We start from the raw sequence: 144,179 nt of genomic DNA, 5'->3' as shown, positions 1-144,179 counted from the left end.
TCAGTAAATTTGCAGATGGTACGAAGATTGGTGGAGTTGTGGATAGTAAGGGGGACTGTTGTCGGCTGCAAAGAGACTTAGATATGATGCAGAGCTGGGCTGAGGAGTGGCAGATGGAGTTCAACCCTGTGAAGTGTGAGGTTGTCCATTTTGGTAGGACAAATAAGAATGCGGAATATAGGGTTAACGGTAGGGTTCTTAGTAAGGTGGAGGAGCAGAGGGACCTTGGGGTCTATGTTCATAGATCTTTGAAAGTTGTCACTCAGGTGGATAGAGTTTGTAAGAAGGCCTATGGTGCATTAGCATTCATTAGCAGAGGGATTGAATTCAAGAGTCGTGAAGTGATGTTGCAGCTGTACAGGACCTTGGTTAGGCCACATTTGGAGTACTGTGTGCAGTTCTGGTCGCCTCACTTTAGGAAAGATGTGGAAGCTTTGGAGAGGGTGCAGAGAAGATTTACCAGGATGTTCCCTGGAATGGAGAATAGGTCATACGAGGATAGGTTGAGAGTGCTAGGCCTTTTCTCATTGGAACAGCGAAGGATGAGGGGTGACTTGATAGAGGTTTATAAGATGATCAGGGGAATAGATAGAGTAGACAGTCAGAGACTTTTTCCCCGGGTACAACAGAGTGTTACAAGGGGACATAAATTTAAGGTGAAGGGGGGAAGGTATATGGGGGGTGTCAGGGGTAGGTTCTTTACCCAGAGAGTGGTGGGGGCATGGAATGCACTGCCTGTGGGAGTGGCAGACTCAGAATCATTGGCGACCATTAAGCGGCAATTGGATAGGTACATGGATGGGTGCTTAAGCTAGGACAAATGTTCGGAATAACATTGTGGGCCGAAGGGCCTGTTCTGTGCTATATTGTTCTGTGTTCTATGTTCTATGACAAAGACTAGGAGGACTATCTGCAGTTGGGTCTATATTTGGAAAGTGGAAGCATGTTAAAGTGAGACAGTGAGAATGCAGGGCCAGTGTGTTCATGACGAGGGAATAGTAAAGACAGTAAGTCCACTGATTACTGATCAAGCGGTATCGTGAGATTGATAAAGAAAATACAGTGCAAAAAAAACAGGCGAAGCCATCCAAAAGTATAGGGACTGCAAAGGGGTCTTTAGAAATGAGGGGAAAACAATGGCCATAAAATATCCTTGTCAGATACTATAAAGGAAAAGCCACAAGATATTTTATCAGTATAGTTAGAATAAGAGGATTACTGAGGAAAGAGCAAGGCCTATGAGAAACCAAAGGGACGATCAGTGCATGGAGCCAGAGGAAGTAGGTGAGGTCTTCAATGAATACTTCCCATCTGTATTCACACAGGAGAAAGACATGTAGCCGGGGATTTCAGTTGGAATGGTAAGGTGCTAGAACATGTTAAGATCGATAAAGGGGAGGTATTAAATGTTTTCACAGGCATAAAGCTGGAGAAATCCCCAGTGCCCAATGAAATGTATCCTCGGCTGCTATGGGAGGTAAGGGAGGAGATTGCTAGGGCCCTGGTGGATATATTTAATACTTTGCTGGCCAAAGGTGAAGTGCCGAATGACTGGAGGATATCTAATGTGGTTCCTTTGTTCAAGAAGGGCAGCAGGGGTAGGCCAGGTAATTGAGGAGAAAGTGAGGTCTGCAGATGCTGGAGATCAGAGCTGGAAATGTGTTGCTGGAAAAGCGCAGCAGGTCAGGTAGCATCCAGGGAACAGGAGAATCGACGTTTCGGGCATAAGCCCTTCTTCAGGTAATTACAGAGTAGATAGTCTGACAGCAGGCGGAGGGAAATTACTGGAAACAATTCTGAGGATGAATCAACACTTACAAAGGTAAGGATCATCTCGGCTCAATCCTCACGGATTTGGGAGAGGAAGATACTGTCTGAGAAATTCAGTGGAGTTTTTTGAAATAGTGTCTAAAAATATTGATGAGGGCAGTGCAGATGATGTGGTTTACATGGACTTGAATAAGGCCTTTGACAAAGTCCCACATGGAAGGCTGGTCCAAAAGGGAAGAGCCCATGGGATCCAAGGCAAGTTGGTAAATTGGATCCACAATTGGTGGATGGGCTTGTCAGTGTTTCAAATTCTTTCACCAGCGGCTGTACCACAGGGATCGGTGCAGGAGCCACTGCTGGTTATTATGTACATTAACAACTCGGATGCGAAAGCAGAAGAAATCATTGGAAAGTTTAAAAATGACATGAAAGGTGAGGGTGTTGTACACAGTGAGGAGGATGGTCTCAGTCTACAGTCCGATGTCAATCATATGATAATCTGAGCAGAGTTTAGTAGTGATCGAAGTGAGGTAATATCCTGTGGTAGGAATGATAAGCGAAGGGCAGACATAATGAACGGTAGGTCCTTGCTGAGCTCTGAGGAGCACAGGGACCTTGGTGAACATGTCCATAGATCAGCACAGGGAGACAGGGTGGGGAATGGACCTTATCTGGGGGTGGGACGGGGACCAACATCCTGGTGGGGCAAATCGCTGGCACGGTTTGAGGATATAAACTAGTCTGGCAGGGTGTTGGACCTTAAACTGTCAGAAAGCCAGATAGAAGTTTGAGTCTGGTGCACAAGGTAAATACAGCAATTTTAACAGAAAAGGCAGGCAAGAACATAGCATGGAATAGGGAAAAACTGATGATTAAACTGCATTTATTTCAGTGCGAGGGGCCTGATAGCTAAGGAAGATGAACTCAGGGGATGGATGGGAACATGGGACTGGGAGATTATAGTTATTACAGAAACACAGCTGAGGGAGGGGCAGGACTAGCAAATCATCTTTTCAAGGTAGAGAGACCACAAGAAGCATCGAAGGGGTCGCGAGAAAGGAAGGACGCGTGGTGCTGGTATTTAATTGCATGAAACATCACAGCAATACTAAGAGATGACATTCCTGTGGGATCGCCCACTGAGTTAGTGGAACTGTGAAAAACGAATGGGTCATCACTTTGATACAAGTGTACTGACCCTGAATAACCAGTGGCAGACGGAGGAACAAATATGTCGGGAGATCTCAAATATCAATCAGAAGACTGTTATGGTAGGGGTTTTAAAACTTTCCAAACCTAGATTGGCATTTCCACTATTCAGTTGTAGGAAGAGAGGAATTTGTTAATTGCGATTCAGAAAACGCCAAACAGTACGTAAATCGCCCAACTAGAGGAAGGTGCAAAACCTGACCTCCCCTTGGGAAACAAGGTCGGGAAAGGGACAGAGGTGTTAGTGGGAAAGCATTTTGCCAAAGTGATTCCAATTTTATTAGTTTGAAAACAGCGATGGAAAAGGACAGACCTGGTCCAAAAGTTCAAGTTATAAAATGCGGCCGGACCAATCTTGATCGTATCAGCCAGGAACTTTCAAAATGTGATTGGGGAGTCTATTTGCAGGGAAAGGGAAGTCTGGCAAGTGAGAATATTTTAAAAGTGAGATAAATTGAGCAATCAGTGCCAGCATGTTCCTTTTTGTGTGCAGGTTAATGCTGACAGCATTCGGAAACACTGGCTGTCTATTGAGGGTCTGGTCAAGGAAAAGGGGCACATGTCAGTTATAGCCAGCTGCATCAAGGGAATTCTTGAGGAGCAGAGGGGCTGTAGGAATACACTTCGGATAGAAATCAGGAATGCAGAAAGGGGACGTGAAATAGATTTGGCAGATAAGGATAAGGAGAATCCAAAAGTAATTGTATAATTATACTAAGAGCAAAAGAGTAACTCGGGACAAAATATGGGCCCTTAAATATCAATGAGGCTATCGATGTGTGGAACTGCAGGATATGACTAAGACCCTAAACACATTTTGCATTCCAGAACTTGCTATGAACAAAGACTGGGCAACTCAGAGAACAAGGGAAATATCTCAGCCCACAATTGGAGTACACCGCAATTCCAGTCTCCCTGCTCTCGGAAGGATGTTGTGAAACTTGAAAGAGCTCAGAAAAGATTCACAAGATGTTGCCAGGGTTGTTGCTGCATAAGCTGTCGTTATTTTCATTGGAGCATCGGAGACTGAGACGTTACCATACAGAGGTTTATATAAATGTGAGGTGCGTGGATTGGGTAAACATACAAGGTCCTTCCCCAGGGGTTGGGGAGTCCAAAACTAGAGGGAATAGGTTTAAGGTTAGAAGGGAAAGGTTTAAAAGGGACCAAGGGGACAGCTTTTTCATGCACACGGTGATGCAGGTCTGGAATGAGCTGAGGGAGAAAGTAACAGAGACTGATACTAATGACAACGTTTGAAAGGTATCTGGATGGGTATATGAAAAGTCAGAGTTTAGCGGTATATGAGTCAAATGCTGAGTAATGGGATGGATTTGTTTAGATCTTCTGGTCAGCCTAGACGAGTTGGGGACCGAAAGGTCTGTTTCCATGCTGTACTTCTCTTTGACTTGAAAATAGCGCATGTTATAGAAGAGGTGGTGCTAGAGGTTTCAAAAAAAAGATATGGAAGACCCCAGGACCTGATTATGTGTACCACAGGATATTGTGGGACACTGGGGAAGAAATTGTGGAGCCCGGAGCAAAGGTACCATTGACAGCCATGTGTGATGGGGTGGAAGACTGGAGGGTCGCATCGTGGGCAGTGAAGGAGGTTTGCTACGATTACAAAGGGATCTTGATTATATGGGTGAATGGGCTGAAAAATTGCAGATGGAATTCAATCTGAATAAATACGAGGTAATGCACTTGGTAAAACAAACAAGGGTAGAGCTTATACAATTAATGTTCGGGCCTCGGTTCGTGTTTTAGAGCTGAGGGACCTCTGGGTTCAGGTACATAATTCTTGAAGATTGCACCACAGGATGGATAAGACAGCGCTTGGAAGGCCTGACTATTGTTCAGTCCACTGATTGGAGGATTTGGGACGTCATGTTGAGATTGTAAAGACATTGGTGAGGCCTCTTCTGCAATACTCCATCCAGTTCTAGTCGCTCAGTTATAGGGAGGATATTATTCTGCTGCAGGGTATTCAGAAGAGATTTACCAAGATATTGATGTGTATGGAAGGCTTGAGATCTGAGAAATGGCTGGCTAGGCTGAGTCTTTTTTCACTGGAACCTGGAGAATGAGAGATGACCTTATGGATGTTTATGAAAAAAGATGAGGGATATAGATAGACTTAATGGCAGTTGGCTTTTTCCCAGGATGGGGGTCAACAGGGTCTTTGACAGGATTTAAGATGATATACTGGTTCATAAGGTTAGATCACATGGGACCAGGGAGAGCTAGCCGTCTGTACACAAAATTGGCTTGACAGTAGGAGACAGAGGGTGATGGGAGAGGATTGTTGTTCAGACTGGAGGTCTGTAACCAGCGGTGTGCCATAAGGATGGGGGCTGGGTCCACTGATGTGCATCATCTACGTAAACGATTTGGTTGAGAATATGGGAGTCATTGTTCCTAAGTTTGTAGATGATCAAATTAATTTGGTAGTGAATATGGCTATCAAAGGGGATCTTGAACAACTGGGCCAGTAGACCAAGGGATGAAAGATAGAGTTTAAAATCAGGTGTTGGATCTTGTTAAGACAAACCATGGAGAATGATCACGGTTAATGGTAGAGCCCTGGGCAGTGTTGTCGAACAGAGAGAGTCCAAGGGGTGCAGTTACACTATTCCTTGGAAGTGGTATCACAGATGGACAGGGTGGGGAAAGCGGCATTTGGCACACTTACCTTTATGGATCAGAACATTGAGTACATAAGTTGGAGATATTTGTAACATTGTCCTCAATATTTCCCTTGGGCAGAGGAGGCTATGGGTTGATCTTATGAAGGTTGATAAAACCATGCCGTCCATAAGGAATGTGAATAGCCAATGATACGTGAGTCCAAAACTAGAGGCATAAACGTGAGGTGAGATAGCACAGAGGGAGCTAAGGGGCAACATTATCCACAGAGGAAGGTGCATAGATGGAAAGGAATGCCAGGGCCACATGGGAGAAACAAGAACAATTATAACATGGAAAAGACATTTGGACAGGAACATGGAGAGGAGAAGGTTTGAAGGGATATGGGCCAGATGGAGGCAAATGAGTCTCGTTCATTTTGGGAAACTTGGTCAACATGGACTAATCGGACTGAGGTTCTGTTTCCGTGCTGTATGAATCTGTATCAAGTTACTGGAGGAGGAGACTACCGAGGTAAGGCATGTTGTAGACACTGTAGCAAGTTACAGCAATAGGATGGTAGTCTGGAATTCAGTATGTTTCAAATATGGGGAGGGACTATAGGGAAGGGAGGAGGTTACAGGGATGAGAACTGATGTAGGAGTTACAAATTATTGAAGAGACTGGTCCATCAGACATGACATAGATACAGTGTTGGAGTGGGAACACAGAACAGAAAGATCTCAGGCAGCATTCTCACCCTCTTGTGGGAGGCCTGCTTTCCCCTCTGTTGTACAGATGCTCACTAAAACAGCACAGGCCTGGATTGATAACTCTGAATTCCAGATGCTGTCTCAGTGCAACCTAAGTTAAAGTAGGGGCGATGATTGAGCCTGGGGTGTTTCTGTACTGTGCTCCACCTCCAGCACTGTAACTATGTCATGTCTTGTTAGCTGATGTTTGGAGCCCTCTCATTGCTCTCTGCTCTATGCACTGTGAGTGATCTTACCTCACTGCAGGATTTATTGAAGGCTCCAGGTCTCCCTACCCTTTGTCTCTCTGGCTGACCAACCATCTTCAATGAGACACCCAGCAATTGGGAAGTCTACTGAGTCAGGAACTCCCTGAGTGCCTACAGGAGAAAGAGAAACAGACAGAATGGGAAATTAGACTGATGCAGTGAGGGTTACACGTGAAGAATGGCCCTGAGTCCCACAGAGATCTGGAAAGTCCCAGTCTCCATCTCTGGCCTGTGCTGCCTCGTCTCTCTGGAGTGGAGAGTTATGTTGGCTCAGGATCTGGAGTAGCTTCAAGAGCTCTGTGCCTCCGCATATCAATACCTCAGCAGGGAGACCGTCTGCTCCAGCAGCCTTGTTGGTCTTGAGCTGGCGGACAGCCTTCTCTTCTTCGTGTGGGGCTGGTGCATTGCTGAGCCCGTGGTGTGTAGCGTGTTGTGGCATACGGTCAAGGATGTTCTGATCAATGACAGAACCCTGGTTGAGGAAGTTTCTGAAGTGTTCACCCCGCGTTGTTTAATGGTTTCTTTGTCTTTGATCAGAGTCACTCCGTCCTTGGCCAGCAGTGGGATGGGGCCTGGGGGATTTTGGGTGATAAGGTGGAATTCAAATGGATTATGAAGTACCACAGTGACCACTCCAAGTACACCCAACAGTCTGAAATTTAAACAAAGCAAACTACATGGGTTTGAGGGGAGAACTGCCCAAGGTTAACAGGGGAAACAGACTGAAATGTATGCCTCTAAATTAACAGCAAGAAAATATTCAACAAAAGGACATTCCCTTGGCACAGACCAAACTTTAGCAAGAAAGACCAGTGTCTGCCTTGGGTCTTTAAGGATCATATTAAAATAAAACAGGCTTCGAAGACTGTCAATAAAAGCTAACAATTCTGAAGGCAGAGTGTCTCAGAAACTGACAAAAGAGCGTTCAAAATGTTGAAGCAGGTGTTAAAGGGAGAGCAAGGGTTATCCCAGTAAGAGGAGTGTTGTAGGAAGCGGAAACATTGTTGGGCTTTAATGAGATGATACGGGAGACTTGAATGTACTGGATGTGCTGACAGATACATGAAATGTGATAAGGGCCTCAACGATAATAAAAAGCCAATATGGATTGTTGTGGCAGGAGGGATTCACAGAGTGAGGGAGGGCAATATGTGCTTGAGTTGGTTCAAGAGATATGGAGGATTATGGGACAGAGAAAGAATTACAAATACAGAGCAAGTTGTGTGACTCAAACCAGTTTATCGAGATAGAAGTGTCAATGGGGTTTGACCAGATATTAACAGGGCAGGAGGGGATAAAGGAAGTTCGATATTGACAGAAACTGGAGGAACAGGAGCATATTTGGGCTGAAAGGCAGTTACAGACATAAGGAATGCTTTAGGGACTGGAGAAAGATACAGCGATAAGCGAGGGTTGTTCTGCTTGAGGAAGAGATGCCAACGCATACACACAGAACTGAACACTCATACCACCACACACACAAAAATATTCCCAATCTGCAGGATAAAGATCAACTCCACGCTGGTGTCAGATGTGAATTCGGGAGGGAAATATGCCCTTTTATTGATGCATTCATGGGATGTGGGTGTCACTGGCTGGACCAGCTTTCATTACCAACTTCTAATTGCAAGAGGGCAGCTCAGAGTTAGCCATGTTGCTGTGGGTTTGGAAACACATCTCAGCCAAACCGAGTTAGAATGTCAGATGTCCTTCTCTTAGGGTATAAGTGGACCAGATGAGATTTTCCTGATGATCAACAATGCTTTTATGGTCATTATTAAATGGTTGCAAATGGTCTCACCAATGTCCTGTGCGGCTACAATATGGTGTCCCAACTCAGTCTCCCAAGGTCTGACTAATGAAGGTAAATGGATCAAAATGCCTTCTTCCCCACCCTGTCTACCTGTGACACCACATCCAAGCAACTGTGTACCAGTACCCATCTCTCTCTCTTTGAAAATATTACTCAGAGCTGCACCATTAACTGTTTTTGTCCTACAGTTTCCCCTGACTAAAATACAACTCCTCGCATTTAAATAAATTAAACTCCATCTGCTGGTTCTCAGCCCACTGACTCACCTGATCAATATCCCATGGTAACCTGAGACAACCTTCTTCACTGACCACTCTGACACCAACTTTCGTGTCACCCACAAATGTACTAACTATGCCTTTTATATTCTCCTCTAAATCGTTTATATGAATGAAGAAACACAGTCGATCCAGCGCCAATCGTTGCCACACACTAATGGACACAATGTCCATACAGAACAACAAACCCATGCCACTACCCTCTGTCTCCTACCATCAAACCAACTTTGTATCCATTGGTGCAGCTCTCCCTGGATCCCACCTTATTAACCAGTCGACTATGCAGAACCTTTTACACACCATCTCCCATTCTTCCTCCTGTCCACTTCCTCAAAAACTCAATCAGGTTTGTGGGATATCATTTCTCACACATAAACCCATGCTGATCATCCTTCATCTGCCATTGCTTTTCCATCTGCATGAATTTCTTCGAATCTATTCCAACAATTCACACACCACTGATGTCTGTCTCAGTGGTCTGTCGTTTTCTAGCATTTCCTTGCAGCTTTTAACTGATGGAAAAGCATTAGCCACTCTCCAGTCTTCCAGCACTTCATTGGGACTGTAAATGATATATATAACTCTGCAAAGGGCCCTGCAATGTCTTCCCGAGCTTCTCACAGAATTCGAAAAGCCACAAGGTATTTTATGACAATCGTAAAAGTAAGAGGATTCCCAACTAAGCAGTGGGGCATTTTAGAAACCAAAGGGACAATCTGTGCATAGAGCCAGAGGAATTACGTGAGGTCTTAATTGAACACTTCCCACCTGTATTCACACAGGAGAAAGGCATTGTAACCGGGGATTTCAGTTGGGACACTGAGGAACTAGAACATGTTAAGATCAATAAGGAGGAGGTAATAAATGTTTTCATAGGCATAAAGGTGGAGAAATCCCCAGTGTCAATGCAATGTATGCCAGGCTGCTATGGGAGGTAAGGGAGGAGATTGTTGGGGCCCTGGTGGATATATTTAATATTTTGCTGGCCTCAGGTGAAGTGCCGACTGACTGGAGGATCGCTAATGTGGTTTCTTTGTTCAAAAAGGGCAGCAGGGATAGGCCAGGTAATTGCAGAGCAGACGGTCTGACAGCAGTGGGAAGGAAATTATTGGGAACAATTCTGAGGGACAGGATGGATCACCATGCCAAAAGGCAATAATTGATTACGGATAGTCAGCATAGATTTGGTAGAGGAAAACCCTGTCAGATGAATTAAGCTGAGATTTTGAAGTGGTGTCTGAAAATATTTCTGAGAATAGTGCAGATGATGTGGCTTCCATGGAGTTCATTAAGGCCTTTTGACAAGGTCCCACATAGAAGGCTGGTCCAAAAGGGAAGTCTCCACGGGATGCAAGGCAAGTTGGGAAATCAGATCCATAGTTGGTGGAGGGTTGGTTTTGTGATTGAAAGCCTTTGCCCAGCCGGGGCACCACAATAATCTGTACAGGAACCATCGCTGTTTATTATGTACATTAATGACTCGGATATGAAAGCATAAGGTATCATTAGTAGGTTTGCAGATGACGGGAAAGGTGAGGCTGTAGTCCACAGTGAAGCGGATGTTCTCAGACTACAGTCTGATATTCATCAGATATAAACTGAGGAGTGTAGTGGCAGATGGAGTTTACTTCTGATCAGTGTGAGGTAGTCCTGTGGGAGGTATGGACGTCAGTAAGGCGTTTGATGAGATAAACTGATGGAGAAGGTGAAGTCACAGGAGTCCAGGGCGTCCTAGCTAAATGGATAGAGGAGTGGCTGGGCAACAGGAGATAGAGAGTAGTAATGGAAGGGAGTTTCTCAAAATGGAGAACTGTTCTGTGTGGTGTTTCACAGGGATCCGTGCTGGGACTACTATTTTTTGTGATATACTTACATGGTCTGATGGAAGGTATACGTGGTCTGATTAGCAAGTTTGCAGATGACACTTGGATTGTTAGATAGCAGAAAGTTGAGGGGACTGTCAGAGAACACAGCTGAATATAGATAGATTGCAGAGTTGGGTAGAGAAATGGCAGGTGTGAGGTGATGCATTTTGGAAGATCCAATTCAAGAGCGAATTATACAGTAACTGGAAACAGCCCTGGGGAAAAAATTGATGTACAGAGAGATCTGGACGTTCAGGTCCATTGTTCGCTGGAAGTGGCAGGTCGATAGAATGATCAAGAAGGCATACAGTATACTTTCCTTCCTGCATTCCAACAATTTAAGAAGTGGAGAACCACAGACCAGTTAACTCGTCACCCACAGGAGGGAATCTGTTGGAATCTATTGCATACAAGAGTAGGCAGGCCATATTACAGTTGTATAGGACTTTGATTCGGCCACATTCAGAATACTGCAGACAGTTCTGTTTGCCACATTACTGAAAGGATCTGGATGCTTTGGAAAGAGGGCAGAGGATTTTCACCAGAATGTTTCCTAGAATGGAGAAAACGACATATAAAGAGAGGTTTGGTAGATTAGGATTATTTTCATTAGAAAGACGGAGGTTGAGGGAAGACTTGATTGAGGTCTACAAAATCATGAGAGTTGTAAACAGGGTGGAGAGCAAGAAGCTTATTGCCAGAGTGGGGGACCCAGTTACTAGGGGTCAAGATTTCAAGATGTAAGGGGAAAAGTTTAATGGAGATAGGCTCAAAAAGTTCTTTGCGCCGAGGGTGGTGGGTGGCTGGAATGCATTGCCAGCAAAGGTGGTAGAGGCGGGGACGATAGAGTCGTTTAATATGAGGAAGCAGAGGGGTACAGATCCTTAGAAAATAGGTGACAGATTTAGATAGAGAATCTGGATCGACACAGGCTTGGAGGGCTGAAGGGCCTGTTCCTGTGCTGTGATTTTCTTTGTTATTTGTAAATACTAGCAAAAAGCGTCTGTTGACACTTGAAAGGAAAATGATACCAAGATCAAATGTGGCACAGCGAATGTGTAGCTATGATGATTTATTGTAGAGAACAGAAAAATGACAAGGAGGTGAACCAGTAACATTGCGTCTGTCTTCAAAGAGGAAGATCCAGAAAATCTCCCAGAAATACCAAGTCACCATGGGACCTTTGTAACTGAAGACTAAAATCAATCATATACAGTTACGAGGTAGTATTTGGAAACAGAACTGGAATGAGTATTGATAAGTCTGACAGACCAGATATAATTCAAACTGAAAATTCAGAGAAAGCAGCAATACACAAGTTGATTGCAAAAGGGACCACTGTATTTTTCTGTATTCACTTCGGAAGATTATAAATGCATTCAAATGAATTAGGAAGGGAAGAAGTGGGAGAGTGGAGGACTACAGGCCAGTTAGTTGTCATCCACAGTAGAGAATCTGTTGCAACCTATTATAACAAAGACCTAATTGGACAATGAGAAAGTAATAGCAAATTTCAAAAGAGTTGTTCTGTATTTAAGAAAGGAAAGTTATAATTTAAATTTTTTTTCTCTAAGATACGTCTTGAAGATGTAAGCGATGGCGAATCAGTGAACGTGGTGTAGTCAGATATTCAGGAGGAGTTTTAATCAGCACACATAGTAAGTTAGGGGAAAACATTACAGCAAAGTGTATTGGGAGGAACATATGCAAACAGGGGAAGGTAAGCATTAGAGAAACTATTCGAGAACATAGGTGGTTGAAGAAGGCTGTTTGTGTGACTGCAGACCGGTGTACGCTGGTGTGCCACAGGTTTCAGTGCTGTGTCCCTTTAAACGCCTTCCTTTAAATGGAATCCGAATATCGACGACGAAGAATCAACTAGACACAAAGTGTCAGCTTGCTCTCTCTTTACGATGCTGTCTGACTCACTGTGATCTCTAGCATGTGTTCGTTTCAGTACAGATTCTGCTTCTGCAGTAATTTGCTCCGATTAGAAGTAAAGACATTTTGCACTAGTAACACAGTTGGGGAGACTGTACCTGGACTGTACCTGTACAATTTTGATGTCTTGATCTAAGTAAAATATACTGATCGCATATACTGAATGGGCATTCTCCAGATTAATCCCTCAGGTGGCACAATGGTCTGCTGAGGACACATGGTCTGAGATCAAGGCGGGAATCTGTGTTTGAAACTGGAGAACGCTGATTGATTGTTATATGAGAACTTCACGTCTGTTTTACTTTGGAAAAGGAGGTGGCAGTTACAGAATTCAAGAAGATGGACTGGGAAGGTCTTGAACAGATTGATTTAAGATGTGAGCAGGGATTGATGGTATTGGCTGGTATAAAATTGGACCAATCCACAAGTCCAGAACAGTTAAATCTCAGGCTGCAGTTGGAGACAAGGGATGAAAGGCGCTGATGCAAATGTTTAAATAGAATCTCTTCACAGGTGAGGTGCCCGAGGACTGGAGAACACCCTTCTAGGAAAGGTGATAGAGATAGGGCAGGGAACTATAGACCGGTGTGTATCAGATCAGTGTTAGAGAAACTTTTGCACAAAATACATGATGGTAGAAGTCTGTTTGTGTGACTGGAGACTGGTGTCCCCTGGTGTACCATAGTGATCAGTGCTGTGTCCCTTGTGGTATTCATAAATGGTGCAGATGTGAATGTCGAGGGGGAGTGGGAGTGGGAGTGTGATAAGTAAGTCTGTGTTTGACACAAAGATTGGCCAGGTGGTTGGCAGTGAAAAGGAAGGTCTTATGTTCCAAGAAGATACAAATGGAATGTCATATGGGTGGATCAATGGCAGATGGAATGTAACCCAGATTACTATGAGGTAATGCACTTTGGAAGAAGGAACCAAATGGGGAATACACAATGAATTGCAGCACACAAGGAAGCTCATAGGGAGCTACTCCACACATTCTTGAATGTGACGCAGGAGCATAAAAGATTACGTAAGAAGTCAATGGAAACTGTAGGCATAACCCTTACTCATCGAGGCATAGATTACAAGATCTATGTAGCACTTTGGTGAGGCCAAGATGGAATACTGTGTTGAGTTCTGGGAGCCACATTACAGGAAGTATGTGATTATTCTGGAGGGGGTACAGAGATTCACCTGGATGTTTCCAATGATGGAGCATATCAGCTATGGAGAAAGGCTGGAAGAGCTAAGGTTGTTTAGTTTGAATGAGAGAAGGCTGAGGGGGACGTGATTCAGAAGGATAAGATGGACAGGGTGGATAGACAGCAGCTGTTCCTTTTGGTCAAAGGGCCAAGAACAGGGGAGCACACTTTTAAAGGGAAGGATTTGAGGATAAGAGATGATTCAGGGATTGTTTTTCACTCAGAGGGTCGTGGGATCTGGAATGCTCTTCCGAAGGGGTCAGTTATCATGGGTCACCTCACAACCATTAGAAATTATTTGGACGAGCACTTGAAGTGTCATACCATTCATGGCCACGGGACTAATGTAGGAAAGTTGGAATAATATCGATCGCGCTGTATTTTTGATGATACAGAGTCTATGATTCTGTGATTGTATGGCTGTGGAAGGTCAATCATTGAACATCTTAAGACAAGGAGTAATGGGTTTTGGAAGAGTACATTAACAAGCATGAAATGTAAAATCTTCTCAACGTACTATATACCAAGGTAAAATGCTGGAGAAGATAATTGTAGCTTCCTTACAGTCCGAAACTAGTGAATGGAGAACAGGAAAATGACAGACTATGAAGCATCTACTTCAGTTTTGCCTTCATGAAAACAATTTTTTAAAAAATGCTTCCAAACAATTCGAGGTCAACTGAGAAAGAAAGGAAATACAATCAAATCAGTAAATAAACAGTTTTGGAGAAATTATTTGAACTGAAATCTGATAAATCCCCACGGCCTGATAATCTTTATCGATGATTCCTAAAGGAGGTGGCCATGGGAATAATGGATACTTTGCTTGCTGTCTTCCAAATTCCTGATGATTGAATGGACAGATTTGAGAGCAGCAAATATAACTCCAGTATTTCTAAAGGAGGCAGGGAGAAAGCAGGGAATTATAGTCTCCTTAGCACCAAAGAAGCAGGCAGGACAATACAATAATCTATTAGAAAGAATGCTTTGCCAGGGAACTTTGAGAATGAAATTAAATCGAAAGTAATGAACATGGATCAAATCAATACCAAATTATTAAAGGTGAATCATATTGAAGAATCCGACTGTGAAATAAATTATGGCGAAGCAATAGATGTAGTGAATTTGGATTTTCAGAAACATTTTTGATGACGACCCAAGTGTAGTGTTGTGACAATGCTACTCCTTTAACAAGGTTATGCTGTCCTTGTTTTTTTTTTCATAGCGGTCTTAAAAGCAGCGAATCCGAAAAGTCTGGGTTTGACTACTTGGGAATGCTTTCAAGTCTAAAATTAAAACACGTACAATGAGGAGCAAGCTATGCTAGATCCGGTCCTGTGTAATGAGACAGAAATAATTAATGACCTCATAGTTAGGAATCAACTTGTAAGGAATGATGACAGTATGGTTGAATTTAAAACACAGATGGAGAATGTGAAAATAAAATTCAATACCAGGTTCCTGTGCTTAAACGAGGGAGACTACAGCAGAATGAGGGAGGACTTGGCTAAAGTCGACTAGAAACAAATACTTTATGGTGAGAGTTGACGAGCAGTGGAGGATTTTCAAAGGAATTTTTCAAAGTCCTGAGCAAAAGTATATTCAGTGAAAAGGAAAGACTGTAAGAAAAAGGGAATCTGCCGTGGGTGTCTAAGCAAATACGCAAGGTTATCAAATTGAAAGAGATGGAATGTAAAGTGGTCAAGAACAGCAGGAACCTTGAAGACTGGGAAAAGATTAAAGGTCAACAGAAAGCCACGAAAAGAGCTACAAAGAAAAGTAGGATAGAACACGAGAGAGAAAAAAACTAGTACAGTATATGAAGACAGATAGCAGATGATTCCACAAATATATAAAATGAAAATTAGTGGCTAACTTAAATGTTGGTCCTTGAGAGGATAAGAAGGAGCATTTAGTTACAGGATATGATGAAATGGCTGTGGCATTGAACAGGTATTTTGTATCAGTCATCATAGTGAACAACACTAATAACATGCCTGTGATCGACGAAGAGATGAAGATTCTAGATTAGAGTGGTGCGGGTACAAGCACAGCAGTTCAGGCAGCATCTGAAGAGCAGAAAAATCGGCGTTTCAAGCAAAAGCCTTTCATCAGGAATGTTCTGAACTGTTGTGCTTTACCAGCACCACTCTAATCTAGAATCTGGTTTCCAGCATCTGCAGTCCTTGTTTTTACCAAAGAGATGAGGGTAGGTGAGGACTTGTGAACAATCATTATTGCAGAGGAGGTAGTGTTGGGCAAGCTAATGGAGCTGAGGCTAGACGAATCCCCTGGCCCAGATGGAATGTATCCCAGGGTACTAAAAAGGTAGCTGGAGAAATAACAAGTGCACTTGTGGTAATTTTCTAAAATGTGCTGAACTCTGGGGCAGTCCCAGCAGATTGAAAAACAGCAAATGGGACACCATTGTTTAAAAAGGCAGGTAGATAAAAGTTGGGGAATTATAAACCAGTTAGCTTAATCTGAGTAATGAGGAAGATGCCTTGACTGTATTATCAAGGAAGAAATAGCAAGGCATTTTGATAGAATACGGCCCATTGCACAGATGCAGCGAGGATGCATGAAGGGCAGATCATGCTTAACAAGTCTTTTGGAAATCTACGAAGACATTACGAGCAAGATAGACAACGAGGCTGCAGTGGATGTGGTGTATCTAGGTTTCAAAAAGACTTCTGACAGGGTGCCACATCGTAGGCCGCTGCATTAGATAAAGATGGATGGCGTTACGGCTGAAGTATTAGCATGGATAAAAGATTGGTTGACTAACGGGAAGCAAAGAGTGGGTATAAATGAGTGCTATCCTGGCTGGCAATCTGTGCTGAGTGATGTGCCTCAGGGATCAGTGTTGGGATTGCAATTATTCACAATTTATATAGATGATGTGGAGTTGGGAGCATGCGTAGTTTGTCAAAGTTTGCAGATAACACGAAGATGAGTGGCAGACCAAAGTTTGCAGAGTACTGTGAAACTTTGCAGAGGAAAATAGTTACATTGCATGAATGGGTAAAGGTCTGGCAGATGGAATGCAATGTTAATAAATATGAAGTAATCTATTTTGTTAGGAGTACCAGTAAAAAGGATTATTACTTGAATTTTAAAAAGATGCAGCATGCTGCTGTGCAGAGGGACCTGGGTGTCCTTGTGCATGAATCACAGAAGGTTGATCAGCAGGTACATCAAGTAATTAGGAAGGTAAATGGTATTTTGTTCTTCATTGCGAAAGGGATTGAAGTTAAAAGCAGGGAGGTTATGTTGCTGCTGTACAGGGTGCTGGTGAGGTTATTCACTCTGGTGAATCTGGAGTTGAGGGGGTTGTCTTATGAGGAGAGACAGAGTACATCAGCATTATATTCATTGGAATTTAGAAGAATGAGGGGAGGTTCTTATAGAAACATAAAAAATATTATTAAGGGATGATGTAAGAAAAAAGTAGAGAGGATGGTTCCACTGGCAGGTGAAGCTCGGACAAGATGGAATAACCTCAATATTAGAGGGAGCAGATTTAGGATTGAATTGAGAAAGAACCTTTTCACCCAGAGGCTTGTAATTCTATGGAATTCCCTGCCCAATGAAGTAGTTCACGCTACTTCAGTAAATGTTTTTCGAGCTGAGATAGATAAGTTTTGAACAATGAAGTAAATTACGGATACGGTGAGAGCGCGGGTAAGTGGATATGAGTCCACGAGTAGATCAGCCTTGATGTTACAGAATGGCTGAGCAGGTTAGAAGGACCAGATGGCCTACTCCTGCTCCTAGTCCTTCTGTTCTTATGAAAGGAGAGTGGCCAGTTATCCCAGCGCAGACCCTCTTCTTTGATTTGTTTGGACTGAATTTTCACAGACTGGCTGTTTACTGAAAGCAGGCAGCCAGTTGTAAAGCTATCAGGCCAAAGAAGAAGGTCCATGCTGATCCCTGTTCTCTCTGATATCTCTCCTGGAAGAACCTGGGTTTGATTTTTCCTTTCGAATTTTTGATGGGGTGTTTATGGGTATTGTTTCAAGTATTTCGAACAACAGCTTAGATTATTTAGATACAGATTACTTACAGTGTGGAAACAGGCCCTTTGGCCCAACAAGTCCACACTGACCCCCCAAAGAGCAACCCATCCAGATCCATTTGCCTACATTTACCCCTTCACCTAACACTACGCGTAATTTAGCATGGCCAATTCAGCTAACCGGAGCATTTTTGGACTGTGCGAGGAAACCGGAGCACCCGGAGGAAACCCACACAGACACGGGGAGAATGTGCAAACTCCACACAGACAGTTGCCTGAGGCAGGAATTGAACCCGGGTCCCTGGCGCTGTGAGGCAGCAGTGCTAACCACTGTGCCAGGGTACCACCCAATGGCTTTCAACCATTTTCAGATTCTCAGTTGAGAAGTGGAGTGCTACTGAAGACCAGAAAGCTTCACCTGGAAGATTAGTTGAGTAGCCAACTTTTAATAGGTTTTGATATTTATTTATAAATCTTTAAAATGACAAAAGCTGGGAATAGTCACTTTAGTTCTACTTACTGTGGAACTAGTAGCATGGATATGGCTTCTAATTGGCTGTCTCTTGGTATTGTCATTCCTAATCATGTTCCACAGTAATGTCTTACATTTTTGTAGGCTGGATTGAAAGTCAGTTCTTGGTCTTCCCAAGTACCCAATCCTCATGAATTTAATTTGCTAACATCATTAAGTTAGGATAATCTGTTGGGTTTTCGGATAGGTTGTTATTCTGCATACGATTCTCTTCTGTTTGTGTTTCATTCCGTAACGCTGAAAATAAATTCTGTTTTATTTAAAACTAAGTGGCTTGGCCAGCTGCGTCACTCCTGGATTATCCGCCTTACACCTGCTTAAGGCAACAAGCAAAATTTGAGTCTGCACTACTTCCTTGAAATGACTTGAGATGGTCTGTCCTGGCCCATAACAGTGTGCAACAGTGAGATCAAATATACTGGTATGGGTTGAGAATGGGAGGGAGCTGAAAGAAAAAGTGAGTCATAATAAGCAGTTCCTTTCTTTGGAGTGGAAAGCAATTACGAGCAGGACGATCCCGGAATTGATGTTTGGCACCCATCTATTCAGGAAGCAGAATAAACATCTGCTCGAGAGTACTAAATGTAATGTTTCAAAATCTGCTGATGGCACCAAACTGAGAATTGAGTGGGTGAGGCGGATGTAAAGAAGTTCAAGGTAATTGAGACACGTGGAGGGAATGGGCAAATACGTGGCAATGAACAGCAATGTGGATGGACATAACACTGAACATTTTGGTTGGAAAAATATAATATCAGGCTAGCATTTCAAAAGGAATTGATGTGAAAATGTTGATCTATGAAGATACTAACGTGCATACTTTTGTTGACTTCTTCACCGAACTCTGAGGTCCATTCACGGCAGTGCATTCTGAAGCCAGATGTCAATACTGGGATTGGCACTGGCACACTGCCCAGTGTACATAGACCCTCCCAATTGGGTATATGTAACATTGAAAAGGATGTGGATCTCCCTGTACACCAGTCACTGAAAGCATTATTGGAGCAACTGAAAGCAGTTAGGAAGGTAAACGATGTGTTGACCTTCATTTCCGGGGAGTTTGAGTCCAGGAATAAGGGTATCTTATTACAGCTGTACATGACCTTGGTGAGACCCCATCTCGAACATTGTGCAGTATTGTGTGCAGTTTTGGTCTCCTTACCTAATAAAGGACAAAGCTGACATTGGGGGAGTGCAGCAAAGAATGACCAGACTGATCTCTAGGATGACAAACTTGTTGTGGGAGCAGAGTTTGAGGCGACTGAGTCTGTATTCCATGTGGTTTAGGAAAATGAGTGGAGATCTATAATACTCTGACAGGACGAGATATATTGGAAGCAGGGATGATAAATCACCTGGCTGGGACGTCTAAAACAAGCGGCCACAGTATTAGGTACGGTCAGGGCACTCTGCATTGAGATGAGAATAAGTGTCTGAACTCACAGACTGGTGAATCTGGGAATTCTATGCTACACAAGCCTGTGGAAGCCAAGGCACTGAATTTCGTTAAGTATTTCATGACACTAAAGGTTGCAGCAGAAGTTTGGTGTGGGGAGAAAGAATCAACCATCGTTATATTGAATGGGAAAGCAGAATTGATGGACCGAAGTTCCTAATTCACATTGTTCCAATAATTAATCACTTCAAAGGATATACAGTATGCAGTGTTTGTGAAAAAAAAAATTGAAGAGATGTTAGACCAAAAACTAGAATGGAGGAGGCTCAATGTGTTGAATGACCTACTATTTTCCCGATGTTTCTGTGCAGTCTGTGGGAAAACTCTGTAAATGTGTCACAAGCTCTCAGCTGTTAGGAAGGAGGCATCTGCTGGATCAACAGGACTGTGTTTCCCATTACATTTTCTGATACCGAGACTGGTGCTGGGTGTTTTGTCCAATTTTATCCATTAAGGGCTTGGAACAGTTTGATACAATAGAATGTCTTGCTTGGCATTTTAGAGACCGTTGAAGAGTTTGCCACATGTCTGTCGTCTGGAGGCACTTTTAGGCCAGAAGAGGAAAGCAGGGGAGATTCACTGCCTGAAAGTACATTGGGAAGGCAATCGGGGTTTAGAATCGACATTGGCTTCAAGGTCACTGTTACTGACAGCAAAGTTTAGATTTCGATATCTTATTAGTTGATGTTAACGTCCACCAGTTGCCAGAGCATTAGCCTGGTCGGGATTGGTAACCCAGTGACATTTCCACAACAGCACCATTTCCATGGGGACCAATCAGAAACCACACTGAGCTGATAATTTCTGTGCTGCTTGACAGCTCTGTCAAAAATAACTCACACCATTTTGTCTATCGTGATGGGACTGAGGGGGTAGCAAATGGTCAGACTGTAATTATTCTTCTCGTAAGGGACTGGACATAGTTGAGGAATTTTCCACGTTGCCAGGGAGATGTCAGAGTTGGAGCTGGAATGAAACAGTTTCCCCAGGGACACGGCTTGTTATGCAGCAAAAGTCTTCAGTCCTATTGCAGGAATGGTGTCAGGGCCCATTGCCTTTTTCGTACCTATTGTGTTTAGCCGTTTCTTCATGTCAGGTTCAGCGAATCGAATTGGTTGGAGACTGGCATCTGTGATTCTGTGGGCATCATCTAAGGAACACTTCTGGTTGAGGATGGTGCAGACATTGCATACTGTCTTTTACACTGATGTGCAGCAAAGTTCCATTCTTTCGGGGAATGGCAAAGTAATAACCTAGTGGTATTGAGCTGTTAGTCTAGCGACCCAGGCAATGCTCATGTGATCTAGGTTCGAATTCTGCCACAGCAAATGGTGGAATTCAAATCCAATAAATGTTTGGAATTAAGAGTCGAATGATGATCATGAAACAGTTGCTGATTGTGTGTGAAACCCATCTTGTTTGCAAATGCCCTTTTGCATTCATTCCTGCTCTGGCCTACTTGTACCTCCAGACCCACAACAATGTGTTTGACTCTTAACTACCCTCCGGGCAATAAATGATGACCTACCCAGCGACACACTAATCTAATTGAGCATTTTTTAAAAAAAAAATTTGTGGAGTCCTCTTCTTTCGTCAATTGTTTCCTCGTTCAACTCCATTTCTAACTGGCTGTGGCAGGACTGCAGAGCTTCGATCTGATCTGTTTGCTTTGTAATCATTTCGTCATCTCTATCCGATGTTAGTCCTGCTGTTTGCAATGTAAGTGAGTAGTCAAGTGTGGTAGCTTTAAATGGGTTGTCATCAGTTTTAGGTACACATGGCTCTGACCCTGGTATGTTCACCTACACTCGTGAATGAAACATCATTCAGCTTATTGGGAATAATGGACTGAGGAATTATCCTGGGCAAAAAGTTACAGAGTGTGACTCAGTACAATTCTCCTTCTGTCCAACTGTGATCTACACTATTACATGAATTCCCGGGTTTGAGCTGCAGTTTCTGCAATGCAATTCTGATGCCTGTCGCCCAATTCATATCGAGATCCATTGATCGGTACCCCGTGAGCTACTCTGGTTTCTGATGTGGCAGCACTTCCATTTTCATATTCTCATTCCTCTGAGCGTTTGTTTATTGTGTCACACCTCTTACTTGTCATGTTTTTCAAAACTCCAAAACATATTCCGTGAGGTAGCACCATGGCTCAGTGTTTAGTGCTGCTGCCTCACAGCGCTATGGACCCAGGTTTGATTCCATCCTCCAGCGACCATCTTTGTGGAACTTGCGCATTCTCCCTGTGGGATTCTTCTGAGTGCTTTGGTTCCCTCCCACAAACCAAAAATTTCCAGGTTAGGTGCATTAGTCAGGGGTAAATATAGGATAAGAAAATGGGTGTGCTTGGTTTACTCTTCAGAGGATCGGTGTGGACTTGTTGGGCTGAAGGGCTTGTTTCCATACTGTAGCGATTCTAATTCTAACATTCATCTGAACGTTTTCCCTTGCAGTTATGCCATTTTCGGTGTTTAAATTGAATGTGAATCACTCTGTTCTCTCCATGGCTTCTGATAAGAACTCTGTAGTGTCAATGATTCCAGTCTTATGTAGTTTCAGAACCAAGATATTTGTGCATCTTTTGTTATTTTTCACTTCCCAGTGTATGGCAATCCAAGTGGGTCAGGACATTTGGGCAGCTTTGGCATATACCTTTGAACATGTTCAAAACCAGAAATTTCTGGAGAAACTCAGCAGGTCTGTCAGCATCTGTGGAGACAGAGAAACAGAGATGGTGTTTCAAGTCCAGCATGGCCCTTGTTCATAACTGAAAAGGGCTGCTTAATGCCTTGGCAAAAGTGGACGAGGGATGATAGGAAACAAAGCATGTGGAGACGCAATGGCACAGAGGGATGGGCTTTTAATTGTGGTGAAAGAGAAACAGATATAAAATTGATGTAAATTAAAGTGTGGATGGCAGAAATGGGTTGTCTCTATTGACTGCAGGATAAAAAAGACACAGACGAGATCATTGGGAGACCAGGAAGTAGAATATATGAAAAATGGAGAACAGCCATACTGGAGTCAGGCTGTGAATTTGGAATTGTGTATTAAGTCCTGCAGTCTGTGACACATGAAAGTTGTAAAGTGTTACTCGAGCTTGGGTAGTGTTTCACTGGAACATTGCAGCAGCTCAGGACCGAAATGTTAGGATGAGCGCAAGGTTGGTTATTGAAATGAGAAGCAATGAGAGGCTGAGGGTTATTCCTACAGACAGTGGTCCTCGAACCAGTCTCTGTTTGGTCTCCCCAGTGTAAAGGAGACAGCATTGTTAGCAGCAATGACAGGAGACTGGATTGAAAGAGTAAAAGTGAAATGCTACTTCACCAGGAAGATATGTTTGGGGTCTTGGACAGTGAAGAGGGAAAGGTGAATGGGCAAGTGTTGCAGCTTCTGTAATTGCATGGGAAGGTGTCTTGGGGGAGTTGGGAAGTGTTCGGGATGATGGAGGGTGTCACAGAAAAAATTGTCCCTATGAAATGCTGTCAGTGGTCGCGAGGGAAAGATGTGTTTGATGGTGCTGTCCCATTGGAGATGGTGGAAGTGGCGGAAGATGATTCTATGAATGTGGATTCTAGTACAGTAGAAGCGAGGACGAGGGGAGACCTATCATTGTTCTGGGAAGGAGAGGAAGGAGTGAGGGCAGAAGCGCGGGAGATGGGATAGTCACAGCTGAATGCCCTGTCCACCGGGATTAGCGGATTTCTGATTTGAAGAAAAAGGAGGTCACGTCACAGGCAGTTCACTGGAATGTGGCGTCATCAAACAGAAACAACAGAGACGGAGAAACTGGAAGAGTGGAGTCAGCCTCCGCTGATCATGTGTTCAGCTACATGTAGAAGTCCCCATGAAAGAACCAGACATCTAAATTGAGGCTTTCTGTCTCACATCTGATCTGAAGCGGGATGTGGAAGTAGACCCAGAGGAAGGTCAGTGGGTATACCTGGGCAGATATTCAAGCAGATATCCAATAACGCTCAGAAATTATTGTTTCTGTTAAAAAAAAAGGACTCGATTAGAAGATGTACCACTCATGGTTGCAAGGATTCTATGATGAGCATTAGTGTAGGGCCAGATTTAGGATGTTTATTTCAGGGACCATAAGCAGATGCTGGGCGTGACTTTCAGCTGTGCTTCCTGAATTCCCCCCAGAAACCCCTGCCATTGCTGCTCCATCCTCTTCCCTGCTCCTCTCCCCTTCCTGATTCAAGTTCTCCATCTCCAATTACAGAGCACATTCTCTCACATTATGGTCCCTCCCCACTTCACCTGAAGCTCTTTGATCGAGTCTACCTTCCCTGCACTAGCATCAAGCTGCGTTTTGTGCTGCCACCTTGCCTCTGGTCTCAGTGTGACTCGGCCTCTCCATTCATGCTGTTTTAGACCTCCCACTCACATCTCACTCCGGAAAGTTTCATTCTTGGAGTAAACCGTATTGAAAACCCCTCTTCCCCTTTGCACTGAATTCACATTGTGATCCCAAATCCAAAAAGTACACTCAGCCTTCATCTCACTCTGCTAAAGGTGCATGCTGACCGTATGGTACAAGAATTCCTTTTTTTTTATATAGAACTGGCCAGAGATACGTTTTCCCTGTAGAGATCATCATCCCCTTTGAACAAAGGAATTTGTTTGCTTGACATATTATTAACACTAGTAAGAGTTGCAAGCTGCCTTAGTATTGTAACATGGAGAAAAACAAATCACATTATGAAGTTTGGGCTGAGTGTTGTTTACCTGTCATTTTTAATACTGTTACAAATTTGCAGTGCTTATCTTTAAATGCTTCTTCTTGAAGCTAGAATCAGATGGAGTGTTGATGGGTGACATTCTAGAAGTTTTCATCTCATGGGAGGCATGGATAGGGTGAATAGCCAAGGTCTTTTTGAGAGGATAGGAGAGTCCAAACATAGATGACATAGCTTTAAGGTTAAAAGGAGGAAATTTTAAAGGGACAAAGGGGCAACGTTTTCACACAGAGGGTAATTTACTTATGGAATGAGCTGCCAGAGGAAGATGCAAGTACAGCTACAACATTTCAAAGACATTTGGACAAACATATAAATGGGAAACGTTCAGAAGCATATGGGCCAAATGCAAGCAGATGGGACTAGTTTAGTTTGGAAAACCGGGTCAGCATGGACAAGTTGGACCAAAGGGTCTGTTTGTGCGCGATATGACTGTATGAATCTAGAAAGCGAGGCAAAAGGAAGAAAAGATAAGATGTAGGCAAACTGGCAAGAAATATAAAAGCAAGCAGCGCAAGCTTTAATGTGTATATAAAGAAAGTTCAAGATGAATGTATGCCCTTTGGTAGAAATGAAGTCAGGAAAATATATTGAGGACGTTTGGAGGGTATGCCTGGAGGGAACAGACAGATAATTTACACCAGAATTTTATATCATTCCTCACATTAGAAGACACTGTAAGTATTTCAATGATATTATCAAAATAGCCATAGGAGGGAAGTTCTTGAACTGCCTCTAACAAAAAGAACAAGGCTTTTTAATAAACAGGTAAGAGTAAGGGTACGCAGGTCAGCAGTAATTCACAGTTGGTTTTAAAAGCGGCGGTTACAGAGTGACTGGTATTACTGTGAGAAATATTTCATAACTCTTTGGATTGCATGAATGTTCCAGTGAAAGTGGGAACCCTACAATATGGCGCCTGTTTTCAAGAAAACAGCGAGACTGAAAGCAGTAACCATTTAGCCTCAACATTATTGTTGGGAATCTGCTAGAGTCTATTATTAAGGAAGGAATTGCAGGGCATTTAGAAAAGCTTCATGCAAAGTCAACAAGGTTTTGTGAAAGGCGATCTATATTTTGCCTGTTAAATCATGCAAAGTTTTTTCTGGAGATCCCTGAGAATGTAACAAGCGGACATGATAAAGGGGATCTGGTAGACACAAAGTTTCTCGAGATTTTTCATAAGGTTTCACGAAATGAAACTTGTTACACAAGACAGAAGCTCATAATTTGACAGCTAATATATTAGCATGGGATGACGGTTGGTTAACACATAGAAATCGGACTCTCAGGGTTAATGGATCTTCCTGATGAAATATATCTGCTGGAGTATCACAAATATCAGTCCAATGCAATATTTAGTTACAATCTATACTGAAAGCCGGAGCTGAGTGCAATACATATCCGAGTTTGAGGATAGCACTGAGAACCAAAAGGCAGGCTGTTACTTAATGGAGAGGACACCCACAAAAGGAACAGTACAAAGGGATGGGATTGTTTTTGTGTCTGAAACATAAGGTCAGCATACTGATGCAGCAAGTAACTAGGTTGGTTCATGAGGCGGGTTCCTGGAATGAAAGGGTTAAATTATTGAGTACATCTAAAATGGTGAGGTGTTTATTCATTGTCGTTTAAATGAATGTGGATGATATTACTGAAATGGACAAGATGCAGAGGGAGCTTGACAAGGTAGCTTTCGAGAATGTGGATCCATTCCAGGGCAGAGAGTCAAACTCAGGGTTGTAGATACAGAATAAGGGATATCGATTTCAAACTGAGATGAAAAGAAACGTCTTCTTTCAGAAGGTAGTGATTGCCTGGAATTCCCTAACCCAGAGGTTCTGGAGACTGGGTCACTGAATGTATTTACAAACTGGCTCGATTGGGTTTTGACATAGCAGCGAGTTGAGGGATACAAGGGGTTAGCAGGAAAGTGGAGTTGAGCCCTGAAGTAGATCAGCCATGTTCTTATTAAATGACATTTAAGCTGGCTTGAGGGGCAGAATAGCCTGCTCCTGCTTCCATTTCTTACATTCTTATGTTATTCTTCTGGAAAGTAACTGGTTATTTTCCTGAAAATGGTGTTGTACAATGTTGCATTAAGGGAGAGCAGAGGATTTCTTTGAGCTAACGCTGGATGCGGGTACAGGGCTGTATTCACAGCGAATCTGGGTCAGTAACATGACCCACATTTGGAGCAGAAGTTAGAGACGGGAAGCCTGAAAAGAGGGATTGGGGTGCGGGTCAATTCCTGGCTCAGCCTGGATTTTCCAATTACATTTCCCAAACTACATCTAACCATCGTGGTAGCCTCGATCTGCCCCTGTGTAGCAGGTCCGAAGGGATGAATGGAACATCAGTACATAAGGCTGAGGGACACGAGTGGGACATTCGGCCCTTTGACACAACTCCACCAGTTGATAAGGTCGTGGTTCATCTCATTGTGGTCCCAGCTGCACTTTTCTCTCCAAGCACCATTATCCCTGATTCAACTTTCTGTGGAAAATCAGATGAAGACAGTCTCAATATAATATAAAGTTTCAGCCATCCCATAGTTCTGGGAAGGAGAATTCCTACGTGAATAAATTCCCACTTTGTGAATTTCTCCTCACTCCGGTTCTGACTGAGGTTGGAGGTTGTCACTGTTTCCTTTTCTAGTCCCACTCCTTCACTACTCACATCACATTTTAAATGTGACCAGGTTGGTGATATGGCCAATGATAAAAGTCTTAGACTGGGTCAGGTTCAGTGATAAGAACAAGTCAAGCAGATTTCTTTAGTCAGACACAAGTAACTAATATAACTAACGGAGGAGCATGGTGGATATGTGGTTAGCACTGCTGTCTCACATCACCAAGGAGCTGGGTTCAATTCCAACCTCGGGGGTCCTGTATGTGGAGTTTAAACATTCTCCCCGTGTCTGTGTGGGTTTCGTCCCAGCGTTCCAGTTTCCTTCCACAGTCCAAGAATGTGCAGCCTAGAGTGGATTGGCCATGTTAATTTGCCCATAGTGCCAAGGGATGTGTATGTTAGGTGAGTTAGTCATGCGAAATGCAGGGTTACATGGATAGGATGGGGGGGCAGGTCTCGCTGGGATGCTGTTCGCTGGGTCAGTGTGGATTTGATGGGCAGAATGCCCTGCCTCCACACGGTTGAGGTTCTCTCACAATATCAAAAAGTTTGGACTATGCAAATACCCAGTGGGTATCTACCTGATATACGCTGCTGAAGGTCTTGTATGTTTCAGTAAGATCACCTCTCTTTCTATGAGTAACCATAATATCAGGCCTTCATCCCTGGGATACATGAAGTGAAACATCTATGAACTGCTTCCAATGTAATTATATCCAATCTCAGGGAAGTAGACAAATAATAACCTCACACCCCAGTGCTATGAGTTTTTGGAACTCTCTTCCCCGCAGACCATTGGAGGCAGAGATATTGAATATTTTTGAGGCACAGACAGAAGGTTCATAAGTAACAACAGAGTCAAGGATTATCAAGGAATGGGCAGGGATGAGCAGCATGGGGAAATGTTGACAGTGGTACAAAATGACATTGCTTCAGAACATCCGGAAAAACGAAATGGTAATCTAGAAAACATTTTAAAATGCGAACAGTGATAGAACAGAGTTCCAAGGACCATAGAGCTGCTCTGTCATTAGAGAGAGACCACTTGTGGTCATTTAAGCTGAGGGTCACCACACCTCGGGTGATGGGTTGAGGGTGAGACAGCGTCCCCATCATGGTAACCTCTGTCAGTGTGGTGAATTGAACCGGCGCTGTTGGCCTCCATCTTCATCGCAAACCAGCCGTCCAGCCAACTGAGTGGGAGACAGTGTAACTGTTACAGACAGAAACAGTCACAGGCAAAGGGCAAGAGAAACTTTCATAACAAGGGAAAAGGTAAGATTCAGATAACGGTCAAAATATTGACTGAGGTTAAAAACATTCTCTGCTAGAAATTGTATTTTATGATGAGACAAGTATTTCAAAGCCGTCGTTGGCTGCATACGATAAGGTGAGACAAATGAAATAACCAGAATTACTAATTGTGATTGGATATCGATAACCATAAAATTAGTGTATACTTTTGATTGGTCTGTGTAAAATATGCTTACCATTACATAGATGGAGAAAGCTGATGGAATATATTGTTGGGAGAGTGCGTCCCCTTGGGAAATGCCCTCGAGCAGGCGCTTGAAGAAAACCGGGGTAAAAGTGCCTGAGTGATGTCTGCTCAGTGACAGGAACCCAGGGGGTTGAATGACTGAAAGTTCATGTCACATGGAACTGAGAAAAGCATCAGATCAGCCACAATTTTCTTAAATGCTGGAATACGTTTGAAGGGCTGAATGGCCTCATGGTTGATTTGAATTGCATGCGATTTGAAAACTGTAGAACTTTGTGTCTTCCCCTACTGTGTTACATCCTGGGACATTGACATTTTTCTGAAAATGTGCATTATTTGGAACACTGACTTGAACATTCCAAAATCAGCATTCTTCAGAATATTCTATCAACACATGGGAGTATTGCAAAGGCGAGAAAGAGAGAGAGAAGGCTTTGCATGCAGTAGTGAGAGTTGTGGACCATGAATCGTGTTCGGGCGTCGGTGCTATAACAGATATACAGTGAGTGTGAGGGAGCAGGGAGAATACGGTGCCCTTATATTGACAGAGTAGCGAAGGTTATTGAAGCTTGTCCTGTATTACTGAACATTTCTTCAGACCGCAGATACTGCACTGAGCTGGTTGGTGAGCTCAGGCCATGCTTGGTGGGTCTTGTGGTGTGGCTCCCTCTGGGAAGAAAATGGTCCCCCTCTGTACTAGCACTTCCACCAGGACCTCCATGCCCCTGTCAACAAACCGCGGTGTAATTGACCCATATTTGCCATGCTCAGGGTAAACTGTGCAGGGCAGCTCCAAACGGAGAGAGCTCAATCGTGTGCCCATTAGCAATTAAAGATGGCACCAGTGCCAGGGATCACGGACTATCGGGGAATCCGGGCGGTGGTGAGGAACTCCAGCCATGATGGGTGGGATCGGGCTGGCATTGAATGACAGAAACACCATGGGGTGGCTGGGTAGTTAATGAGGTGAGTTCGATATGATAGTACCAGGAAACTAGCTCAGCCTTGTGCAGACAACACATCTGTCACACTCAGTGAAAATCACACAAAGATAAATTATTGTTATATTCAGCCCAATGAGTCATAGACTCTGCTGTGCTCACTTTCAGTTACAGGGCTGCAGAACGAATGCTTACTCAAAACTGTCCATCATCCGAACTCACACCAATATCCGGTTCACCCATCAATCCTGGGAAAACTGGCTCATGTTGCAGGGTACTGTCAAAATAACTTCATATCAGCATGCTGAAACTTGTGATCCTCAATGAAATATTCTCTCAATCTCCCTCTCTCTTTTCCCCAAATTATTTTGTTTGTTGTTATTTAAACTGATTTCCCCACCATCTCTCTCTGGCAGTGATTTTCATACCCACAGCACCCGTTGTCATGGCACAATGGAGATATAGAGCTATAAATGGATGGGAGGGGCACATCCTTTCACTTCCAGTATGGGCTGCTAGTTTCCCCGCACTGTTACTGAACAATGCACTGGGGTGGTGTGCACAGCTCTACATGTTGGGAGGGTAACTGCTCCCGGTTTACAGACCAATTCACTGCTTGTCACTGTACAGCTACCCATACTGAACAGAAACCTGTTTATAAAGCAAGACACTAGTGTGGGCTGCATATCACCCAATGCTGGACAGACCGTTTCATCTCGGTTACTGAATCAATGCCCCGGTGTGTCTGTGCTGGTCCCCATGTTGGACAGATAGCCAGTGGCTTGGTGAGACTTACGCAGTATTCCATCCTGGAGAGATTGCTGGGTTGCACTGGGCCTCGTCTGCACAGTGCTTCATCCTAGAAGATTGCTGGGTTGTCCTGAGCCTGGTCTGCACAGTGCTCCATCCCAGACAGATTGCTGGATTGTCCTGAGCCGGGTCTGTACAATGCTCCATCCTGAACAGATTGCTGTGTTGAACTGAGCCTGGTCTGCACAGTGCTCTGTGCTGAGCAGGTATCTCATCTAGGTTTATACGTGTCTGGGCTGGATCTGTGAAGTGGATCCGGTATAATTCCTTATCGAGCTATCACTCCTCCAGCTCGGCGCAGTCGGCTGTTAAACCCCGTATTTCTGCAACATGTTGTCCATTAAGTAATTAACCAATTAAAACATGAATATCTGTCCTTCTTGCGATGCACATGTGCTGACGTACCTGAAAATATATGATGAAGGTTGTGTCAACCCGAAAGTTTTCTTATTTTAAAGACAAGTATGAGGTGCTCTGTTTCAGATGCAATTCGCTTGGTCAAAATATTCGACATTCAGCAAAATACAATATATTCAAACACTCGTCGATAAAATACAACAAAAACAAGAGCAACTTGTAATAACTTAATTCTATTGGAAAACAGAACAGAATAATAGATTATTTAACTACTATACAGTAACTACTCCAAAATGGCAACATCCTATAAACACCCGCTTTTCACAAAATAAATTCAGGAAACAGATTGTCTCACATGCAGTTCTCCAATCCAGGAGGAACGAACATCAAAAGACAATTCTGAGAGAAATCTCAGAGAGAGAGTGCAGCAGCCGGGAGAGATTTCCTGCCTTCCAACCCTGCTGAGACCATAGCAATATCTGGCAAAAGGTAAAACTAAGATTCATGCTTCTATGAGAGCTTGGCCATCACTCCACAGGACCAGACTGCAGCTTCAAGGACCACAAGGAATAGAGTGTATCTACGCCGTCTATTGGAACTGCAGGAGCCTCTCAAAAATGCCTAATCCCACCGAAGCCATTAAGTGATGGTAAGATAAATGTCAAAGTTAAACATAAATAAATAAAACGAAAGCATACAGCAGGCCTGGTAATCCATCATAGATGGTCTCGGGAACCCAGCAATTCCTACCCTGCCAAAACACAGTAGAATCATCGAGCTTGTGAAGAGAAAGCATCATCTCTCTCTGTCACCTCGAACTTTACAATTGGAGATGTGCCATTCACCCAATAGTCAGCGATGTCAATACCCCACCCAGACTAAGTATTATTGTGATCTATACGGGATGCAGTGAAATCGGTTAACTGGAGCTGTTTGTTCAGTGACTATGATTGATATCAGTCTCCATGGACCCTAACTGTGTCACTGGAGAATTTCCCTCTTCCATAATTATGGGGCATCTTTGAACCTGTTGTCCCGTAGTATCAGGGGAAGCGTGATCCTCAACACGATAGGGATCAGCAGCTTCAGAGAGAGGGAGAGGAAGTGAATCAGAACAATAGACTGAAATGTTCCAGCAATTGATCCGAATCTGAGAGTATTACATTGGAATATCACTACAATGAACAGGAGTTTATCTTTGGGTCTTTACTGGCTTTCTCAGGATTGGCCATCGTTAGAGTTGGGGATCAAAGCCGTACTGAGGATTATTCAAGCTGGTTACTACCCCATACTCGCTATTATTAGTGTTCCTGGTAAGTCTATCCCTGTCAATTATATAACCTATGGTGAAAATCATTGCTAATTCTATTATTTATATTTCGCAAAGACGTAGAGTATTTTATTCAGTTTCAGTCACGAACTCCACTTCTTTTAAATTAATTTCAGACTCTTCACTCATAAACATCTCAGAAGGAACATGGCTGTTCACAACCTCAACCTAACTTTTTCCCTGAACTGTTTTGTGTCTCGGTATTCTTTCTGTCATCGAATTTGCCCACACCCAATTCGATTATATCCCTAATCTTGACCTCTGCCTCCATGCTGTTGCTGAATTAAACATCATCTAGCCCTTTGTTAACTTGAGAATTTATGGCTCCCGTTGTATTCTGACCTCTCTGTCAGTGACAAATATTTTGACCACAAACTTGTTGCCGTCACTACAGGTGCTTCACAACAGCTACTCTGTATGGGATTCATAATGACACTGCACGTATAATTCAGAGGCAAAGGTGATGACTCTAAAGGCTTTGTTTGAAATCCTACCACAGCCGATGACTGAACTTAAAGTCGAATGACAAAAATTGGTATGAAATTTCACTGATGGAAAAAATAAACAATCAGGATTTCTTTTAAGAATTCACTGAAAGCCTTTGGTAAAGAAACTTAACATTATTGCCCGGTCTGGACTAAGGGCGACTTCAGTTCCACAATAAAATAGTTGGCACCATGATGTCTTGACAAATGGCCTCAAAATCAAGGGTAATTAGGATGGACAGCACATGCTGCCCTTGCCAGTGGTGCTGACATACCATGAAACAACAACATTAAAGGTGAAATAAACCAAGGAACTGTGGATAATGGAGATCTGAAATAAAATTCTCCAGTGTCCAGAGAGAGAAAAGAAAAGAAAACAAAAGGATTGCTGATGTTGGATTGGAAGGAAAATAGAATGAAAAGTTATTCTAACATTCCTGCCTTTCCCATATTCCCGAATATCACGTCCATTTAGGTATGTCCCTGATTAAAGTGAGTTATGTTCCCTCTGCCTCTCTTCTCTGAGTGTGATGATCTATTCCATTGGCAATACTGCCCTGACAGTTGCTGATATACAGAAAAAGGAAATGTTACAGAGTCAGCTGCTTCTTTGGAGAGAGGAACTGTTATTGTGGGGCTTTACAGAGATGCAACGGCTTTCTCAGCCAGGAAGAGAAACTAAGGAGAGAGAGGCATTTCAACGCTGAATGGGTGCACCATGTGTGTGGGGCATTGACTTGCTGCTGTCATTAGAAAGTCAGTGGAGTTTCAGTGGATGGTGTTCTCAGGTTTGTTTTGTCAGCTGCTGAGTTCATTCAGGGAGACCCGAGGGTCTGGTGATCGCACTCTGGACACTGCATGTACAGAGTGTCTGGGTCTATGGTAAACAAATGGAGCGTAGACTACACAGAAGGGAAGCTCTGGAAACAAGGAGGAGCAAAGCACTGCACTTTCCTTCCTGGGATTTCCAGGAACATTTGTCTAAGCTGGACCCATTCAGGTGTAAAGTGTGAAACCAGCTTGTTTCAAAAATTAGGTGCTCACTGAGCTGCGTCCTTCCTTCCATATAACCTGTAGCCTCACACCAGGGACAGGACTGTGCTGACTCTCACTATGAATTTACCTGTTTTAATCCTGGAACTTTCTAGGCAAGAGTGGGTAATGTATCCACCATCTCTGAAGTGTAGTCCTCCGATGTATAACGAGCTGACAGAAGCCACCGCCTGCTGAGAGGTATGCATTGGTTCCATCTCCACAGGAGAAGGTACAGAAACCAACTTCCAGATATACTAGAGAGAAGGGGGACTGGTGAAAATGTGGAAATGCAGGAAATTAGAATTAATGCAGGTTATCCTTTTGGAAATCTAATTGAACTGAAGTTTCATAAATTGCTGCATCTGATGAGTTACATCCCAGAGCATTGAGGAGATGAAAACAGAGCTAGAGAAAAAATTATTGATTATTCTTCAAAGCTGGTTAGATTCTGGAAAGGATCCTGCAGACTGGAAAGCAGCTATTGGAAACATAAATATTTAAAACAGAACGGAGAGGGAAAACATAAAACTAAATAGCTTGGTGTTAGCTGTGAGAAAAAAAAAAATAATTGAAACGTTTTATAAGGAACATAACAACTAGACATTTGGAAAATAATGATATGATTTGGTAGAATCGGCCGAGATTCAGGAAAGGGAAATGATCGTTGATAAATCTTTTTGTGGAGATTGTCCATTGTGCCATCAACAATTGAGAACCAATGGGAGTGGATTATTTGATTTTCTAGAAGACGCTTGACCTGATTGAATACAGGTGAGTGGGGAATGTGAGAGTCCATGGGTATGTCGGGCAGGAATATATACGATATGGATTAAACATTGGTAATGGAGATACAAGAAGAATACTGTTTTTCTCTCGACTGAAGGCTTGATGGTTGGCAGCAGGATCAGTGTTTGGGCAATAGCTGTTCACAAGGTTTAAAAATAATTCAGATGTGAACAACAAATATAATCATGTACATTTATATTTATTAAATGGTGAGAGATTGGGAAGAGCTATTGTTGAAAAGGACCTGGATGTCCTTGGTCATAATTCGCAAACAGAATTCTTATGGGGCAGGAAGTAAGTGATATGTGGCTCTTCATGCAAAATGATTGAAGCACCAGAGTTAGAACATCTTTCCCATTGGTCGTGTTTTGTTGAGAGAGTATTTATTTGGTCTGCTTTATAGATAATGATCTCTTTGTCACCGAGACAGCACAAAGGAGTTTTACCAGACTAAACCCTGGCATGATGGTACCACGCGGCGTGTGTGCAGTGACTATGTGTTTACTGTGTAGGGCTCTGAGAAAATAAGAAGCTGAAACTTGATGATTATTGACCGACATGCATTATGTCCCAAACAGCTGAATAGTGTGAAAATTCCATACTTTTCATTGGATGATTGATTCCCGATAGTTTACATGCATCTGCAGAGCCCCATGTCGATTGACAGAGAGCTACAGGCTATAAATGAACTCGGGATGCTTGAATGCACAGTTAGTGTTTGACTCTGCATTGAATGTCACTTTGTGCACAATCCTGTCAGCAGTTACGATAACTTCATTTTGAAAGAGTTAGTCATTCCCCACCAGCTTCTGACCTCCGTAGAGATCATGGGTCTGCCTTCTTGGAGATTGAAAACAATTATTTGTAAAATACTTTAAAAATATTGGCTTAATTTCCAATGCCAGAAAACCATGTTGAAGTAATACTTATGTACTATGAGTAATTAAGTCACGTGGATCAATTTGGAGCAGTCTATCTGTACAGCCCCTGCTCCTTTTGTTTGCAACGTTAAAATATCTCTGACCCATTCCTGTTCCTGTGTTAGTGGCTTGAGAAGCTGAATGACCTCTTCCTGTTTCTTTTTAATGACACCGGGAGTGAAATGGTCTCTTTCTGATCCTTTGTAAGTGGGTGTGGGAGTGACCAGATTCCTTCTCTTCCTGTTTTATAGGCAGGAGGAACTGAATGGCTTTCTCTTTTTGATCAGTAGTTTTGATGGGCTGAATGGCTTCCCCATATTCTTGTGAAACCAGATTGAAGTGCTGGATGTGCTCCTCGTTTTACTGTGGAAATGTACAGTGTAACATGAATGATACCCAGAATTTAACAGCACAATCTTGAATGTAGTCCAGGTCTTGTTGCACATGGACACAGACTGCTTCAAGAGCTGAAGAGGGACAACTTGTTCTAAACATTATGTAAACTTCAGTGAATACCCCCACTTCTGCTAAGTTTTGACTCAATGGGCTGAAAGGCCTCCTTCCAAACTGCAGGATTCCCCGCTGACAAACAGAAGATGCCTGGGCTGAGGGAGCTACCTTGAGGATCTCCTGCAGAGATGCCCCATGGCCGAGATCATTGATGCCCACCAATGATAGTCATCTTGCCTTGTGCCGTGAATGGCTCCAAACAGTGGAGAGGTCACAATCGATTCTCATTAAGTGTGATTTTCCTCAGGCTCCTTGATCTCATCCTCAGTCAAATACTGCCTAGAGTTCAGGGCCAGGCTCTCTTACCTGAGCCCCTGTGTTCCCTCTTTTGCTCATATCAATAGGTCATGATGTAGAAGCAGAGAATGTTTTCTTCAAACAGAGGGTAATGAATGTCAGGAGTTCTCTTACACAGAGTTAGGGGAGCTAGAAAGGGACCAGTGGTGTTCTGCAGGGAGCTGCTCTGGGACCCCGACTCTTTGTTATTTCTATAAATGACTTGGATGGGGGTGTGGAATAGTGGGTTAGCAAGTTTGCCAATGACACAAAGGTTGTTGGAGTGGTACAGAATGTGGAGGGCTTTTGTAGGTTGCAACGGGACATTGACAGGATGCAGAGCTGGGCTGAGAAGCGGCAGATGGAGTTCAATCTGGAAATGTATGAAGTGAATCCCTTTGCAAGCTCGAATGTGAATGCAGAATACATGGTTTAGGACAGGATTCTTGGGCAGTGTGGAGGAACAGAGCGACCTTGAGGTCCTTGTCCACAGATCCCTCAAATATGCTCCCCAAGTTGATGGTGTGATTAAGAAGGCATATGGTGTGTTGGCTTTCATTAGCAGGGCGATTGAGATTCAGAGCCGTGAGGTTATGCTGAAGCTCTATAGAGCCCTGCATAGACCACAGTTGGAATATTGTGTTCAGTTCTGGTCAACCCATTATAGAAAGGATGTGGAAACTTTAGACTGGAAATTTACCAAGATGCTACCTGGACTGGAGGGCAAGTTTTATGAAGAAAGCATGAAGGAGCAAGGGCTTGATAGAGGTGTGCAAGATGATGAGAGGCATAGACAGAGTGAATAGCTAACGACTGTTTTCTAGGGCAGAAATATCTATCACGAGGGTTCATAATTTTAAGGTAATTGGAGGAAGGTTTAGGGGAGATATCAGAGGTAGGTTCTTTAGACAGAGAGTGGTGGGTGTGTGGAATGCACTGCCAGCAGTGGAAGTAGAGTCAAATACGTGAGGGAAACTTAAAGAGAATCTTGGATAGGCATATGGAAGAACGTGAACAGAAGCATGTAGGATAGTCTGATCATAGAGTAGGATAAACGGGTGGTACAACATCGACAGTCGAATATCATGTACTGTGCTCTACTGTTATTTGTTCTGGGTTCTATGGAAGTGCTCATAGAGGTTGAAGATGGATGTTGATGTATCAGAGAGGTGAGGGCTATGAAGCCATGATCTTCGTGAAAGGCAAGGCAGGCTTGGGAGGTGAACGACCTGCCTTTGTTTCTGATATTTTTACATTCTGTTATTTGAAAATTTGATTAGATTAGATTAGATTAGATTAGATTAGATTAGATTAGATTAGATTACTTTAGATTAGATTAGATTAGATTAGATTACTTACAGGAAGGTACCTGGAAGGTCTGTTACAGAATGTTGCAGTCAAGGAGCCCAGAGGACTTTGTGAGCCATCTCTGGGTGAGGTATGGGGGCTGTATTCACAGTGAATCTGGGTCTACTAACAAATGGAGCACAAGTTGCAGAGAGGGGAAGCTCTGTAAAGAGAAATGACAGACCGCTTTCATATCCAGCCTGAGTTTTCCAATTACATTTTCCAAATCTCCCAAACCGAGTGTGACAGTCATGAGAGAGTGAATGTTCTCCTCTGTTTCTGTGCACCAGGTGATAGCAGTAAGTGGCCTCCAACTGCTCAGATCCAGCAGGATTGAGGGTCTGAATGGAACACAGAAACAGGGGACTGACGAGTAGGAGTGGGTCCTGAGATACTTTGAGACTTCTCCACCAGGCACCAAGATTGTGGCTGATCAGCTTTGGTTTCAGCCCCATTTTCTTGTCTGTATCCCATTAGTTGAGACGCAGTCTCTGTGAGATCTTTAACTAACTCAACTGTGAATACTTGCAATCAGAGAGGCACCACAAACTTCTGGGGAAGAGAATTCCCATTCAAAAGCCCTTTCAGCATTTCTCATCATCCCTGTGATAGAATAGGAGAGTCACACAGCATGGAAACACATCCTTTTGTCCAAATTCTCCATGCCGATCAGGCATCCTAACCTGACCTAGTCCCAATGCCAGCATTTGGTCCATATCCCTCTGAACCATTTCTATTTATGTATCTATCCAGAAATATTTTAAGCATGTAATTGTACCCGCTTTCACCACTTCCTCTGACAGCACTTTCCGTGCACCCACCAGTCTCTGCATGAAAACCTTTCCCCTCAAGTTCCGTCTAAATCTTTCCCCTGTCTTCTTCAACCTATGCCGTCTAGTTCTGGAAGTCTCTACGCTGGGAAAAAAGATGTTGGCCATTGAGACTATAAAGGCCCTCAGGATTTTATAAGCCTCTGTCATGTCACTATTCAGCCTCCAACAGTCCAGGGGGAAAAGACTCAACCTGTTCATCCTCACCTGCAGCTCAATTCCTCAGGTTCCAGAAAATTCTTGTAAAGTTTTTTTGCACCCTCTCAAGCTTAGCAACATCCATCAACCAGACCCCCTCACACTCACTCAATCTCTGTCACCCTGCCCCTCACACTCACTCCATCACCGCCTCCCTGACCCCCTCACACTCACGCGATCCCAGTAACACTGAACCCTCACACTCACTCGGTCACCGTCACCCTGATTCCCTCACACTCACTCCATCACCATCATACTGACCCACACACACTCACTCCATCACCCTCACACTGACCCCCTCAGATGCACTACATCACTGTCACATTGACCCCTTCACACTCACTCCATCACTGTCACACTGACCCACACACACTCACTCCATCACCCTCACCCTGATCCCCTCACACTCACTCCATCACCCTCACCCTGACCCCCTCACACTCACTCCATCATCGTCACCCAGACCCCCTCACACTCACTCCATCACCGTCACACTGACCCACACACACTCACTCCATCACACTCACCCTGACCCCATCACACTCATTCCATTGCCGTTAGCCTGACCCCCTCACACTCACTCGATCACCGTCACCCTGACCCCATCACACTCACTCCATTGCCATCCGCCTGACCCGCTTACATTCACTCCATCACCATCAAACTGACCCCCTCACACTCACTCCATCACCCTCACCCTGATCCCCTCACACTCACTCCATCACCCTCACCCTGACCCCCTCACACTCACTCCATCATCGTCACCCAGACCCCCTCACACTCACTCCATCACCGTCACACTGACCCACACACACTCACTCCATCACACTCACCCTGACCCCATCACACTCACTTCATCGCCGTTAGCCTGACCCCCTCACACTCACTCGATCACCGTCACCCTGACACCCTCACATTCACGCAATCACAGTCACAATGACCCCCTCACATTCACTCGGTTAACGTCACCCTGATTCCCTCACACTCACTCCATCACCGTGACACTGAACCCCTCACACTCACTGCATCATCCTCACCCTGTCCCCCTCACACTCACTCCATCACCATCACACTGAACCCCTCACATTCATTCCATCATAGTCACCCTGACCTCCTCACACTCACTCCATCGCCGTCACTCTGACTCCCTCACACTCACTCCAGCACTATCACTCTGACCCCCTTAAACTCCCTCCTTCACCGTCACACTGACACCCTCACAATCACTCATCACCGTCACCCTGACCCACTCACACTCACTCCATCATCCCAACCCTGTCCCTCTCACACTCACTCCATCACCATCACCCTGACACCCTCACACTGGCTTCATCACGGTCACCGTAACCCCTCACACTCACTCCATCACCGTCCCGCTGACCCCCTCACATTCACGCAATCACAGTCACAATGACCCCCTCACACTCACTCGGTTAACGTCACCCTTATTCCCTCACACTCACTCCATCACAGTCTCTGTGACCCCCTCATGCTCACTCGGTCACTGTCACACTGATCCCCTCACACTCACTCCATCACCGTGACACTGACCCCCACACACTCATTCAATCATAGTCACCCTGACCCCCTCATGCTCACTCCATCATCCTCACTCTGACCCCCTCACACTCACTCCATCACCATCACACTGATAATCCCATACGCACTCCATCACCATCACCCTGACCCCCTCACACTCAATCCATCACCATCACCCTGACACCCTCACACTCACACCATCTACGTCTCACTAAACCCCTCACACTCACTCCATCAACTTCACGTTGATCCCCTCACACTCACTCCATCACCGTCCCCTTTTCAACCTCACACTCACTCCATCACCGTCACCCTGACACCCTCACACTCGCTTCATCACCTTCACCGTGACCCCCTCACACTCACTCCATCACCGTCCCGCTGACCCCCTCACATTCACGCAATCACAGTCACAATGACCCCCTCACACTCACTCGGTTAACGTCACCCTGATTCCCTCACACTCACTCCATCACAGTCTCTCTGACCCACTCACGCTCATTCGGTCACCGTCACTCTGATTCCCTCAAACTCATTCCGTCACCGTGACACTGACCCTCCACACTCACTCCATCACCTTCACCCTGATCCCCTGAAAGTCAGTCCATTACCGTCACACTTATCCCCTCACACTCACATCATCACGGTCACCCTGACACCGACACACACTCAATCCATCACCATCACCCTGAGCCTCCGTACTCACTCCATCACCATCACCCTGACCCCCTCACACTCACACCATCTACGTCACCTGGACCACCTCACACTCACTCCATCACTGTCACCCTGACCCCTCACACCCACGCGATCACAGTTACACTTACCCTCTCACACTCACTCCATCACCACCACACTGATCCCCTCACACTCACTCCATTTCCGTCAAACTGACCCCATCACACTCTCCATCACCATCACACTGCCACCCTCAGACTCACTCCATCACCCTCACCTTGACTCAATCACACTCACACGATCACCATCATACTGATCCTCTCACACTCGCTCCAGCACCGTCACACTGATCCCCTCACACTCATTCCTTCAAAGTCACCCTGATCCCCTCATACTCGCTCCATCACCGTCACCATGACCATCTCACACTCACTCCATCACCGTCACCCTGACCCCCTCACACTCACTCCATCACCGTCACACTGACCCCCTCACACTCATTCCATCATAGTCACCCTGGCCCCCTCACACTCACTCCATCACCATCACCCTGACCCTCTCACACTCACACCATCACTGTCAGCCGGACACCCTCACACTCACTCCATCACTGTCACCCTGCCCCCTCACACTCACGCGATCAGTTACACTGACCCTCCCACACTCACTCCATCACCACCACACTGATCCCCTCACACTCACTCCTTCACCGTCACCCTGACCCCTCACACTCACTCCATTTCCGTCAAACTGACCCCATCACACTCTCTCCATCACCGTCACACTGACACCCTCAGACTCACTCCATCACCCTCACCTTGACTCAATCACACTCACACCATCACCGTCATACTGATCCCCTCACACTCACTCCAGCACCGTCACACTGATCCCCTCACACTCACTCCTTCAAAGTCACCCTGACCCCCTCATACTCGCTCCATCACCGTCACCATGACCATCTCACAGTCACTCCATCACCGTCATCTTGACCTGCTCACACTCACACCAGCACTATCAGTCTGACCCCCTTACACTCCCTCCTTCACCGTTATTCTGACCCCCAATACTCACTTCAGCACCATCACTCTGACCCCCTCATACTCACTCCATCACCATCACACTGACCCCCTCACACTCAATCTATCATAGTCACCCTGACCCCCTCATGCTCACTCCATCATCCTCACCCTGACACCCTCACACTCACTCCATCACCATCACACTGACAATCCCATACTCACTCCATCACCGTCACCCTGGCACCCTCACACTCACTTCATTTCCGTCAAACTGATCCCCTCATACTCACTGCATCACCGTCACCCTGACCCCCTCACGCTCACTCCATCCCCATCGCCCTGACCACCTCACACTCACTCCAGCACTATCACACTGACCCCCTTACACTCCCTCCTTCACCGTCACACTGACACCCTCACACTCACTCCTTCACCGTCACCCTGACCCCCTCACAACCACTCCATCATCCCAACCCTGTCCCCCTCAAACTCACTCCATCACCCTCACACTGACCCCTTCACACTCACTCCATCACCATCACACTGACAATCCCATACTCAATCCATCACCATCACCCTGACATCCTCACACTCACACCATCTACGTCTCACTAAACCCCTCACTCTCTCTCCATCAACTTCACACTGATCCCCTCACACTCACTCCATCACCGTCACTCTGACCCCCTCACACTAACACCATCACCGTCACCCGGACCCCCTCACACTCACTCTGCCACCGTCTCCCTGCCCCCTCACACTCAATCCATCACTGACACCCTGCCCCCTCACACTCACGCGATCACAGTCTCACTGATCCCCTCACACACAGTCCATCACCATCACACTGATCCCCTCACACTCACTCCTTCACCGTATACCTGACCCCCTCACACTCACTCTATTTCCATCAAACTGACCCCATCACACTCTCTCCATCACCGTCACACTGACACCCTCAGACTCACTCCATCAACCTCACCTTGACTCAATCACACTCACACCATCACCGTCATACAGATCCTCTCACACTCGCTCCAGCACCGTCACACTGATCCCCTCACACTCACTCTTTCAAGTCACCCTGACCCCCTCATACTCGCTGCAACACCGTCACCATGACCATCTCACACTCACTCCATCAACCTCACCTTGACTCAATCACACTCACACCATCACCGTCATACAGATCCTCTCACACTCGCTCCAGCACCGTCACACTGATCCCCTCACACTCACTCTTTCAAGTCACCCTGACCCCCTCATACTCGCTGCAACACCGTCACCATGACCATCTCACACTCACTCCATCACCGTCATCTTGACCCGCTCACACTCACAACTGCACTATCACTCTGACCCCCTTACACTCCCTCCTTCACCGTCACACTGACACCCTCATACTCACTCCATCACTGTCACCCTGACCCCCTCACACTCACTCCATCATCCCCACACTGTCCCCCTCACACTCACTCCACCAGCGTCACACTGACCCCCTCACGCTCACTCCATCGCCGTCACCCTGACTCCACACTCACTCCAGCACTATCACTCTGACCCCCTTAAACTCCCTTTTTCACTGTCACACTGACACCCTCACAATCACTCCTCACCATCACCCTGACCCCCTCACACTCACTCCATCATCCTCACCCTGTCCCCCTCACACTCACTCCATCACCGTCACCCTGACACCCTCACATTCACGCAATCACAGTCACAATGACCCCCTCACACTCACTCGGTTAACGTCACCCTGATTCCCCCACACTCACTCCATCACAGTCTCCGTGACCCCCTAATGCTCCGTGACCCCCTCACAATCACTCCATCACCGTAACACTGACCCCCTCACACTCACTGCATCATCCTCACCCTGTCCACCTCACACTCACTCCATTAGCGTTACAATAACCCCCTCACATTCATTCCATCATAGTCACCCTGACCTCCTCACGCTCACTCCATCGCCGTCACCCTGATCCCCTGAAAGTCACTTATCCCCTCACACTCACTCCAGCACCGTCACCCTGACCCACTCACACTCACTCCATCATCCCCACCCTGTCCCCCTCACACTCACTCGATCACCGTCACACTGACCCCCTCACATTCATTCCATCATAATCACCCTGACCTCCTCAAGCTCACTCCATCACCGTCATACTGACCCCCTCACACTCATTCCATCATAGTCACCCTGACCCCCTCATTCTCACTCCATCATCCTCACTCTGACCCCCTCACACTTTCTCCATCACCGTCACACTGCCACCCTCAGACTCACTCCATCACCCTCACCTTAACTCAGTCACACTCACACCATTACCATCATACTGATCCTCTCACACTCACTCCATCACCGTCATCTTGACCCGCTCACACTCACAACAACACTATCACTCTGAACCCATTACACTCCCTCCTTCACCGTCACCCTGACCCCCTCATACTCACTTCATCACCATCACTCTGACCCCCTCACACTCACTCCATTTCCATCAAACTGACCCCCTCACACACACTCCATTGCCATCACACTGACAATCCCATACTCACTCCATTACGGTCACCCTGACCCCCTCACACTCAATCCATCACCATCACACTGATCCTTTCACAATCACTCCCTCACCGTATACCTGTTCCCCTCACACTCCATTTCCATCAAACTGACCCCATCACACTCTCTCCATCACCGTCACACTGCCACCCTCAGACTCACTCCATCACCCTCACCTTAACTCAGTCACACTCACACCATTACCATCATACTGATCCTCTCACAGTCCCTCCAGCACCGTCAAACTGATCCCCTCACACTCTCTCCATCACCGTCACACTGACACCCTCAGACTCACTCCATCATCCTCACCTTGACTCAATCACACTCACACCATTACCTTCATACTGATCCTCTCACACTCGCTCCAGCACCGTCACACTGATCCCCTCACACTCACTCCTTCAAAGTCACCCTGACCCCCTCATTCTCGCTCCATCACCGTCACCATGACCATCTCACACTCACTCCATCACCGTCATCTTGACCCGCTCACACTCACAACAGCACTATCACTCTGAACCCCTTACACTCCCTCCTTCACCGTCACACTAACCCCCTCATACTCACTTCATCACCATCACTCTGACCCCCTCACACTCTCTCCATCACTGTCACCCTGATCCCCTCACACTCATTCCATTTCCGTCAAACTGACCCCCTCACACTTTCTCCATAACCGTCATCTTGACCCCCTCACACTCACTCCACACTATCACTCTGACCCCCTTACACTCCCTCCTTCACCGTCACACTGACACCCTCATACTCACTCCATCACCGTCACCCTGACCCCCTCATACTCACTTCATCACCATCACTCTGACCCCCTCACACTCTCTCCATCACCGTCACCCTGATCCCCTCACACTCACTCCATTTCCGTCAAACTGACCCCCTCACACTTTCTCCATAATCATCATCTTGACCCCCTCACACTCACTCCACACTATCACTCTGACCCCCTTACACTCCCTCCTTCACCGTCACACTGACACCCTCATACTCACTCCATCACCGTCACCCTGACCCCCTCATACTCACTTCATCACCATCACTCTGACCCCCTCACACTCTCTCCATCACCGTCACCCTGATCCCCTCACACTCACTCCATTTCCGTCAAACTGACCCCCTCACACTTTCTCCATAACCGTCATCTTGACCCCCTCACACTCACTCCACACTATCACTCTGACCCCCTTACACTCCCTCCTTCACCGTCACACTGACACCCTCACACTCACTCCATTTCCGTCAAACTGACCCCCTCACACTTTCTCCATAACCGTCATCTTGACCCCCTCACACTCACTCCACACTATCACTCTGACCCCCTTACACTCCCTCCTTCACCGTCACCCTGACCCCCTCACACTCACTCCATCATCCCCACCCTGTCCCCCTCACACTCACTCCATCACATTCACCCTGACCCCCTCAAGCTTACTCCATTGCCGTCACTCTGACTCCCTCACACTCAATCCAGCACTATCACTCTGACCCCCATAAACTCCCTCCTTCACCGTCACACTGTCACCATCACAATCACTCCTCACCATCACCCTGACCCCCTCACACTCACTCCATCATCCCCACCCTGTCCCCCTCACACTCACTCCATCACCGTCACCCTGACAACCTCACACTCGCTTCATCGCTGTCACTGTGACCCCCTCACACTCAATCCATCGCCGTCCCGCTGACCCCCTCATATTCACGCAATCACAGTCACAATGACCCCCTCACACTCACTCGGTTAACGTCACCCTGATTCCCCCACACTCACTCCATCACAGTCTCCGTGACCCCCTCATGCTCACTCGGTCACTGTCACCCTGATTCCCTCACACTCACTCCATCACCGTGACACTGACCCCCTCACACTCACTGCATCATCCTCACCCTGTCCCCTTCACACTCTCTCCATCACCGTCACACTGACCCCCTCACATTCATTCCATCATAGTCACCCTGACCTCCTCACGCTCACTCCATCGCTGTCACCCTGATCCCCTGAAAGTCACTCCATTACTGTCACACTTATCCCCTCACACTCACATCATCACGGTCACCCTGACCCACTCACACTCACTCCATCATCCCCACCCTGTCCCCCTCACACTCACTCCATCACCGTCACACTGACCCCCTCACATTGATTCCATCATAGTCACCCTGACCTCCTCACACTCACTCCATCGCCGTCACCCTGACCCCCTCACACTTACTCCATTAACCCCACCCTGTCCCCCTCACACTCATTCCTTCACCGTCATACTGACCCCCTCACACACATTCCATCATAGTCAGCCTGACCCCCTCATGCTCACTCCATCATCCTCACTCTGACCTCCTCACACTCACTCCTTCACCATCACACTGACAATCCCATACTCACTCCATCGCCATCACCCTGACCCCCTCACATTCAATCCATCACCATCACCCTGACACCCTCACACTCACACCATCTACGTCTCACTACACCCCTCACACTCCCTCCATCAACTTCACATTGATCCCCTCACACTCACTCCATCACCGTCACCCTGACACTCTCACACTCGCTTCATCACCGTCACCGTGACCCCCTCACACTCACTCCATCACCGTCCCGCTGACCCCCTCACATTCACGCAATCACAGTCACAATGACCCCCTCACACTCACTCGGTTAACGTCACCCTGATTCCTTCACACTCGCTCCATCACAGCTTTCTCTGACCCACTCACGCTCACTCGGTCACCGTCACCCTGATCCCCTGAAAGTCAGTCCATTACCGTCACACTTATCCCCTCACACTCACACCATCAGCATCATACTGATCCTCTCACACTCGCTCCAGCACCGTCACACTGATCCTCTCACACTCACTCCTTCAAAGTCACCCTGACCCCCTCATACTCACTCCATCACCGTCACCATGACCATCTCACACTCACTACATCACCGTCATCTTGACCCGCTCACACTCACACCAGCACTATCAGTCTGACCCCCTTACACTCTCTCCTTCACCGTTACCCTGACCCCCTCATACTCACTTCATCACCATCACTCTGACCCCCTCATACTCACTTCATCACCGTCACGCTGACACCCTCACTCTTATTTCATCATCCTAACCCTGACCCCCTCACACTCACTCCATGATCCTCACCTGGACCCCCTCACGCTCACTCCATCCAAGTCACCCTGACCCCCTCACGCTCAATCCATCGCCGTCACCCTGACCCCCTCACAGTCACTCCGTCTCCAACACTCTGACCCCCTCACACTCAATACGTCACACAATGCCCCTCACAACTTCCACCGTCACTCTCAGTGGGACACACTCCACCGCCATCACACATACTGCTCCACACCACTCCCACCGTCATGCTCACCCCCACAAACTCCACCACCATCAGACACACTGCCCCACACCATCCCCACCGTCACGTTCACCCCCACACGCTCCACCACCATCCCACACACTGCCAAACACCACCCTCACCGTCACTCTCACCCCCACACACTCCACCGCCCTCACACACACTGCCGCATACCACCCCCAACATCACGCTCACCCACACATACTCCACCACTATCACACACATTGTCCCACACCACCCCCACCGTCATGCTCACCCCCACACACTCCACCACCATCACACACACCACCCTCATCATAATACTCACCCCCACACATTCCACAACCATCACACACACTGCCCCACACTATCCCCACAGTCATGCTCACCCCACACACTCCACCACACTCACACACACTGCTCCACAGCACCCTCACCGTCACACAGACACCCACACACTCCACCACCATCACACACACTGCCCCATACCACCCCCACCATCACGCTCACCCCCACACACTCCACCACCCTCACACACACTGCCCCACACCACCCTCACCATCAGACTCACCCACACACAATCCACAACCATCACACATGCCGCCACACACCACCCTCACTGTTACGCTCACCCCCACACACTCCACCACTATCACACACACTGCCCCACACCACCATCACCACACACTCCACCACCCTCACACACACTACCCCACACCACTCCCACCGTAACGCTCACACCCACACACTCCACCACCCTCACACACTGCCTTACACCACCCTCACCATCACGCTCACACCCACACACTGCCCCACTGTCATGCTCACTCATCCTGAACAAAGCCTCACCCTCAAACCTACTCAAACACACTCTCCCCCACTGTATCGCTCACTCCCCCACACACAGCCCCATCCTGACTCTCAGACCCCATGCACTGCCCCAGCATCACAATCACTCTCCCGCACACTCCCATTGTCCCGTTCACTCCCCTGCACACGCCCCCATCGTCACTCTCACTTCCCCACACTCTCTCCCACCGTAATGCTCTCTCCCCCACACATTCCCCACCATCAGGCTCACTCCCTCGCACACTCTCCCAGCATCACATTCACTCCCCCACACATTCCCCCACCATCACGCTCACTCCCTTGCACACTCCCCCAGCATCACGCTCACACGCCCACGCAGTCTCCCACCACCACACTCCTCACACACCTTCAACTGAGCTCCTGCCTGTGAACACCGACCCAGTTGATCCCCTCTAAATGGCCTTTAACCACATCCCCATTCTATTCCCTGAGTAACAGACAGTATGTCCCACACAATGTGTTCTATTTCTGATATCCTGTTGGACCAGTCTCAGCCACAGCCTACGGTGCCACTCCACCTGTTACCCCCTAGTAACGGCTCATGTTCTCACACCCACTATGTCCCCGAACAATGGCATTTGGCCCAAGCTCCACACTGTTGCCCTGGCAATTGCCTGATATGCCGTCCCAATCTCTGTTCCCTAACATCGGTCTGAAGATCGACAACCCTCTTCTGTTCCCCCAGCACCGAAGGATTCGAGGAAGACAGTAACATTGGGAGGTTCTGATTGCAAGATGGAGAGAGAGTGGATGAGATTGTGGAAGGCAACGACAGTGGAATTGAGTGTGTAAGTGGGAAAATGAGAGAGAAATAGCAGTGCAGTGTGAGAGTGGGAGGGATATATGGAGGGAGAGGGACAAAGCGAGCAAGGTGAATTCTGCTGAGAGCCAAGTTGGAGTGGGAGACCCAGAGGTGAAAGTAAGGACTGAGGGAGTTAAACCCAGCTCCTGAGCTCAGAGCGCGGTGCCCTCCCCTTCCCTGAGGACCAGGACTTGGGGCTGAGTCTGTCTCTCTCCAGCTCAGCTTCTCCAACACAAAGACACACAACAACATCTGTCACTCTGCTGCTCGGCATGCTTTAATGAACATTTCTATTGTTTACAAATGGAAGTGATGGATACAGTCAGTGGGATGGAGCCTTTTCTCACTGGCCCGAGTTGTGAGAAACATTGAAATGTTTCCCTGTAACCCCCTTGTGGGATAAGGATGGACAAACCAGCGCTACCCTCAGTCGGTTACCATAGCGACAGGCTGCTCGATCGGTGAAACACTGAACTGAAATGAGGAAATCACGGATGGTGTGATTAATGAGGGAATTTGAGTGATGGATGGATTTGGGTGAAGGGATATTTCAGAACATTGTTCAGCTGCTGCCTGAACTTAGTCTGGGTCACGGCATAAATCGCGGTGTTTGTGCAGCAACTGAGGAGCTGCAGCATGAAGCCCAATTCCTGCACAAAGTAATGGAGATACACAGACGTATTACCAATATACCACATCCGATTCCATATAGAATACAGCATGAACATTGACCATAACAGGATGAAATTGGCCGAGATCACAAACAGTAAAATGATGGATTTTTTTCGCTTTCTCATTTCAGTGTCAGACTGAGCGTCCCCATTGGTGTGAGCACGGAGTCTCCTGCGGGCTCTGCTGGTCACTAAAATGTGTCTGACGGTGAGAGCATTGAGCAGCAGAATCAGGAGAAATGGGACACACGGGGTTAGAATGTAGTGGAGGAACTCGATTGTGACCCAGACACTGGAGGATAGAACAGCGTCTGTTACATCACAAAACCAGGGGCAGTTCCCCAGCAAATACCGAGCCTTGAGCATAAAATACCAGAAAATGTTCATTAAACAGCTCAGCACAATCACTGCTCCCAGAACCACAGCCGCCGTTTTCTCACTGCAATATTTATTTTTCAGCTTCTGGCAACAAATGGCCACAAACCGATCAAAGGTGAAAGTGACGGTGAACCAGACAGAGCAATCAGTGGCTGCATAAAGCAGGACGGCATGGATATTACACACGGGGACAGAGTACACCAGGAAATAAAACTGTTCCTTATAAACAATGGGAATGTGTCTCAGGATCAGGTCGAGGATAATGACCAGGAGATCCGCCGCTGCCATGGCCCCCAGGTAACGTCTGACACATGGAGATAATCCACAATCTTTATAAAGCAGGACGTAGATGGTCACTACGTTAACTGTGAGGAAGGAAAACAAACACATTATCCATCAGCCTGGAGGCAAAGGGACCCGTTTGATCGGGGGCCCAGTGAGATTTTCAAATGTGTCCCTGTATTCAGGGATTTAATAAAATAATTGGAGCTGGAATGACAAATTGGAAGGTCGGAATTACTGACAAAAATGTGACATAAACCACAAGAAACCCTCCCTCCCCAAACACACAGAGACACAGCTATAAGGACAGATGGTTTCTAGAACATTCCCACACACTCGATCACTCGAGAGCCTTCCCAGTTCCAAATACGGAGGGTGGAAACATTGCTGTCCTGAAGGATTCTCTCCCAGTTTCCTGAAGACGAACGGAGTTTGGGAATTTCTGTATTTTGGTCTAAGTTGTGGTCGATCCTGCGTCACGAAGAAATATAAACGCAGGGAAAATGTATTCACCCCTTTAACTGCTTGAGGGGCCTTCGGAACAGTGTCTCCTTCTCCCTGGAACGGGATCTCTTCCCTCGGGATCTTATCGTTTGTTCAATTCACTGACGTCCGGCCGTTCACAAACAATGTCAGGGACACAACATTCCGGGGAATGTCAGTTATAGAATGTCAGGGACACAACGTTCCGGGGAATGTCAGTTATAGAATGTCAGGGACAGAACGTTCCGGGCAATGGCAGTTATAGAATGTCAGAGACAGAACGTTCCGGGGAATGACAGTTATGGAATGTCAGGGACAGTACGTTCCGGGGCATGACAGTTATGGAATGTTGGGGACAGAACATTCCGGGGAATGGCAGTTATAGAATGTCGGGGACAGAATGTTCCGGGGACTGGCAGTTATAGAATGTTGGGGACAGAACGTTCCGGTGAACCCCTTGACCTGTCCATCACCTTTCTCCCCTACCCACCCCACCAACATGATGTAGTGTGCCTGGGCACACTGTAACATTAATGGGGTGAGAGACAATGGGTCCAATCATGGGAATGTGAACTAATGGCATTGCCAGATCAGCTGAAATGGCTCAATATACCACATTCTCAATCCACCTCACAGAACCAGCCCAGACACCATACACCCAGAGGAGATATCTGTTCACCGTGGAACACTGTGTAGAATAGGCCAGTGTACTGCTCAGTACAACCCAGCAATCTGTCCAGATTCATCCACTGCACTGGTCAATACAATCCAGCAATCTGTCCAGATTGGAGCACTGTGCAGACCACAGCAGTGCATTGATCTATACCCCCGGACTGGATATCTGTCCAGCACAGGGAGCTGTGCAGACCACAGCAGGGCACTAATGTGTGAACCTGAAACAAATATCAATCCAGCATAAGGAGAAATTGTTAAGGGTTAGGACCAGTTCGGCCAAACGAATGAGAGTGTCGGTGGAAGGGTACTTTTGGGGGCACCTCGAGAGGAAAGAACGGAGGGCTTGGAGGCCCTGGTCATGGCGGATGGAGGTGTAGACGGATTGGATATCCATGGTGAAGATGAGGCGTTGGGCACCGGGGAATCGGAAGTCTTGGAGGAGTTGGAGGGCGTGGGTGGTGTCTCGAACGTATGTGGGGAGTTCCTGGACTAGCGGGGATAGGACAGTGTCGAGGTAGGTAGAGATGAGTTCCGTGGGGCAGAAGCATGCTGAGACAATGGGTCGGCCAGGGTGGTCAGGCTTGTGGATCTTGGGAAGGAGGTAGAACCGGGCAGTGCGGGGTTCCCGGACTATGAGATTGGAAGCTGTGGGTGGGAGATCTCCTGAGGTGATGAGGTTCTGTATGGTCTGGGAGATGATGGTTTGGTGATGAGGGGTGGGGTCAGGGTCGAGGGGGCAGTAGGAAGAGGTGTCCTCGAGTTGGTGTTTGGCTTCAGCGGTGTAGAGGTCAGTGCGCCCGACTACCACTGCGCCCCCTTTATCCGCTGGCTTGATGGTGAGGTTGGGATTGGAGCAGAGGGATTGGAGGGCTGCGCGTTGTGAGGGTGAGAGGTTGGAGTGGGTCAGGGGGGTAGACAGGTTGTGGCGGTTAATGTCCCGGCGGCAGTTGGAAATGAAGAGGTTGAGGGCAGGTAATAGGCCAGCGCGGGGTGTCCAGGTAGATGCAGTGTGTTGGTGGTGGGCGACGGGGTCCTCGGAAGGTGGGCGGGAATCCTGATTGTGAAAGTAAGCTCGGAGGCGGAGGCGACGGAAGAATTGTTCGACGTCACAGCGTGTATTAAATTCATTGATGCGTGGACGGCAGGGGATGAAGGTGAGTCCTTAGGTGAGGACTGATAGTTCGTCCTCAGTGAGGGGGAGGTCTGGGGAATGGTGAAAACTTGGCAGGGCTGGGAGCTGGGATCTGGTGTGGGTGTAGAGCTGGGAGTGGGGGTGGAACCTGTAACTAGAGTGGGTGTGTTGGTGGGGGGAATGGAGGTGGAGTCATGAACAGGTGTGGTGTTCCCCTCGGAGTTCTGGGAGGTGGGGATAGAGACAGTGGGGTCTGTGGGGAGCATGTCAGCAGAATGCAGGTGAGTGGCGCTGGTGGGGGTGGAAGTGATGGTGACCACGGCAGTAGGGGTGGCGGAAGTCACTGAGCATGTGGCATCAGCGATGATGTGAGGGGCGGAAGTGATGTCACGTGTGATGCATGAGGAATTGTGAGGGTTGGAAGTGATTGTGGGAGCGGCCATGATGGGGTCGGAAGTGACATCATCAATCAGCGTGGGGGTGGCAGCTGCATCAATCGCATGACTAATGGCGTCTGAGTAGATTCCGAGGCCAGGGGAATCTTCTGGAATATTTGAGGAGCGCTGGTTCTGGAGGTGGGTAGATAAAAGTTTGTTGTACTTACAGTTTTTGATGTTTGAGATGGAATTGAAATACTGTTTGTTGAGAGTATGAGTTTTCCTAAGGATGTAGTTCAGAGTGGGTCCTTTGCAATTCTGAGAGAGTGTGGCCCTCAGCTGAGGCAGGGCTGACTGTAGAGAGGTTAGGTGCCGGCGCATTGCTGCGAGCGTGGAGCAGAGGATCTTGAAGGAGAACCGTTGCTGGTGTTTTTAAATCTGTAGTCTGTACTGTTTGTCCTGTTCGGGTCCGAACTCTGCTGGTTTAAAGGTACTCCGGAGTCCGTGTGGGATGAGTTGGTTACGGAGGCAGGCACTGAGGAAGCAAATGTGGCTGTGGTAGCGAGTTTGTTTCAGGACATGGTTGAAGAGCTTCAGGGCAGAGGAAATGACCTGTGAGTTGCAGTGGGAGAGGGACTCCCTGAGATTCTTGTAGAGAGAGGAGGAAAACCTCTTCAAGGCAGGCATCCTTGCAAGAGAATTCGCAGTAGGGTTAAAATCAACGAAGTAAAAACAATGACTGCAGATGCTGGAAACCAGATTCTGGATTAGTGGTGCTGGAAGAGCACAGCAGTTCAGATAGCATCCAAGGAGCAGCGAAATTGACGTTTCGGGCAAAAGCCCTTCATCAGGAATAAAGGCAGTGAGCCTGAAGCGTGGAGAGATAAGGTAGGGGAGGGTGGGGAGAAAGTAGCATAGAGTACAATGGGTGATTTGGGAGGGAATGAAGGTGATAGGTCAGGGAGGAGAGGGTAGAGTGGATATGTGGAAAAAGAGATATGCAGGTAGGACAAGTCCAGACAAGTCATGGGGACAGTGCTGAGCTGGAAGTTTGGAACTATGGTGAGGTGGGGGAAGGGGCAATGAGGAAACTGTTGAAGTCCACATTGATGCCCTGGGGTTGAAGTGTTCCGAGGCTGAAGATGAGGCGTTCCTCCTCCAATGTTAGGAATGATCTTAGACTTTACTTACACAAGTCCCATGGTCACTTGGTGTTTCTGGAAGAATTTCTGGACATTCTTCCATTAAATAGACACAAAGAAACTTTCTTTTCCCTGCAATTTCTCTGTTCTCTGCAATAAATTATCCTGAACGCGCACCAACTGTTCCACATTTGACCTTGTTTTTGCTTGTTTTTCATACATTGATTGACGCTTTTTAGCAGTCTCTATGTTTTTCTTTCGTTTGCACGCTTTTTCTCTTTTTCTCTTTTTGATTTTCTTCTCAGTTTCTTGGCCATCCTTTGCTGGGTCCCACATTTCTCTGAATCACTGGCTTACTGCAACACTTGGCATTTTTCTAAGCTGCCTCCTTTCATCTAATAGGTAGATGAAGGTGGGGTTGAAAGTGATAGTCGGAGAGGAGGGTGGACCAGATTGATAGGAAAGAAGGTGGACACATAGGAACATTCAAAATGGCGGTGCTGACTTGGAAGGTTGGAGCAAGATAAGGTGGGATTAGGGGAAATGGGGAAATAGGGAAATCCACTATGATCCCCTAAGGTTGGAGGGACACAAGGCAGAAGAGGATGCTTTCTTCCTCCAGGCTTCTGGTGGCTCTGGTTTGGCGATGGAGCTGGTCTAGGGCCCTCATGTCCTTGGCAGAGTGGGAAGGGGAGTTACAGTGCTCAACCACAAGGCGATGGAGTTGTTCAATGTGGCTGTCCCTGAGATGTTATCTGAAATGATCCACAAGTTGACCTCCTGCCTCGCCAATATAGAGAAGCCACATTGGGATAATGGATGCAGTAGATCTGTCTCCCTTCATCACCTATCACTTTCAACCCCACCTTCATTTACCTATCATAATCCCAGCTATCTCCCCATTGCCGCACCCCATTGTCATTTATCTGTCAGCCCCCTTGGCCCATAAGCTTCATTCCTGATGAAGGGCATATGCCAGAAACATCGATTAATCGGCTCTTAGTATGCTGCCTGACTGTGCTTTTCCAGCACCACACTCTTCGACTCTGATCTCCAGCATTTGTAGTCCCCACTCTCTCCTCACGCCTTCATGGTTTGCATGACTCAGATTTATAACGGTTACTTCAAATAAAACAAAAACTGTCATGTACTCAAACAGCATAAAAGAAAACCAATACATTGTGGTCACTGTTCCCAAAAGGTCCTTTGCAGCAAAATTTTCAATTAGCTCTTCTGATCACTCAACACCAATTCCTAAATAACCTGATCTCGAGCTCAATGCTCGACATAAAGTTCATGTAAACCATCTCACACGTGGTCATGAAATCCATTTTTCCCAGCATTAGCCTTCAATTGGGTTAACTCAGTTTAGATATAATTTACACAGTACATTATGACTGCAGTACCCACAAATATTATATCTCATTTCCTAATTTGTAACATACCCAGCATTTGTATTGCAACTTTCACTTTAATATATAGCTCCTATCAACGTTTGCTCCACCTTACTAGATTCTGTGGAATCTGAGCGACGTGGGCTCTAGGGAGTTTAATGGTAGAGATCATTTCGCCACATCATTTATGATCTTCTCAAACTTTTATTTCTCCTGATCTCTCGTTATGATGATGGAGTAGAGAAGAAAAATGATCTTCCAACAATGCTCTGTATTCCCCCAGATTCAGCTCTAACCTGGTTGGGAACTTTACAGCAGGCTGTTAAAGTGTTGCTGTTGCTGTACAGGGTCGTAGTGAGATCACATCTGGAGTAGTGTGTACAGATTTAACCTCTTCAATGAAGAAAGGATGTTGTTATATTGGAAGCAGCTCAGAGATGGTTCCCTCACCTGATTCCTGCAACGAAGGTGCTAGCTTATAACGAAAGGATTATCGGGTTGACCCAGTAGCCATTGAATTTTACAAAAATTAAAGATAATCTTATTTGAACATAGATGACAGAAGGAATCAACAAGTGAAGTGAATTACACAGATTGTGGAGGAATCCATTCCGTTCTCCAGCCTGTTACACAGGAACAACAGGAGGATATTCAGGCCTTCGAACCTGTTACACCAAAACAGGACGAGGCTATTCAGCCCCTTGAGTCTGGTATACATTTACAGAAGGAGGCCATTCAGCCACTTGAGCCTATGCTGCACCTGTATCCTGTTAAACAGCAAAAGGATCAATCCATTCAGCCTCCTCAATTCTGTAACATAGGAACTAGAAGAGGTCACACAGTGACTTGAGATTGTTACACTGGGATAACAGGAGGCCATTCAGACCCACCGAGCCTACTGCAAGGGAATTGGATAAGGATAAAAACTATCTGAGACTTCTTTCATGAGAAAGGAAGAGGTGACTTAAACACGTGTCTGTTGTATGGGAACAAGAGAAGACCAATCAATTCCTCGGTCCCATCTCCGGGATACATGAGGAGACCGTTCAGTATTTCCACCTGTTATGGAGAAGTATGAGAAGACCCATCAGCCCCTCAAAATGTTACACAGCAACAGGAAGATTCCATAATCTCCCAATCCTCTAAAGCATCAATAGGGGGAGGTCATTCTGGCCTTGGAGATAACAACATGGGAACACCAGAAAGACGTCAGCCCATCGATTTTGTACACCAGCAGGTTGATGCGTACATTCAGCCACACGTGGGTCTTACTCTGCAATTGGAGTAGACCTCTTAAAGTCTTGTACCCATTAAACAGGAATTCAAAGAAAACGTAAAGGTTGAAGAAAGGGAAGAACATATAATAACGGTATACATTAGGGACTAAAGTGTAACAATAAACTATTGTAATTTAAGGCAAAATTGTTAGAGCCCATTGTACAGGACATTTGAAAGTTAAATCACAATCCGTCAGAGTCATCATGGTTTTACGAAGGCTAAATCGTGTTTGAATTGATTGCTTGAGTTAGTTGAAGATGTCACAAACAAGGTGGATTGTGGATATCCTGAAGGCATCAGATATGTCGCTTCTCCAAAGAGTAAGTGGTAAGATCAGACAATATGGGTTTAGGAGTAATTTATTAGCTAAGATGGAGGATTGGTTAACCAACAACATGTAGTCAGATGGAATAAGTGTGTCATTTTCTTTTGGCAAATGCAATTTGTGGGCTGCCATTGATTTCAGTACTCATGCCTCAACCATTTGCGATCGGTGGTATTACTGTACTCGCTTGGCGGGATAGAAAATACGATACCACATTTTCAGATGACACTAACATCCGTCGCAAATTACTTCGGAATGATGATGCAAGAGATTTTAAAACTATATGGATAGGTTGGATGAATGGGCGAACATTTGGCAAGGAAAATTAAAGTGAATAAATATGGGGTTATTCAAGTGGCAAGCCTAATAAAAAGACAAATTATTAGCTAAATAGAGAGAAAGTTCAAAGTGCTTAGGTGCAGAGGGATCTGGGTGTCTGCTTGCATATCACAGGAAACCTGCTTGCGGGTACTGCAAGTAATGAAAAAAGCAAGCATAATTTAAGTGTTTATTTATAAAAGGATAGAGTAGAAAAGTAGAGTTTGTTGCTGTAGCTATGCAAGGCATTTATGAGGCTGCAACTGGAATACAGTTTGGGTGTCCTGCAGAATGAGGTATTTCCATTGGAGGCAATTCAGAAGAGCTTCATTAGATTGATTCCATATTTGAAGTGTTTGTCTTATGAAGAGAAATTGAGCAGTTTAGGCCTATATTATCAATTTTATAAGACCTCATTGAGGTCTGTAAAATGCTAAAGGTAATTGAATGTGTAGATGTGGAATGGATTTGTTTTTCATGAGCCGCAATCTACAACAAGAGACTAGAGTTTTAGGATGGAGAGATGGCAGGAAAGTGGAACAGAGGCCATTGACATCAGCCTCATCGAGGGGTTGGATTCCTCACAGGTGCTCTTTGTTCTTATTCAACCCTTCGGCTGTGTTGCACTGGAATGGGGGAGGACTGGGTATCATACAGGAAGCAGGCATTCATGATAAATCAGTTAGAGAGAACGTAACCAGTAGGGTCACACAGTGACCAGCGCTGGGTTCTCAACTATTTACAAGCTATATTAATGATCAGGAGGATGGAACAGGCATACATATGCTGAGTTTGGTGATGTCGCTGTGATAAGCAAGAGATTAAGTTATCAAGAGAGGATGGAGAGTCTGCAAATAGATTCAGGGAGATAAAGACAATGGATAATATTTTGGCAGGTGGAATTTAACATTATATAACCTGTCATTTCATTTACAGGAATAATGGAAAGCAATATGTTACTGAAATGGAGAGGGATTACAGAACTTAATGATTCTGTGTACTGGGGGGTTCACTCAGATCCGTTCAGATATGGGAGGTTTTCTCCATCCATGATCGTCAGCTCCCAGATACTCCAAGTGACCCTATTGCTCTCCGTACACATGGAATACTTTGATGTGGTTGATTGGTGGTGGGGATGGTGTTTTGAAACGTGCATCAAGGGGACGGCCTTTATCCAAGGTATATTCATTTCTTTCTACGTGGAGACCCGATGACGATGGGAATGGTTGACTGCTTCTGAATGAAGAGGCCGTGACTGCTGCCAGGACAGTGGGTATTCACCAACATGATATACTGTGCATGGGTACACTGTAACATTAATAGAGAGAGCTCTTTCAGTTCCTCTACCTCTCCCATTGCATGGGTACTCTGCAGATGCAATGTACACCATCGGGAATCTCACTATACTGGATACACCCGGCAGCTCCCTGCTGTGGGAGAAACAATGTATTTACCTCATCCAACATATATATCCTCCATCATCGAATGGTGACATTGATGTTGAGAAACTGGGAAATGATGGATATGTCACCTAGTCCTGCCTGGAAAGTTCTGGATCATAGAAGCTGAATGAACCAGTGACCCTAACAGCCACTGGCAGTAACATCTTCCCCCTGGTGTGAAGTTTCAGGTCGTGTTGAAGGAGGTGACACCTCTCTACGACCAGCAACTTGTTCAATCAGTATCCACTCACACTCTACTCCTGGGTTAAGTGATGCTTGGGAAACTGTTCCTGGAAAACCTGAGGTGGATACAGCAGATCCCTTTCCCCACACACACTCACTGCATGATTTCAGAGCTTCCCCTCTCTGCAGCCTCTGCTCCATTTGTTGCTCATGTTACAGACCCAGATGCTGTAGCTACAGTCCCCATGCTCCATCCAGAGTTGAGTCACCAAATCCTCAGGTCTCCCTGAATGTCTGAGGCAGCTTACAGCACAACCTCCAGCAAAGCATCACCAGTGCATGTGGGTCTTTATCTGTCTGTGTGTTGTGTCTGTCTGGGGTGGGGGTTGCACACATATATTTTGTGGTGTGAATTTGTATTTGCAGAGTAACATTGCACTTTGCTCAAAAACTGCATACATTCGTGTAGAACTCTGAGCTCAAAAACTGCATGAACTTATGTAAAACTCTGTTATCTCACTTTTTAAGATTGCAATCAATCTAAACATCAGAACACAGGGGGCTAACACCTTCAACATATTGTCTAGCTATCACCATTGTTAACAGCTATCCCGAGAATGCAACTTTAAAAAAAGGTTTTGTGATTTATACATGAAAGAAGTGAAACTATCACTGTATTCTAACAGATGAAAGGCTTAGCAGACAATCAATTTTTCAATGTATAATTTCAGTTATGTCACACTGCACATTTTTGCTATAAATTCTGTGTTACGATCGAGCCCTCCACTATCACCTGATGAAGGAGCGTCGCTCTGAAAGCTAGTATGCTTCCAATTAAATCTGTTGGACTATAACTTGGTGTTGTGTGATTTTTAACTTTGTACACCCCAGTCCACCACTGGCATCTCCAAATCATGTTAAAACCTAGGTTTTCTTGCCCTGTCAGCTGTATAATTTCAAATTGAATGGCAGAAATAGTAAACTCAATTGAAATAGACTGGTATTTCTCTCCCTAAACTTCTCCAAAAACTTTAAGGGGTCACGATCAGTGAAAAGGATTTGGTTCATGTATGTTATTCGCAATTTAAATGCTGAAATGTTGCAACGCCAACACCAAGTTCAAGGCCTCCTTTCCCATTGTGGAATAAATCTTTTGGTCTTTCCACTGGACACTCCAACCACACGTTACATAATGGAGCATTTCTCATCTATCCAATAGTCCTACTGAATGACATAGCTCCTCATGTCTCTGCATAAAAGAATTACATGATTCTGTACCTCTTAATGCTGTAACCTCTTTAACTGCTACTCCTGGCCTATGCCAGTAAACCTTACTTTCACAGATATATGTTTTAGAAGGATCTCACACATTCTTCTCAATCTCCCACAGAAACCAAACTTTGATTTCTGAACTCAATCATCATCATCATCATCATCAGCCTTTTCAGCTTCTAATCTTGCCATTGATACTCTCTGCTCTTCCACACGAGTTCTCACAACTGCAGGAAGTGAACTGTTGAATTTCTCCAAACTAAGAATCACTCTAACAGTGTCATAGCTTTGCTCTGTTTTTAATACCCTTACCCACCTTTCAAAATTACTTTGTTTTATCCTTTCAAACTCAATGTGCGTTTAACCAGGGACCCTTTTTTAGATTCCTGAAACGCTGTCTGTCGGCTTCTGACACTACCTCATATATACTTCAGATGGCTTTCTTCGCCTCCTCATACTGGCCAGATACCTCCTCCAATAGGGATGCAAATACCTATCAGCTTTGTTTGGATCAACTAAATCCACATAGTTTCTGAGCAGTGCATTTGTTTAGCCACTTTGTCAAATGAAATTCAAAAGGCTTCCGCATTCTGCTCATCAAATTTAGGTAATGCCTGGATGTATTTAAGAGAACCCCATTAGGCAATTGGTTACTACAGGGTTGTTCAACCTCACTATCCTCCTGATCCAGCCTACCATCTACATTCATCTCCGCCTTCTTTGTCAACTTTCATCTCTAATTGCTAATATTTGAAGTTGGAACTCTCTGCTTTTTTTTTTACATTTTTTACGACTCCGTTTCTCTGTTTCTTCTTCACTTCCTTTTTCTTTTATTTCTAATTTTCACCATAATTCAAACTGTTTCAATTCCTTCTCATGTTCAAAGTGCCTCATTTGAAATTGAATTCTAGCCATTTCCAAAGAGTCTGATGATGGTTCAACAAAACGTAATTGCCGAGCTATAGCTGTAATTATCTCTAATTTTCTCACAGACAAACTCAACCCCCAACTCCAGCTTGTCTGCCAATTCCTACAGCTTTGCCTTCATTACCTTTTGTAAAACCCCCAACTTCACTTCTTCCACACCCAGAGAACTCTTCGTGACTGAAACAATCTTTATACACAAAATACGGTTTAAACCAACCGAATTCAACATCCAGAACAAAAGACACTAACAGCTACCATACACGACCTTTGAACCCAATAGCCTCCAGGTGCATAATCTCCAGTGTCTGCATGAACTTATTCTAGATTCTCTGGTTTCCTCCCACAACATAAATATGCATATGTCAGCAGAATTGGCCATGCTAAATTGTTTGTAGTTTCCAGGGATGTGTGGGTTAGGATCCTTTGTTGGGGTAAATGAGTAATAATAGGGTAGAGGATTGGGTCTGGGTAGGTTATTCCTCGGAGGGTCGGTGCGGACTTGTTGGGTCGAATGGCCTGTTTGCACACTGTAGGGATTGTAATTCTAAACCCAATTTAGTATTATCGATTTAGAACCAGACATGAGTCCCCAGTTTTCTATAGACTAACCAGACTGCCTCAAACTAGTTTAAGAGGGTAGCTTGGATGCACACCTTTTCTTATTTTCAAGGTAGATGTGAAATGGTTGTTCCAGATGTGATGTTACCAGTCAAACCACTCACCATTAAGTAAAACACAATATATTTAAACACTCTAATGAAAATCCATGCACAATGAAGAGGAATTTAGAATAATTTAACTATTCGAATCCTTACCGGAATAATGGATACAGTATCTTCTACAGATGAACTGTTCCAATATACTAACATCCCATAAACAAACCCCTTGGCAAAAAGGAACATTCAGACATAAATTCTTGCATACAGTTCTCCAATCCAGGAGGAAACAGCATCAAGTCAGGTTTCAGAGAGAGTAGCAGCTGGGGATAAGTTACTAGGCCGTTGTTACTGCTATTTATTAAAAACCTTAAAAGCATCGTAAGTTATTTACTTGAGCCATTTTCAGCAGGCAGTTTGGCCTTCACGATCTCTTATTTAAAGAAAGGAGAAAATAATCTTTTTTTTTTAAGTGACAGCATTGTCACACAATTTAGATGACTGGCCCTTTACTTAAGGGACTTCCTCGTCTTACTGATCGCAAGGTCACCTGAGAGGGACAAATACAGATACAGACCAAGTTACAAGGATGTGTCTCATAACTTCTGAAATACCCCTGTCCATGGACCATCACATGGGACATACAGGGAGGTGAACAACAGCCTGACACACACCATTTCACTGTTTCTGAGCTTCACAATGCCAACACTCGATACACTAGGGAGCCAAAAGCTAAGCCAAGGGAAAGATACAGAGGATCAGAGAGATTCATATCAAAGACAGAAACAGACAGGTAATTAACTGAAAAATGTTGTGGAAATAAGGGGAAACAGACAGGGCAGTGGGAATAACTGGAGAAGTGAGATCTTTGAGAGTAAAATGACAAGAATGAGAACATTGAATAAAGGCATTGTCAGATCAGCTGAAATGGTTTGTGACATCAAATTCAGAATCTGCTTCACAAAACACCACAAACAACATAAGCGGGGACAAGATGACAGCCCAGCATGGAGAGCTGTGCAGACTATGCTAGTGTGTTGCTCAGTAAACTGCACTATCTGCCCAGCATCGTGAGTATTGCAAACTTTACTATCATATGCAAACTATACTCGCATCAGATTACTGTCTATAATGGGAAGACTTGCTGCATGTGTGTGCGTGCGTGCATGTTCATCAGAAACTGAGGGAGAGTGCGTGTTTGTGCGCGATTGGCATGTTTGAATGTGATACTCATTGTTTGAGAAGGAACGCACATGGAGGAACCTATTTTAAATACTAGCAGGCTTTTTGTTATTCAACAGAGAGAGAACGAGAGAAGTTGCATGGACAGATGAGATAAAGTGTTTGAGAATGTTATAATAAAGGCATTGCCCGACACAATAGCAATATACATCTGTGTGCGCATGAATGACAGATGGATGGGAGTTTGGTGTGAGTTCGAATCAGATTTGCTTCGGCAGGTGTGAAGCCGGGAGCGTCAGCAGCAGATTATTGGCTTCTTTAAGGCTGTATTTCATAGCTCAAGGTTCAAACAGCAAATGGAATAAGCCAGTGAGATATATTCTGAAGTGGTGAGCATTTCAAGTTATAAATGTTCAGGGCATGGTGTCAGGAATCAGCTCATGGTCAAAGGGACCTCGCACAGTGGTGACTTGTCTGCTTCAGCCGCAGATATTGGCCAGGGATGGGATGGAAACAGTGGCAGGAAGTGGAGATTGTAACCAAAACAGTAGAGAGTGACCTCCATGATCTAAATATTTAAATAACAAAGGCAATGATACAATAAATTGTAGTTCGCAGCTGGAACTGAGTAGGTCAACATAGAGAACAATGCCAGTGCTGAAAGGGAGACAGTAATTGAACACATTCCATGATGTAGTTAGTAGTGTTCTGTAGAGTGAATATCTGGATTGAGAGTTTCAACAGGAAAATAATAGTGACAAGAAGTGTAGACTATAGGAAAGAACAGTAATACAGTCATAACCGGTTTGTAGAAAAAAAAAATCTGGACAGCGACACTTACCAGGAACACCGACGATAGCCAGGAAAGGATAATAAAAATATGGAATGAGAAGAGCGTAATAGATCTGCAATGATAATGACAACCAATTAGATGCAGAAAGATACCAAACATCATTGGATAAACTCCTGTCTATCGTTGGAACATGCCAGTCTAATGTTCCCAGATTCTGATACATTTTTGGAACATTCCAGTCTAATGTTCTCAGATTCTGATCCATTGTTGGAACATTCCAGTCTAATATTCTCAGATTCTGATCTCTCCTCCCCCTCTCTCTGGATCTGCTGATCCCTGTCAGTGCTGACGGTGATGCTCCCACTCATGTTATGGGATAACACATTGAATGGCGCCCATTTATCAGTAAAAGATGGAAACCCTCCACTGGTATAATTAGAATCCATGGAGATTGGCATGAATCACGTCACTGTACAAACACTGGGAAACTGAGCAAAGGCTTTGACAACAGATGAATGGGCACCACACAACAATCAGCAGACAGGAGTGCTCCCTCCAAGTTCTGGGACACTTCAGTGGTCCAGGACCTTCAACCTTCGACCTACGGGTGACTATCCTCCACGGCGGACTTCAGGACAGGCAGCAGTGAAAAGTGGCCGAGCAGAGGCTGATAGCTAATTTATGAACCCAAAGGGAGGGCCTCAAATGGGACCTTGGTTTAATGTCACAATACAGGTGACTACTATTGCATTATACACACACACAGCCACACACAGACACACACAAACGATTAACCATGAAGAGAATAAGGCACGTTAAAGATCAGTAAGGTTACCTATGTGTGGAACCACAGGAGATTGGAGGGATACGAAACAACATTTTTTCCTCAGTATTTAATGTGGAGGACGTTACAAGAGCGAGAGAATGAATAAATATATAGTGATACATTGAAAAGTGTCCATATCACAAGGCGGTGTTTGACGTTTTAAAACGCATAAAGGTGAACAAATTCCTGGGACCTGATCAGTTGTATCCCAGATTTTTGTGGGAAGCTAGGAAAGAGATTGGTCAGCATTTTGCTGATATATTTGTATCATTGATTTCCACAAGTGAGGTGTCGAACGACTGAAGGACTGCTAACATAGTGTCATTATTTAAGAAAGTAAAGAAAACCCAGGTAACTATAGATCAGTGAGCCTGCCTTCAATGGTGACTAAATTGTTGGAGGGAATTTTGATGGAAAGGATGTACATACATTTGAAAAGACAAGGACTGAAGAGGACTTTGTACATTGGAGTTCACATCTCAGTGACTCGGTGTAATCTTTTGAGGAAGTGATGAAGATGATTGCAGAAGGCAGCACAGTGGATGTTGTCTTTATGGAATTCATTAAGAAAACCTAAATGTTCTACATGGTAGATTAGTTAACAAGGTTAGACTGCCTGGAATCCAGGGAGAGCTCACCATTTAAATCCACAATGTTCTTGAATATTGGAGACGGGCCGTGACAGCGGACATTTGTTCATTAAACTTGGAGACCTGTGACTAGTGGCGTGCCGCAAAGATCAATAGGGGGTCCACTGCATTTTGTCACTTATGCAAATCATTTGCATTTGAGTACATGAAGTATGGTCAGTAAGTTTGTAGATAATTCCAAATTGGTTGGTGTAGTCGACAGTGAAGAATGATCTCTCAGACTATAATGGGACTTTGCTGAGGTGAACCGAGGAGTTCATTTTAGTTAAATGTGAGGTGTTGCATTTTGTCAAGAAAAATCAAAGCAAGACATATAGAAAGGGTCCTATTGAAAGCTGCCAATCAAGGAGAACTCCATAGAAATTATGGAATCCCTACTGTGAGGAAACAGGCTATTCAGCCCATCGAGGCCACACCGACCCTCTCAACAGTATCCCACTAGACAAACCCCTACCCTATCCCTCTCAGCCTGCATATCCCATGGCTAATCCACCTCGCCTACACATCCCTGGGTACTTTACGCAATTTAGCATGGCCAATCTACCCTTATCTGTATGTCTTTCTAATGTCAGAGTAAAACTTAGCATCCGGATGAAACTCATACAGACACGTGGAGACTGTGCAAACCCCACACAGGCAGTCATTCAAGGATGGAGTTAAACCCAGATCGCTGCACTCTGAAGCAGCAATGCTAGTCACTGAGCTACTGTGTCACCTTGTGGTGCAGCTTCTCCGTTCCTTGAAAGTGCTGTCACAGGTAGACAGCGCAGTGAAGAAGGCACTTGGTGTTCTTCCCTTTACTGGTGTGTGCTTTGAGTCTAAATATTTGCATGACATGTTGCATCTGTACAGGACATTGGTTTGGCCACTTTTGTAATATTGCCTTTAATTTTGGTTACCCTACTATCGGAAAAATGTCAAACTTGAAAGGGTACAGAAGAGATTTAAAAGAATGTTGCAGGTGTTGGAGGGTTAGAGTTACAGGGAGAGTTTGAATTGGCTGGGGTTATTTTCAAGTGTTGAGCCTGAGGGATGACCTTAAAGAGGTTTACAAAATCATGAGGGGCATAGATAAGGTAACAGTCAATGTCTTTTCCCCAGGATAGGCAAGTCCAAAAGTAGAAGACAAAGGTTTATGGTGAGAGGGGAACGATTTAAATAGAGACATGAGGGACAACATTTTCACACAGAGACTGCTGCGTGTATGGATGGAACAGCCAAAAGAGGTGGTGGATGCAAGTACAGTTACACCATTTAAAAGGCATTTGGATGGATACATGCATGGGAGTTATTTAGAGGGAGATGGGCCAACTGCTGGCAAGGGGGACGAGATTAATGTCGGATATTTGGTCGGCTTGGACGACCGAACTGAAGGATCTTTTTCTGTGCTGTACATCTCTGAGGTTCTATTGCTTCTTGAGTGTATAACACAGGAACAGGAGGAGGCTATTCAGCTTCTGAATTCTGTCAGTTGGCTTGTTTGCTCAATTACTGAGAGTAAAATACAAAAATGCATCATTCAGATTTTGATGGTGTTTTACAGAAGCAGGAGAATTGTTTTTAGTCAAGAAAAGCTGTAAAGAATGTGAAGAGGCCATTCAGTCCCTCAACTCCATTCTACAGTGGCAGCAGGTGAGCACAGAGCTGTTGGAGCCTGTTACTCTGGAGCAGAAGGAGGATATGTATTTTCACAAACTTGGGATCAGGATGCAGTCATTCAACTGCTCGAGACTGGGACACAGGAACAGGAGGCAGCCACTCAACTGCTCGAGACTGGGACACAGGAACAGGAGGCAGCCACTCAACTGCTTGAGACTGGGACACAGGAACAGGAGGCAGTCACTCAACTGCTCGACACTGGGACACAGGGACAGGAGGCAGTCACTCAACTGTTCGAAACTGGGCCACAGGGAAATCTGTAGAATAGTGAGGCCCCAGGGTCCTGTTATGCAGAAACAGGAGGAGGTGCCTCACTCCCCACCAGTATGGGACACTGGGAGAGAAGGGGAGTTTGCTTGCAACAAACATAAATACATGAATAAGTTGCATTCGTTGTCCATCAATCCTGGCCCACCATTCACTAAGACCACGGCTGATCTGATTGTGGTTTCCTCATTCCATTTTACGGAGACTGTCCTCTCTGTAGCCTCTGCTCCATTTGTTAGTTATGTTGCACACCTAGATGCTGTAACAACAGTCACCATCACTCATCCAGAGGGTCGAGTCTAAGGATGAATCAGGATTTGAAGGATGCAATTACAAGAATGAATACACAAAATAAAGGTATTGCCAGATTTTTAGTTCTCTCACATTCGCAATCAAACCCACATAACCAGCCCATCCATCATACATTCAGGATGAAGCACTGTGTAGATATGGCTAGCGTACTGCTGAATGCAACCCAGCAATATCCAGAATGGAACTCTGTGCAGCCCACATCAATACTTGATCTATAATCCTGGGATTAATGTCCAGCGTGGGGAGCTGTGCAGACCGCACTGGTTCACTCATATATAAACACAGGTTGTTGCATTTTTCGGTAACTCTGCGTTAGATCACTGCCCAGTGGGGGGAAACTTGCAGCCCATGATGGAAGTGACAGGATATGCAGCTCCCATCCAGTTACAGCTCCATATCTCCACTGTACCTTGACAAGGGGTGCTGCAGATGTGAAAATCATTGCAAATGGAAACAGTTGAAATGCCAATAGTTCTGATTAAGGCGAGTATAACACAAGTATTTAAAGATGAAATAACTGAGATAATTTCTGATGAGGTTTTGTGAATGGGGCAAGGAAGAAAGAGGGGGATGGTGATGTTATAGTGGTTGCACTATAAGCCTCCAAATCATCAATGGGAATTGGAGGAACAAATAGGCAGGGAAACTAGTGAGAGTAGCAAGAGCAATAGGATTGTCATAATAGGTGATTTAAAATTTCCTAACATAGACTGGGACACCCAGATGGTTATGAACTTCGATGGAACGTAATTTCTTAAGTTTGCTCAGGAAAGTTTCCCCAACCAGTATATAAAGGATCCTACGCGGGAAGGGACACCCTCGTCCGACTGTTGGGAAATAGGGATGCACAGGTGACAGTGGTAAAGTGGGGGAGTATTTTGGGAAAAGTGACTAGTGTTGTATTAATTTTAAAATAGTTATGGGAGGGACAAAATTGGTCCACAGATTCAAGTTCTAAATTGGGGCAAGGCATATTTTGATGGAATTAGACAGGGGATTGCAGGGGTTCATTGGAGTAGTTTGTTTTCAGGTAAAAGGATATCGGGCACGAGGGAGGGCTGTAAAAGTGAGATAGCTTGAGTTCAAGGTTTACATATTCCTGTGAGGGTGAAGGGAAAGTGAGGCTGGAAGAGAAAACCCTAGATGACAAGAGATATTGAGGCTCTGCCCAGCAAAATAAGGACGCGTGGCTCAGGTGCAAGCAGCTGGAATCAAGGGAATCCTTGGAGGGACACGAGGGATACTGGAGTTTAATGAGGAAGGAAATCAGGAAGGCGAGAAAGGAGTATGAGATAGCCTTGGCTGTGAAGATTAGGTTAAATCCAAAATCACTATAGTAAAGGAAAAGAACAACTAGAGAGAGAATTAGGCGCCTTAAAAACCAAAATGGGCACGCATGTGTACAACCTCAAAAGATGGTTGAGGTCCTCAATTTCCCCTATGTGTTTATCATGAAGAAAGACATGAAGACGTGTGACCTTTGGGAGGTTAGTTGAGATATTTTAGTACAGTCCATATTACAGTAGAGGTGTTGTTGGACATATGAGAATGCACAAAGTCAGACAAATCTCTTGGTCCTGACTAGATATATCCAAGAGCACTGCAAGAGGCGAGAGAAGACTGTTAAGGGTCCAAGGTCCCGGAAGACTGGACGGTAGCAAATGTAGTGCTGTTCTTCAAGAAGGGCTGCAAATAAATGCATGGGAAATATAGACCAGTAAGCTTCACATCTGTTTTCCGTAAACCACTTGAGAAGGTTCTGAGAAATAAGATATGCATGCATTTGGAAAGACAGAGTTTGACTTGGAGCATTCAGCATAGCTTTGTGGGTGTCAGATCATGCCTTACAAATTTTGTTCGAGTTTTTGGAGGAAGTGACCAGGAACGTTGACGAGGGCAGGGTGGTGGACATAGTCTATATGGATTTCAGTAAGGCCTTTGGTAAGATTCCACATTGAAGACCGCTCTAGAAGGTAAGATCGCATAAACTGGCAATTTGGCGACACAATTGGTTTGACATTATGAAGCAACTGGCTATGGTGGAGAGGTAAGCTTGTCGGACTGGAGGCCTGTGACTAGTGGAGTGCTTCAGGGGTCAGTACTGTCCCCATTGCTGTTTGTTATCTATATCATGATTTGGACGAGAGTGCACTCGCAAGGTTAGTAAGTTTGCAGATGACACAAAAATAGGAGGCATCGTTTACAGTGAGGAAGGTTATCAGAAATTGCAGCAGTATCTTGATCAGCTGGGAAAGTGGGCTGTGAAATAACAAATGCAAGTGTGACGTCTTGCATTTTGGAAAGTCAAATTCAGGCGGGAGTTTAATGATGAATGAGAGGGCTTTAAGGAGTGTAGTGGAACAAAAGGATGTTGGAAATCAGGTGCACGGTTGTCTGAATTTGAGTCGCAGATGTACAGGACAGTGAAGAAGGCTGTTGGCACACTGGCCTACATCACGGAATTTAGTATATAAGTTGGGACGTAATGTTGTAGTTGTACGGGATGTTGGTAAATTTGCATTTGGAGTATTGTGCTCAGTTTTGTTCACCTTGCCCTAGAAAGGATATTATTGGACTAGAAAGAATATAGAACAAATTTACAAAGATGTTTCCTGGGCTAAAGGGTCTGAGTTATAGGGAGAATTTGGACAAGTTAGAACATGCATAGGGGGAAATATTTCAAAATTTTTTGCAAGGTTGGGGAACCGAGGACTAGAGGACATCTGTTAATGTTTGGAGAGGACAAAAATAAAAAGGAACCTGAGGGTCAATTTTTTAAACCGAGTGTGATTTGCATATGGACTGAGCTGCCAGTGGAAGTGGTTGAGGTGGGTACAATAGCAACATTGAAAAGGTATTTGGATAAATACATGGATAGGAAAGGAGCAAGGGCAGGGAAATGGGGTAAGTGTGGATGTACATTTTGGTCGGCATGGAACAGTTGGGCCGAAGGGCCTGTTTCCATGCAGTAGAAACGGATGACTGTAAATACGTGTGTTTCGGGATAGAGGCAGAGAGGGACAGACTGAGAAAACAAGTCATGGAAAGATATGTTCACAGGTTTCAGAATGCTCAAATGAAGACATTTCGATAGTATCATGCAACACGAGTCAGTATTATGAAGAATTATGAGTGAATGGAATATTGCTGTGAGTTCCGGCCATGGAGAGTTTTGAAAAAGCATTTGTTCTGCAGCTTTGTAACTGGGAGTGAGGACAGCAGAGTCTTCAGCTCATTGAGCTGTATAAAACAGTAATTTATCTCAGTGCCACTTTCATTGAGTGTGACAGAGGGATTGTCAGTACGAAGCTGAGCTAGTTTCCTGGTGCTATCATATCGATCTCACCTCATTAATTACCACCCACCTCACCAACCACTCTTTGAATTCCAGCCCGATTCTCCCACCCATCATGATCGGAGGTACTCACAGTCGATCAGATGTCCCTAGATATTCCGTGTTCCCTGGCACTGGTGCCAACTTTAAAAGGCCAAGGGCCACACGGCTGAGCATTCTCAGTTTGGAGCTGCCCTCTACAGGACATGGCAGATAAGGGGCAATTATACCGCAGTTTGTTGATGGTGCATGGTGTGCATAGTGGATGGGATAGTACAGAGAGGGACCATTCCCTTCCCAGAGGGTGCCATATCACCAGACCCACCGAGCATGGTCTGTACTCACTACCCAACTCAATGCAGTATCTGCGGTCTGAAGAAATGTCCATCAATACAGGACAAGCATCAATAACCTTCCCCGCTCTATATGGGTAAGGGTCACCGTATTCTCTCTGCTCCCTCAGACTCACTGTATATCTGTTATAGCATGAACAAGGCTCATGCTCCATCACTGTCACTGCCGCATGCAGCATATTTGCTCTCCCTCTCTTTCTCTCTCTCTCTCGCCTTTGCAATACCCCCCACACAGTTAGAGAATATTCCGGAGAAAATCAATTATGGAATATTCCAGATAGTGTTCCAAATAATACCCAGTTTCAGGAAAATGGCAGTGTACCAGTGTGCAACACATAAGAGGAAGTAGAGATGTACGTTTATCAAATCACACACATTGCAAACCATGCTGAGGTCATGCAGTCCTTCAAACTTGCTCTAGCATTTAATAAGGTCCCGGCTGATCTGATACTTTTCTCAGCTCCATGTTACAGGAACTTTCGGTCATTCAACCCCCTGTGTTCCTGTCACTGTCCAGACGGCACTCAGGCACTTTTACCCCAGTTTTCTTCAAGCGCCTGTTCGAGTACATTTCCCATGGAACGCACTCTCCTAACAGTATATTCCTTCAGCTTTATACTTTCATGTAACGGTCAGCATGCTTTACACAGACCAAACAAAAATATACACTTATTTTATGGTTATAGATATCCAAACACACATAGTAATTCTGGTTATTTCACTTGACTCACCTTAATGATATTAAACCAAAAACAGCTTCTAAACACGTCTTGTTATAAAATACAATTTTGAGCAGAGAACTTTTTTACCCTCAGCCGTTATCTGAATTGCACCACTTTCCTTGTTATAAATGCTTCTCTTGCTCTTTGTCTGTGACTGTTTCTGTGTTTAACAGTTACACAGTCTCCCACTCAGTTGGCTGGACGGCTGGTTTGTGGTGTAGAGGGAGGCAAACAGCGCAGGTTCAGTTCCTCACACTGACAGAGGTTACCATGAAGGGGACAGTCTCTCAACCTCACCCCATCACCCGAGGTGTGGTGACCCTCAGGATAAACCAAAATGAGTGGTATCTCTAATGAGAGTTCTTTGGGAGTCTATTCTATTAATGTTAGCATTTTAATATTTTTAAATATATCTTTATTGAAAAAGAGATTTTTAATATTATAATAAACCAATAACAACACAACTCAAATAACTGATCAAAATTACACCCATTTCCATGTACATACAAAACAAGTTAAAAACACTAAACGGACAGGGAAAAAAAACAAAAAATAAACAATAAATAATGAATAAATAACGCCGCTCAGCATAACAAAATGATAGCTCTCATTCTTCAAGAGCATTAACTGATATCCATTTTTATGTTCATTATTCTTCCTCTTTGGGTATAAGATTCATTAAATAATATCATCATAGCTGTTAAAAAGCCCTTCTGAGAGTGGCAGATAAGCCTGTATCACGGTAATCCAAAAAGATCTGCCATGTCTTATTTAAATCTCTGTATTTTGGTGCACCATGCTAGTGAGAAAGTTCAAAGGGATATTCTCCATGAAGAGCTAACGATGACCCAACAGACGCCAGGGGGTGTGTGGGGTGGGGGGTGGGTAGAGGATTCAGAAATCCAACACAACAGAATGCTTTTCTTAGCACAGAAAGTAAGGATATTTTTTCCCATGTGCATCTGTGTAAAGTACCCTGGCCAGGCCCAGGAAAAGAGAAACCAGGTCCATCTACAATTCAGTCCCATCGACCCACCCTATCACACCTGACACTGTAATCCAATATGTATGAAGCCTGCAGCAGGACCATAAGCAATGAGTAAGAGTGCCTGTAGTCATTCTGCACTTCGGACATGCTGAAGACAATCCACTTTGAATTTTGAGAGATAATCTGGGGTCAGATAGACCCTATGAGGAATTTTCAACTGCATGGAATGGGTCCTATTACAGATAAAGTCCTTCAAACATTTTCATAAATATCCTCCCATGTCTCCGAAGTGTTCTGAACCCCAACTCTCTCTCTCGCAGACATCACAAAGCTGCACAGTCTCGTCTGAGGAGTCACTCTCCAACTAATGATAAAGGGTAGTGGCAGAGAGTGCATTCTAAGCAATAAGCACCCGCTTCTCTCTATCGGATCTGTAAGATTTTGTTAAAAGTTTGTTTTTTTTTAAATCAAATCTCTGATCTGAAAAAAAACTGAAGCGGTCTCTACTAGCCAGTCTATACGTACGAGTTTTTTGATCAAATGATATCATTGTTTCTCCCTCAAATAACACGTGGTGGCTCAGTGGTCAGCATTGTGGCCTCACAGCACCAAGGTCCCGGCTTTGGTTCCAGCCTTGGGTGACTGCCTGTGTGGAGTTAACATATTCTCACCGTGTCTGAGTGGGTTTCCTCCCACAGTCCAAAGATATGCAGGTTAGATTAATTGGTCATTGATAAATCACCCATAGTGTTCAGGGATGAGGAGGTTGGGTCATTAGTCAGGGTAAATATAGGATGGTAAGGAAATGGGTCTGGATGGGCTACTCTTCAGAGGGTCAAAGTGGACTTGCTGGGCCCAAAGGCTTATATCCACACTGTAGGGATTCTACTAATTCTAAATCACTCAAGCAATGCACACCGTTGGCTGTCCACCGATTAAACCTGGAATCCATTATCCCAGGATGACAACCCGGTATACCAATTTTAGGGGTAAGAAACATGATTTTGGCTGTATTGCCCTCGATCTGACGCATTGTCATTCATGCTTTAACAGTATTGATAATTATTGGGTTATGACAATACTCCATAAATGTTGTCATTTTGTCTTAGAACAACAAGGGTTCACTTTGTCTGAGATGGTTAAATATCTAACCGTATTGACACCGAGTCCTCAGTAGCCCAAGCACTAATGTAGGATTAAAAAGAGCTTAATTTATAGCTTTTAATCTGGGAGATGTACTCCCCACAATCTGTGGGGTAGTTGCAAATTGGTTAACTTGATAAAGAGTTGCTTATGCTGACCAACAAAATAGCTAAACCAGCCACTACGTCTCCTAAATACCTGTCTGGGAAACATCAAAGGAAGCATTCACATGGGGTAAAGCAAATAAGGAAGGACATTCATTTAAGAAGAACTATTGGACCTAGCCAGGATATCGGAAGTGCCTCGCATCTTTGAAGGTCTTGTTTAATTTTGTCAAACACATGGACATAGTTCATGTTAAATAAATTATCAAAGACGTATGTAATGAATATACCAAAATAGAGAACCCCCACACCCCCAACCCCCAACCCCGTGATCATTTCAAAGGAAACCAGCATTTGCCATCAACATCAGGTATTTCTCTATGGCCTCCCATAAGCATGGCCTCCAACGTAGTAAAATTAATCTGATAGCCCAAAAAGGCGACAAGCAAATTAATGCATTGCATTACGTGAGCTGCCGAAATTGTGGGATTTGACAAAAACATAAGACCCTCATCTATATCCAACATAATCTTATGTGGCATCTATCCCACTTCTGGGTCAGGTATGTTGTGGTAATATTCCCAATTGTGCAGGATGCCACCGAATCTAAGATTGTTGCAGGGATGGGGAAGAGATCAACGCTCATGTGGCATTTCTGTGGCTTAAAGAAGAAAATAAAATCCCTACTTGTGAGGTAGATCTGCCTCCAGACATCCAGTTCTGCACACAAAACCACTAATTACTTACATTATAACGAGGGTATTGGGGAACCTTTGAACATTCTGCCCAACGTGGGGTCCATAAGACAGTTATAATCTCCTTCTACAACAATGTGCCACGATGCAAGTTAACTTAATTTGGAAAATGCAATTGCCAGGATTTTAAGAGGGTGCACCGGGCGTGGGTGGGGGGGGAAATAAACATTCAAAATACTGTATTATTTGCCAAAGTTCAAGGCTTTGGGGATTATGATCATCCCGTGAGTATCTAATACAATCTAGTAATTTAAATGGAAGATTCTTCCTATCCAGTATGGCTTCTCCATACTGGATAGAGAAAGACGAGAAATAAACCCAATTAAAGCTGCCCTGCTGTAACGTCAAATGTTCCTTGTCATCAAGGTGCATCTCCTGCAATAGGACAATATTCACCCTCTCCTTTTTAAGACCAGAAAGTATATTTTTCCTCTTGACTGGCAGATGGCTCCCATTAATGTTCCAGGTACACCATTTACGCACATCATTATCCATAACACACTGTAGCAACAATTCAACTCGAGAGTTTCACATCGAATTACACATCGCTGATCATAAATGAAAAAAGACTCATAGAGCCTAAAACCTGTACAAACTAAACCTACTAGAACTAAACAGGTCTCAAAACTTTCCAAAGCTAAATATATTTAAAAAAACAAAGAACGAAACAAAGTCCAAAGTGCCAATGACACTTGATAGGGTAATTTACCTCACACCAACCCCGCCCACTGGGGACGCTTACATATCCCAAAACTTTATCTTCAATCCGCTACCAATATGGCATCCAGGGCAATTATTAACAAAAATCGGTCTTGAAGTGCCCTTAGATGTGCACTTAGTCATCATAACCACATTTGTAACTCCTTCCAGCTTGAGCCGCATCCCAGACACAAGCAAAGAAAGAGAAAATGAGTAGTAATATTAATGAAGAAGTTAAAATTGAGTACTCTACCCATCCCGACAATAATTTAACACTGGTTACTACCAGAAAAATCCAACAAAATTTCTTTAAGAGAGAAACATGATTTTCTAAACATCCAGCTTACTTCAAAATATCCACAAAGTTTTCGCTTTCTCTGGAGGGTCAGACGAGTTCACGGATCCATTCAAAGCAATACGGAACACCGGTGGGAACCGTAAGGAATACTGAATCCCGAGTTCCCTTACTCTTCTCTTGACAACATCAAAAGATTTTCTTTCCTGAATCACCGCCGCTGAAATGTCCTGAATGATCATAATCCTGGAGCTCTCGTGAATTAAAGCCATCGGATCTTTCCCCTGGGTTCTGGAAGCTTCCATCAGTCTTTGTTTGTCCCCATAACGATGTAACTGCACAAGGACAGGACGAGGGCGCTGGTCTGAGGCTGACCTCCGCACCATAACTTGATGTACTGTCTCAGTCTTCACCCGTCCCTCTTCAGCTTCGCAGTGAAGGAATCACGGCAGCCAGTTCTCAAAAATACTCACTGGCTGACCACCTGCCGTCTGGTCCAGCAGACCGACGATGTGAAGATTCTTCCTCCTGCCCCTGTTCTCAAGGTCGTGATCTTGTTCAGTTAAGGCGCAGACCTGCTTTTCAAGGGCGAGCATCCGCTCCTTAGAGGAATCAATTGTGGTCTCTGCCACTGCAGTTCGGCGCTCAAACTCATCCGTTCTGTTTCCAAGGCTTTCAAGCCATGTTTTTGGAGCACGGCTGAGAACGGCTCTAGCTTATTGCTGAACTTTTCTTCAATCATGGCTTCAATCATTTCACATAACTTGGTAAACTCAGTGACCTGTGTCTATTGAATGAACAGAGTGGGTTGCAGGTACAGCCTCAGGCAGGCTTGATGCTTCTGACAGGTGCACCGCGTGTTGGGACTTACTCGATTCTTGTTGCGTTTTGTCATTTACACTTGACAAAACGGGATAATAAAGATTCTATAGCTCTTTTACTGTTGAATTTTAAGTAAGTGGCTGGGATGGGTTAGAGAACCACTTTGCCCGTTCTGTGTTGCAGAGCCCAGCAAAGCAGACCTTCCGGATCGTGGCCATCTTGGGTTCCCCCTTAAAATTTTATCAACATTATAATTTCGTTTTGCATTAAATTAATGAATTTTCTGGAGCCGTGTCATTTGGTACCATTGTCTACATTTCCCCCACACCACACATTCCTGCCATTCCTCGATAATTCTTGAATCCGTTGTTATTTATGAAACTTCTGTCTGTGCCTCGAAAATATTCAATATGTCTGCCTCCAATGCTGTGCGGGGAAGAGAGTTCGAAAGACCCACAATGCTGAAAAAACAAAAATAAACCTCAACACCTGAGTTTGAGATTAGTTTTCCTTTGTCTCCTTATCTGTAAAAGGATTTAATTATATTGGAAGCAGTTCGGATATGTTTCACTTCACGTATTCCAGGGTTAAGGCCTTATATTATGAAGGCTTTAACAGGTTACTCGTGGAATGAGAGGTGATCTTATTTGAAACATACAAGACCTAGAGGAGAGTGGATCAGATAGATACCCATTGGGTATAGTCCAAATTTCTTGTCATTTTTATAGAATCTCTACAATGTGGAAGCAGGATATCCCATCCACCAAGTCCATACTGACCCTCCGAACAGCATCCCCCCGGACCTGCCCCCCTTCCCTATCCATGTAACCTTGCATTTCCCATCACTAACCTACCTAACCTACACATCCCTGGCCACTATGGGCAATTTGGCATGGCCAATCCACTCTAAGCTGCATATCTTTGGACTGTGGGAGGAAATGGGAGTATTGTGAGGAAACCCACACAGATACCTGCTTAGAGAATACTCAAACTCCACGCAGAGCGTAGCCCAAGGTTGGTATTTAACCCAACTCCTTGGTGATGGGAGGTAGCAGTGCTAACCACAGATCCACCATGCACATCCATTAGTCCTATTAATTATTCGTGGCTGACTAAAGAAATCTGCCTGACTTGTTCCTGTCACTGAACCTGATCCAGTCTGAGACTTTTATCATTGGCCATATACGAATCTGGTTACATTTAAAATTTGTTGTGAGTAGTGGAAGAGTGGGACTAGAAAGGGAAACAGTGACATCCTCCAACCTCAGTCAGAATAGAAATTAGGAAAATTCACCAATTGAGAATTCATTCAAGTGATGGATGACTCTTTATTTTATATTGAGGCTGGTTTCGTCTGGTTGTCCATAGACGGTGAATCAGGGATAATAGTACATGGAGATAAAAGTGTAGTTGGGACCATAATGAGACGAGCCACGACCTTATTTACTAGTGAAAAAAAAAGCAAATTACTGTGGATGCTGGAATCTGAAACCAAAAGAGAAAATGTTGGAAAATCTGAGCAGGTCTGGAAGCATCTGTAAGGAGAGAAAAGAGCTGACGTTTCAAGTCTAACTGACCCTTTGTCAAAGCTAAAAAAAGGGGAGTCACAGGGAGGTATTTATATGTGGAAAAATACCTCGATATTTCTCCCCTTTATTTTTAGCTTTGACAAAGGGTCAGTTAGACTCGAAATGTCAGCTGTTTTCTCTCCTTACGGATGCTGCCAGGCCTGCTGAGATTTTCCAGCATTTGCTCCTTTATTTACTGGTGGAGTAGTTTCAAAGGGCCAAATGGCCCACTCGTGTCCCTCAGCCCTGTGTTCTGATGTTCCATTCAGCCCTTCAGACCTGCTATAGAAGGGCAGATCAAGGTCACTCCGATGGTTAGGTATAGTTTTGGAAAGATATTTGGAAAATGCATGCTGGGTCGGCAAGCGACCCCATCCCCAATCCCTGTTTCCAGTGTGCGTCATGTTACAAACCCAGATACGCTGGGAATACAGCCCACATACCCCACCCCGGGGTTAACTCAAACAAATCCTCTGCTCTCCCTGAATGCAACATTGCACAACACAACTTCCAGGAAAACAACCAATTACTTTCCAAAAGCATAACATGTAAATGAACAAATAGAAACAAGAGTAGGCTATTCGGCCCCTCAGGTTTGCCCTGTCATTTAATACGGACATGGCTGATCTACTCCAGGGCACAACTCCACTTTCTTGCCAACTCCGTGTATCCCTCCACACCTCTCTGGGTTATGGAATTCTGGACATTTACTACTTTCTGAGAGAAGACATCACTCTGTGTCTCAGATTGAAATCGATGTTCCATATTCGGTAAATATATCCTCGAGTTTGAGACTCCACCCATGAGTGGAAACAACTTGCCAATACCTACCTCCTCAAGCCCCTTCTGTGTCTTGTATTTTTCAGCGGTCTCACTCCTCATTCATTTAAACCCCAATGAATAATCGCTTCACCATTTTAGAGATTCTCAATAACTCAACCCTTTCAGCCCAGGAAGCTGCCTAATGAACCAACCTAGTTACTTCCTGCAACAGCATGCTGACTTTCACACATAGGAACACTCCTTTTCTGGAAGTCCCCTCCATTAAATAACAGCCTGTCTTTTGATTCTCAGAGTCATCCACAACCTCGAATGTGTATTGCACTTAGCTCCCGCCGTCAGGCTATCAATATAGAATGTAAATAACTGATTCTGGATTAGTGGTGCTGGAAGAGCACAGCAGTTCAAGCAGCATCCAAGGAGCAGCAAAATCGACGTTTCGGGCAAAAGTGAGTATTTTCCAGAATCTGGTTTCCAGCATCTGCAGTCATTGTTTTTACCTTGTAAATAACTGATGCCATTCGACTGATATTTGTGGTATTCTAGCAGATAGACCTTGATCATGAAGATCCATTAATCCTGACTCTCCGATTTCTATGTGTTAACCAATCATCATCCCATGTTACCACATTAGCCGTCATCCTACGAACTTCAGTCTTATGTAAGAACTTTTATTTTGTACTACTTTGTGGAAAAGATCTGGAAAGCCTGGTTTCTACCAGATCCCCTTTATCAAGTCCACTTGTTACATTCTCAGGCATCTCCAGAAATATTTTGCATGATTTTACAGGGTAAAGTATAATTTCCCTTTCACAAACCTACACTGACCCTGCGTGAAGCTTTTCTAAATGTCAATGCTGGCCAGGTTTTCCAAATTAAGCTCATCCCATCTGCTTTCATTTGGCCCATATGCCTCTGTTTCCCATTCATATGTTTGTCCAAATGAGTTTTAAATATTGCAGCTGTACATGTATCTACCATACTTCCTCTGGCAGCTCATTCCATACACACACCACCCACTGTGTAAAACTATTGCTCCTTCGTTCCTTTTAAATCTTCCGTCTTTCACCTTAAAACTTTGCCTTCTATGTTTGAACTCCCCCATCCCGTTGAAAAGACCGTGGCTATTCACCCTATCCATGCCTCTCATGATTTTATAAACTTCTACAATGTCACTCCTCAACCAATACTCAACCCCTACACTCCAATACTAACTTCAAGAACAAACATTTAAAGATAAGCACTGCAAACTTGACACTATATTAAACATGGCAGTAAAGCAATACTCAGCCCAAACTTCATACTGTTATTTGTTTTTCTCCATATTACAAAATACTAAGACAGCAAGAAATGTTTACTAGTGTCAATAAGACGTCAAACACCTGAATTCCTTTGTCTAAAAGGGGTGATGATCTCGACAGTGAAAACGTAATTATGGCCAGATCTATATAATGTCACATAGTCAACATTCTATCTCCTGGCCTCCCTATGACCTTGTGTGATTGTGTCTTCTTTATCTTGCACTCAGTAGAGAGAATCCCTTTCCCCAGCCACGTCTTAATTTAAACCCGTTCGTTATCATCTTCTTGTTCACCACTGTTAAAAGCCTGTTAATCTTTGCCGCACCCTCTTTTCCCTGTCACCCATCCCCCACCCCTGGCAAGGGATTAAAAATCCCAGTTTCCAATCCTTTTCAGTTCTGAAGAAGTGTCACACTGGGCTTGAAACGCTAACTCTGTTTCTCTGTCTCTGCAGATGCAGACAGACCTGCTGAGTTTCTCCAGAAATGAATAGTTACAGAACAAATTTTCAATTAAGCAAATAACTATGGATACTGCAAATAAAAGTACAAAAATTGTTGGAGAAACTGAGAGCTTTGTACAGGGTCACTGGACCTGAAAGTTTAACTCTACATTCACTCCAGAAGATTCTGCAATATCGTCTGCAGTTTCTTCAGCAATTTCTGTTTTTAAACAATTTCCAAAGAAGTATGGCAAAGATGCTCAAGCATCCCATCCAAACTGGAGCGCCATACACTGGGGACGGAACGATAATGCATGGTGACAAGTTCCTTGATTCTGAAACTGCATAAGACTGGCATCATTGACACTACGGACCTCTTAATCATGGTCAGGGAGAAAAACAGAGGGAAACATATTCACTTCGAACACAGAAGATGGCATCGCGGATGAAACATTGTTGAGTGGATGAAACACCTCACCATCATCATATCACAGAATCACAGATGTCAGTTTTCAATCAATTCGATTCGCAGCATGTGACATGAAGAAACAGCTGAACACAGTAGATACGACAAAGGCAATAGGCCCTGACACCATTCCTGCAATAGGACTGAAGACGTGCTGCACAACAAGCCGTGTCCCTGGGGAAGCTGTTTCATTCCAGCTCCAACTCTGACATCTCCCTGGCAATCTGGAAAATTACTCAACTATGTCCTATCCCCTAAGAGGGGAAAACTACAATCTGACCATTTACCACCCCTTCAGTCCCATCACGATAGTCAAATTAGGGGGAATTCTATTTGAAAGAGCTTTCAAGCAGCACAAAACTAACCAGCTCAGTGTGGTTTCCGATAGTCCCCATGTGCAGATGGTGCTGTTGTGGAAATGTCAATAGATTACTAATCCAGACCAGGCTAACAGTCTGGCAGCTGGTGGAAGTTAAAAGAAATTAATAAAATATCGAGACCTAAAATCTGCTGTCAGTAATAGTGATCTTGTGTCCACTGTTGATTGTAAACATTGATCTTCTTCCCCAATGTACTTTCAGGAAGTGAATCTCCCGTGCTTTCCTGGTCTGGCCTAAAAGTGACTCCAGACGCACAGACATGTGATAACTTTTTCAATTGTCTCTAAATCGGCCAAGCAAGACACGCTATTGTATCAAACTGCTCCAAGTTCTTAAAGAATATAACCGGACAGAACACCCGGCCCCAACCTCAGTATCGGAAAAGGGAATGGGAAACTCAGTATTGTTGACACTGCAGAGGCCTCCTTCCTAACATCTGAGAGCTTGTGACAACATTTACAGAGCTTTCCCACAGACTGCACAAGGAGGAGGTCATTCAACATATTGAGCTTTCCCCATGCTAATTCATGCCCAAAAATCTCCTCAATGCAGTTTTCCCCATACAGTGTTCATTTCACTGAATATGTTTAAACATTGTGAAATATAAAATAAGAACTGCTGTAAACCCTTCGGTCCATCAATTTTGTGGCACCATTCAATATACAGGCAGTTCTCCGATAACACACATGTATTAAATACGATATGGCTGTGTCCCCTTGTTTTAGGCATGCTAGCCCGGGGAACTATCATCCCTGCTTCCAATCTGTCTCGCCCTGTCAGAGTTTTATATATCTCATTGAGATCTCCACTCATTTTCCTAAAGCCCATGGAATACAGGCACAGTTGCCCCAAACTCTGCTCCTACAACAAGCCCGTCATCCCAGAGATCAGTCTGGTCATCCTTCACTGCACTCCCTCAATGTCAGGTTTGTCCTTTATTAGGTAAGGAGACCAAAATTGCATACAATATTGCACAATGTTCGAGATGAGGTCTCACCAAGGCCCTGTACAGCTGCAGTAAATGACCCTTACTCCTGCATTCAAATCTCCCTGAAATAAATGTCAATGCACTATTTATTTTCCTAACTGCTTACTGCTCCTGCAACATTGCTTTCATCGACTGGTCTACAGGGAGATCAAGATTATTTTCAATGTTACAGCTCCCCACTTGCTGATCCCACTGGTATTGACTTTCACAGTATTGACTTCTGCGTTCAGAACTCACTGCCCTACATGGACTCAGCGGGCTGCACAGAAATAAATAAAAAATGCAGCTTAACTTCCTTTATAGAGCAACATTTTTTCAACTAATCTCTTTTCAAATGATAGGCTGCCATTCTATTGTTCCCATCAATGTACACAACATCACATCTCTCCCAATGCTCTCCATCTGCCAAGTATTTGCCAGTCACTCCACTTGTCTCAATCACCTTGGAGCTTTTTTTACATCCTCCTCACCCACTCACAAGCTGACATCGTTCAGTGCTGTCAGTGGACTTGGGAATATTGCATTTGAGCCTCTCAACCAAAGATATGATGTGTACTGGGAATAGCTGGATTCCAAATCCTGATCCTTGTCATATCATCCAAGCCTTCCGATCAAAAATCATGGTTTTATTCCTACTCAGTGTTTCCTGCCAGCTCTCCCTTTCTAAAAGCATGACCACATATTAGCCCCAGTCCCACAGGATTCGAATTTGCACGAAAGGCTTGGGGCTTTATCAAAAATCTTTCTGAGATTTCAGTCGTTTTGCATTGATACCTTCTCCATAATTTTGCTAAAAGCCACTATCTCAAATATGATTCCCATTTCATAAATGTCTGTTCACTTTGTCTATGTCCATTACTTTCAATCCAATACTTTCTCTAAAACTGTTAGTTGCTAATTTCATTCTATTCCCTTTTTCTCATCATAGTAAAGTTCCATAGTATTACTAGGAAGTTTTTTTTTTTGTTTTGCTTTCTTCTGTGAAGGCATAACTGAAGTATTTGTGCCATTGTTCTGCTATTTCCCTGTCCTCAATTATCTGGTAACAGACTGTAAGAAAGCTGCACCGTTTTCTTTTAATTTTATATGATATATTTTCTTTTAATTTTATATGATATATTTTCAGAAGATATTAGAAGTTCACTCATATAAGTTTTGGTAAGATATTCTTCAGAAACCCATCAATTCCTATCTTAAACTACTCAATGATTGACCTTCCACAACCATACAATCACAGAAACACAGACTCTGTACCATCAGAAATACAGCACGATCTACATTAGCCCTACTTTACGATACAAGGCGTGTAGCCGTGAATCTTATGGCATTTCAAGTGCACAACCGTGTATTTTCCTAGTGGTTGTGAGGTTATCATAACAACTCCCATCTCAAGAAGCGCATTCCAGACCACAACAACTCTTAGTGAAAAACAGTCTTCAAATCCGAACGAAACCTCAAACCCTTCACTTTAAAATTGTGGGCCTTTGACTAAAAGGAACAGCTGCTGTCTATCCACCCTGTCCATGTCCCTCGTAATCTTATCCTTCTGAATCATGGTCCCCTCAGCCTTCTTTCCTCCGAAATAAACAACCCGCGCTTATCCAGCCTCTCTCCATGGCTGATATGCTCCATCCAGGGAACATCCTGTTGAGTCTCCTCTGCACCCCCTCGAGTGCAATCACATCCTTCCTGTAATGTGGTTCCCAGAACTACACACAGTATTCCATCTTGGCCAAACCAAATTTCCGCATAACTCTGGTAATCTATGCTTCGATGAATAAAGGCTGTGTTAACGGTCCACTATGCTTTCTCAAATTGTGAAAGGGTGGCACGGTGACACAGTGGTTAACGCTGCTGCCTCACAGCGCCAGAGACCCGGGTTCAATTCCCGCCTCAGGCAACTGACTGTGTGGAGTTTGCATGTTCTCTCTGTGTCTGCATGGGTTTCCTCCGGGTGCTCCGGTTTCCTCCCACAGTCCAAAGATGTGCAGGTCAGGTGAATTGGCCATGCTAAATTGCCTGTAGTGTTAGGTTAGGGGTATGGGTGAGTTGCGCTTCGGCAGGGCGGTGTGGACTTGTTGGGCCGAAGGGCCTGTTTCCACACTGTAAGTAATCTAATCTAATCTAAACTTGTCCGGTCACATTCAGGGATGTGTGGAGAAGCCCCCTCACAAATAATAAGGGGCACAACACTGATCCCCGGGGTACACCATTGGACACTGGCCTTCAGTCACACAGACAGCCCTCTACCTCTACCTCCTGTCTCCTCCCACTGAAGTTGATTTGGATGCAACTTGGCAAGTCACGAACGAGTCCTAACTGTTCCCTTGATATTCTGTTCCACTTGACACACTTGCAGATTATCTGGGGATACTCCCTAATCTTGCCCTGCCAGCAGGTTTCCATGCCCCTGTGTTTGTTAGTCCCCTCCAAGTGAAAGATTTCCTCCTTATTGCAGTCTTAACTGGTCTGTCCCAGATCATTACATTATTTGCCTTGAATGTGGATTAGACAGCCAGGGAAGTATTCTATTAATTTCCGACTTGTCATATGTTTTGTGAATGTTCTAAATTTCACAGTGACCCACCTCTCATTCTTTGAAGCGCTGGAGAAAATAGGCCGAGTTTCTCATCAGGCAATCTCGCTATCTGAGGGATTAATCTGGAAAATGCCCATTGCACATCCCCTGTTGTCAGTATATTCTTTCTGAGATTCGTTCACCAAAACTGTGAACAATACTCCAGGTACAGTACCATCAACACGCTGTGAAACTGCTTCAACATGTCTTTACATCAATTTTCTGACTCTCTTAAATGAAGGCGAACCAAACTTTAACTTTCCACTTACATATATTCCTCCAAATACCCTTCACATTCATTGCATTTACGAATTCATTATTTGAGTTCTTATAGAAATCCTTCCGAAAATCCAACATATGCCACTTCTAGTGTTTCTCCATTATCTATGCTGTAAGAAACAATTTCAAACAATTCCGAAGTTTATCAAGTATGATATCTCCATCAGAAATGCATGCTGATTCTCTCCATTGTTGCTGTTAATTTCTAAATATCAAAAATCTCATCCTATGTAATAGATTTCAAAAGTTTCCCTACAGATGTCAAGTTAATTGGTCTGCAGTTCTCCACGCTATGTCTTTTTCCCTTTGTAGCTGTTTGGATCCCTTCCATTCATCTATAGCGCTTGGATCACGTTTACTAACTTCCACTTATCTACAATAGTTTCTGCCCTCTGCAGAATGTACAGGAAAATAAAACACAGTCATCAACAGTGCAATTAATACTTCTATTGGTGATTTATTTCTGACATTTTGATAGGAAGTACATCTGACTTGGCGATGCTCAATCCAGCTGCACTACCTTGTTACTGATTTGAATTGACTTTATGTCTTTAGCTCCAGAAGGCCGATATGATCACTGGGTATTACTGGGTGATTTTCTGGCTCTTCCTCCATGAAGACAGATGCAAAGTAACTGGTTATTTTCTTGGCCATTTCCCTGTTCTTCACAATGACCTCTCCTCTCCCGATTACAAATTTCCACATATGACCTTGCTTTTATTTTGTTTCCTTTGAAATATAAATCGCAGATTGATGCAGTCTTTGTGTTCCTGTTTGCTCGCATGTATGTTCGCTTTTTGATTTCCTTATCAGTTTCATGGCCTTCCTTTTTTGGATCGTTAATTTCTGAGAATTCTCAGGTTTCCACAATATTTGGAATTCTTCAAGAAGTCACTTCCTATGATTAACATGTTTTCTAATTTGTTATGTTAATCATCATTGAGTTACTTTCTCACTCTTTGGTGTTTGTACCTGAAATAAATAGACCTATTTTCAGACATTGCAGTATTTCTAAAAAACTCCTGGTCCTGACCAGATGTATTCAGGAACACCACAGGAGGATAGAGAAGAAATTGCGGGAGCACTGCTTGGCTCTTTTGTATCAACGCTGACCAAAGAGTGAGGGCCTGGATGACTGAAGGGGAGCGAATGCTGAGCCGTATTCAAGAAAGGCTACAAAGATAAACCTGGGAACCAAAGACCAGTGAACCGAAAATCTCGTGGGTAGGTTACTTGAGAAGATTCAGAGAGATTGGATATATATGCATTTGGAAAGACGGGGTGTTGTTCGGAGTAAGATTAGAATGGTGCTGGAAAAGCAGAGCCGGTCAGGCAGCATCCGAGGAGCATGAAAATTGATGTTTCAGGCAAAAGTCCTTCATCAAATTCAGCACGGGAGTTTGTGCAAGGGAGATCATGGTTCACAATTTTGTTGGAGTTCTTTGATGAAGTGACCAGCAACGTTGAGGAGGTCCGTATCTAGATGGATTTCAGTCAGGCCTTCAATAATGTTCACATGGTACGCTGCTCTGGAAGGTTAGATCGCATAGAATTGAAGGGGACCTGGCAAATTAGGTGCAAAATTGCCTTGATGGTAGGTATCAGAGGGTAATACTGGAAAAACTGCTGGCCAGACTGGAGGCCTGTGACTAGTGGAATGCCTCAGAGGTTGGTGCTGGGACCACTACATATTGCATATATCTATGATTTAGATGAGAATGTACAGGCATGATTTGTAAGTTTGAAGACGGCACTAAAACAGACGGCATCATGAAGAGTGAGGAAGGTTATCAGAAATTTCAGAAATTACAGCAGTATCTTGATCAGCTGGAGAAGTGGCTGAGAAATGGCAAATTGATTTTAATATAGAACAGCGTAAATTCCTGCATTTTAGAAAGTCAAATCAAGGTTGGTGTTTCATGGTGAATAGTTGTGTCCTAAGAAGTGTAGTGGAACAGAGAGATCATGGAATTCAGGTGCGTGGTTCTCCGAAAGTTGATTCAGAGATAGACAGGACAATGACGAAAGGTTTTGACACATTGGCTTCATCAGTGTATATCAGTGAGTATTGAAATCAGGGAATTACGTTGCAGTTAATAGGATGCTGGTGAGGCCATACTGGTAGCGTAATGTTCAGTTTTTTTTTCAATTTGCTATAGGAAGGGTGTTAATAAATTGGAAAGACTGCTGAAGAAATTTACAAGGATGTTACCATCTCAATGGTCTGAGTTATAGGGAGAGGCTGGAAAAGCTAGGATATTTTACTTTAGCCTGTATGAGGCTGCCGGGGATCTGACAGAAGTGTATAAGATCATGGCAGGCATGGATCGAGTGAATGTACTCAGTCTTTTTTCCCAGGGTTGGGCAATCACAGACGAGAGGGCATTAGTTTAAGGACAGAGGGGAAAGAATATAAGAGAGCCTGAGGAACAACTGTTTTACACACAGGCTGGTACACATATGGAATGAGCTGCCAATGGAAGTGGTAGAGGCGGGAACATTAACAACATTTAAAATGCGTTTGGACAAAACACGGATAGGGAAGGATGAGATTTAGATTTGAGCAGCACGGTGGCACAGTGGTTAGCACTGTTGCCTCACAGCGCCAGAGACCTGGGTTCAATTCCCGACTCAGGTGACTGACTGTGTGGAGTTTGCACATTCTCCCCGTGTCTGCGTGGGTTTCTTCCAGGTGCTCCGGATTCCTCCCACAGTCCAAAAATGTGCAGGTTAGGTGAATTGGCCACGCTAAATTGCCCGTAGTGTTAGGTGTAGAGGAATGGGTCTGGGTGGGTGCGCTTCGGTGAGTCGGTGTGGATTTATTGGGCCGAAGGGCCTGTTTCCACACTGTAAGTAATCTAATCTAATCTAGAAGGATATGGAGCAATGGCAGGGAAATGGGGTTAGCGTCAGAATAGACTAGTTTGAGCCGAGGAGCCTGTCTCCGTGCTGTAGGACTCTATGACTCTAACAATCATTGCTTGTTATGTTGTATTTTCGCAATTCACTGAAGCTAACTTGACCCTCTAGCCTCCAGTCTTCCATGATGTTTAACCAGAATGTATATTGTATACAGGCACCGTGTAAAGTGCACCTTATTAATGCCACTATTCCTTAAAAGCTGCTTCAGAGCAAGGTTATAAATTAGCCCACTTCACCACACGACACCAAATCCAAAATAACCTGCTCTCTAGTTTGCTTCACAACATAATCTTCAACCCACCTCATATACACTTACAGAATTTATTTTTCACAACATGAGCAGTCACTTAGTTAATGCAGTTTAGATGCAACTTGAAACCAACCAATAAGATTGCAGTATCCACAATATTTGCATATCTAATTTCCAGAGCATATGATACTCAGATTTTTCACAACTGTTTTGGTTTAGATATATAACGCACCAATATTTGTTTCTCCTTGCTATTTGTAAGCTCCACTTGAACTGATTCTGTGGAATCTGAGGAACAGGGTCTGTGGCGTTATTAGTGATGGACTTGAACGAGACATTCGGGGAGGCTCACCTCGACTCTGAGATGATCTGAAGAAACGTCCATCAATTCAGGACAAGCAACAATATGCTCCCCGCTCTGTCTGGATAAATGTAACTGCATTCTATTTGCTCCCCCACACTCACTGTATGTCTGTTATAGAACCTACCCCCGAACAAGGTTCACACCCTATCTCCAAATAAGGCTCAGGCACAACCACTCTCACTATTGAATTCAGCAACTTTCTTCCTCTCTTCCTCTCTTTCTCTGTCGCCTACTCAATAGCCCCACATTAATAATACTGTATTGGTTCAAACTGTCGACTGACTCCTTCCAGACACCTCACAATTCCCCCCACCTACACGGGCACTAAGAGCAGGGTTACCCACTGCCACTCTCCCTCCCCCCTCAGTCCCTTTCTCCCAATGCAGGAGGAGCAGCCTGGAATAGGACAGAAAGGCTATTACAGAGATATACTGCTGCCACTAGTCCGTGTTGCTCCCTCAATCCTCCTCTCGAGGCTGATACAGAGATATACTACTCCGCCACCCCATGTTTTGCTCTCTCAATCCACCCCTCGAGGTTGTTACAGTGATATACTGCTGCCCCTACCCCATGTGTTGTTCTCTCAATCCAACCCTCGATGCCGTTACAGGGTAGGGAACCACCCCATTCTGTCAAACAGAATGGTTACAGTGAAACAGGAGGAGACCATTCTGCCCTTCGAAGGAGCTACACAGGAATATGGAATGAAGTAATTCAGCTCGTTGAGTACATTACACAGCCCAGCAGGAGGCCATTCAACCTGCCTGAACTGCGACACGGGAACAGGGAAGCTGTTGTTAACAGGAAATAGAGAATAGAAATAAATGTTTATTTTCAGGTTGCAAAGCTGTAACTGGTTATTGAGCTAACCTGCAGTGCCAAGAACATTAGGTGAGTTGTCTATTTTGGCATGAAGAATAAAACAATGATAAACAATTTAAATGGAGAGAGATTGCAGAACTCTGTGATTCAGGCGGTTTCCATGTTCCTGGAACATGAATCACATGAAGTCAGTCTGCAGATGCTGCAAGTGATTTGGAAGTAAGTGCAATGATACAGTTATTAACAAAGGGTATCAGGTTTAATGTCAGGAATGCTTTACTGCATCTGTACAGGGCATTGCTGAGACCACATCTGATACACTGCGTTTTTGATCCCAGAAACTAAAAACAGGATATAATTCTTTTTGAAGATTTTCAAAGAAGTTTCCCTTTACTCATTCCTGGAATGAGGGCCTTTTATTATGGGGGAGTTATAGTTTCGAACTTACCTGCGAAATATTATTGAACCATCCATGACTTTCTGAAAAGTGCATCAGCTTGACGCATGTTTTCTCTTGTCAGGGAGACTAAAGCTAGAGAATACATTTTAAGAAAAAAGTGCATTGATATTAACATATGTACTATGAAGACACCTACTAATATTTACAAATTACACAGATACATGAAAGCATGTCAATAATTCATAAAGTGGGAACTTTTGTTTGCGATCGGAAGGCGCTGTGTACAACAAAAGCAATGACACACCTGCATATAGTCCATAATCAGGTTTTCAAGAGAATGTTCCAGGAGATCGCACATGGTCCAGTTTGGTGGTCAGTTGATGTTATTGTATGCTCCAACACAGAGATGGAGAAAAATGTTCCCTGCCTGAGAAGCAGCAGCCGATTGAACCCTCTCTCGTACTTTGTTCCGCCCAATAGCAAAGCGTGAGACCATAAAATCCCTGAGTTGTCTTTACCATTTGTGAAGGATTCCTGGCGAGGATTCATGGGAATCTCCCCACTGCCTGAAACAAACGAAATTCAGCCAAATCCAACTGTTGCAGAAAGAAATCCCATTACCAGCATCTTGTGTAAGCAAAATTACTTCAAAGGCAGAATAACGTTTGGGATACTCTGTCAATTTACCATTTGCTATGTGTTCAAATTTCTGTGTCTCACATTTTTTCTAGAAAATAAGCTACTCTGTGTCTATGTCATTGGCCACCTAACTAAACTGGTTGCATTTAAAATTTGTTGTAACCAGTGGAGGACTGGGACTGGAAAAGGAAACAATGACCTTCCAACATTGGTTGGAACACAAATGAGATATTCTCAAATGATTGTTCAAGTGGAAATTCACTTCCCCAGAAGTTTGTGGTGCCTGGATGATTACATTTATTCCAAGTTGTGTTGTATTCAAACATTTGACAAACACGTGAATGTAGGAAAATGGTGTACAGGTAGAAAAGTGGTGCTGAGACCACAATCACATCACCTTTTGAGTGGTGGAGCAGTAACAAATTGTCTAATACCCCACTCCTGCTGCTCAGTCCTATGTTTCTATGTTCCATTCAGCTCCTCACAGATCCTGAAAGTAGCAGATAGAGGCCACCTGCTCCAAATACTGGGTCCACAGTAACACAGGATATCATTCAATAACTCAAGACTGTCACACATGGTTTGTCGTGGGTTGGAAAATGTTATTTGGAAAACCAGGTTGGTTCCAAAAGACACCTCTGGTCTCTTTACAGAGTGTCTCCTCTCTGCAACTTGTGCTTAATTTGTTGGTCATGGTGGAAACCCAGATTCACTGTGAATACAGCCCCATACCTCACCCAGAGATGACTCACAAAATACTTTACTCTCTCTGACTGCTACATTCAATATCAGAACGTTCAGGAAAATTGCAATCATTACCTTTGTAATTACAGAACATGAGAACATAAGGCGCAAGATTAGGTAACTCGGGCGATCAAGCCATTGTATACCATCATGGCTGATCTACTGTTGGCATTAACTCATCTTTAATATCCAATTCTTCACACCCCTTTGCTCTCTGACAAGTCAAAAATTCAAGTAACACCTCTTTGAATACTTTCCGTGATGTAACTCACCTCAATCTCTAGCCCAGATAATTCCTGGCATTGATTACCCTCTATGAGAGGAAAACACTCCCTACAAATACACTACCATCTATTGATATGAACAAGAGGTGAATACAGGGGCTCAGGAAATAGTGAATTCAAAAACAAGGTAATATTTGAATGAGGATGGCATCAGGACCATTTACATGGTTGATCTTAATGGGAATCAGGTGTACCCTCCCCACTGGTTTGGGGTCTTTCGGAGCACAAAGGAAGATGTTTGTGGTCGGTGACCGACAATCCTCTCAGTCCGGGGACATCTCAGCAGGAGATCCTCAGGGTAGCTGCCTCAAAACAAACATCTTCAGCTGCTTCATCACTGTCTTTCCTCATCATAAGATCTGAAATGGGGATGGTCACTGAAGATCACCCAATGTTCAGAACAATGTGTCACACCTCAGCTCCTGAACCAGTCTGTGCCTATGTGCAGTAAGACCCGAACAGCATTCAGGCTTGTGCCGTTAAAGTATCGGTAACATTCATGTAACAGCAAGGCCAGACACTTTACATTTCCACAGTTAAATGAAAAGCTCATTCAGCATCTCAAGCACATTAGAAACAGATATGTGGAAGCCATTCAGCCCATAGAAACTACTGAACAAAGAGAGTGATAGCCCATTCAATCCTCCTGCCTGTTCCACAGGAAGAAGAGGAGTCTGGTTACCACATCAATCTGTTAAACAGGAACAGGCAGGGTCAAGTCAGACCCATGAATCTGTTCCATGGGTCTTGGAGGAGGCCATTCAGCAGCTCGAGACACAGGAGGGTGTCATTGATGCTCCAACCTGACAAATCAATGAAGCAGAGAATGCACTCAGAGACGGCTCCACGATGTTCCACGTGGCTCCATTACATGACTCTTTAACGTGGTTTAACGCTGGCAGTGAGGAGGGAAGCCAGGTATTTTGTGTCAAGTCTCAGAGAGGCATCTTCCATCTCTGAGAAGGCGGACCCATGTTCTCAATGGACGTCAGAAGCTGGTGGGAATAGATATCTGTTTTAGAATGAAGGTATTGTGGCTGTTGTCGGGATTGTGGATAACATGACGTTCAGTGCAGGATCACACACTAAATGCACTGTATTAATGTGGGGAGAATTTATTCAATGACTGACCCTCTGTCTCTCTCAATCAACATGTGGAGTGCGGGTGGGATGAGGGGGATGTCCTCAGAAACTCTTTACCTATTGAGAACCATGTAACCCGAGTAAAAAAACACAAAGCCTTGGAATTTATCACCGTATCAGTGCCTGGTTAGAACATCATGAGTGACTGTCCATCCCCCTTCAGGTTCAATGCAATCACCTCTCATTCTCTCACTGAGCTTCACTCTCTGCTCATGGTGCCATCATCCCAGAGATTAGTCTGTTGAAACTTGAGAGAAAGTCTATCCATTGTACCCCAAATACTGCCTCAACAACACTCTCAGGGATGATCGCAATAAACCTTTTCTCTCACTTAGACATCGCAGTTTCTTCTCTATGCACTACTGTTGTAGTGGCAAGGGAAGGTGTCGGGAGTGGAAGGTGGCTTGGTGGGGTTGCGTGGACCTAACGAGGGAGTTTGTGAGGGAATGGTCTCAGCAGTATGATGATAGGAGTAGGGAGGGAAGTATATCTCTGTTGGTCAGGTCTGACTGTTGGTGGCAGAAATGGTGGAACATGATGCGTTGTAGCCTGAGGTTGGTGGGATGGAAGGCAAGCATCAGCGAGGTTCTAACTTGTAGTTGGAAGGGTGGAGTTCAAGGGCGGAGGTGTGGGAAGTTAAGGAGATGCGCTCGAGCACCCTCTTGCAGCCGAACCACCACTTCAATGCTACCTGTCCCTCTATCTATCCTTGCACTGTTTGAAAGCTTAGCTAGAATGCCCTCAGTTCCTTCATATTGATAATGAATGCACAAAGTGAAAAGTTGTAGTCCCAACACTGAGTCTTGTGGAACACCACTTGTCACTGGCTGCCATCCTGAGAAGGACACTTTAATCCACATTCTCTTCTTTCTTTCAGACAGCCTAACTTCTATCCATGCTAGCTAGCTCCTTGCCTCTAACACCATGGGCCCATACCTTTCTCAATAGCCTCATGCATAGCATCTTGTCAAAGGATTCTAGAGGTGCAGATGGATAACATCTATTGGTTCTCCTTGATCTAATCTGCTCATTACTCCCTCAAAGTATTCTAGCCGGTTTGTCTGGCATGTTCTCCCTTTGATGAAACCATGCTGGCTCTGTTCTATTTTACCAAAGACCTCCAAATATCCAGAAATCCCATCCTTCACGATGGAATCCATGATGTTACCCACAACCAAGGTTAGGCTAATCAGTCTGCAGTTTTCCATCTTGTGCCTAACTCCCTTAATAAACGGGGTGTCATGCTCGCAATTATACAGCCATTTGGCCCTTTCCTGATTTTAGTCATTCCTGAAAGATTACCACTTATGCTTGCACTAACTCTTCAGCTATCTCCCATTCAAGGCTGGGGTGTTGTCCATCTGGTCCAGGTGAGTTATCCACATTCAGGCCATTCCGTTTTCTAGCAAGTTCTTCCTGGTGATGGCAACCATATTCAGGACTACCCTCTCACTATCTTGAATTCTTGGGAAATTGCTCGTGTCTTCCACCGTGAAGGCTGATGGCAAATTCCTCAGCCATTTCTTTGTTTCCCACTACTGTCTCTCCAGCATCATTTTCCAGTGGTCCATTCACTTTTACCTCACTTTTGTACTTTATATATCTAAAGAATCTCTTACAGTTTCCTTTATATTACTGGTTAGCTTAACCCCACATTTAATCTTCTCCCACCTTATTTATTTTTTCTTGCTTTCTGTTGGCCCCAATTCTCCAGTTTCCCTCTGCCCTTCGCCGTATTATCTGCTTGCTCTTTTGTTTATATGCAATCCCTGACTTCCCTTGTGAGCCCTGGTTGCCTCATCCTCCCTGTACCATGTCTCTATTACTGAGCATGAATCTCTGCAGTTTCTCCTGCATTAATCTTGGAATCACCTGCCATTGCTGCTCCCCTGTCTTTCCAGCTAGACCCCTGTCCCGGTCAATTCTACCCTGCTTCTCCCTTATGCCTCTCCAGTTGCCTTTATTCAGCTGAAATACTATTAACTCTGATTCTATCTTCTCTCTAAAATTGCAAAATAAATTCAACAATGTTCTGATCACTGCTTCTGAAGTTTTCATTCACCTTAAGCTGCCTTATCTAGCCTGCATCATTAATTCCAGTGTCATCTGTTCCCGAGTGAGCTCCACCACATGATGCTCCAAAAAGCCATCCCGTAGACATTCCTCAAATTACTTTTCTTGCGATCCACTACCAACTTGGTTTCCCATTCCACTTGCATATTGAAATACCCCATGATCACTGTAACTTTGCCTTTCCTACAGATTTTTTCTATATCCTGGTGTATCTTGTGCCCCAGCTTCTGACTACTCTTTGGAGGCCTGAGCAAGTCTCCAACTGCGGTTGTCTTCCCTTTGTGGTTCCTCAATTCTACCCACGCAGATTCTACACCATCTGACTTTACTTTCTTTCTTACTATTGATTTAATTTCATTTCTTAATAATAATGTAAACCCACTCCCTCTGCCACCTATCTTTTTGATAGGATATACGTCCTTGAATATCCTGATCCCCTTGCAGCCACTTCTCTGTGGTGCCCATCACGTCATACCTACCAATTTCAATCTGTGCCGTAAGCTCATTTATCCTGTTCCTTATACTGCATGCATTCAGATCTAACCCCTTCAATCTTGTATTAACGGTCTCTCCTCTCATTGTCATTTGTTTGTCCAGTGTGATTCAAGTTTGATTGCTTACACTTTTCATACACTCTGTCTTATTTGCATCTGTGTTGGAGATTTTAATAACCTCTCCTGAGCTCTTTACTCTTACCTCCTCTTTTCTAATTAAACCCTATAACGGAACCCCCAACCCTGCCAACGCACACACACTCCTAATCAGTTTAGAGCTGTGTCGACAGCCTTAGTTAGGATTCACTCGGACTCTGGTCCCAACACGGTTCAGTCGAAGACTGTCCTATAGGAACAGGTCCTTTCTTCCTCAGTAATAAAATGTGTTTATTTAACACGAAATACAGGGACAAGAATAAAGCATTTCTGCTCATACCAAAACATGAAATCTACAAAGAGACAAATCTGTTAAAATACACTTACAATGTGGAGCTATATGAATTGAAAAGTGAATTACAAAACCATGGACGAGGTGTTCAAACTTTATCGGTCATTATTTGACCCACAGCTGAGACGCTGATTTCCCCCCAGTCAGTGATCCCCTCACTAGATTCTCTCGCCCTGTCTCTCACACAGTGTCTAGAGGGACTACAAGTTCCTGTTAGCCCAGAATATTTAAATTAATTCACCTTCTCCCTGGAACCAATCTATTGCTATTTTGGACCTTGTTCAGCTGTCAGCGACCCGGCTCTGTGAAATTATTGGCATAAATGATCTGGGATGACAGCATAGTGTCACAGGGTATGGCACCAGACAAAGGGCTTGCAATCTGTGGTAGTTCTAAATAAAATTTCTGTGTATTTGTCCTCATGCTGTTTTCTGATCTAACTTCGCACTCATCTGACACCCCTTGCTCTCACTCACTCTGTGGCTCCGTTTTCTATCCATTCATTTTATCTCTCTTGACTTCCTTTTTCTCTGTTAATGTTTCTCTCTCACACATACACACCCACACACACACACACTGTTCTGTCTGTTTTCAAATTGTGATGTTGGAGAGCTCGTCGTTGTACAATGTGCTAAATGGCCTCCTTCAGTGCTCTTATTAATTCTGAAGCTCTCTGACCCACAATAAAGACTTTAGGTGCCTGGAGAGACAAGCTGGTCCTGCGAAGGATACAGTGCAGAATCATTCTTTATCTCTTCCTGTTGTCTGATATGCAGCGGCCTTGAAATATCTGTTTAAACAAAATAGATTGAAATTCGTGCTGTCGGGAGGACGTTCACCAGATGATTTTGCTTTCAGGATTTAACAAGCAGTTCCCACATACACAATGTGGATTTCCCTGATAGCAGCTCGTCCCAATTGACATATCCTAGCTCTGCCTGATACTGACGTAATTTGCCTTCCGCCAATTCAGTAGCTTCACACAAGGTCCTGAATTATCCGTGTTCGTAGCTATCTTAAATCTGAAGGAGCTGTGATCACTCTTTCTAAAATTATGTCCCACTGAGAGCTCTGTCACCTGGACCTCATATTGGCTCATTAGCCAATATGAGGTCCAGCAGGCTCTTCCTCTCGTTGGACTATCCACATACTGTTGCAGTTAACAAATTCTGCCCCGTCTAAGCCTCTTGCTCCAAGGGACACCCAGACATTATTGGGGATGCTAAAGTCACTCACTATGACCACTCTGTTTTTAATACACCTTTCCTTAATCGACGTACATATTCGTTCCTCCATCCCTCCATGGCTGTTGGAGGGATTATAATAACGCAGTGCTTCCAGCCATCTTATATTTGAGCTTTACCCATATTGCTGCAATGGATGATGCTTCCTGTATGTCTTCTTCAAGTGCAGATGTAGCATTCCCCCTGATTAGTAAAACAACTCATCCACCTCTTTTACCTTACTCTCTATCTCGCCTAAAACAATGAAACCCAGGAATGTTGAATGGCCAGTCCTTTCCCTCTCTCAAACAAGTCTCTGTAAACCCGCAACATCATAGTCCCATGTACGGTTTCAGGCTCTCAGTTTATCGGTCTTACCCATAACAATTCTTGCATTGAAATAAATACACTTCAGCCCAACTCCATCAGATCCTGACCTGATATTTGGTTTGAGTTTCCCTGATGTAAATTCTCCATGTCTATTCTCTGGTAACAGAAGATTACAAAAGACTGTCAGTAAAGCAGTAAAACAGACAATTTATGCTTCCTCCCTTGTCCCTTCAATCTGGACATTGCATCACACTCTGTCCAATTCCAACAAACTGCTGGATGATTATTTTGCTTCAACCAACAGCCTCCAGCCTCTCACTGCACATTATTCAACTCTCTCTGGACCCATTGGATTGACTGTTTTCTGATCCCTCTCTCAACCAAATCTCTGTAATATTTATATCATAGTTATATAAACTCATTCAAACTCCAATCTCCAAGCTCATCTGTCTTGCCTGTCATACTGCTCACATTAAAATCAGCATACATCAGACTGACAGCCCCATTGTGTTCACTCCCCTCTGCCAGGTTGTTGTTGGTCTTAGCTGTACTGGGATTAGTCTCCAACTCCTCTTCAGTCACTGTGCTTGTAGACATACTGCTCTAGCTCCCCCAACTTCCCGCCACCGCCACAATAGTTTAAACCCTCCTGAGTGACAATAGCAAACCTGCCTGCCAGGAGATTGCTGACAGTTCACGTCCATCCCGTCCTTCTTGTGTATTTCATACTGACCCAGGAATCTCAATTATCCACATATCGGAGATTGCTGCCAGTTCAGATGCATCCCGTCCTTCTTATGTATATCCTGTCGACCCAGGAATCCCAATGATCCACATATTGCAAGTGCTGCCTACCCTACCAGCTCTTTGGCCATGTTTTTAACTGTATTGCCTTCCTATTCCTAACCTCACTGGCACGTCGCATAATCTAGTCTCTCCAACATTCAAATATCCTTTCAGCACAACTCTGGCAAGACCTTTACTTTAAAATGGATAGACTTGACAATAAAAACTTAAGTGTGACCTCATTAACCAGGAAAGTGGAGTCCAATGAATCAGTCGCAATGACCATAGGATCTGATATCTATCACCTTCACCAAACCTTTGTGACAAGGTATACATATGGAGCATCTATTTGTAGATGGACGAGGATAAACAGAAGTTATTCCAAAAGATCAGAAAATGTCAGAACAGATAGGTGTCATTTTGCCTGTTTACTCTGCTTTGCTGTTCAATTGGATGTTAGCTATTCTGTTCTTTTAAATATCAGGGTCTTTACCCCGCATCCCTAGCAGTTCAGAAAGTGGCCAGTGTCTTTGTGCGCTTCCTGCGTAGGGAGCATCCAGTACCAGGCGATGCGGTGTGGGGAATCACGGGGTGGATTGATGAAAGGCTGCAGGGACTCAGGGATTTAGAGAAACAGAGTAGGTAATCAGGGACATGCACTCACATAAGTAGCTGGGCAAGAATCCCAAGCACTCGGGGAGCCCGAGCACCAGAGCCACTTTTACAATAAAGCCGTCATATTTGCAGCAATTCTCCATCAAACATAAGCAAATATACTGTAGATGGCAGAAACCTGAAACAAACACAGAAACATACTGTGAAGAGAGAAATTAGTTAATCCTCCCAATGCAGACACGGGGAGATTGTAAAAACTCCACAAAGAATGGGTCCAGAGATTGGAATTGAACCCGAGTCCTTGACCCTGTGAGGCAGCAGTGTTGTGTCACCACACGACACAATGATGGGCAATAGGATTAGTATAGTTACATTAGTATATTTTCGACAGTCAGTTAACAGGAATGATCTCACTCAGCCTGTCTAAGATTGGGAAGCCTTTATACAGCAGCAGAGTACAATTTAAGATGCAATAAAGTGGTGAATACGAAACATGTAAACCAGCTCGCTTTAGAAAATGAGATTGCATGAGTTTTGTTAAGATATATATAAGGAGAGAGTGAACATTGGACAACCAGAAATTGAGGCTGACTGCAGAGAAATGGAGAACAAAGTAGTGGAGAATGAACTGAATAGGTACTTTCCATCAATCTTCACAATGGTAGACACTAGGAACATTCCAGAACTTCAAGCGAGTCAAGGGTGAGGGATGGATGTAATGATCGGCGCTGAGTAGAAGATAGTGGAGAAGCTGCAACGTTTGAAAATAGATACATCACACAGACTGGAAGGATAGCAACCAAAGTTCCGAAGGAATTAGTGGAGGAGATTGTGAAACCATTGGTCGTGACTGTTAAGGAATAACTATCATCAGACAGATAACTGGAAAATGGATAATGTAAAATGTCTGTGTAAGAAGGAAGAAAGGCAAAATGCAGTAAATAATAGGGCAGTTTAGACTGGCATCGGTCGTTAATCGGGATTTAGAGTGCATTGCTAGTAATGAGATTGCAGAGTACCTGGAGGTGCATGGTAAAATACGGCTGAGTCAGCATGGCTTCATCAAGGAGTGGTCCCGCTGACAAGTCTGTCGGAATTCTTTCAGAAGATAATGAGCAGGTTTGACAAAGGGAGAATGTGATCTGAATTGCTAATAGGGAGTGGGTTAAATTTGAATCTGTGTTAAATTGAATCATGTTAATTTATTGGTTACAACTTGCATAAGCAGATGTACAAAAACAACTAAAAATTGTAAAGGAACAATTCAATAATAGTTAAATAAAATAAGGATGGAGGGTCGGGTGATGTGTTGTTTCTCTATGATGTCGGAGTGGTGGACCCCACTGTGGATCCTGTGCCTGAAGTAAATGTTGCATGTTAGAAGAACTCTGGTCAGAGTCGATGAGCTGGAGTTTGAGCTTCAAACAATGCGAAAATCTAGGAGGGGAAGAATTCCCGGGATGCTGTGATTCAGGAGACAGTTACACTCCTTAGATCAACTGACTCAAATTCAGCCAGTGGTTAGAAAACGGAGGGTTTGGCTATGAGTGAGGCAGATAGAGGGATCCAGGAGGTAGAGTTTCAGGAAACCTCAGCCCCTGTCCGTGTCTAACAGGTTCAAGAGTTTTCTTGGAGAAAGTGAGGTCTGCAGATGCTGGAGATCAAAGTTGAAACTTTATTGCTGGAACAGCACAGCAGGTCAGGCAGCATCCAGGGAACAGGAGATTCGACGTTTCGGGCACAGGCCCTTCTTCAGGAATGAGCAGAGAGTGTTCAGCAGGAGAAGATAAAAGGTAGGGAGGAGGGACTTGGAGGAGGGGAGTTGGAAATGTGATAGGTGGAAAGAGGTCAAGGTGAGGGTGATAGGTCGGAGTAGGATGGAGGCGGAGAGGTCAAGAAGAAGACTGCAGGTCAGGAAGGCGGTGCCGGGCTGGAGGGATCCGGCTGAGACAAGGTGGGGGGAGGGGGGATGAAGAAACTGGTGAAGTCCAAGTTCATCCCCTGCGGCTGGGTCCATGTACAGCGCATCATCCGCCGTCACTTCCGCCACCTCCAAACAGACCCCAGCACCAAGGATATATTTCCCTCCCCTCCCCTATCAGCTTTCCGTAGAGACCACTCCCTCCGCGACTCCCTTGTCAGATCCACACCCCCCACCGACCCAACCACCACTCCCGGCACCTTCCCTTGCAACCGCAGGAGGTGCAACACTTGCGCCCACACCTCCCCCCTCACTTCTCTCCAAGGCCCCAAGGGAAACTTCCATATCCGCCACAGATTCACCTGCACCTCCACCCACATCATCTACTGCATCCGCTGCAGCCGGTGTGGCCTCCTCTATATTGGGGAGACAGGCCGCCTACTTGCGGAGCGATTCAGAGAGCACCCCTGGGCCACCCGGACGAACCAACCCAACCAACCTGTGGCACAGCATTTCAACTCCCCCTCCCACTCCACCGAGGATATGCAGGTCATTGGACTCATCCACCGCCAAACCACAACAACCCGACGGTCGGAGGAGGAGCGTCTTATCTTCCGACTGGGAACCCTCCAACCGCAGGGGATGAACTTGGACTTCACCAGTTTCTTCATCCCCCCTCCCCCCGCCTTGTCTCAGCCGGATCCCTCCAGCCCGGCACCGCCTTCCTGACCTGCAGTCTTCTTCTTGACCTCTCCGCCTCCATCCTACTCCGACCTATCACCCTCACCTTGACCTCTTTCCACCTATTACATTTCCAACTCCCCTCCTCCAAGTCCCTCCTCCCTACCTTTTATCTTCTCCTGCTGAACACTCTCTGCTCATTCCTGAAGAAGGGCCTGTGCCCGAAACGTCGAATCTCCTGTTCCCTGGATGCTGCCTGACCTGCTGTGCTGTTCCAGCAATAAAGTTTCAACTCAAGAGTTTTCTTCCCTGTGTGGCTGGAAATGGGGACTGCAGGGAGGATGAGCATATTGGCCACACACCGAGTTGAGGGAAGCTTTCAAGTGGGGCAAGTGAAGAGAAATGTAATTGTAATTGGGGATAGTATAGTTAGAGGCATAGACACTGTTCTCTGTGATCGGGATTGAGAGTCCTGAAAGTTGCGTTACCTACTGCTGTTTGGGTAATGGATATCTCATCTTGGCTGCAGAGGAACTTGGAGTGGGAGGGTAAAAATCCTTTGGTCATGGTCAGTGGAGGTAACAACGACAGTGATAAAACTATGGCAGAGGTTATGCTAAGGGATACGATGAGCTCCGAGCTAAATTAGAAAACAGAACCAAAAAGGAAATAATCTCTGGATTACGGCCTGAGCCATGAGCTAATTAGCACAAGGTCAGCAGGAAAATGCGTGGCTCAAAGTTTGGTGTGAGAGAAATGGGTTTGTATCATGGGACATTGACACCAGTACTGGGGAAGGAGGGCACTGTTCCGATCCGACGGTCTTCATCTGAACCGTGTTGGGACCAGAGTCCGAGCAAATCGCATTATTAGGGCTGTAGACTGGACTTTAAGCTAAATGGGGGTGGTGTGGTGTCAGTTATAGGGAATATTAGAAAACCCGAATTAAAGGAGGGGTAAGACTGCAGAACTCAAGAAGAAGGCATTTTGTATGTTTTCCTTTATTGGTCAGAGCATTGAGTACAGGAGTTGGGAGGTCATGTTGCGGCTGTACAGGACATTGGTTAGGCCACTGTTGGAATATTGCGTGCAATTCTGGTCTCCTTCCTATCAGAAAGATGTTGTGACACTTGAAAGGGTTCAGAAAAGATTTACAAGGATGCTGCCATGGTTGGAGGATTTAAGCTACAGGGAGAGGCTGAACAGGCTGGGGCTGCTTTCCCTGGAGCATCGGAGGCTGAGGGGTGACCTTATAGAGGTTTACAAAATTATGAGGGGCGTGGGTAGGACAAATAGACAAAGTCTTTTCCCTGGGGTCGGGAGTCCAGAACTAGCAGGCATAGTTTTAGGGTGAGAGAGGGAAAGAAATAAAAGAGACCTAAGGGGCAACATTTTCACGCAGAGTGTGGTACGTGTATGGAATGAGCTGCCAGAGGAAGTGGTGGAGGCTGGTAAAATTGCAACATTTAAGAGACATATGGCTGGGTATATGAATAGAAAGGGTTTGGAGGGATATGGGCCGGGTGCTGGCAGGTGGGACTAGATTGGGTTGAGATATCTGGTCGGCATGGACGGGTTGGACCGAAGAGTCTGTTTCCATGCTGTAAATCTCTATGACTCTATGAGTCTAAGTTATTCAAATCTCCGACACAGACGCAGAGAGCATGGGAAGTTTTAGTAATCAAACTTCAAACACACTGGACAAACAAATAACAATGAGAAGAGGAACGGCTAATACAGGGCTGAACTGTTATATCGGAAAGCATGCAGTATAACGAATAAGGTAAATAAGCTTGTGACTCATACACAAATTGGCAGGTCGCCATCACGGTGACGTCGCTAAAAGAGGATCAGGATTGGGAGCTGAATATTCAAGGATATGCATCCTATCAAAAAGATAGGGAGTTGGACAGAAGGGATGGGTTTGTCTTATTATTAAGAAATGAAATTAAATCAATAATAAGAAATGAAGGAAGGTCAAATGGTAGAGAGTTTGTGTCGGTAGAATTGAGAAATCACGATGGTTAAAAATAAAAGTAGTTAGAGTTTTGCTCAGGCCTCCAAACAGTAGTCAGGAGCTGGGGTGCAAGATACACAGGAGCTAGAAAGATGTGTAGGAAATACAAAGTTACAGTAATCATGTGGGATTTCATTATGGAGGCGGGCTGGGAATTCAGCTTGATGGTGGTTTGGAAGAAAGGGAATTTGTAGAATTTGGAGCAGCTTGTGCAGGCAGACTAGATGAGGGAGCTTAAGGTGAAGGAAATCATAGGAGGCAGTGATCATAATATGATTGAATTTACTCTGCGATTTCAGATGGAGAATTTAGAATCAGAGGTAACGGTATTAAAGCTGAATAAAGGCAATTACAGAGGCATGAGAGAGGTGCTGGGTAGAATTGACTGGTAGAAGGGCCCAGCAGAAAAGACAGTGAAGCAGCAATGGCTGGAGATTTTTGGTGTTATTCAGGATGCAGCAGAGATTTACCCCGAGTAAAAAGAGGCATGGTACATGGAGAATGAGGTATCCACGACTGACGAGGGAAGTCAGGTATAGCATAAAAGCAAAAGAGAAAGGATATAATGCGGCAAAGTGCAGTGGGAAACCAGAGGGTTGGGAAACTTAAAAAGACAAAATACAGGGCTAACAAAATAAAATAAGGAGGGAGATTATTAAATATGGTGGTAAGTAAAAGAAGCCTGTAAGAGTTTCTTTCGATATATAAAGTATAAAAGAAAGGCAAAAGAGGGCATTGGATTGCTCGAAAATGACACTGGTGAGATCGTAGTGGGGTCCAAGAAAATGACTGAGGAATTGAATAATTACTTTGCATCAGTTTCATGGTGGAAGTCACGAATAATATCTCAAACATTCAGGAGAGTGAGGGGCTAGAGCTTAGTATGGTGGCCACCACCATGGAGAACATACTAGGAAAAAGCTGAATGGCTTAAAGTTGGTTAAATAACCCGAACCAAAGGGATTAAATCCCTGTGTTATAAGGGAGATAGCTGAAGAGTTAGTTGATGCGATGATGGTGATTGTTCAGGAATCGCTCGAGAAAGGAACGATCCCAGAGCATTGGAAACCCACTAACGTGACATCTGTTTTTACCCAGGGAGTAAGGAAGAAAAGACAAAATAAAACGCTTAACCTTTGAAGTTGGTAAGATCCTGGAATCCATTGTGAAGAATGAGATTTCTGAATACTTGGAAGTGTTTGGTAAAATAGGGCAAAGTCGGCAGATTCCATCAAGGGAAGGTCATGCCTGACATATTTGTTGGAAATCTTTGAAGAAGAAATGAACAGGCTTGATCAAGTACAGCCAATGGATGTTATCCACCTGGACGTCAAGAAGGCCTTTGACAAGTTGTCACACAGGAGATGATTGAGTATGATAAGGGTCCGTGGTGTTAGAGACAAGGTAGAGGCATGAACAGAAGCTTGTCTGTCCTACAGAAAGCAGAGAGTGGGTATAAAATGGTCCTTCTCAGGATGGCAGCAGGTGACAAGTGGTGGTCCGCAAGGCACAGTGTTGGGACCATAACTTTTTACCTTATTCGTTAACAATCTAAATGATGGAACTGAGGTCACTCTAGCTAAGTTTGCAGATGAAACAAAGATAAGTAGAGAGTCAGGTCGGAGAGAGGAGGCGGAGGGGCTGAAGAAGGAATTGGCAAGGTAAAGGGTTTGGCAGATGCATTCCAATGTCGGAAAGTGTGACGTTGGAAATGGTCTATTTCCTAAATGGGGAGGAAATTCAGAAATCTGAAGTGCAAAGGGACTTGGGAGTTCTAGTGCAGGGTTCTTTTAAGATAAGCTTGCAGGTTGAGGTAGTAGTTAGGAGGGCAGTTTCAGTTAGTACTGATGGCATTTAGTACGAGAGAAATTGAATATAAGAACAGGCAGTATGCAGCTTTGGTCAGACTACATTTGGAGTGTTGCGCCCACTGTTGTGCCCCATATCTCAGGAAGGATGTACTTTCCCTGGAGCGTGTTCAGAAGATTTTCACGGGAATAGTCGTAGGAGTGAAAAGTTTATTGTAAGAGGAATGTTTGAGTCTATACCTGATAAAGTTTAGAAGGAAAAGGGGAAATGTAATTGAAACATACAGAATACTGAATGACCTAAATAGTGTGGATGTTCATAAGATGTTTCCATTGATAGGAGAGACGAGGAACCAAGGACACAGCCTTAGCTTAAAGCGAATACCTTCTAGAACGTTGACAAGGAGACTTCTTTAACCAGGGAATGGTGATTCTTTGCAATTTATTGCCAGAGAAGGCTGTGGGGCCATGTCATTGAGTATATTTGAGATGGTGATAGTTTTTTTTCATTACCCAGGAGATCAAGGGTTACGAGGAGAACGTCGGAGAATGGGTTGAGAAACTTATCAGTGATGATTGAATGGCGGTGTAGGCTAGATCGGCAAACTGGCCTAATTTCTGCTCCTATATCTTATAGTCTTATGGTCTAAACCTGAAGGAGGCACCTTGCATCTCTGAGAATATGGATTCATCTTCTTCATGAATGTCAGCAGCTGGTGGGAATAGTGAACTGTTTTAGAATGACAGTATTGTGGCTGCTGTCGGGGTGGTGGATAATATGATATTCAGTGCAGGATCACACACCAACTGCACTGTATAATGTGGAGAGAGTTTATTCAAAACATGGACCTCTCTGTCTCGCTCAATCACCGTGGGGAGTGGGGGTTGGGGTGGGTAGGCGCAACGCCCTCAGAGACACTTAAACTATCCAGAATCATGCATCCTGAGTGAATCAAAAGTGACGGAATTTATCACTTTCTCATTGTCTGTTTAGAATATAAGGAGTGACTGTCCATCCCCCTCAAGGTTCAATGCAATCACCTCTTATTCTCTCACAGCGTGACAGATCAACCTTCACTCACTCCTCATGGTGCCATCATCCCAGGGATTTATCCAGTGGAACTTCTGTTTATTCTTTCTGTGATAAGGGGATCACTCCTTATAAAGGAGATAAAATCTGTCCACAATACTCCAAACACTGCCTCAACAACACTCTCAGAGTTGATCACAATAATTCCTTTCCCTGACATAGCTGGCTCCATTTCCTTCATGTGACACAGGAAACAATTCATTTACGATGCACTGCCACTGATTTGGAATTTAAAACATCCTTACATCTGTAGGTCAACATCAATAAAGCCAGCACCAGAGGTGCCTATAGAGATGGAATCACTCTTGGGGAGAGACCCAATCACAAAGAATACATCTAAAATAGTGAATGGCCACATACCTGAATGGAATTCACCTGCAGGAATGTGGAATACAGGCAGAGGAAGGGAGTTAGCTTTCCTTTTTATCTGCCCTCATGGGATATGTGCAGCCCTGGTCAGGTCAGCATGTTATGCCAATCTTGAACTGAGTGGCTGGTTCAGCTGTTCCACAGGACAGTAAAAATTAAAACACAGTGCTATGGGTTTGCAGTCACACAGAGACCTGACCAGGGAAGAATGACCCATTACATTTTACATTACATTACATTTACATTTACATTTTACATTACATTTTTTTTTACATTACATTACAGTGTGGAAACAGGCCCTTCGGCCCAACAAGTCCACACCGACCCGCCGAAGCGAAACCCACCCATACCCCTACATTTACCCCTTACCTAACACTACGGGCAATTTAGCATTGCCAATTCACCTGACCCTGCACATCTTTGGACTGTGGGAGGAAACCGGAGCACCCGGAGGAAACCCACGCAGACACGGGGAGAACGTGCAAACTCCACACAGTCAGTCGCCTGAGGCGGGAATTGAACCCGGGTCTCAGGCGCTGTGAGGCAGCAGTGCTAACCACTGTGCCACCGTGCCACCCATTGCCATCTCTAATGGGCATGAAGCAAGTCGATATCAACAGATTATTATTTTGTGGCTCTAGAGTATGAGTCAGTGGCGTAACCACCATACACTGTCTTCCCATCTTTCTAAGTCTGTGCAGAGAACAACGTAAACAGTTCAAGTGCAATTATTTTGCAATGGACACGTGGTAAGAAGGGACTTGAAACAGCTACATACGGAGATTAACAAAGGCACAAACAATGGTTTATTCATGAGTTGTACTCAGGCTGAGGAGGAGACTGGGATGTCATGATGGTGGTACTGGACTGGATTGGTGAGTGGGTGGATATGGAAATGTGCAGGAGAAAATGAATCATGGAGAACAGTCTGTTTCATCCCCGCATATTGGTGCATAATATTTAAATAACCATTTGCTAGTTACAATTTGTAAAGAATGGAATCTTTGATTGGAACTGAAAACATTGACGTGCACCTTTCCAAAATTTCCATATCATGGCCATCAATTCAGTCCAGACCGTTTCACTAGACAGATTGAGTTTCTTACCAAGAACACCAACTATAGCAAGGATAGGATGGTAACCAGCTTGAATAACCATCAGTACATCTTCAACCTGCGATGTTAATGATATCCAAGGCTGGGAAAGCCAGAAAAAATCCCAGGATAAACTCCTGTCCATTGCTGGAAATTTCCATTCGAATGTTCTCAGATCCTGATCCATTGTTGGAACATTCCAGTCAAATGTTCCCAGATTCTGATCTCTCCTCCTTCTCTCACTGAAGCTGCTGATCCCTGTTACTGGTGTGGGTGATGCTCCCGCTCAGACTATGGGATAACACATTGTACGCGTTCCCTTACTGATAGAAGAGGGAAACTCTCTGCGGACCCATAGGATCCATGGAGATTCAAATAATCACAATCGCTGAACAAATAGCTCCAGCTAACCCTTTTCAATTTGATACTGTTTTACTAAAATTCAAAATAACTTTGAACATTTGTGCATTCAGGATGTGATATATGAGTTTGACTGAAGGAAGGAATGTCGGAGGTGGCAGATTGATTGTGTGTAATCATTCATTCTGCCTTGGATATAGAGGTAATTCCAGAGGTTTAACTGAAAATAAACATGTTTCTCTGCTCATAAATGGGGAAATAAATCCTATAATTACTGATCAGTCATTGCAAAATCAGTAAAATATTGAGAGAACATTTTTCGTCCATGATCTGATGGCAACATGTGCCTAAGAAAATGTGAGTTTATAAAAATCAAACGGCATGCATATGTTAACAGAGAATTGTTCGTGACAAATACAATTCAGATTATTCCAGAATCAGAGAGGGCAAGCGTGGGTGTTGATGTTATCAATGTTAAGGAACTGTGATGAAGTATCATTTACTGACTTCAATTACGTTGTGATTATGACATTGGGGAAAAGACAGAAGATGGAGAGGACTGGGGGACATGGCTGTTAAAACTGGGAAGAGGGACATTGCTGTTCCACAGTTATCAGTGTTGGAACATTACTCTTTATAACTCACATGAAGAACAGATTCAAGGATACATCTACAATGAGAAATTAGCAGAGACAATATTAATGAAATGTATTTATGCAATACAAAATACAGGGACAAAATGATTTTCTATACAGACAAAAATATGCAAAGTACAAAGAGATAAGATTGTTAAAATTCACTCCTGATATTGAGTTATATTAATTGACATGTAGATTAGAAAACTAGGAAAGTGGTGTGCAAACTTTATCAATCATTATTTTATCCACAGCGGAGATGTTGATTTCCCCTCTGTCAGTGATACCCCTCACTGAGATTCTTTGGTCCAGTCTCTCACACAGTATCTGGAGGTGGGATGGGAGTGTTGGGTGGGGTTATCATTTCCTGCTGTTCATGGCACAGTTTATTTTTAAAAATCCACCTTCGCCACGGAACTAATCTACAGGTCCTTTGGGTTCTGTTTAGCTTTCAGTAAACCCAGCTCTGCGATATTATTGGAAAGAAATGAGCTGGGATGACAACCAGTATCAACAGAGTGGTCACTGCGTATGTGACCCAGACAAAGGGCTTGCAGTTAAGAGGAATTTCTAAGTAAAACTTCCAACTTCTGTCCGTCCGTATTTATCTACCCTCATGCTGTCTTCTGATCTATCTGACTTCACCCTCATCTAACACCCCTTCCTCTCCCACTCAGTCAGTCGGTTCCCTTTCTATCCTTTCTCAGTTTATCTCCCTTCACTTTCATTTTCTCTGTTTATTTCTCTTTCAGACCATCTATCTCCACACACTCTCTCTATCTCCAATTGTGGCCCCACAATGGGTTGACTGACCTCCATCGGTGTTATAATAATTCAGTGGTTCATCGATCCACAATAAATACTTTAGGTGCCTGGACAGATAAGCTGGTCCAGTGGCAGGTACAGTGCACAATCACCCATGATCTATTCCTGTTCTTCTCTGATGTACAGCTGCCTTGCAATGTCTGTGCAAATAAAATAGACTGAATGAAATTCGAGCAGTCCAGAAGACGTTCATGGCGGTGTATTTCAATTAGGATTTAATGAAGGATGAGATTCCAGAATAACATAAGCAATGAAAGAAAAACAGGGCAACACAAGAAATAGCAGCTGAGTACAGCATATGGTTCCAAGTAGGCCTCATGGTACCATCGCTAGATTATCAATCCAGAAAATCAGCTCTTCTTCTGTGGACCCAGGTTCGAATCCGCCCACAGCAGATGGTGGAAATTGAATTCAATAATTTTTTAAAAAGCTGGAATTAAGAGTCTACTAATGAGAATGAAATCATTGTCGATTGTCAGAAAAGAAACCCCAATTGTTTCACTAATATCCTCCAATGAAGCAATCTTCCACCCTCACTCCAGATCCAAAGCATTGTGATGACTCTCAATCGCGCTCTGAAATGGTCTAGCGTGTCATTCAGTTATACCAATCTCTACAAAATCTCAAAGAAATGAAACCGGGTGGACCAACATGTATCGATCTGACCACCCAAAAAGTCAGTTGGAAACATCACTGTTGAACCTGCAAAGTCCTTCTTACTATCATCTGAGGGCTCGTGCAACTGCCTTACATACTAGTCAGATAACAGCCTGACATAGTCATGCTCACGAAATTATACCTTACAGAAATACTCCAGACATCACCATCTCCATCATTGGATATATCCTGGCCCAAGGTCAGGACCGATCCAGCAGAGGGGGCAGCTCAGTACGATGCACTCAGGAGGTAGTTGCTCTGCGAGTCCCCAAAATTAACTCCGGACCCAATGAAGTCCCATGGCTTTAGACTAAACATGGGCAAAGCAGCCTTCCTGATTACCATGTAACGTCATTCCTCAGCTGGATCAGTACTCCTCCATGTTGAACAACACTTGGAGAAAGCACTGACTGTGAAATGGGCATAAAGCGTATTCTGGCTGAGGAATTTCAAAGTCAACCACCAAGAGTGGTTTGGCAGCAGTACTACTGATCACGCTGGTCGGCTCCTACAGGACATATCTACTAGATTGGGTCTGCAGAAGGTAGTGAGGGAAGGAACGAGAGGGAAAAAAAATACCTGACTTCATCCTTGCCAATCTAACAAATGCAGATGCATCTGTGCATGACAGCATCGGTAAAACTGACCACTGCACTGTCGTTGAGGAGACAAAGTCTCACAGTCATATAGAGAACTCTATTGTGTTGTGTGGCACTTGCACCACGCTAAATGGCACAGACTTCCAACAGATCTAGCAACTCAAGACTGAGCATCCATAAGACGTTGTGGTCCATCAATAGCAGAAGAACTATACTCCAGCACAATCTGTAATATCATGGCCCAGCATATAAACCACTCAACCATTACCATCAAGCCAGAGTATTAACCCTAGTGCAATAGAGAGTGCAACAATGGGAGAAAAAAACTGCTCAAGTATGTTCTGCGCATAAAACGCAGGACAAATTCAACCCAGCCAAATACTGCCTCATCAGTCTACTCTGCATCACCAATAAAGTGGTGGAAGGGCTCATCAACAGTGCTATCAAGCAGCACCTGCTCAGCAATAACCTGCTCAGTGACGCCCAGTTTGGGTTCCACCAGGGCCACTCAGCTCCTGACCTCATTACAGCCTTGGTTCAAACATAGAAAAAGGAACTGAATTACAGCTCTTGAAATCAAGGCTGCGTTCTTTCAAATGTGGCATCAAGGAACCCAAGTAAAAAGGATATTGCGAGCAAGTACTTCATTATTGGAGTCATAGCTGGCAGTTAGGAAAACGGACATTGTTGTTGGAGGTCAGTCATCTCAGTTCCAGAACGTGTTCACCATCTACAAGGCACAAGTCAGGACTGAGATGGAATACTCCCTCATTGCCTGAATGAGTGCAGCCACAACGACACTGAAGAAACTTGACACTATCCAGGACAAAACAGCCCAATTGATTGGCACCACATCCACAAGCATTCACTACATTCACCACCAACGCTCAGTAGCAGCAGTGTGTACTATCTACAAGACAGTACCTTCCAATCCTCCGAGAACTTCCACCTAGAATGACAAGGGCAGCAGGCTTTTGCGAACACCACCACCTTCAAACTCCCCTCCAAACTAGTCAACATCCTGAGCTGGAAATATATCACCATTCTTTCACAGTTGCTGGGTCAAAACCCTGGAATTCCCTCCCTCATAGCATTGTGGATCAACGCACAGCAGGTGGATTGCAGCGGTACAAGAAGGCAGCTCAGCACCACCTTCTCAAAGGGACAACTAGGGACGGACAAGAAATCGTGGGCCCATCCAGCGATTCCCATAACCAAAACATATGTTTAAAAAGATCCACGTTGAGCATCTTGATGGGACAGGTTGTCTGATTTGAACATGAACAGGAAAGCAGTGTTTCTGATACTGAACATTTTAGACCTTTCTGTTATGAGAAGGGTGTTCAGTGGTCCATGACATATTGTTGCTGAGTGCTGTGATAACGTGCACCAGTTTTGTTAAATGCAACAACATTAGTGTAACAGGATCGATCTTTCAGAAATACCAGACTGAAACTGAGAATCATCGTCAAGACAATGTACTCCCGCCAGATGAGACTCACAGATAGCAGTTTATATTCCACATATTATTGCGCTACTGGTTAACACTGAATCCTCCCACCGTCCATATTACAGGGGTTACCATTGACCAGAAGGTGAAGTCAAATCAACGTACAGATACAACAGTTACATGAGCAGGTCTGAGATTTGCAATTCTGCACTGTATGACAACACGGGCATGAGATATAGCAATAGATTTAGGCCATTCAGCCTATCTCTTCACTCTGAAACTGTGCCATTTTGTCATAGTCTCTAAGACTAGTGGAAATATCTTCTATACTCTAACTGTATCAATCTTTGCAGTAATCGATCAGTTTCAATCAGATGCGCCCCCCCCCATTCTTCTTAATTCTATTGAGAACAGACATAGAGCCCTCAACTGCCGCTCATATGACAAGCCATCATTCCCAGAATAGATCATGTCCAACACCCGTAGATCCTTCCCCAGAACAGCTCACAATAATCCAAATGCTGTCTGACCATAGCCCATTACATTCTTAGGAGTATATCTCCGCTCTTGTATTCTCTCTCTCTCTTGAAATGAATGTTAACATTGCATTTGCTTTCCTAAATGCCAACGGAACCTGCACATTAACCGTAAGAGAGGACGAGGACTCCAAACTCCTTTTGTGCTTCAGATTTCATGAAGCCTTTTAGAACATAGTGTCTGCCTGTATTCCGCCTACTGAAGTGCATAATCTCACATGTTCCCATAATTGTGTTCCATCAGCCATGTGTTTTCCCAGTGTCCTAAACTGTCCAAGTCTTTCTGCAGCCTCGCCGCTTCCTCAGTATCACCTGCCCATCCAATCATCATTGTATCATCTGCAAACCTAGCAAAACTGCCATCAGGTCGGATGGTTCACATAAATGGCACTTCCTGACTACCTAAAGACTGTCCCCCATTGAAAAGGCACAACGCTCAAGATGCTTGACTCCATTCAGGTTTAAGCAGTGGCTTGAGTGCGATTACACCTGCAAAGTCTTCACTCCTTGCACCACTGGCACTGACACCCTGCCCACCATTTTATTATGAATTTACCCGATTATGGTGACACAGACCTTGTTGGCGCACGATCCCAGTCTATTAATGGCAATCTGTCTCAATGCTGACTGTGTAGTGCTCACACCAACCAATGTCATTGTATGTTGAAGACGACAGAGGGAGGTGGGGGAGGGGATGTCGATCATAAATGACCGTGTGACTGTCACTGAGGGCTGACACCAGCCGCGAAAGCCCCAGATGTATCTGTGTCTGTTGTCACCGCTGCAGGTAAGATCAGTCTTTCGGTGAGTCAAATCAAAGAAAGTGATGGGCCTGCAGAGTGTTGCCGGCTGGGCACTGAGATCCTGTTTGTACCAATTAGCAGAAGTATTCACATACAACTTCAGAAGTGGAAGTCCCAATCTGATTAAAGGAGGCCATCATCATCTTCGTAAGTGAGAAAGCACATGGAACGCGCCGTTATAGATTACCACCCAGTGGCTCCAAACTCAATAATCATGAAGTGCTCTGTGAGGCTGGTTATGGTCTACACCAACTCTAGTCTCCCAGCCTGACCTGCTGCCCTATATTTTGCCTACTCATGTAACGGGTTCACACCGGATGCCATATCCGAGCCCTGCACGCATCCCAAGAACATCTGGACAATGAGCAGGAGTCTGATGCACAAGACTCCTGCTCATTGACTAAAGCTCCATCTTCAAAATCATTATCCCTTACAACTAATCACAAAACTCCCTGACCTTGGTTTCGGTTCTACCCTCTGCAACTGGATCCTCAGGCTTCTGACCCACAGACCGCAATAGTGAAGATCGGTAAAATCACCTCCTCCACAATAACACTCAACAATAAAGCTGCTGAAGGATGTGTTCTCAACACCCGACAATACTCCCTATACAACCACGGATGTGCCCTCAGCCCCTTAATGTACTCCCTGAACACCACGGATGTGCCCTCAGCCCCTTACTGTACTCCCTCTACACCCACAGCGGTGCTCTCAGCCCCCTACTGTACTCCCTGTACAACCACGGATGTGCCCTCAACCCCTACTGTATTCCCTGTACACCCACGGCTGTGTCCTCAGCCCCTTACTGTATTCCATGTATACCTAGGACTGTGCCCTCAGCACTTTACTGTACTCCAGGCATACCCACGGCTGTGTCGGCAGCCCCCCACTGTCCACCCTGTACACCCACGGACGTGCCCTAAATCCTCTACTGTATTCCCCGTACACCCATGGCTGTATCCTCCGCCCCCTATGTACTCCCTGTACAGCCACGGCTGAGTTTCCAAATTCCAAAAAACAACAGCTACAAGTTCGCTGACGACATCACTAGAGCAGTACGGATATCAAACAACAAAGCGTCAGAATGTAGAAAGGAGATAGAGAGCTTAGCGGCATGGTGTATTGAGAATGACCACTCTCTCTAATCTGGCAAATGTAAAGGACTGATCATTGACTTTAGGAAGAAAGAAGGGAACACACCCCATCGACATCAACCGTTTGAGAGTGCAGAGCATCAAGTCCGTCGGAGTGATGATAACTGACAACCTGTCCTGAACTTCTCACATAGGTCGGGAAGGATCAACAATGCCTCTCCTTCCTCAGGTGGTTCAGGAAATTCAGCTACTTCTACAGATGCACCATTGAGAGCGTACTGTCCCGGTGAATAACAGCCTGTTACGGCAACTGCTCTACTCAGGACCGTGAGAAACTACAGAAGGTTGGGTGCACAGCTCTGACCAACATGGATTCTAACCTCCCAACCATTGATTCCATTTACATGGCTCGTTGCCACAGAAAGGCTGCCAACATCTACCCCAGATTACTGTGGAAATGAGGGGGGGAGGGGGGAGAGGAAATAGCTGGGGTATTAACGGATATCTTTGTAGCATTCCTGAACATGGCTGAGGTCATGGAGGGCTGGAGAATTGTTAATCCCCTTGGTTAAGAAAGGTAGTAGGGATAATCCAGTCAATTATAGACCAGTGAGACTGATGTCAGGGGTAGGGAGCCTGCTAGAGAAAATACTGAGGGATAGGATCTATTCTTATTTGAATGAAAATAGTCTTACCAGCGATAGGTAACATGGTTTTGTGCAGAGAAGGTCATGTCTTACGAAATCAAAAGAATTCTTTGAGGAAGTGACAAAGCTGCTTGGTGAGGGAAAGACTGTAGATATCATGTGCATGGACTTCAGGAATGCGTTTGGTATCTTTCCCCATGGTCGGGTTATGGAGAAAGTGAAGTCACATGGTGCGCTAGCTACGTGGATAAAGAATGGCTGGGCAACAGTAGGCAGGGAATAGTAGGGGGAGGGAGTTTCTCAAAATGGAGAACTGTGACCAGTCATTCCATTTAAGATGTTTCTGGGAAGATACATGAATGGACAGGGAACAAAGGGATACAGATCCTTAGAAAATAGGCGACAGTTTAGATAGAGGATTTAGATCGGTGCAGGGTTGTACAACCGAATGGCCTGTTTCTGTGGTGGTATGATCTTTGTTCTAACATTATCAAAGACCCATCAGACCCCTGTAATGGTCTCCTCCAACCTCTTCTATCAGGCTAAAAGGTACAGAAGCTTGAAAACACAGAACAGCTATTTCAGGAACAGCTTCTTCCTGACTGTTATTAGACTGATGAATGTACTGTCTAATCTCAGATAATGCTGATCTTGTTCATGTTGATCTCGTCTCGCGCACGCTCTGTGCAGCCTAACCTGCATGCCTCTCAGACATGTTTTACAGCCATTGTTCTGTACATCCTTGCTCACTATGCTTTGCCTGTACATCTTGGTACAGGTCAAAGTAAATCCTCACCTCCCTCCCCCCACCTCCCACCAGTGCTCACTCCGAGCTCTCTCCAGTCCTCATCCCCATCCCCAGCGCACTGTGACCCTATCCCCAGATCCCTGTGTGCTTTGTCTCTCACTATTTCTCTCACACTGTCTGTTTCCCTGTCTTTTCCTTTTCTCTGTCTTTTGTTTCTTTCCCTGAACTTACTATCTCCCCTTCTCCCTGTCCATGTGACTGTTTGTTTCTTGTTTTGTTTCCTTTCTCTGTTTTACTGACTGTCCTTCTGTTTCCCTCGCTGTGTTCTCTCTCTCCTTATATGCGTCTGTCTCTTTCTCCCTCGTTGTGATGGTGATGGCTTCTCTATTCTTTTGAAGCATGTGATGGCTCTTTGGTTGGATGTTGTCAATATAATAAACTCAATTGTGCTTTGGTATCTTGGACATAATTTAAATTTATTAGTTAAATTTCAATTGTTGTCAAAACAGCAACCAGAACTTGGGTATCCATTTAACAGCCAATAATTACATTGAAATATTTTGGAACTGCCTTCTCCCAGTGCTCTGCATGCTGGCAACTGAAAACATTCTATTCACGTGCATAATAGTGTGACGGTAACTGCTCTTCCCAGGACCATAAGAATCTGCAGACGGTTGTGTGCATAGCCCAGACTATCATGGAAGACAACCTTCCATCCATTTAGACTTCTCATTGTCAGCGAAAGGCTGGCAACATCAAATATCTCTCCAAAACCGATAATGATATCCTACAACCTCTTCCAAAAGGGAGGAGATACAGAGGCTTGAAAACATGGACCAGCATGCTCAGGAACACCTTCTTCCCCACCGTAATTACACTGATGAATTGACATCTCTAACTTTTCAAATAATATGAATCTTGCTAACGTCGATCTTGCTTCGCACAGCTCCTGTGCAGCTGTCACCTTGCATGCCTCACTCTGTCTTAAGTGCCCTGTGAGGCTCAAGGTCTTCTCAAGGGCAATCAAAAAAGTGAACTAATGCTTGCCCAGCCAGCGATACCTATATCCCATTAATAAATATAAGAAGATGACGGCACTCAGGGAAGACAGACAGTTGGGATCAAATTGCTTTAAACACGATCATAGATACATACAGGTTTCCCTCGGTAACTGAAAGTAAACTGGTATGGTGTAAAGTGAAGTAGCATTAATTTATGTGGGAAAAATTCACCTTTCTTGGTAAAAGTGAAAATCCTCTTCAGATTTCTTTTGAGTAGCGAAAACAGGACCTAACGGAGGTTTTTCAGAAAGTGGCAAAAAGCACAAGTTTGAAAAGCGGGCGATACATGTGCCAACATGGGCATGATATTCAGGAAATGGGAAAAGTTAAAAATAAATTAGGAGGATCTCACATTTTATTTCCATCCCAGCTGATTATCATTCCAGTTGTTTGCTCTTTTACTTCTATCTCTCTCTTTCTCTATCGATTCAACTCACTCCTTCTACTCTTCAAAACAGACTTCCCTGTCACCAGCATTGTTTACACTATTTTCCAGCTGTTTTCAGTTCAGAAAAGCTCCCCACCACTTCCTGATCTTTTCTTGGCATTTTTTATGCAATTTCAGATCTCCAGCATCTTTCTTTATTTGGTTTAACCTTCAAATTTGTTATTCCATGGGAATTCGGCATCTCTGCCAGGGCAGCATTTGCTAATCATCACTAATTGCCCTGACTGTGAGGCAATTTCATAAGCCAAAATAAAAGCAAGCACATTGATATGGGTCTGAAGTCACACTTAACCCAGACCGGGTAGTCACATTAGATTTCTTTACCGAAGGTCATCAGTGAAACAGGAAGATTTTCAGACAAAAGGTGCGTTTTATGGTTGTTTTTCGTGAAATTCACTTTTATTCCAATTCTTATCATTTTTACTTAAGTTCTGCCATCAGCTGTGGTAGGACTTGAAACAAATTGCTTGAAACAATGTCTTTTGTTTAATAAGCTTTGCTCCTGAATTACCTCCAGCGACATTCCGAGTCTGATGCATTGTTCTAATCATGAAGTAACGTCCGAGACAAGAACAATTTTTTGACTGAAATACTTGTAACTGGAAAGGTTGCCAGAAGAGAGCTTGAAACATAAAGCCTGAATTTTACCAACGTGCAGACAATGGTTTGTTCAGCCACAGCATTGACGCAGAGATGGAGATTGGGGATATTGTAAGCTGGTAGTGGACAGGGTTGGTGACAGTGAGAACATGAGACATAAATCAGTTCAGGGCAAAAATGGATCCCGCGGTTGTCCACAGTTTTGTTCTCAGATGTCTGTGAGGGAGTGGTCTGCAATTCAGATGAATGGAGACTGCAATTGAAATTGAAGATAACAGTTTCTTTTTTTGACAAATATAGATAACAGAAATTGCAATGAAGTTCAAAATTGCTTATGGGATTAATGAATGGACAGAAGTAGAGAACACCGACAATAGCGAGAATAGATTAGTAACACACCCTCCACCCCGGCCAAAATAATAATCAGCACCGCTAATATGTGATATGGCAGAAATTCCCAAGAGAGGGAAATGTTGAAAAGACCCAAGGAAAGCCTCCTTTCTATTGGTGTAATGATCGAATCCATTATTCTCAGATTCAGATCTGTCCTCTCCACGTCTGTGCAGCTGCTGATCTTTGTTACTGTTGGAGCTGATGCATCTGCTCCTACACTGGGATCGTGCACTGAGTGAAGGCCTTCACCAATAGGAGAGGGAAACCCTCCAGCGACACAGTTGCAATGTATGGAGACTGACATCAATCACAGTCCCTGAGCAAACAGTTCTAGCTTTCAATACAGCACATTCAGTTCACAATATAACTGGACTGGACTGGGTGCTGACATCGTTGGCTATTGGTCACATCTCCCATCACCAATTGCTCTAGTGACGTCAGTTGTGAGGAAGAATGATGGATGTTTTCTTATCGCAGGCTAGATGACTCTGCTCTGTTGTACGTTTGCAATGCTGTAACCATCTTATCCCGAATCACCGCCCCTCCAAAAAAAAAGAAACACAATCAGGATGTTGTTACTGTGCTGATCTCTCCTCCACGGGAACAAACGCTAGCGAACAGACTGTCACTGGACACAGTTGCCCTGAACAAAGACAGGAAGTGTGGACTTCTCTGAATATTCCTTTCCCTGCTCTAATATGGAAACGTTGGCACTTCCATGCAGAATATGATTCAGTAACTTATTTATACAAATTGACAAACAGCCGAATGCAGTTTTATTTGCTGTGAAGTAATAATTTTTACGCTTTTTCCCCTCAGTCCAAAACCAAAAGTGATAAGTACAATGGACTTATTCATTAAGAATTATGAATTAATGAGTCAGGTTCGAATGAATATAACATTGGCCGTGAGATAGGGCGGAATGGGGGCAGTAGCTGTGGAGACTACATGGGGAGTACAATGATATTCCCCAGTCATCATCGCTCTTTCTGACATAAAGAATTAAATATAATGCCCAACAAGGAATCAGCCAACGTTGGGGAAATGCAATGCTGGATGACAATGTGAGCTGAACAGGATAATTTTAAATATGATAAAGTGAACTATATTTTATATACACACATTTAATCATTGGGAAAACAGATTGAGTAGGGTCACCGCATCTGAAACATTAACTTTGATTTCTCTTCACAGATACTACTCGACCTGCTGAGCTTTACCTCCAACGTCTGTTTTTGTTTGAGATTGATCATACTGTTCATATCTGGCAGGAAACTTACAATTAAATGCAGATACGTGTCACAAAATGTGCAGGGCTATGGGGACAATGATAGTAGAGATATTAGATTGCTTACTGTGTGGAAACAGGTCCTTCTGCCCAATAAGTCCACACCCATTCCCCTACATCTCACACTACAGACAATTTAGCATGGCCAATTCACCTAACCTGCACGTTTTTGCGACCGTGGGAGGAAACTAGAGCACCCGGCGGCAACCCACGCAGATACCAGAGGAATGTGCAAACTCCACACAGACAGTCGCCTGAGGCGGGAATGGAACCTGGGTCTCCGGCGCTGGGAAGCAGCAGTGCTAACCACGGTGCCACCGTGCCGTATCGCACTGCCCAACCTGGAAGAAACAATATGCTGAGTTTTCACCACCTTTACTGTAATAATTCTATGTTACGCATTTAAAGCTTTTGGAGAGTAAGGAGACAAGCTTGTTCAGTGAAGGACACAGAGTGTTCTATCATCAATAATTTATCCCATTATTTCATTTATCCCATTATTATTTCATGCAGTTCAGCTGCCTCTAAAATGTATTTTCAAACAAAATAGATTTCCTGAGATTTACAGGATGTGCAGATTTTTTTTTACATTGTATCTTCAAGAAGAAACAGATTTCGGCCGTAATTCAGGTGTCACAGACACACCAACTGTAATAGGAATAGGACATTACCACATTGTCCAAGTATAACCAAGTGCAATATATAGACCTGTCAAGCAACATGAAATATAGAGATAATGGAAACATGAAACATAAACAGAAAATGCTGGAGAAACGAAAAAGATGAGGAAGCATTTGGAGAGCAACAGAATTAACATATGTAATATGATGTGACACTGTTCTGAAAAGTCATATTAGAAGCAAAAGTAAATTTTTTGCATCTCTGCTCAGATGTTGCCAGATCGATTGAGTTTCACTCCAGCTCTTTTGATTTCTTTCTTCTTTCTGAACTGCGACAAAGTGTCTGATCTGAATGATAACAGCAAAGCTGTTACCTCAGTTTAATCACGATTAATTTGTTATGGACATTAAATGAGAAATTACGAAGTTCCTACGTTTGACAGGCTCTAATTATCGATGACGTATTGCATTGTGAGAACTTGCCATGAATATGTTGAAACAAAACAGAAGTTGCTGCGAATGTTCAGCAGGACTGGCAACATCTGTGCAGAGAAATCAGAGTTAACGTTTCAGGTCCAGTGCCCCTTCCTCAGAACTGATGGTAACACGGAAAATGTTGGTTTATATGCAGAAGAGATGGATATCTTTAATGGAGACTGTTAGTAGCTAACAATAGGGGGTGAGTAATGGAAGGGTATGTGAGAACTAGACCTTGTGTATTGGTAGGGGCCTAGGACATTGGGGAGTTCAGGCCTGAAAATTATTGAACTTGATTTTGAATCTAAAGGGCTGCAGGTCCGCAAAAGGAAAATGAGGTGTTCTTCCAACTTGCGCTGAACTTGCCTGGAACACTGCAGCAAGCCTGACACAGAGATGTTAGCCAGGGAACAGGACGGGCTGTTAAACTGGCAGCAACTGAAAGCTCAGAGTCATTTGTAGCAGTCATTTGGATGTTCTGTGAAGAGGTCACCCAGTCTACCCTTCATTTCCCCTGATGTAGAGGAGACCACATTGTGAGCAGCGCATTTAGTATACTGGATTCTGGGAGATGTTGGTAAGGTGATGCTTCACCTGGAAGTTATAGTTGGGCCCTTGGATACTGATGAGGAGGGAGGTAAATGGGAATGTGTCACAGCTCCGGCAGGGGAAAGTGAAGTGGATCTGTGGTGGGAGTAAATAAAGAGTAGACCAGTGTGTCTTGGAGGGAATGATCCCTCTAGAAGGTGGACAATGGAGGAGAGAGGAATATGTGCAGGTGGGGACATCTTGCTGGACGTGGGGGAAATGCGGGCTGCTGATCCTCTGCATGTGAATGCTGCTGGGATAGTAGGTAAGGACAAGGGAAACTCTGTTGCTAGAGGGAAGGGGAGGGGGAAGCTAGAAGTGCAGGAGATGGGTCAGACTCGGTTGAGGACCCTGTTGACAACAGTGATGGGGAATCCCTTGATTGAGGAACAAGGTGGACATTTCAAAGGCTTCCTTGTTGAATTAAGTATCATCAGAGGCAATGCAGTGGAGACTGAGGAACTGGTGGCATGGAATTTATTCTTTGCAGGAAACCAGGTGTGAGGATGTATACTCCAGGAAGTTGTGGGAGTCGGTAGGATAATACTGGATATCAGTGGCTTGTCTATTCCCAGAAATGGAAGCAGAACTGTTGAGGAAAGGAAGGAAGGAGCCAGAGATAGGCCAGGTGAAAGTGATGGAGGGGTTCAAATTCCAAGCGAAATCGTTGAACTTTTCCAATTCCAGACAAGAGAGAGATGCAGCAGTGATGATATCATCTACATATCGGACAAAGAGTTGTGGATGGGTGCTGGAATAGAACTGGAACAGGGGAATGGTCGACGTACCCCAAGAAGAAACAGGCATAAATGGGGCCTACGTGTGTATCCATGCACTTCCTCTGTGTGGCAGGAGCAGGCTGATTCAATGGGTCTGCCCAGGCAGTTCTGTTTGTGAATTTTTTGGGGGGAAATAGAAGCGAATTCTGCTATCAGAGGACCATCAAATTGGGAGCAGTTGCGGGGAGAGATGAGTGGGGTAGGAATCTCCAGATGAAATATGGTCAATTATCATAGTTGATACAACGGCCTGATGTGCCATGGTAGGGTCATGGTGCAGGAGCAGATTAGAGGAGGTATCTGAGAGTGGGCGTTCAACCTCTGCAATTTCAAAATCAGTCCACCAGACGTATCGGGACAGGTTGAGTAACACAGTCAGGGTTGGACCTAAGCACATGGAGTGTAGGCTGTTCGGACAGTGACAGTTGGATTTGGTGAGGGGAGTGCAGAGAAATTAAGACAACCAATATCATGTGGAGATTTCTCAATGAACCAATTTAGTTCAGGTAAAGGCCAAAGGGAGGGGTCCAGGTGGAGGGAGAGTGTTGCAGCTGGGTAACGGGGTATATGGGACAGGGAGAGGAATCTTGCCAGAAGAAATGGGTACTGAGGCGAAGACAGCAGAAGAGGTCAACTTAATGTCATGCCTAAAATTCATTAAAGTGGGAGCACAGAGAGGTAAAGTTCAGATATTTGCTAAGGACAGAATATTCAGCATCAGAGAGTGGAAGTTCAGGAGGGATGGTGAATAAACGACAGGAGGTGGAGTTTGGGGAGGGCATGAAGTCAGAGGAAGGTTCCAGAGGGTCAAGGGCATCTCCATGTTTTTGCAAATTGTGTGCCCAGTACATCTGGTTAGCACGACGAATAAGCCGGTGAATAAATTAGAATTGTGGAGTGGTGCAGCCTTGAGACAATATGATGCGATGCTGCTGGACAGAGAAAACGTTGATCTCAGTGGCACTGACATTGCACGATCAGTCATGAGAAAGTAACTGATTGAAAATAATTGGGAAGGTAATCTTATTGTAACGTCCTGATTTCACTGGAGTGACACTCAACAGCAAGGTTTTACTTTTTGGAGACTTTAGACCAATCTGAAAGCATAATATATCTTGACGTTATTAACAGGACAAATTTATCCATGGTTTTTGAAGGCACTAGCAAGGGCAGAGTTTATTTGTCATTCCCAATAGCTCTGGGGAAAGTGTCATTGTTCAGTGAGGAAATTACCAGCGCAGAATTTCCTGCGATTCCCATTGACCACAGTTTCCTCAGGATCCCTGATGTCACATGAGTCAAATACTACTTTGATGCAACGCAAGTTACTCTGACCTCACCTCACCTGACATTGGAAAGTCAGTTAAATGAATAAAGAACAAAAGGTTAGTACACGGCCTGTTTGAACAATGTGCTCACTCACCTCACAATGTTTAAGGGAAAGCTGATGCATGGATTTCTGATTCTGAGGAGAGGTTTGTCCTATTTGTGATGAGGCTGTTTGGTTAAATGCTGTGACAGAGAGACAGAAAGACACTCCACTCTGTACATGAGAAACAAAACCAGTCTGTTCACGGTGCATGAGACATTGACAGAAACACACTATTGTCTGTTCCTATTGGACATTGATCATCTCAATCTCATCATTGACTGATGACAAATAGTAGCACAGAAGCCAGCGGCTCCCATCATCCCAGTTGGAAAGCAAAAAGGTGAAGGGATGGCCAGAGAAAGTGGGAGTAACTGGGGAATTTGGTGTAACTTACAGTGGGAGTGGCAGAAGAAGAGTGTGAAGAGAGATCATCAGAGGAAGAGTATGTAGCAGTAGAAGGGGTAGTGCAAGGGAAGTAGGAGTGTAAGAAAAGAGTAGGACGGAGGAGGAAGAATGGCAGATGAAGTTTTAGTGACAGGGAAAAGCTTGTTTTTGAGGAAGTGAGATTGGATGAGAAAACATCACTGTACAAGAAAATCGGGATCTGGATTCCATTCAAAATATAGAAAGGATTTCTTGTACTTTCTCTTCTATCACTTGATTCTTGTCCAGGTTGGACATGTACTATATATTTCTATATCTCCATCAAGTGCAGATGACATGTTTCTTTCTCCCCTACGTGGTGTTTCAATATTTTGATTTTTTTACAGTATATATTTGCTTCCAATTCAAGGTGGATATGAGAATATGATTTGATTTTCTGCAGTTTGTCCATAATATAGAATTTATTTGAATATTTATCCTCATCACATCCGATGATTTAAACCAGCAGTGAATGAGTGCATGTCCGTCCTGCAGATGAAAACCTTCTTCAGCTCTAGCAATTGCAGGGAATGTTACAAAGAACAGTGCCACACAAAATGCTAACGTTCCACCGCAAGGTGCCAAACCCTAGTTTATCCTAAATTATTTACAACGTTTATAAATAAAACATGCAGAGGGGCAGAGTGTACAAGCTGAATTCAACTCTGTGTCGAAAATGCTATTTGTGGCTCCCTCATAAAATGTGTTAACTACATCATTCATAAATTCATCCGCAAAGGAAAAGCAAGAGACTGGAATTATCAAATCATTCTCTGAATAACATCTGGAGAACAGGAAGGAAATCACGGTTTGTTTGTGATATTCAGAAGTGACGATTGTGAGAATGTGGAAGGTGTGAAGCAGTGGAATGATGACCAATGTTCTGGATGACACAAAGATGAGCTGGGTGGATCACAGTCAGGAGGAAAGTGTTAGGCTATAGGAGGATAGAAACAGATTATTCAGATAGCCAGATTAATGGCCTGACGAAATTTAACACCGATAATTTGGGAAGATGCAAATCAGAAGTAACAAGACAAGTGAGAACTCAAAAATGAGTATGAAAGAGGAGGGCTAAATTTGCTCGTTTTTTTCTTTGCAGCAGGGAAGGTTGAGGAGGGAATATGGTATAGATGTACAAGAGCAAATGGGGTATGGGGAGGATCCTTTAGTCAAAGGATCGAAAACAAAGGGACACACTTTTAAAGTGATCGTCAGGGGATTGAGAGAGGATTTGTGGAATGTGTTTAGAACTGAGAGGATGGTATGAATCTGGAATGCGTTGTCTAGATGGGTGGTTGAGGCAGGTAACCTCACAAACGTTTAAAATGTCTTTGGATATGCACTTGCTGGCACAGACGTGATAGTCCTGTTTTTCATTGCATGATCCTTTGCAGTGGCAGCTATGAACACTCTGGTATATTCTGAAACAATAAACAATGACAGTTGCTGCTTTGTTCCTTTTACTGTAAGTGGTTATATTACAAACCAGCACCATCTCATACAACTTCAGCACTCACTCAACCAAAGGCAGCCCAGCCATCTCTGGGAACATCCAGTGTAATTTATATGCTCAGTGCACGCACTGTCCAACAACAGCACTGACACTATTCTAGCTGTTTGCAACCATTATTAAAGCTACTGCCATAATGTGAAGGCAGCTTTTCCTCCATTATAATACAGACCTCTAGCAATAAGGGTGTTATTTATCTGAAACATAATAACTTCTTTCCCAGGTATTCACTTTGACAAACAGAAAGTTTTCCCGTGTTTTGCTGCCAGTTGTTTATCACGGAATTCCCCACCCCAACCTCTTTCCCCTTTAACATTTTCTTGTGTACTGTCTCCCTGATCTCACATACCTCACTCCCTCACACACCCCACACTCTCCATCCTTACTTGTTAATCTCTAAAAAGCCTGCGCCTCATCTCTATAATTTATTCCAATTCCCAACTCACTGTTTTGATTCCTTCTCTCGGCATGGTCATTAGACTGGCCGTGCCTGATGTCCTATTCACCTCTACCTTCTGCTCAGTTCCTGATCTTCTGCTTTGGTTCTCACTCTCCTGGTTTATTCAAATCCATCTGACTTGCACTAGCACACCTCCCCACAAGGATGTTGGTGCTTGTACAGTTAAGATACAACCTGTCTTTTTTGTACAGGTCCAAACCTGTCCTGAAAAAGATCCCAATGATACAACAATCTGGAACTCTCACTCCGAACTAGATTTTTAACAACATGTTAAGCTTTACTGTCTTCCTCATTCTTCCCTCTTTTCCAAATGGCACGGGGAGTAATCCGGAGGTTACAGAGGATTATTCTCTTTCTCTATCTCTCGCTCTCTCTCACACACACATACACACACTCATTCAAACACACACAGAAAGACACTATATTACTTTGCAGAAGAACACAAATAACCTTAAAATAATCGGAATGATAACTGGAGGGAAGTATTTAGTTAAAGGGAGGATGAGAGAAATTGCGCTTCTTCTGGAAGTCAGTTTGCTCACTGAGCTGGCGAGTTCATTTTCAGATGGTTCATCACTATACTAGGGAACATTATCAGTGAGCCTCTGGTGAATTGCTGGTGTTATGTCATGGTTGCTATTTATGTGTTACGGTTTCTTTGAGTCAGTGATGTAATTTCTAGTATTGGTGATTTTATGTCCGGTTCTTTTTGTCAGAGAGTATTCGATGTGTTTGTTGATAGAGTTCAGGTTGGAATGCTATTCTTCTAGGAATTCTCATGTGTGTCTCTGTTTGGCTTGTCCTAGATGGATGTGCAGACCCAGTCTAAATCGTGTACTTCCTCATCTGTATGTAAGGATACTAGTGATAATGGGTCATGTCTTTTTTTCTGGCCAATTGTTGTTCATGTATCCAGGTGGCTAGTTTTCTGCCTATTTTTTCCGATGTCGTGTTTGTTACAGTTCTTGCAAGGCTTATTCTTCCTCGAGCAGAACAGACAAATATGTGAACTAATTGCAGTGCTCAAACGTATGAAAGAAAAGTTGTAGAGTAAAACAGGAATACTCTGTTTCCGTTAGTTGGCATTACAGAATCAAGGAGTTCTAACTTCAAGCTTGTCAGCAAAAGAGCCAGGAATGAGATAAGGAGAAACTTCTTTTTTGAGAGAGTTGTTAGGATTTGGAATGGACTGCCTGGGGGAGTTGTGGATGAACATTAAAAAAAAGAACTGGATATATATTTGGAAATATAGATTTAACAGGCTGCAGAGATAGGGCTGGAAAACGGGAAGGACGTGGGAGACATTCTTGGAGCTGATGCACACACAGTGGCCAATGGCCTCCTCCTGTACGTTAAAGTTTTGCACTCTATCATGTGTCTGATGCGAATAAAAGTCAGGATCCGATTACTTCCCATTATAAATGCTCACGAATATCTGATTATTTAGTGCAACATAAGCATTTAAAATGGAAGTATTGCAAGGCCAGCTTCGTTATATAGTCTAATTATTGCTCAGAATATGAATATTTTAAATGTTGTATTCCAATTACTTAAACAAATCTGTCATTGCTTTGGCACAAATCTATTTGAAAAGGTTTGACTTTTCACACACGATAATATGTTCATCGTTTTTGTTTACTGTTTTAAATTAAATAACATTCTTTCTAAAAGTTAAAGGTTTTCAAATTATTGTTCACTAAAATTTGATAGCACAAATCATTTATTTAGTTTAATATTCACAGAGCATGTTGAACTGTAGCCATTTCTAATTCGCTAACAAATAGCTGAAGCTTGTACATTTCAGTGAGAAATTAAACTGATTGGTTATATGTAAATGTATAAGAACGCTAATTCTATTTGATTGTTCAATTGTTTGTTCACCTAAACATGTAATCATTCAGAAGCCAACCATTTTCATAATGTTGGAGTGACAATGCATTGTTTTGAATCCTGACATTGTGTATGTAATTCTGATCACCAAAAGAGTTACATCCATGTTGTTTGTTCGATAGAAAATAAAATGTGCATTCTATATTTTTGTATTACAAAAAAATTTATAGGAGTTTATACTTTACTCCCATAAATATAGAATCGACCTAATTGTTTTCAGAGATTATAGTTCAGTTGAATAATCATAGTTGACATCTTATTTTTATGCAATTCATGCAACTTAGCAAACATCTAATAAATACATGTGTCACCCAACAGATTGTATCTGAAGAAAACATCAGCAAATGACAAGTCAAGAATCACGTTAATAACTGAACTTTGCGGAGCCTGCCTGGTGTTGGACACCACACATACTGGACTGGCATTCAGGTGAATGGAACAATGAACAACATAACTGGAAGATCTGGGCTAACGCCCCTACCCAGCTTCCTAATCTCACACACATCACTCCCTCAAACATTCAACATTTGATAAGAATCCACAGACTGGGTGAAACATAAAACACAGAACAGTACAGCACGTTGCAGACCCTTCGACCCTTGACGTCCTGCCGAACTTTTATCCTACTCGATGATCAGACTAACTGACATACCCTTCATTGTACTACCATTCATGCGCTTATCCAATAGTCATTTAAATATCCCTAATGCAGCTGACTGTACTACTGCTGGCAGTGTATTCCAAACACCCACCACTCTCTGAGTAAAGAACCTACCTCTGACATCTCCCCAAACCTTCTTGCAATCACCTTAAAATTAGGCCCGCTTGAGATAGTCATTTCCACCCTGCGAGAAAGTCTTTGGCTACCCATTCTACCTACGTCTCTCGTCATCTTGTACACCTCTATCAAGTCACGTTCCATTCTTCATTGTTCCAAGGAGAAAAGTCCTAGCTCTCTCAAATTTACTTTGTAAGACATCCCCTCCAGTCTAGGCAGCATCTTGGTAAATCTCCTCGGCACCCTCTTTGAAGCCTCAATGTCTTTCCAGTAATGAGGCGATGAGAACAGAACACAATATTCTAAGTGTCGTCTCACCAGAGCTTTTTGGCGCAACAACATAACATTGCGGCTCTTAAACTCAATCCCAGGCTAATGAAAACACCGTACATCTTAATAACCTTATCAACTTGGATGACAACTTTGAGCGTCCTATGATGTGGACCACACGATCCTTATTGTCCTCCACATTGCCAATAATCCTCACTTTAACCCTGCATTCAGCATTTAAATTCGACCTTCCAAAATGAATCACTTCACACTTATGCACACTTGAACTCCACCTGTCATTTACGATCCCAGTTCTGCATCCTGTCAATGTCCAATTACAACTTACAACAGCCTTCCACACCATGTATAACTCCAACAACCTTTGTTACATTGTAAAACTTGCTGGAGCACCCTTTCACTTTATCATCCAAGTCATTTATAAAAATCACAAAGAACAGTAGTCCCAGAACCGATTCCCGCAGAACGTCACTGGTCACCAAGCTGAATACTTTCCATGTTCTACCATCCTCAGTCTTCTACGTGCCAGACAATGCTGTATCCACACAGACAGGTTTCCATGTTTCCCTGTATCCCATGCCTCCTTATTTTCTGAATGAGCCGATGTTAGGGTAACTTATCAACCACCTTGCTAAAGTCATATACATCACATCCACTGCTCTACCTTCAATGTGTTTGATCCCAGCATGAAAGAATTCAATAAGATGTGTGTGGCATGACTTGCACCTCAAAAGCCATGCTGACTATCTCGAATCAAACTATGATTTTCCATGATTTGGAGATGCTGGTGTTGGACAGGGGTGTATAAAGTTAAAAATCACACAACACCAGGTTATAGTCCAAGAGGTTTAATTGGAAGCACACTAGCTTTCGGAGTGACGTTCCTTCATCAGGTGATATTGGTGGGCTCGATCGTCACACAGAATTTATAGCAAAAATTTACAGTGTGGTGTAACTGAAATTATACATTGAGAAATTGATTGTCTGTTAAGCCTTTCATCTGTTAGAATACAGTGATAGTTTAACTTCTTTCATAAGTTGCATTCTTGGGTTAGCTGTTAACAATGGTGATAGCTAGACAATATATTGAAGGCGTTGGCCCCCTGTGTTCTCTGTCTATGCCATAACGTTTAGATTGATTCTAATCTAAAAAGTGAGATAACGGAGATATACATAAATTCATGCAGTTTTTGAGCTCAGAATTCTACATGAATTCATGCAGTTTTTGAGCAAAGTACAATGTAACCCTGCAAGTACAGATTCACCCCACAAAATATATGTGTGCATGTGGGTCTTTGCTGTCTGTGTGTGTGTCTGTCTGGGTTGGGGGTTGTGAGTGTGAGAAAGGGTATGTATGTGTGCGTGTGTGTGTGGTGTGTGCAGAGTGCGTTAAGTCTGGGAAGGGGTGCGTGTGGGTGTTCGTGTGCACGTCTGCGTGTACCTTTTTCTGTGTGTATGTGAGAGTGTGTGTGTGTAGGAGTATCTGTGTGTGTGTAGTGCAATGGTGGTCACCTGTAATGTGACATGAACCTGAGGTCCCGATTTGGTACCCATCAGTGGGAGGGAACAATTGCAGAAAATTGTGAAGGTTTTTGAGGCTGGGTCACTAAATGTCTTCAAGGCTGAGATGGACAGATTTTTAAATAAGGGCTATGGGGAAAACGCAGGAAAACGGGATGGAAGGTTACCAGAATAAATGTACGCTAATTGAGAGGAAAAGCAGACACAGCGAGCGGATGGGTATACTGTCGCTCACATGTCTAATGGTAAACTTTTTGTAATAGCTTGTATTCACTGGACCATCAACCTGTCTCCCTCCGGAGTGAGACACAATTTGGAATGCAATAAGTAGATTCAAGGAATTCATAAATGCAGTACTCATCGACAGAAAAGGCCAGAGGACTGCGACAACGCGGATTGGCTATCGGGGTGAATATTTGCATCAGCGCAATCACCACTAATAGAAGGCAGACCTCAGCAAGACATGCTTCAAGTCCAAGCATGGGCCTGCTGTTAACAAGTGCATAAGACCCAAATGCTACATCGGTTTAGTGTCTCCCTCCTGCCCTAACCAAAACTAAATGCGGAGTGGTCGATTGACGTGCTGTTAGTAGCAGAGTAGGTAGTAATACTTTGGTTTGAGTGGTTTCAGTGAGCAGCAATTCACCAAAATGTACAGGGAAGCTCAGGTAAAGTCCTTTTAACGCTAGACTGACAGCAGTTGAGATGGCAGTTAGGACAGTTGCACGTTCCTCCTGCAGGTTGTGGGTGCTCAGGAAGATTTCCGCCATCCCTGATGACTGCACGTGTGGGCAGTGCAACCAGCTGCAGCTCCTGGGAGACCATGTTCCGGAGCTGGACCTGGCTATTGTCCGGATCATTCAGATACAGAGCACTTCAAAGATAAAAGTTTTAGTGAGGTGGACACCTAAGTTCCTCTTTTAGCCAAGTTTCTCTAAAGACTATAATATCCCAATCCCATGTAAAGATCCACGCCCTCAGTTTATCTGCATTACCTGTCAGCCCTGTTTCATTTAACTAAGTTCAATTTAATCCAACAGGCGTTCCTTGCTTCCTGTCGTGTTCCAGGAATGGCAAGGGGAGTAGGCAGGGAGTGCAGGAATCCCCTGTGGCCATTCCTCTCGAAAACAAGTATACCATTTTGGTTACTTATTTTGTGTGTGGTGGGAGATAGGGAATGGATGTCAGGAAATGACTATTTATGGGAAAGCAGCAATTGCCAGATTGGTTGCACTACGACTGGCTCTGGGGAGCAGTAAGAAAGGATAAAGACAAACAGACTCTTAGAGATAGGAGATTCGATTGTTAGAGGGACAGATCGGAGATTCTGTGACCTTAAACTGGAAAACAGGAAGGTGTATTGCCTTTCAGGTGCCAGAGTCCAGGATGTCTCCGAGTGGCTGCAGAACATTCTCAAGGGGGAGGGTGATCAGCCAGTAGTCATTGTGCACGTTGGCACAAATGACACAGGTAGATATAGGAATGAGGTCCTACAGAGTGATTACAGAGATCTTGGAGAAAAGTTAAAAACCAGGACATCGACATTGGTAATCTCCTGATTACTTCCAGTGTCATGAGCTAGTGAAGGTAACGATAGGAAGATATGGCAGATAAATATGTGATAAAAGAATTGATGTAGTGAGGAGGGATGCAGATAATTAGATCATTGGGATCTTTACTGTGACAGAGTCGACCTGTTCAAGAGGGACAGGTGGCACATGCAATGGAGGGGTGGGGGGGGGGGGGGGGGGGGGGGAACGACCAACAGCTAGGCAGCCAGTTTTGCTCATGCTATACGGGAAAGTTTAAACTAGATTGGCGAGGGTGTGGGAGTTACCCTCAAGATCAGGGAGGAAAGTGCAATGCTGGAAGGAGATACTGTAATCAGAAACAGTAAGCTGGAGAGACAGTTCAGGCTAGAACATGATAGGGAGCAAGGAATACCTGCTAGATTAAATTACATTTATTTCAATACAAAAGAGCTGACCGCTTAGGCCGATGAAGTCAGGACGTGGATACGTGGGACTGGGATATTTTAGCCATTAGAGAAACATGGCTAAAGGAGGGACAGGACTGACAGCTTAATGTACCAGGTAACGTGCGTTAGGAGGGACAGAAGGAGGGGAGGGGACTTTGCATTTTTGATTAAGGCGAGTATCACAGCAGTGATCAGAGATGATGCATATAAAGGATCAACCAGTGAGGCTTTGTGGATGGAGCTAAGAAATAAGAATTTGATGGTGGCATTATTGGGGTTGTACTATAGGTGCCCAAATAGTCAATAGTAATTTAGAGGAACAAATATGCAGGGAGGGAGGGGAGACTTGCAGGAACAATAGGGTTGTCATAATAGGGGTTTTATTGGGGCAGAATGGGACTGCCAGAGCGTTAAGGGATTTGATGGAATCAAATCCATTAAGTGTGTCAGGAAAGTTTCCTCAAGCATTATATAGAGGGTCCTGTTCGGGAAGGGGCAAAATTTGACCTACTCTGAAGAAATAGGGAAGGACATATGACGGAGGTGACAGTGGGTGAGCATTTTGCGACCAGTCACCATAGTTCTATTAATTTTCAAATGGTTATGGAGAGGGAAGATGAAACTGCTCCACACGTTCAAGTTCTAAATTGTGGCAAGATGAATTTTGATGTATTTATACAGGAGCTTGTAGGGTTGATTGGAGTAGTTTGCTTGCAGGCAAAGGAAACTCTAGCAAATAGGAGGCCTTTAGAAGTGTGACATCTAGAGTTCAAAATCTACAGTATATGTTCCTGCGAGGGTGAAAGGAAAGTTGACAGGAATGGGAAACCCTGAATGGCAAGAACTATTGAGGCTTTGACCTGAAAATAATGTGGAGGTGTGGCTCAAGTCCAGGCAGGTGGGATCAAGGGAACTCCTGGAGGTATGTAAGGGATACAGGACTTAATTGAAAAACGAAATCTGGACAGCAATAAAGGGCTATGAGATAGCCTTGGTTGAGAAGATCAGGGTGAATTCAAAGAGGTATTTTAAGTATATTAAAGGAAAAGCATTAACTATTGACAGTATAGGACCACTCAAAGACCAAAGTGAACACGTGTGTGTAACCATAAGAGATGGGAGGTGTCTTCAACAAATATTTTTCTCTGTGCTTAACGTGGAGAAGGACATGAATACTTGGGAATTTGGGGAAGTTGAATATGACACCTTAGGGACAGTCCATATCACATTAGAGAAGGTACAGGATGTACTGGAATGTTTGAAGTTGGATAAATCTTATGGTCCTTACCAGTTATATTCAAGAACACTACAAGGGGCTAGAGAAGAATTTGCGGTGGTCCTGGCTGATAATTTTGATCATCATTTACCAAAAGTGAGATCCAAGAAGACTGGGGGATTGCAAATGTACCATTATTCAAAAAGGACTGAAAAATAAATCCTGGAGACTATAGACCTGTAAGCTTAACAACTGTGGAAGGTACATTACTTCAGACGATTCTGAGCGATAAGATGTCTTTGGAAAACAGGGTTTGATTCGAAAAAGTAAGCATGAGTGGAAGGTCACGCCTGATGAATTTGTTAAAGCTCTTTGATGACGTGACCAGGAAGCTTGACTGGGGCAGGCCTGTAGAACGTGTAGTGCTCGAAAATCACAGCAGGTCAGGCAGCATCGGAGGGGCAGGAGAATCGACGTTTTGGGCATAAGCCCATCATCAGGAATTTCCAAAACATCGATTGTCCTGGTTCTCGGATGCTGCCTGGCCTGCCGTGCTTTTCTAGTGTCACACCTTTCGACTGTGACCTCCAGCATCTGCAGTGCTCACTTTCTTCAATGGTGGAAGATCTCTACTATATGGTTTTCATTTACACCAGAACAAGATGAACCGTTTCAGCCGATGGAGCCTGATAGACAGTAACAGGATGAGACTAATCAGTTCCTCAAGTCAAAAAAAATGACGCAATTTAGATCATGCAGCAACAGTATCAATCTATTCAGCTAATTCAAGTCAGTAACACAGGAAATGGAAGAGGCCACAAAGTGACTGGGGTATACTGGAATAACACCAGGCTACATGTCCCCTCAGGCCTGCCCTTCAATTCAGTAAGGTCATAGCTGATATGTTCTTGGCCAGAATTTCTCTTTCATGCCCAATTCTTTGTAGCCCTCAACTCCCGGACGTGTCACAATCCATTAACACCACTCTGCGCCCCCAAACGTTTTAATGATGTAGCTGGTCAGGAATAGAGAGGCCCCAACAGTCACTACCCTCTGAGAGAAGGAAACACTCCCCACACATATATGTTGGCCTATTGACATGAACAAAAGATATGAACGCAGCATGACAGTGATTGGCCCTGACATCACGGCAGGATTTGACTAAGCAAGGTGTCAAGGAACTGAACAAAATTGTAATCCCCACTGTTTGGGACTTTGAGAACACAATGTGGCTGGTGGAGATCAATCCTCTCAGTCCCTGGATATTTCTGTAGGCGATCCTGAGGGAAACCTTCTCGGCACAAACAACTTCAGCTGATTCATCAGTGTCTTTCCCTCTATCATAAGATCAGAAGTAGGGATGTTCAGTGAAGATCGCACAATGTTCAGGACACCTCTTCAGCGTCACGTCCTCATATGCTAAAGTATCAATAACAGACAACATTCAAACTTGTGCTGCTAATGTGTCAGCAACATTCATGTAATAGTGCGATCAGACCCTGCACATTTACATGGTTAAAAAAAGCTCATGCAGCATCTCAAGCTGGTTTCACAGGAATGTGAGAAAGCCATTCAACCCATCAAAACTATTGGTAAGAAGAAACACAGCCCATTCGCTTTCTGCGCCGACTATACAGGAAGAGATTTTGAAAATAAAAAATCTGCACACTTTGGAATCCAAAGTAGACATGCAGCCGGCTGAAGATTACAACCAGCCAGGCAGCATCAGCAGGTGGATAAGACCACGCCTTGTATATAACCCTTCTTCAGGACTGCGGGTGCAGTAAGGGAGCTAAAGATAAAGGGGCGGGGCAGGAGAGGAGGAGGCAGGGTGGTGAGATGGGTATAGGTGGACATAGGTAAAGGGGTACCACTGGGTTGGACGATGGGAGGACTGCATCTGTATGGTAGCTTGAAGAAGGATTGATCAGTGGAACGGAAGGGAGCAGGAGAGGCTGGGAAGGGAGTTGGTGGATTAGAAGAAAGGTTACCTGAAATTGGAGAGCTAAATGTTGTGTGGCTCGCTGTGTTCTTCCAGCTCCCTGCCTGTCTACTATTACCAAGGAAGACAAGGAGGCTAGTCAGTATATCACACTTTAAGCGAGAACCAAGGGTCGCCCAATAATGTCCATGAACCTTTTCCCTGCGACCAGGAGGAGGACATTCCGCCCCTTGAAACACTAATGCAGGAAGAGAAGAGGCCATTCAGCCCCTCCAGACTGTAACACAAAGGAGAATGTCATTGATGCTCCAACATGACAAATCAATGAAGCATAGACTGCACAAACAGACTGCTCCATGTTGCTCTTCCTGGCTCCATTGTTAATGGTACACACATGTTACATTAACGATACCATGTTTTGCTGACAGTGAGGACGGACAGCGGATGGTTTGTGCCATGTCTCAAGGAGGCATCTCTCATCACCGAGATGACAGGCTAGTGTTCTGTATGGAGGGCGGAAGCTAGTGTTAATGGCGAACTCTATCAGAGTGTGGCTACTCACAGATTTGTGAACAACATGACGTTCAGTACAGGGTCACACACCAGCTGCACATTGAGGCAGTGAGAGTTCATTCTGAACCTGAAGCTCTCACTTCACGAACATGAGGCCCCACTCAGGTAAGTATAGTATCATAGAGTCCGACAGAACATAGACAGGCCGTTCAGCCCAAACTGGTCTATGCTGACCAAAATGTCCATCCATGCTGACCGCGTTTCCCTACACTTTTCCTCTATTCTTCTAATCGTTTCCTTTCTATATATTTTCCCAATTGTGAAAGCATGTATCGCAGATAAACACATGTTTTAGATAACACTGTCAATGTTCGGTTTTGAAAAGAATGATTGTTGATCCATAACCCTCAAGTTTTAATACAATCATTTTTTTTGTAGTGATGCAGATTATTTCTTTCACGGTCTCTTCGTGATACCATCACCACACAGGTTAGTCCGGTGAAACTCCTTTACACTGCCTCTCTGTGGCAAGGTGATCATTCCTTATAAAGGAGAAATAATCTATACACAGTGCTCCAATTACTTTCCGAACAACACTCTACGACAGCAGGAAGGTGTCTTCACTCCGATACTTGAATCAGTTTTCAATGAAGGACAGGATACAATTTACTATGTTGATTACTTGCTGCCTGGTATGAATCCTGTTAGTGACTCATGATCAAAGACACCCTTCTCATTTTCACCAAGGGCTATTCTGATCCTCTAATCTTCTAATAAAAACAAAATTAAGAAGGAAGGTATGTTTTGCAAATAATTCCTTAGCCTCACGAACAGCTGTGTTTCAATCATAGCCACATCAACATCAACATTACTATTGGCAATGGCGATGGTTGGAGATGCTGGGAAGGTAAAGTGTTTGTGGTATAATTAATCCAGGGACCCATGTGCTGATCCCCACTCCAGAATCGAATCCCACTACGGCAAATGCTGAAACTTGAATTCAAATGAATTCAAATGAAGCTATGAAACCATTGTCAATTGTCAGAAAATCCTACCTAGCACCCTAATGTCCGTCAGGGAATGAAATTTACCACCTTCAGCTGGTCGGGCTTACATATGACTCCAGCAATGCATTTGATTCTCAACTGCCTTTGAAATGGATAAGCCAGTCACTCAGCTATATCACTCACTACAAAGTCTCAAAGAAATGAAACCACACGGACCTAAGCACTGACTATTTACAGCTCACGGACTGGTCAGTTGGTCAGAATGGCAGCGCATCAACACCTTCTCAAGGACAATGACGAAAGGGAATTAAGTACTGGCCCAGCATCCCACTGATGAATAAGGGAAGATAATGAATGCACTCAGGGAAGAGAGACAAAGGGACATAACTCACTTTAAACAGTGACTTTGGTGTACACACGACATGGCATTATTTTCAGTAATATAGGAACAGAAGAAAAATAAGATTAATCTCGTTTGTTATTTCCTTTCCAGCTGATCATCAACAATCCCTTTGTTTACTTCTTGTTCTCTCTCCCTCTCTTTATCTATTCAACTCACTCCTTCTTCCCTTTACTACAGAAGTTCTTTTATCTCTCTCTTTCTCTATCTATTCAACTCCCTCCTTCTCCCCTTCATAACAGACATCCCTATCACCAACGTTAATCACAATATATTCAAGCTGTGTTCAGTTATGATGGATGGACAGTGGACTCGAAATGTCAGTTCAATTTTTCCCTCGACCAAAGAGTGCCAAAACTGCTCAGTTTCTGCGGCAGTTTCTCGATGTTTTTGATCTCTTGCAGCATTCTTTGTTGTATTCAAATTTTAATATTTTTATGACATGGAGGTCTGCATCGCTGGTAAGGTCAGCATTTGTTGACCTCTCTAAATGTCTTTGGTGTACATTCCTGTGAGGTCATTCCTTCAGGCAATAAACAGCCAAGCGCATTGCTGTGGGTCTGGCATCAGTCTTAAGCCAGACCACGTCATAATGCTAGATTTATTTACCAAAGAAAATCAATGAAATAGATAAACTTATTGACAAAAAGCTGGTGCTGTTATTGTTGATATTAGTAAAATTAGCTCTTATTTCCAATTCTTGTCATTTGAATTTAAGTTGTGACATCATCTGAGGTAGGATTCGAAACAGTGTCTTTAGTATAGTAACCGGGCCTCTGAATTACATGTCCGGCGACATTGCTTCTCTGACCAACTGTGGCTGCCATGAATTTAGCTGAGACAAGAACAAGGTTCTGATGGACATATTTGTAACAGACAGAATGCTTAGAATAGAACTGGAAACATAAAGTCTGAATTTTACCAAGGCATATATAATGATTTATTTAGGACCCGCACTGACGTCAAGTTGGGGACTGTGAATATTACGGAGCTGGTAGTGGGTATGGTTGGTGATGGAGAGAATACCGAGAAATAAATCAATTCAAGGCAAAAGGTAATTTGTGATTGTGTACAGTCACGTTCTCAGATGTTTGTGAGGACTGGGGTGTTGGGTGTTCGGAAGTTTATGATAATGAATGAAATTTGTATTTGAAACTGAAGACAATATAGAACATAGAACATTACAGCGCAGTACAGTCCCTTTGGCCCTCGATGTTGCGCCAACCTGTCATATCAATCTGAAGCTCATCTAACCAACACTATTTCATGTACGTCCATATGCTTGTCCAGTGACGACTTAAATGTACTTAAAGTTGGCGAATCTACTACCGTTGCAGGCAAAGCATTCATTATTCTCTGAGTAAAGAAACTACCTCTAACATCTGTCCCATATCTATCACCCCTCAATTTAAAGCTTTGCCCCCTCGTGCTGGCCGTCACCATTCTTGGAAAAAGGCTCTCCCTGTCCATCCTATCTAACTCTCTGATAATCTTATATGCCTCAGTCTTTGTCAAAGATAGGCAACAAATTGCAATGAAGTTCGGCATGCTTTATGGGATTAATAAATGGATAGAGACGAAGAGACTTACCAGGAACACCAACAATAGCGAGCATGGGATAGTAACCCGCCTGGATAACCATCAGTAATGCTTCTATCCGTTTTAGTAATGTTGACCAATACGACGAAAGAAAGAAAAGACCAGAGGATAAACTCCTGTCCATTGTTGCAGCATTCCAGTCTAATGTTCTCAGATTCTGATCCATTAATGGAACATTCCAAACTATTCTCAGATGTTTATCTATCCTCTTCCTATCTCTGCAGCTGTGGATCCCTGTTAGTGTTGGAGGTGATGCATCTGCTGCTACAATGGGATAAAGCATAGTAAGAGGCCCCTTACTAATAGAAGATGGAACCATCCAGTGACACAATTGGAATCCATGGAGACTGCCATCAATCACAGTCACTGAACAAACAGATCGGTTAACTCCTCTCAGTTTGGTACCTTCAGATCACAATAATAACTGGACTGGGTTGAATGCTGGCATCGCTGGCTGTTGGTCACATCTCCCATCACCAATTGCTTGAGTGAAGTTAGTTGTGAGGGAGAATGATGGATGTTTTCTTACCGCAGGCTAGATGCTTCTGCTTGTTATCCACTGGCAATGCTGTAACCGCCTGAACCTCCTACCACCACCTCCAAACACATAATCTATATGTTGTTAGCGTGCTCCCCTTCACTGGAACAAGCACCAACCAGTAGATTTGCAGTGGCTGTATTTGCCCTGACCATATGCAGGAAGTGTGGATTTGCCTGGGCATTCCTCTAATTGTTAGAATAAGGCAACTTTGTATCTTCAACACACAATGCGCTTCAACACTTTTTGTATGAATTCACAAACACCTTAATGTACTTTATTGGTTTCAAACCAGTAAGACGTACATTTACTGACTTCATTCTAAAGCGAAATGTGGCATGTTGTCACAAAGCCAATCTCTTTACAAAGTTGCGTTGTTCGTGATTTTTTTAAGAGAGGTTCTAAATGACCAATATTTCTGAATTCTTAAAGGTTTATTGGCGTCCTTTTGTTTATACATAATAATGCCGCAGGCAGACAACTTTCAAGTCTTTAAAAGTAAACTTTTATTATCGAGAGAATGTGGCCAGCTCTCTAGCTGGTCAGGTCAATTCAGTTTGAGGTTAGTTGAGTCAGAGTCAATGTTGAAATTGGATACTCTCCCTTCCATAACCTGTAAGTCAGAAGCCTATAGACAATGTTTCAGGAATCTAACGAGGGATCCTGGTCAAAACTATTTTGAGTTTGAAAGGATCAAACAAAGTAATTTTGATCGATGGATAAGAGATTTAAAAATCATGCAAATCTAAGATGTTTGTCAAGAGACAATTAATTTGGAGAGACAATTAATTTGCATAGTGCAAACTCATTTGGAAGAGCAGAGAGTTAAAACAGCAAGGTTAGCAGCTGAAGTGGTTGATGATTGTGAATTGATCCATAAAACACGGTGTGGCTTCCAGAATCAATGTCAGTCTATGAGGAATCGAAATTGTGCCAATGAGAAATCCTCACGTGGAAAGAGAAAAGTAGATCACAGAAGATCATAAGAACAACTTACCACAGGATAAAAAGGAAACCCGTGAAGAGGACAAAGAATTTAGAAAATCTCCAGTGTTTTCATTGCAATATCTTAGGTCACATGAAATCACTCTGTTGGTGGGCTAGGGAAAAAAAACACAGATGTAAGAAAACAGAATAGGCCTTGAGTTTTGTTGGAGCGGTAACAGAAAGCACAGTGCAAGCTATAAAGCTGCATCAGAGTGTGCAAACTTATTGGACGTTGGTTAAGGAGGAAGTGCCGGATCTGAGAATACAATGTAACTACAAATTTTATTCACATAGGCCAGTAGTAACAGGTAAAGAAAATGTGATATTAAGGGACACAGGTTCCTCTCAGTCTGTGATGCTGAAAGATGAGGAGATATGTACTCCTGAAGGACTACTTCCAGAAAAGGTACTGCTAAAGGGAATTCACGGTGTGACAGAAAGAGCAAAATTACGTAAAACAAGTGTGGAGAAATTGTGGTAGGAGTGTTGGACACACTGTCAGCTCCAGCAATACAATTAGTCTTTGTGAAATATATAGCTGATTCACGTGGAAGTGCTGCCTACTCTGGTTGAAAAGCCAGCAGATACACAGGCGACTGAAGCAGTGCAGGAGTCTTATGCTGTAATCTTTCCTGATTGTGGAGTAACAAGATCCCAATGTCACCAGTTGAAACAAGCGAGATCAAAAATGTAAAGATATGGAAGTTGAAGTGGCCTCAGCAGACACTTTATCCCATCAGATAGTTGAGTCAAACAGGAACAAACAGGGTGTCATGCAATTTTTTTGGCTCAGCAAACCTCATTGAGTAACAGCAGAAAGATGAAAATTTAAAGCAATTGCAACTTAAAAAGCATATACATTATGAATTCTGAATGTGTCCCTAAGTGTTATTATCTTAAAAATGATGTCCTAATGTGGAAATGGAGACTATCACATATTCAAGGAGGTGAGAAATGGGTATTGATACATCAAATCGTGTTGCCAATGCAGTATAGAGAGGAGGTGCTGTGTGTGGCGCATGAGTGATCACTTGGAGGTCATTTCTGAATGACAAAAACGCAGGCCGAAATACAAAGACTTTTTTTACACACCTGGACTGCATCAGCATGTAGTTGAAGTTTGCCAGACGCAGCATACATGTCAGGTAATTGGAAATCCTCAGGTGGTAATGAAACCTGCATCTTTAATAGCTATTCCTGCATTTGAGGAACCTTTTCCAAGAATCTTAATTGATTGGCTACGTCCCCTACCTCAAACGATAAAGTGTGAATCAGTATTTGTCAACAATAATGGACGTATCGACTAGATTTCCAGAGGCCATCTCCAGGTGCAATATCATAGCTAAAAGGATTATAGAGGAATTACTCTTTCTTAAATAAAAGATATGGACTACCAATAGAGATACAGTGAGATCAAAGTTCAAACTTCATATCCAAACTATTCTAGGAAGGTAAGGACTGCTTAGGAATAAAGTGATTCAATTCTACTGTGTACCATCCAAAATCGCAGGGGGCGCTAGAAAGGTGACATGAAAGATTAAAGACCATGTTGAGGGCGTATGGTCAGGATTATCCAGATGATTAGGGAATTCCATTTGTGCTTTTTGTGATCAGAGATGCATCAAATGAATCGACCAAATTTATCCATTTGAGTTAGTTTTTGGGAATAAACTGAGAGGACTGTTAAAATTGGTTAAGGAGAAATTAGTAAATCAGAATTCAAAGGCCACACATTTGGAATAAGTCTCAAATTTTAGGGAATGAATAATAGTGCTGGGGAGTTGGCTCGTAGCATTTAAAATCATTGCAGCTTGCAATGAAACAGGAAGCAGATGGGATATCAAAAAAAACAAGATTGCTATAGGGGATAATGTATTAGAGTTACTTCCAGTAATAGGTGAACCGTGAAAAGCAAGGTTTAGTGGACATTATCAAATGCAAAGGAAATTGAGTGGGGGTAACTGCTTGGTTGGGACTCCAGACAGAAAGATATCTCACAGACTGTGTCATATGAATATGCTCAAAAAGTGTTTTGATAGGGGAGGAAAGCAAGAGGAGAAGGTGTTAATGATAACAACGAAGAAAGAAGGACCATGTGCAGAGGATTCTGAATTGGACATTCCTCAAATGAAATTGGACAATAAGGAAGATGTCTAAAATTGGGATAAATTATTGAGAAAAATCGGAATGACCTGAACGAGTTATTACTATCACATGAGGAGACGTGCGGATGTTAACTGGGATGTACTTATCTAATTGTGCATAATGTAGATGTAGGAGATGCGGTTACGATTAAGAAACATCCTTATAAGCATAACCATCTAAAGTTGGCTCAGGTTCAGAAGGAGATTGAACACATGCTCCAAGATAGTATAATCGAAGTGAGTTACAGTGATTGCAACGCACCGAAAGCCATGGTGCCAAAATCAGATAGTGCCCAATGGTTATGTGTGGATTATCGCAAAGTCAATGCAGTTACAAACACTGACGCATATCCACTTCTGCGGTTGGAAATCTGTGTTGAAAATGTGAGACAAGCAATTTACATTTGTTATGAAAAACGTGTCAGCCACGGTTTAGAGACTAACCAATAACTTGCCGTATTATCCAACTACGTGGTGTATATTGATGATCTGGTGACTTTAGTTACTCATGGACGGAATATTTATAATACTTGCGAGACTTGTTCGATGAACTTCAGAAGGCAAGCTTCGTGATAAACCTAGCTAAACG

At 44.1% G+C, this 144,179-nt stretch overlaps 1 protein-coding gene across 1 annotated transcript; it reads right to left on the bottom strand.

The window, feature by feature from the left end:
* Positions 1-49,778: 49,778 nt before the first annotated feature.
* On the bottom strand, positions 49,779-140,045 carry LOC148149887 (putative G protein-coupled receptor 139). The gene is made up of 2 exons (XM_087986822.1): positions 139,913-140,045; positions 49,779-50,689 (listed from the first exon to the last, which is right to left on the bottom strand). Exons 1-2 carry the CDS (start codon positions 140,043-140,045, stop codon positions 49,779-49,781), a joined length of 1,044 nt encoding a protein of 347 aa, XP_087842948.1.
* Positions 140,046-144,179: the final 4,134 nt, after the last annotated feature.

The sequence above is a fragment of the Chiloscyllium plagiosum genome, unplaced genomic scaffold (assembly GCF_037043375.1).
Source record: "Chiloscyllium plagiosum isolate Xiang-an unplaced genomic scaffold, Cpla_swu_hap1 HiC_scaffold_5, whole genome shotgun sequence".
Classification (NCBI taxonomy): Eukaryota; Metazoa; Chordata; class Chondrichthyes; order Orectolobiformes; family Hemiscylliidae; genus Chiloscyllium; species Chiloscyllium plagiosum.
This window is presented reverse-complemented; position numbering and strand designations above follow the sequence as displayed.

Bases quoted from the DNA above. Each gene is read 5' to 3' on its own strand.
- LOC148149887 (XM_087986822.1), bottom strand. From the start codon at position 140,045: ATGGACAGGAGTTTATCCTCTGGTCTTTTCTTTCTTTCGTCGTATTGG. The intron at 50,690-139,912 runs GTAAGTCTCTTC...CCTTCCTCACAG, and splicing joins CGCTATTGTTGGTGTTCCTG to TTAACGTAGTGACCATCTAC.